The following is a 107,774-nucleotide window of genomic DNA, read 5'->3' on the forward strand; positions in this document are numbered from 1 at the left end:
CTTGCAGTTTTAAATCATGCAGTAGTTTAAATTTTCTAGAACTTTAATTAATCTTGAGCTTTAATGTATTTTCTCCCTTTTTCTGAAGAAACCAACAATTTATACATTTATTGCATTCTGAATAATTTTATTTAACAGCTAAAATACATTGAAAACACCACAGACATTTGAACAAACAAGGCTCAACAACCTAAATGACATACTGTAAGTGTCTGTCAAGTGAGGGCTGGTCTTTTCATCAAGCAAGGGCTGGATGGTAGAGTGGGAGAATTAGAAATAATTCTTTAGCTCTTTAGGTATGGAGAAAGTGATGTAACCATAGCATGCATTAGGCATAACCTTTACATTTTAAGGTGTTGACAGGCCCAATAATCCTTTAATAGTATATAAGGTTAAATAACTTGTAAATATTCACCAGCTTAAAAAGCATGTGTATTAATGTATTTTCCTATAAAATATATCAGGTGTAAAAAGCCTAAAATAAAAAACAGAAAAGATAAAGAAGGTGCCAACAGGAACAATTCATAAGGGAACTCATGTGTAAATTCTGCATATTATGCATAAATTCCAACCTCTACGAACAGTTCACAAGTAATCAAATCCAAATGTCAAAGAATTAAACCTGTCCCTGTTCCTACTTATGAGTTGCAAGAGCTTCTAAATGCGCAGACTGAAGCTGAATTGGAACACCTCTCTACTTGTAATCAAAATCTTGTCCCCTCTCCTCAAACATGCATTTGCTTCCTGAAGTATAACTAATATATTACTTTAAGGAGATCTATAAATAGACCTACTGTCTTCAACCACACCCTTCACCTTTAAAAAGACACATTTTCAACATTTTTCATTTCCAGTTAGTTATTGCCTGCTTCCAAGGTGGCATACATACTATCAGGCCCTTTATTTGCATTGTCTCAGTTCTGCCCAACTAAATCCATAGCTAGCAAAATACACTCAAACCTCATCTGGGCGTATTTCCTCAGGTCCTAATAATAATAATAATAATTTTTTACATATATTGAGTTTTTCTCAATATTTAAAGTGCATCAGTGAGGGAGGAGCCACTTCAACCACCACTAATGTTTAGTATCCACCTGGATGATTTGACAGCAGCCATTTTTGCACCAGTACACTCAAATCACATATGCTATTAGGTAGTAAAGAGAGAGAGAGAGATAGCCGATTAGAGACAGGGGATGATTAGAGGGGCAGAATGACTAGGCCATTGAGGGCAATTTAGCCTGGACAACAGGATACACCCTGCTTTTTACAAAGGATCACCATGGATCTTTTATGACCACACAGGACCTTGGTTTTACATCTCATGCGAAGGACAGCACCATTGTTACAGCATTGAAATCCAGACTCAGACCACGGGATAAGTGCCCCTTGCTGGCCTCAACAACACCTCTTCCACCAGCAACCCAAGCTTTTCTTGGGCCGAGTCTGTTTGAAGTGACTGGCTGGCCCTGGCCAGATAAACCTCATTCCAGAAATGGTGGCTGATCATTTCCCAAACCTGCCAGCACCACACCAAAATCCGCCTGCTAATATTTTGTATATAATGCCAGTATTTGCCTGTACCATGCCAGTTGACTTAAACCCTTTAGCAAAGACTGCAAGTCAGTCAATGACATCTCCATCACCAGATCAGATTCTGCAGCCTCTGGTGCAGTTCATGTCAGAATTACCCTGATTCTGTCTGGTGATGCATTCACTTATTGCATTAATGTTTACTTCAGTACTAATCCCACATTTACAAACTGATTTACATTTTATTTATAAAATAACTACATAAAAAGCAAACACAGTGGTTTAAATTGATTTAAAATATATATATATACTTTAATAGACAGTGAGTAATATTAGTCACAAGAATCACACACATAGAAAGGAAGGAAGTTGAAGAAAAACAAGTCATTCAGAAAACAAATTAAATAATAATAGTAGTCAGTTAAACAACAACAACATTTATTTATTTATTTATTTTTATTTACTTATATGCACATTTTCATACAAAAAAAATGTAGCTCAAAGTGCTTTACAAAATGGCGAATAGAAAAATAGAAGACACAGTAAAAAATAAAAATAAGTCAACATTAATTAACATAGAATAAGTAAGGTCCGATGGCCAGGGTGGACAGAAAAATAGCAAAAAAAAAAAACTCCAGATGGCTGGAGAAAAAAAAAAAAATCTGTAGACCATGAGACCGCCCAGTCCCCTCTGGGCAATCTACCTAATATAAGTGAAACAGTCCTCTTTGTATTTAGGGTTCTCATGGAAGGACTTGATGATGATGGTCACGTAGACTTCTGGCTTTCAGTCCATCAATGTTGGAGCATCATGATGCTTAGAGTAGGTGGTGGTGGCTCAGGCCGCCACCACAAAGAAACCGGAAAAAGAAACAGAAGAGAGAGTAGGGGTCAGTACTGATTTTAGAGCCACTATGAATAGTTATTATGATGAATTGAACATACAGAGTATCAGGATTAAGTTACAGTAAAGTTAGGAGAAAGCCATGTTAAAGTAATGTGTTTTCAGCAGTTTTTTAAAGTGCTCCACTTTTTTTTTAAACTTAAATAAGAATGAGCAACAATAATTCAGGACTTAGAAAAAGTCTATCAAAATTGAGCACAAGGAAGAAATGACTTCAAGTCTTCACAGAAGTCTTACTTTAGACACCAGTGTATTTTTCAACTAGATCGAGATAATGAAGCATGAACTAATCATATTCTGACATAGACTACAGACACAAAACATGTGCCAGCCAGCTCTGCAGGGGTCTTTCAGCACCTTTTCTCCCTTTCTCCGAATTTGCAGAAGGTCCTCCAGCTGTGAAAAACATCCTGTGTGATCCCAGTGCCAAAGAAAGGGCATTCCAGTGATCCAAAGGACTTCAGACCAGTTACTGTTGTTTCATATCATCATGAAGACCCTTAAAAGGCTGGTCCTAAAACAGCTATGACCCCTTGTCTCAGAACATCTGGATCCTCATCAGTCTAAAGGTGTGGAGGATGCTCTCATCTGCATGCTCCACAGTTTCAGTCGAATAAAGCCGGTACCACAGTCAGGATGATGTTCTTTGACTTTTCAAGTGCTTTTAACACTATTCTGCTTCATCAGCTCAAGGTTTTGAATCTTAGTGCCCCCACAATCTACTGGATCATGTACTGATGTTGACCGACAGACATCAGTTTGTGAGGCTGAGGGACTGTGTGTCAGACATGGTGGTGTGTAATACTGGAACGCTTCAGTGAACTGTCCTGTTGTTCCTGTTAACAATCTACACAACAGACTTCCAGCACAATACCAGCGCTTGCCAAATATAGAAATTTTCAGATGACTCGTCCATAATAGGCTGCGTTATTATTATAGATGACTACAGAAATATTGTGGAGGAGTTTGTCTTGTAGTGCAGGGACACCAACCTGCAACCCAACATCAGCATGACAAAAGATCTGGTGCTGGATGAGGAAGTGGTGCAGAGCTACAAATACCTGGAGGTTCACATAAACAACAACCTGGACTGTTCTGACAACACAAGAAGGGCCAGAGCAAACTGTACTTGCTAAGGAGACTCAGGTCTTTCGATGTGTGCAGCCAGCCAATGGAAATTTTGTACCAGTTCATAGTAGCCAGTGTGTTGTTCTCCTGGGGAAGCAACCTGAGCACAAAAAAAGAACCTGAACAAACTTATCAGGAAAGCTTGCTCCATCACAGGATGAACCCTGGACAAGCTGGAAGCTGTTGTGGAAACAAGGATGATGCAAAATTGGATGCTATCATGAAAAATCCCTTCCATCCCCTCTGGGAGGCACTCTCTTAGAGCACTTTAAGCCACAGGCTCATTCCCACACAGTGTACTAAAAAGCACCACTGGGGGTCTTTTCTGCCCACTGCTATCAGGCAATTTAATGCTTCCACACAATGTACTCATTGCATTTATTTTTATTGATTGATTGATTAACTGTATTATCTGTCTGTTTAGACTGTATTCTTGTTTTTTTATGTTTCTGCTGCTGTATGCATTTGAATTTCCAAATTGGATTAATACAATTTATCTAACCTAACCTAACCTAATCTAAAATAATAGGCTTCTGTTTTGTAAATGTAGAACATCAGCAGTTAGCATAAAATTGGTAGTGGGGGCTTTACTGAGTATCCCCTATAAAAAAAAAAAAGTTCTGTGGTAATGTATGATATAGGCAACATTTGAAACAGGTGAATATGCAACACTGGATTTTAAAACAAGTGAATATATCATGGTATCACCATAACATGGCACATAGATGTATTATGACATGACAATCCGCAATGTTGGTGTTATCTTTGATAGTAACCTCTCTTTTGAGAAACAAGTAAATTCTGTAGTCAAGAGTTGCTTTTTCCAACTTTGTCTATTCAGTAAGATAAAGCCATTTTTGTCTTCTAAAGATCTTGAGAAAGCTACTCATGCTTTTATTTTTTCTCGCCTTGATTATTGCAATTCGCTGTATTCTGGGATTAACAAATCTCTGATACACAGGTTACAGCTGGTCCAAAATGCTGCTGCTCGCTTTCTGGTTGGGGCAAGGAAGTATGACTCTGTTTCTCTTATTTTAGCTTCTTTACATTGGCTGCCTGTCAGTTTTCAAATTGATTTTAAAATCTTGCTGCTAGTTTTTAAATCTTTACATGGGCTTGCTCCTGCCTATTTATCTGAATTGTGTGTTTTACACCAGCCATCCAGAGTGCTTAGATCTTCTGGTCAGCTGTCTCTTGTTGTCCCTCATACCAAGTGTAAAACTAAGGGGGACAGGGCCTTTGCAACTGCTGCTCCTCGCCTGTGGAACTCTTTACCTCATTACATAAAGGAGTCGTCTACAATTGAACAGTTCAAAGCAAGATTAAAGACTCATTTCTTTTCACTTGCATTCAGTGACCTTTAGTCATACTGATTGCTTCCTCTTTGTGATCATATAATGTTATTTCTATTTATTATCTATCTTATTTTATGTTCATATATTTTATTACTATTTATGTTTTATTGTTTTTGTTTTTTCTTTTATTCTATTATTGTAAAGCACTTTGGCTGCAGCATTACTATGTTGTTTTAAATGTGCTATATAAATAAATTGACATTGACATTGTTTGTACCATAGCATTTCCGTACCATGGGATTTTGAAACAAGTAGCAAGTAAATATGCTGTGCTTCCATCTAAACTTATAACATGGACCAGTCTAGAATATGGAATGTGGTTGACAAAGAATGGTTACCAGTTGCATTAAGAACCTTTAAATTGGTTCTGTCTGTACAACTGAAATCACCACTACTAATGTACCATTCAAATGCTACACATTTAGTAAATGTTTCACTAAGTGTCAAGACAAGAGGAAAACAGATCGTTCAAAAGAAAAAAAAATTGTATATTCAAATTAACCTTTCAATGAGATGTACAGTCAAAACCTTTCCAAAATTGATTTTTACAAAGTTGTTTTCATTTATGATTTTACAACATCTCTTATATTGTACAGTACAAAATAGGTTATATTATTGGGAAAAGGTTTATAATAAACAAATACTAATGGAAAGTTATTTTCTACAGAAGGATATGGCACCTATTATTATAAGTCATTTGGTGGTTATAAAAGTCTCATTATTTACTAGTCAAAACACTAGTACTGGTACATTTCCTAAAGGAAAGTTTCCTGAAGTCCATACAAAGGAAATAGTAAAAAACATGAAAATAATAATTCAGAAATTAAAATAGGTGACACATTCCAATAATACACCAAACATATGACTATTCCAACCGCTTACTCTGCATCTTGCATGCCATTGTGTTCTGTCCGTGTGAGAATTCAGAAAGTACCCTGGGAATGCAACGCACAGATCTGTGAGAAAATAAAAGTGTACAGGCACTAAGCTAATTGATGGAATATAATTTATTGAACAGAAGTTCCACATTTCAGGACTTATGATTAAAGTGATATCATTCTGTTAATTATATGTGATTATGTGGTTTGTCATGTGGTGGGTGCAGCAATGTGCTGTATCAGTGTATGCTCCCAACCTGTCCCTCTCTCATTCTCTGTTTCAAAAAAGAATGACGTATGATTCAATATATGGATATTAGAAAGCATACAACAGTGAGTCATCTAAGGCTGATGATAAATAAAATATGCTTTAGCAAACAAGAACTAGAAAATGGAGGATACTGAAAATAGAAAAAAATGCCAAGAAATAAAATATCAGTGATTTAAATCTTAGCAGTTTATGGTTATGTAGGTTATAATATGCATTAAGCATGAGCAAATACAAAAGAGCTATGATTCCAATACTGTAGGATATGGCCAAAAGGATCTGTCTTATCAGCATTATCGGCCCCTGGGCAAAACAGTGAACTGGGGCCCCTACCTACACAGCCACTCAGCAAGTCATAACATACATAGATTAGCGTGGGGCCCCCGGGCAACTGCCCAGCGTGCCCATGCATTAAGATGGCCCTGCACTACTGTGAAACTACCTAATACAGTTTTTTGTTTCTCATATTATTAAGCTATTCATTATAAATTGTATTGCAATGCTTAGAAATGAATATATAGTGTCTCTTCCAGACAGTTTTTCTTTATGTTCAACATTCAATAAGCATTTTTGGCAGGTCTTGTTCCTGTGTTCACCAGTTCCTTCCACCTACCAATGAATACAGAGAATGCATCATCTCACAGCCCATGGAGGATATGAGTTGTGAATATCCTTGCGCAGGATTTGTTAGCTCTTCCTATTAAATTTTGAGGGGCTGAAAGCCGAAATAAATTAAGCAAGGACAATTACTTTTAACAAATAATATATTGAGTAAACAACATATATACAGCATAAAAGCTGCAATTAAAAAATAAAAAGACCCATTCAATAACATTTTTACTATCGTATTCTTCCTTTCACGTGTATTTTCACTTGTGGTACTCATGTCACTGACCTCTTCGCTGGTTGTCCTAGTTGGTGGTAAACAGCCACATAGGTGATCATGAAATCTAGAAGCTCCGATGAATAGCTGTCCTTTCATTGTTGATACCAAAGACTCTGTCTCTAGTAGGTAGTGAGAGTCTGGTGTGTTGCATCGTGTGACATCAATGGCAACAGACAAGTGGTCATGAATTTGCTAGTATACAACAAAAAGTTAATCATGATAAGAAGAATAAAATAACTGATGTTCAAATGCATGTTGCCAGACTGACTGAACAGAAGATAACATCTGTGTTTAAATTGTAGGAGGAAATGTTTTTATATTAGCATGAGAGGATAGCAAATTAACATGAAGGGCCATAAAAAGTAATTAAAAGCTTCTAAAATATTAGATTAAACATAAATTAGAATGTTAAGCAAATAATATAGGTCAAGCAAATAGTTAACTAAAAAAATCAGTTATATTGCATTATTTCTTAGGCTTACAGTAAAATTTAAAACCAGCTTTGGACAGGATAAGAGTTTGAGAACACCTGTGATTCAATGCTAAGAAAAGCGATAAAGATGGCTCTGAAAGGCGTATCGAAAACCAGCTGGGTTGATGTTTCAGCAGAAAGGCAACAAAAGGCTTTTGCTGTAAGCAGGGTCACGCTGACCTAATGCATGAAGAGAAAATCTTAGTAAATTCAGGCATTAGCAAAAATACTATAAGAATATATTAGCAATTAACTTTAGTGTAGAAATTAAGACAAATCAAGCATGCCAAGCAATGATTAAATGAAAGCACATACTATACTTCTTTTTAATTAAAGCTTAAACTTCAGGTCACTATTATAAAAAGGTTGAAAGGCTTAAGAGAGAAAACGATGAGAGGAAACCCATATTTGGAATTGATGCCTTGGCTAATGGGAACAGCATAGAAAGATAACAGATTCCATAAGGGGGTCAGTGATAGGAAAAGTTAGGAGATAATAAGGGTTCCCATGGAAACTCAAGATTCGGCCGGACAGGAGTAAAAGGGAGTCAGAGAAAATGGGCAAAAGAGCTCATTCAAGCGAGGTGAGAAAAGATCGGAAATTACATAGAAAAGCCCAAAGATGGTGAGAAGAAGCCATCCACCCAGTCTTAGACCAATCAAAATAAGCCAAACAGACACCAAGAGGAATAATGGACAGTAAAGCCAGGTGCAGAATGAGCTAATGGAATGAGGTAAAAATGATAAGAAATTGTTATAAAAACTTCAATTGCTCTAATGATCGTCGCTTAGCTCAATTTGGCCATATTGGGTTGAGTCCTTGTTATTTTTGTGTTGATTTATTGCAATAAAGCCTTAAAACTCTGTCTATCTCGAGTCCTAATAGCCTTTATTTTTAGGTAAAAAGCCGTCTGATGATGAATTTTTCGCCACGACAAAATCCACACAACAGATCACATCATGGAGCTTCATGGCAAACTTGACAAAAATGACTTCTTCTCCTTTTGCTCCCTGCTCACTTCTTCCAGTTAATTAATATTAATAAAGATATGCTAAGTGAGCTAAGTGACCTGCTATTACCCCGGCTGCTGGTTATGCCTTGTTGATTTCATCTTTTTGTTGAGTAAATATTGTTTTTTTATTTTGTGATTTAATTCTGTTTTGGTTTTATTCTGTACATATTTTATTTGTTTAATATGGTGTTGTTTATTTAAGATTTTGTAATTTTTATTATGTTGGGTTTCTATGTTTTACTGTTCCTGGTTGTCTGCCTTGTTTAATGTATATAAAGCCTGAAGAGGCAGCGTCACCTAACTAAGCAGCTGGGGTTCTGGCCCAATGTGTGTTTTAGCAGAAGATGAACAAAGTTCAGCAGCTTTGGCATTAGGTTTGTGATTTGGATTTTTAGTTAATGAAACTTTGACTTTTATTTGGATTTTCTGAATTAAATCTTTTGGTTAGTAATTTCTTGGAATTATTTGCTTTTAGGTTTGCCTTTTAGCAAATTAACTTGTGCTAGTTGTATAAAGTAGCAGACACTTTTGTGTAACTTTTGGAATGCAATGCTCTGTGTCACTGGTGACAAGTTATTGTCAATCAGGAGTTTAGCCCCTTCTGCCTTTAGGTCAATGTCCTAACTGATACACTATATTAATGCCAAAGCAGTTTTCCCCTAAATTGCAGTAAATTAGTTATGTATAGCATGGGTTTAACGTTTTGTTTTTTTTTTTATCCGAAAGAGCATCTATTTGAATAATTTCAGACTTAAGCAGAGAGGCATCCAGGTTTGAAATATTTTTTTTTTTCCAGGTGAAGGCCCAACCTCCATGATTGTAGGAGGAAACACGAATTTTATACTATACACACTATTTCCTCCACAGAAAATCTATCCTACACAGCTTCTCTCAAGCGTTTTCAAAATTTGAGATTCGTTTGATAAGTTTGGTAAATTTCCATGAGATGGTGTCATTCTTCAAAGTTGGTCAAGCCAGCAGTGATGCATTGTTCACATTCTACAGATGTTTGAAGCGATTTTTTCCAAAACTGTGTTTAACTTCTTTTTTTTTACAATACTTATCAAATGACCCTTGTTTCCTTCAATCAGCTTTCTCTACTCTCCTCCTCCTTGCTCTCTATTATACATGGTAAGGCTCTGATAGATTACTGCAGCTAACTTTTTAATGGTTTCCTCTTTGAAGTGACATTCAAAATGCTGGTGCCAGGATTCTGACATAGAAAAAAAAAATTCAACTAATACATCATCTCTCAACATGCCTGAATCCCTCTTCTTTCAAATGAGATTCAAATCTCTATTGCTCTTTTATAAACATGTAAATTCAAACATTGCGGATTACCTGCCATCAATGTTCGTCTTATAACAACCCGCCAAATACCTAAGATCTTCTGATGATAAACTCCTTGCAATACTAAAGCCTCCATTAATTCTCCTGTACCTTTGAGGCCCCTATTCTCCAAAACTGTTGCCATAAGCCTACCTGATGCGATTCTATCACTGTGATCTTTAAGTCAAACCAGAGAAGTTATCTCTTAAATTTTAGATAACCTCTGCCTATTGTTATTTTATGGTCCGACACTGTGTGGGGCTTGTTATGAAATGTCATTTGGAATCTACCCAAGCCCATATTAAAACAAGTGTTGATGTCCAGTATGTAAGTATTTTATTTATTTCTGCTTATTCTATTTTTGTGTGATGTTTTACTATGTTTGTGGTATGATTTACTGTTTTACTGGTTTACTGTACTATACTATAGTGTAAACGTGTACAGCAGCCTTGGCATTTAAATATAGTTTCATTACAAACTTTTTTCCCTGTTCATCCATCCATCCATTTTCCAACCCACTGAATCTGAACACAGGGTCACGCTGGAGCCAATCCCAGGGCACAAGGCAGGAACCAATCCCGGGCAGGGTGCCAACCCACCGCAGGACACACACAAACACACCCACACACCAAGCACACACTAGGGCCAATTTAGAATCGCCAATCCACCTAACATGCATGTCTTTGGACTGTGGGAGGAAACCGGAGCGCCTGGAGGAAACCCACACAGACATGGGGAGAACATGCAAACTCCACGCAGGGAGGACCCGGGAAGCGAACCTGGGTCTCCTAACTGCGAGGCAGCAGCGCTACCACTGCGCCACCATGCCGCCCCTCCAAACACAGGGTCACGGGGGTCTGCTGGAGCCAATCCCAGCCAACACAGGAACCAATCCCGGGCAGGGTGCCAACCCACCGCAGGACACACACAAACACACCAAGCACACACTAGGGCCAATTTAGAATCACCAATTTCCCTGTTCATCCATCCATCCATTTTCTAACCCACTGAATCCGAATACAGGGTCAACGGGGGTCTGCTGGAGCCAATCCCAGCCAACACAGGGCACAAGGCAGGAACCAATCCCGGGCAGGGTGCCAACCCACCGCAGGACACACACAAACACACCAAGCACACACTAGGGCCAATTTAGAATCACCAATTTCCCTGTTCATTTCCCTGTTAAAACATACTTGAATTAGATTAGTATGTTAGTTTTTCTTTATTTTCTTGCTTTGTTCAAATATGTTTTTGTGGACTTTTTTGCAAGAAATAGACTGTGAGCTATGATGTTGTGAAATATAATATACATAAAGTAGAGTATACACTGTGTAAAGTGATACTTGACCAATTGTAGACTAAGTTCTTTTCTGACCTTGTATGAAATTGATTAATTAATGAATGCAGGGCCCATCACTGCTCAATGAAAATTTTGCATATTTCTCCTCCTGTTTGGACTGTGGGATAAACAAAAATAATTGGAGTGGAGTTAATTTTAAGCAAACACAGTTTTATCTTCTTAAAAAGGGAAGATGAACAAAATGTGACAGCCAAAGGTCAGAGATTATGTACAAAGAGGAATTTAAAGCACAAGGAAGAACAAGTGGGTGGATCAAAAAGTGCAGTGAAATAACAAATCTTTTACTATAAAATAAGAAGAAACACAATCTGTCAGTTTCTAGGAGGATAGACTCCTTGCAGCAACAATTACAAGGCAGAGACCAACCATGAAAAGATAGACATTAGCCCCCCCTTCATTTTATGTTTAATACTAGAGTAAGGCAGGGAATGTACCAAAAAGCTAAATCGTAATTTATCTAAACAATTGATTGCAATGTTCTCAGGGATCATCAGATACACCCTTTGCTCATTCCTGTTTGTTCCAGTCAGAACTGGACAGCCAGTAGTATTTATGATTAAAACCTTGTGCAATCTTCTGATCACTGGTAGGTACAAATATGCATATCCTGCTGCACATTAAATGATATTCTGATGAGCAAGATGTTTTGAAATAATTGTAAGGTGGCATAATTAGAACTGACCTATATATAGTATTTTAATCACAGCCTACTACGGTAAAAGAATCATCTGCAGTCCATCCTACTTCAGGAGAAAGTAGAATTTCAACTGGCAGGAAACAGCAGTAATTGTAGAGTTAAAAGGTGAAAGACAGCAATTTGGGAATGCTAAATTTGGAAATTTTTAAAGACAGGTAAATAGGTTAAGACAGAAATTTCTGTTATTATTTTATATTGCTATTTTTTACTTATATATTTAAATATTCATTCAATATGCAATGGATTTTAATGGCTGGAAAGTACAAAGTTAATGAGGTGACTCTTCAAGACATGCTTGAAAATGAGCAGACAGTGAACAATTCTGAGGGCCGTTGGAAGCTCATTCTACAGCACAAGAACAAGAACTGAGCACTGAGGTGACTTTAGCGAGCTTTTGAGGAGAGGACAAAGAACTACGTCACACAGAACCATTGGCCTTAAAGGTGGCATTTAAACCAGCACAGCACAGAACCTATGATACCATACATATGAATCAAAGAAATAGAGTTGTTAATCAGGTGACAGGCTACCCTAGCAGTGCAATTTTAGTTGTTTATTCAAATTGTTTCTTGTTCTTACACTTTGTCTGTGTGGATTTTTCTTTGAGCATTTCGGTTTCATTCCTACATGTTAGGTTGATGGCCAGTACCCCACTTTTGGCATATGTATTGTGACCACTAAAACAAACTCCTCACACCAAAAACGGAAAAATATTTTTTTTCCTTTTAATGTTTTTTCCCCAATGCAGAATTACCCAAAATGAAAAAGATAAGTAATATCATATGATAGATTCAAGAATGGGACAGTTTTTGTTCACTTTATTTTAGCATTTTGTCCCTCATCTTCTCATGACACACTTAAGATCCCCAAGTAGGTCTGTGTTTATACTTTAGGCCTCTTATGCTCCTTGAGAGCAGCTATTCTTGAACCACTTCCAGTGTCCCTAAAGGGACATCCTTTTAGTTTGTGCCAAAGGATAAGTAAGAATGTTCATATTGCTTCCTACACGTCAATATTACTGCTACTTCTTTGTCTTGCCTTTGCACAAAGTCTTGTTTATGTTTTTATTTTAAATTTAAATTCTATTTTTAATTTATTATTTGCACTTTGTGTTGTTACACTGTGGACCCTGAGCTTCGTAATTATGTCTGTCTGAATACTTGTATATGGTTGAGATGACAAAAAAGTTTGCTTTGACTTTGACTTGAATGGACCCTGCTGCATCCAGAGACCATTCCACTCTTAAAAGCGGATTTTTGTTATTTTTAACTTATCATATGAGATAAAGGGGAGAAACTTAATAAATAGCAAAACTTCCCACAAGTACCAGTAAAATTATTAGAGCCTCTATAATTCTTTTTGTTCTAAGTTATTGATAAAGTGTTCAAACAGTTTTCAGTTCACATAGGATGCTGTCACAATACACCACAAAACAATAAACACCAATATGTTTCCTAGCAGGGAATGTGGATAAATGTCATCTAGGAAGCTTCTCTTCTCATTACCACTAATCTTTTTCCAACAGTATTCATTCTTAGTTTAAACACATTGTCCTTTCTACCCCTACCAGACTCTTCTTGTTTGACATCACAAACTTAAATTTTCAATTCAATGAATTCCAGGAAATAAGGCTTTTTATTTACATGTTTACTCTTTATTATATTTACAACACGCCAGTAACAAGTTAGAAGTTGTTGGTAGCAAAGTTGTTTAATCTCTTTTGACCTCTAATTACTTATTAAATATTTCCGTATTATCTCCTCACAGCCAAAAAAGCACGAGGTAATGGACTCACGTGTTGGTTCTGGCAATCCTATAAGGCCCCTGGAGCTACATTTGTAGACCTTCCACCTCTAACTCAGAAGCTGAGCATAATCATGCTTTGGATGATCACATGTGTAGATTATAATTCTTTCTGGATGCTATCATGGTCATGGGCGTGTTGTAAAGTGGTGTGACCTATCTGGTGAAACTTGATTTTGTTTTTAAAGGAATTTTATACTGCCTTAAATAGGTTTTAGTCACTTATACATTAAATACAAATAATTTTATTTCAGTGTAGGTGTGATTTCAACACAGATGCATAATCTCTGTCGATTTTTACAAATCTTTTGACATAACTTTATAGTAAACTTCTCCACCACAGAACTATCCAAATGTTGTTTCTCAATGAAGACACTGTTTTCACTGCAGTGCATAAAGAAAGATTTTATATTTTGCCATGGATATTCCATAAGATCAAAAAGTGAGACAACTTGGTACTGGTCAATGCTAAGTAATACTCAGTGGGAACATAACATTAAACGAACACCAACCCTCTGTTTAGCTGTTTCTCTTTCTTGTGACAGTTTGGCAAACTCGATCTGGACAGCTCTAGAAACAATTGTCTCATCTTTTTGCCATGTTTAAAATGTTAAGCAACTGTGTATGCTTAAAAAGTTTTGGAAGCAGCCAGATCTATCACAAAAGCTGTGTTTTTTGTTTGCTGTATTATTTTCATAATCTGAGAATAATGGATACATTCACAGGAAAGTTGAGAATTGGGTAACTCATGGTTCACAGAAAATATGAGGACATACTTTTTATGTTTTCTCTGCTATTAATGAACAGAACTTTAATCCTAAGGACTGTGGAAATAGAGAAGGTATCAGATGATATTTTCTGTATCATTGATTATGGAGGGATGATTTTTGTTGAGTCCACTGCAATGCAGAGAAATGAGGGCCAAAGGATGACTTCAGCATACACTTATTTTGGAATGGAGACAGTTTCAATCATTAAACTCTTGATATGTCATTGTTGACTGTTTCTAACTCAAATAGGTTATCTATCTTAAAAATAATTATATTACTATTTTCCACACTTTTCTTAGCATACTGAGCACCCTTTTCTCTATAAATTCACCTCCTTCCCCATTCTCTTCAGCAATAAATAAAATGCATAAAGCAACGAGAGAAATGCAATGTCACTGTAACAAAACTCCAAAAACAATTACTTTTTTCAAGCATTTAGTCTTGGCCAAAACCTGTTCAAGAACAAAGAATACAACACTGTTTAATAATTCAAAGAATTATGAAAAGGATTTGCATACCACTTTTGTTTGGTTAATTCGAGTGTTCATGAGTCCACTTTAAGGAATGCTGTGAGAAAAGTGTTGTGACTAGGAGAATATCAAGAAAGAAATGATTATCTAGGGCAGGGGTCCTCAATCACGGTCCTGGAGAGCCGCAGTGGCTGCAGGTTTTTGCTCCAACCCAGTTGCTTAATAAAAAGCACTTATTGCTAAAGTAACACTTCTGCTTCACTTTAGTGATTTTGAGCCCTTATTGCTTAATTTTGTCTTAAACAGCTATTTTAATTGCTCCTTATTATCAATAACATGCAAATGACAAGAGAGAGCAGCATTTCTCAATTTAGCTTATTTACATTTACACCTGTGTGTATTTATCTGCACTATTGGGTTTCATTAAATACTTGGAAGAAAAATGAAGAGAAAAAGGTGAAGGACTGAGAATTACTCGTCCATTTTAGCCTTCAAATCATTTGCATGATAGAAAGGGAAAGAAAATCTAGGATATGAGAATGACCTGACATAGCAGAGTTAATTGAATTTCATAGCTTGTTAGTGCTTTATTGGCAAGAATTGCTTTCTAATTAAGCAACCAGGTCAGAACAAAAACCTGCAGCCACTGCGGCTCTCCAGGACTGGGATTGAGGACCCCTGATCTAGGGTGATCATTTCTACCCATTTGATTCAAGGAATATGAAGACTACTAGAAGAGTGCTCTGTGGACAAATGAGATAAATTTGAACTTAGTATCCTAATCCCAAATTGAAAGTGTGATGAGGGGTTGGGTTTGGTGCTGCTTCACACTTTATAATCTTGGTTGTTTACTTTAATTGAGGGGACAACAAAGTATAAGAAAGAATGTTGCCATATCCATCATTTACCACAATATGGACCATATACCATGGGAATGATCCCAAAATACAAGGAAGTGTAAAAGAGAATGACATGAATTGTTACTTTGCACCCCCCCTGGATTGCAACAGCACCTTGGATGCACACAGGGCTGTATGAGAATTACTATTTGTCTGTCGTGTTGGGTGTTTGAGTGGCTGGTGTGCCCCCTGAAGGTTCACATTATGTTGTCTGGTATTAAAGGAAAAAGGTAAAGAACAAATATAGTAAGCCCCCTACCTAAGGCTGTATCCTATAACTTTTGGCTTCTGTGTTTCCTGTCAGTGAGCCTTTGCCCCAACTAACCTCTTGACTCTAGACTTGTTTTGTCATTGAAAAAGAATGGACTTTAATATGAGAAACCACAGAGCAGAGCTTTACATTGAATTGATTCCCTGGCTTTTATTTAGGGCTTCAGGGTTCCACAACTCCCAATTGGGATTTTTCTATTTAAAATGGTCAGATAGTCATGTTGCTTACCCTTTAGTGTTTGGAGAAAATATTTCAGTCTTCTTCCCAGACTGCCAGACACTCTCTTAGTCTGGTTCCTACTAAAGATTTGTGTCTCCAGCACAATTTGCAGTGATTGTACATACCACTTAAAGGCAGATCCCACCTGCCAGCACTAACATGCAAAGGAACTCTTCATCTGACACTGTGCATTTCATTTTTTCTCTCATATCTTCCTATGCCTTAATCCTCTGTCATGTGCCATCAAGGTCAAATCCCTTGAACTCCATTAAATTTATACTTTATATTTCCCAGCTATATAATGCTTTTTGTGTTTTTTAGGCATTATTTCTATATTATACTTTTTTTACTTTACTTTTTCTTAGGTCCAACCTATTCTGGATGGCTATATCAGGACCCTAGGATCTGAATGAGGTGAACTTTCCTAATATGCAAAAAATAAATGTCAAGAATATTGTCTACTATGACTCTAGGGCTGCACACAGTATTCTCAAAAATGACATTGCTCTTGTTGAACTTGAAAAACCTGCCAAGGTCAATCAGTGTTCTGCCAGCACGTCTTCCTCCTGACATGATGATGGTGACTAATAGAGAGAAATGCACAATACTTGGCTGGGGATTAACAAGTGAAAAAGGTAATGTTTTACTTTACACATTAAACATTTATTTAGTGTGCAACTCTGCTCATATAGAATCTGCAAGCATTTCAAAAATTACATGTTTAAAATCATGAATATTAATTTAATATATTTTACAATATGTCAGATTCACCAAGCAGAAACCTTTTGCAATGAAAAGTAAACCTTTGCAACAACTCTGACTGTCAGAGAGCCGGAAGTGACGTCATCGATGTATTTCAGAGTTGGATGGAAGCCATTTTGGTTGACCGGAAGTATTGCGGGTAAGTTATTATTTGTCTTTTTGATTCTGTTGTTGGAGAGAGACATACAACTATGACACACTCCTAATAGCTGGTGACTTTAACTTTCATATCAATAATCAATGTGACCCGAAAGTAAAAGAATTTATGAACCTCCTGAATTCTTTTGATTTGAGACAGCTCGTTAGTCAGCCTACACACAAAACAGGTCATACGTTAGACTTAGTAATTACTAAAGGACTAAAAGCTGATGTGAAGCAGATCATTAATATTGGTCTATTAGACCATTTTCTTTTACTGTTTAATATAGAAATAATGACAGAAAATATTCACAAGAAGCATATTGTTAAAAAATGCTTCTTTGATTCATCAGCAGCTTTAAAATTTACAAACATTCTAAGCAACCAGTCCGTTTGTAGTGCTAACTACGATAGCGAGGATAATGTAAATAGTAAGGTGGAAAATTTTAATACTTAGGTGAGAGCTGCTGCTGACATAGTCGCACCTGAAAAGATAGTTAAAAAATCTTCTAGCATTGTTATACTATGAAAGACCCATAGAGTGTCTGATTTAAAGAGAACATGCCGGAGAGCTGAACATAAATGGAGATAAACTAAACTAACTATCCACTATGAGATATTGAAAGTTAAAATAACAGAATACAATAACACAGTCCATCTTGAGAGGCGCTGCTATTTCTCTAGAATTATAAATAAAAATGCTATTAATCCCAGAGTCTTATTCTCGATCGATCATCTGCTAAACCCAGGTAACTCAATGGAATGCCTCCAAAATACTTCCAGTGAAACTTGTGAGGCTATTGCTGTATTTTTCAATCAAAAAATTAACGATATTAGAAATAATACAGTATACCTCCCTAACACTGATCCTCTTAAGCCCCAGTACTCCATTATAAACAAATGAAATTCTTTCACCAGGATATATTTACCTGATTTATATAAAATAATTTCTCAACTGAGACACTCCACCTGCGTCCTTGGCCTAATATCAACAAGTTTTTTCAAAGAAGTATCGGGCATGCTAATTGATAGTATTCTTGACATAGTAAACTCATCATTAGACTACCAGACTGTCTTAAGACTACTGTAGTTAATCCCCTACTCAAGAAAAATAATCTTGACTCCTCTACTTTTGAAAATTTTAGATCTATTTCTAACTTGCCTTTCTTAAGTAAAATTCTAGAGAAGACAGTCATTATGCAGCTAAATGACCACCTTAATAAACATGCTATTCTTGATAAGTTTCAGTCAGGTTTCAGAACAAATCACAGTACGGAAACTGCACTAGTTAAAGTAGTAAATGAATTGCGAGTAAATGCAGACAGTCTCTGTTGAGTATCTGTTCTCATCCTCTTAGATCTGATTGCCGCATTTGATACCATTGATCACAATATTCTTAGAAATCGCTTTAGTCAGTGGGTGGGCATCTCTGGCAGTGTCTTCAATTGGTTTGAATCCTACCTGGCAGGTAGAAAATTCTTTGTTAGTTGTGGTAATTATACTTCAAAAAACACATGATATTCTATATGGTGTGCCACAAGCCTCTATCCTGGGCCCGCTGCTCTTTTCGATTTACATGCTTCCGTTAGGTTAGATTATCTCAGGGCATAATGTGAGCTACCATAGCTATGCTGATGACATGCAGCTGTATTTATCAATAGCACCTGAAGACCCCGACTCTGTTGATTCACTAACACAATGTCTCACTTGTGTTTCTGAATGGATGAGTAGTAATTTTCTCAAACTAAACAAAGAGATAATTGAAATTTTAGTAATTGGCAATAATGGATATAATGAGGTTATTAGAAATAAACTCGATGCATTAGGATTAAAAGTCAAGATGGAGGTAAAGAATTTAGGGATAACTGTTGACTGTGACCTGAATTTTAAAATGCATATTAATCAGATCAATAGGACAGCATTTTTTCACTTAAGAAGTATAGCAAAAGTTAGACCTCTTATATCATTGAAAGATGCTGAGAAATGAGTTCACGCTTTTGTTTTCATTCGACTAGATTACTGCAACGCACTCCTCTCAGGACTACCCAAAAAAGACATTAATCGATTGCAACTAGTGCAGAATGGAGCTGCTAGAATCCTAACTAGGAAAAGAAAATCTGAGCACATTTCTCCAGTTTTGATGTCACTGCATTGGTTACCTGTGTCATTCGGAATTGACTTTAAAATACTGCTTATGGTTTACAAAGTCTTAAATAATCTTGCTCCATCTTATATTTCAGAATGTCTGACACCTTACATTCCAAATCATAACCTTAGACCTTCAAATGAGTGTCTGCTTAGAATTCCAAGAGCTAAACTTAAAAAAAGTGGTGAGGCGGCCTTCTGCTGTTATGCACCTAAAATCTGGAATTGCCTACCAATAGGAATTCACCAGGCTAATAACGTGGAGCACTTAAAAAACTGCTAAAACACATTACTTTAACTATGGCTTTCTCATAACTTCATTTTAGTTTAATCCTGATGCTCTGTAATATTCAATTAATTATCATTACTATTCATTGTGGCTCCAAAATCCATACTAACCCCTACTCTCTCTTCTGTTCTTTTTCCTGTTTTCTGTGTTGGTGATCTGCGCCACCGCTACCTAATCAAAGCACTGTAACGTTCCTACATTAAAGGCCAGAAGTCCACGTGACCGTCATCATCAAGTTCTTCCATGAGAACCCTGAATACAATGAGGACTGATCATTTATGTTAGGTAGAATGCCTAGAGGGGGCTGGGCAGTCTCATGGCCTGGAACCCCTGCAGATTTTATTTTTTCTCCAAGAGTTTACTTTTGGAGTTTTTTTTTTTTGTTTTTTTCTGTCCTCCCTGGTCATCGGACCTTACTTCTATTCTATGTTAATTAGTGTCCTCTTACTTTAATTCTTACTTTGTCTTTTTTTCTCTTTGTTCATCATGTAAAGCACTTTGAGCTACATTATTTGTATGAAAATGTGCTATATAAATAAATGTTGTTGTTGTACAATCAACCCTTCGTCGCTTGTAATATCACTCACCTTAGGGCTTGATGGCTGCTTCCCATATGCACGTGTGTGACACTGTCTGATAGATAAATATTTAAGGACATTTAGTGTTTATTTCAAATATTCTTTCATTTGACCAATGATTCATATTAAATTAATAAAACTACTTTTACATTTTTTGTATGTTTTACTACGTACATCATCATCATCATCACTGGTGTAATTAGAAATTTTCCAGTTTCACACAGATTGAGGAGTTACCCTCAAATCCATTTCCTCCTCTCTCTGAAGTCCTGAGTATCCTTTATAGAAAGATCCATTCCTTTTGTATCATTTAACACCACCTCCAACCATGTATTCTTTCACTGCTTGCAGAAACATTGTGTTAAATGCCAGAGAGACTCATTTGAAAGCAAGAAGGGGCAACAGCTTCCAGAATATTTTTCCTTGCATCTATCGCCCTGACTGTCACTACTGTGCCCACATCTACGTCTACACTCAACATTTCACCAAACTAGAACTTCCCTACTTTCTGTAAAAAGTGTTTTCCTGTTATTGGAATACAGGAGCTCCCATGGCAAACCTTCACATTCTTCTTTGGTTGCCTCCTCCTTTCCTGTCATGGAAAGCAACATAATCATAGTGGACTGCTGGTGTACTAATAACCTTTACACGTTCACTATTCCTAATTGCTGTTATAACCACCATTCCTGATATCTTATACATTGACATCATCACAGAGACTAACCCTACATTATCAACTAACTTTCTCAGTGCCCACTTCACATTCTCTCTCTTGAAGCCATGTCAGGTGCCAGATCTGCAAATGCATAATGCAGTTTCTTTCTTTTCAGCTGATGCTTTCTTGCACTTGCCTAACACCAACGATTGCTTCTTTTCCAAACAAGAAACATGTATATCATAAGTTGACTTTCAGATATATTAGGTTTTTTTAACGTGGTGGAACACACAATCTGCATGACTTACCTGAAATCATATAGTTATCAGATTTGAAGTCCAGCTCCTAAGCTATAAAATCACATCCACTGAAAAAGTTCCATCCAAAAGACTTCTGTTAAACAATTTGTTAACCAGACCTGGAATAGTGACTGTAATATGCATTTTAATTTTGGGCACAAGGCAAGAACCTTTGAAAGCAGTACCAGTAACAATACACATTCAGAGCCACTTAGGTAATTGAAATTATCCGTTAACCACAAACATACAAGGATGGAAAGCCTGTGCACCCTGATAAAAACCAGTGAAGACACAGGGAGAATTTGTAAACTAAACAAATGAACTATTGTACCACCCTGCAATCCCAATGCAAAAACAAACTTGCCTTTCCTTCTAATATGACCTTGTCTCCTGCTGGGAGATTATAGAGGAACTTTATTATGTGCAGTTCAGGAAACTAATAAATGGATTGAGGTAAGCATCACATCATTTAGAAATGGCTGTGGAAGACCAAGTTCCCCAGAAGTCTACACATAAACCAGCAATTTTCACTCTTGGATCAGAAGCCACGTATTCCCTTGAAATCACCATTCATTAGGAACTTAGGACAATAACTCTGCCATCTCAGTTTAGTATATGGTGGTTTAAAAGGCAATAACTTTGCTGTCAGGGGTTTGCGTTTCAGTTACAGAAGAAAGTGAAGCTTTATAGCAGTGATTTTAAAGATGAGCTGCAGGTTTATATTAAATTGCCTGTTTTTAACAAGTATAATAATGTGTTCAGACTTTAGTTAAATTTCACGCCTCTCTACCTCTTGTGTACAAAATGAAGTGTGAATTTGTCTTGAATGTGAATGATATTCATTATAAAGGAAATAACTTCTTTAGAGAATTTGGTGTAAATATCTACTTTTTTGGATAATTACTGCATTTGAAATTTGTAATGCCTGTTACTGCCCTATTTTGGGGTCTGGTCATGCTGAGATTTTGTTTAATTGATCTTTATTGTCGTGTTTCAATAAATATACATTTTGGATGTAGGTCTTTACGTAATTGGTTCTAATTAGTGTTTGATCTGAACAGAAGCTTCCATAATAGTTAACTGCTACCTTCTATAAAGTTATTTGATATTTGTTTGTTACTATCAAAAAAAACACGGCCACCATTGACTTACTCATTACAGTAGGGGGCAAATTAAGTTCCATTTTGAAACAGATAGATGGACAAAGCAGCTCATAATTTTATGGTACCGTGATAAGTAAGTAGATTTATTAAGACATACAGAGATAGTGACTAACTAACACTTTCAAAATCTGATTCATATAAATGTTTAGCCATTACATTGCATCTTTTGGATACCTCAAAAATGGAAATGAAGTTAAATGGAACAGCAAGATCGACTGTATAATGCATGCCATTTTGAAATCTCACATAATATTTTATACAGTTAGGCTGATTGAAGAAATTCAGCTTTTATTGTTTGACAGTGCTTGGAAAAGATTATAATTTAGAAATAATACCAGTGGTGTCCAAAACTCCCAGTAGAAATAAAGCACAATTCAATACACACACAGAAACTAAAAAAAAAAACATTTACAGAACACATTAGAATGGCAGAAAATGATTTCAGGAACTGTCTTAGGTTGACATTTAGTTGGCTTTGCCAAGCAGGCTAAACTAAACAAAGAAACTGTCACATGTCAAAAATTAAAAACACACTTTAGACAAAATATATTGTAACATATGTGGCTCATGCTGGTCTCCAGACTGCTTTTTGCCAGGATAGGCCTCAGCACACTCACCCTGAATTGCATTAAATGGGATTAAAATTGCTCTTTTGTTTTCAGTTAAATATTAATGAGAGGAGTAATGTCATGAAATACTGTACAAGTTGTTTCTGTCTTTGCCTTAGATAGATGTAAAATGGAATTGACAAACTCTTTATGAACCACAGCATGATCCAGTTTGCCTTACATTGAGGAACAGCTGATGTTCTTGTGAACTTGAAATTCTGCATTCATATGTGAAAAGCGTTGTGAAGGGCGTGACTGTTAAATTTGCAACTTTCTGAACAAAAACATAAATACAATTGTGTCATAAGTCTTTTGTACAGTTTTAAAAAGCATGCAGTAATTAAATTAATATTTTCATTCATTTGTAATCCTGCCAGCTAACAAACTCAAAAGTGGTTCAGGCTTCAAAAACAAAAGCCAGGATGTGATGCCTGGGTTGCCTGCAATGGACATACTCCTTTTGAACCCGAGACATCGATAGTCATGCACTGAGGATGGACTGGGCAAATGAGGACACATTATCACAGCAAAGGTAGGTACAAAAGGTGCTCACTGCTTTTTAATGAACAACTTTTTCTAAAACAAAGTGTACTGTTTCTTCATAAATAAATACATACAGTGCTCTACTGAGAAAATTTAAAAGAAGAGATAAGTAGCAATAAATATTCTGTTAAAACTAGGGATTAAAAACAAGTTAGCATTGGTGTTTTAAAATCCTCCATCAAGTGCTCACTATCTCGCTTTAATCTGACCCTGCTCACCCATCTCCCAGATCTCCCAGGTATGTTCAGTGAGGTCAAGACCCTCCTGTCCCGGCCACCATTCCTTGGCCTGACTCTTTCTTATGCTATAGTGTGAACTGAACCCCCAGAGTCCGATCACTCCTGCTTTCCACAGTACTAGAGGAGTGATTCGGTCCACCTCCTCACATAACTCGGGCACAATGAGCAGATACAGTTAAATATTACAGTAGTTCCAAATAAGCAACCTCTCCTTGTAATTCTGGGATTGGACCTGGCTTGTCTTAATCCTGAATAGAACTAAAGAGGTAGCATAAAGGACCCATGTACTTTCCCACACATCCATTAGGTAATTTTACAGGACAGATCAACTAAATAAAAAACATTGTGGTGGAATAGGTGTAAACTATTAACTGTGCCAGCTGTAACCAGACCCATGTAAATCAAGATGCACAGTGAAGAGCTGCGAGCACAGGTTCCACTAGAGAATGCCAGGCATGAATGACACCTTCATGGATTCTGTTTCTGTCAGTTTGATCAGAAACATGCGCACCAGTAGCCTGTTGGAGATCATTTTGTATGGCTCTGGCAGTGCTCCTACTGTCCCTCCTTGCACAAAAAGGATCAAATATCGGTCATGCTACTGGGTTGATGCACTTCTACAGCCCAGTCCAGCTCCCCTCGTGTAACAGCCCTTCTCCTAGTATCTCCTCGATGCTCTTGAGACTGTGCTGGGAGACACAGCAAACCTTCTATCAACAGCACATATGGATGTGCCGTCCTGAAAGAGCTGGACAACTTGAGCAACTTGAATTGGCTGCAGGTAGCACCTCAAACTACCAGTTGTGACAAGGGCACTTGCAAAATGCAAAACTAGAGAAGAATCAGTCAGGAAGGATAAGAAGAGAGCAACTGTCTGTGGCTACCACCTGCAAAACCATTCTCTTTTTGGGGGCGGTCTTGCTGTTGCCTCTTCAGTGCACCTGTTGTCACTTTCATTGGCACCAAAGGAGATGAAGTTGATTCACAATTACTTATGCTTCCTAACTGGACAGATTGATATCCCTAAAGTTTAACTGACTTGGTGTTAGACTGTGATGATTTAGTGTTCCCTAAAATTTTTGAACAGTTTCTATTAAAAAGCACTATCAATATCAAATGTTGTAAATTATGATATAAAAGGTAAACTAATTGTCACATTGTTACTAGTGTTTATTTATTTCACAGTTCACTCAAACTGCACCATGGACCCAGCACTGCTGTGGGGCAGCAGCACTAACCTTTTAACCAGTATGCTGCACTTATTGTTGTCTTATTGTGCTTCATATTTTGCTTGCAGTGATTTTTTTTAAATAAACAAAGAGATTGTCTTTTTTAAACCTGTATAGTGCAGAGTCTTTTGAGGACAAGCTAAGTTTGAGGTGTGTAGAAGCATTTACAAATGTAAAGGTTAATCTCTGGTCTTTGTTCTGCAGTTCTCATCACACCTAATTATTACATATATCAGTGTAGAATGCAAAGTGGAAATGTATAGAAAATGTGAACAATTACAAAAGAATCATTTTAAACTAAAAATAGTAATGACATTTAGAACATTCTCATTAACAATGTGATTTGAGTATATTTGCAAAATTGGAGTGTTAATAACTACTAATTTTAGTTCTTTTGTGTTTCATTAATAAACATTATTTTAAGATGCTTTATTAGCACAGAGTTATACATTTCTTAGAGACAGAGCACAGCCTGGTTTATTCAGGATAATTGGGTTTGGAAGTATAAAAATGTCTTTGAACACAGTGATTACTTATAATCAAAGTTAAATGTTGTTTCTAACAATATTTCTGCATAACATTTATAATAAATCCAAAGCAAAGGCTCACAAGATCATTTCCAACATTCAGATTTTTAAAAGGTGCATAGAAGCACATTGAGTGGTTGCTTTTAGTTTGTGTATAACTGTAGTATAAAGGATATCTCAGTTTCTTTGGTGTAAGTGATATGGAAAGATCTGCCTCATAAAATTGGAAAGACGTATTTTTAAATGGCAGCAAAACTAAATCCCTGCAGCATTTATGATGTTGAAGGTTTCATGTTATTTCCCATTTACTTGTCCTGGGAATACTGTCAAAGCAACAGGTCAAGCAGGGAAGATCAGACTTACCTATCTTGAATACTCCTTGTGTGGATTTCACAAGCATTTGCGGGTTAAATGTGAGCTGTAATCCTCCATGTGCTCCTGAGTAGGGTCTGGAATGTATTTTCCAGGAGCTATTGTATATGTCCTCATGAGAGGCTCAAACGACCTCAAACAAACCCTTAATCCAAAGCAGCAGAGGCTCTGTCAGAGTCACAAAGATTGAACCTACTACTCTAAAGAAAATCTTCATTTTTGCACAAGATAGAAACTCTAGATTTTAAAAGATATGCATTTTAAGCAATACATTGATCGCATCCATTTCATGTTCATTCCACTGCCAGTAGCAGAGTCTCTGTCATACAAAGACTCGTGATCCTGTCTTTGGTCTTGTGTCAGTTTGATCCTCATTATTTGCAGGAAGCAAGTAAGACCTTTCCAAAATTAAAACATTACTTCAGATGTGGATGTGCTGATTCTCACCCTGATATTTCCAAACTCAGGTGTGCACCATGCCAGTGCATGCAGGAAAGAAGCGTTGGATCATTCCAAGTGGACATCATCAGCCACAAACAGCCAAAATGGTCATGGCCCCATACACAATACCCTCCGCACCTTATCTGTGTGCTGAATATAGAATGGTCAGACAGTTGAAAATAGAGAGTGAAGAACAGGAGAAAGTATGGAGAAAAAAGCACAAAGTAAGGGTCAAAACCATAAGTCAAAACTGAGAATCATCAGAGCCAAATCACAAAATCAAAAAAATCAAATTCAACTTGTGTCAAGAAATCCGTAATCAAAATTGTCAAAAGTAAATTGACTGTGTTTGATCATTTGGATATTGAAGGAGTCTTTAAAGGACATTTCTACCATTAAGCCTGAGGACGTCATGGGATAAAGAAACAAACTCCATTAAATGCAATGCCAATCACCAAAACAAAATGGCGTTGGAAAAGATGGTAAAAAATATTCCTGAGAAGGGTGAAAAGTATATCTAATATGTAATCCTATCTTCTCCCATTAGTACAGATTACAAACCTCTACATACTTTCCCCACCTTCCACACAACTTTGAAAAGGCACATTAACCAAGATGCAAGATAACAAGGTTATTATAGTTTTGCATTTTTATATTAGTTTTTATTTCAATATTTTAGTTTTAGTTTTTCCTTCATTGTGTATTTTTAGTTTTAATTTAGTTTTTATTTCACAAAGACATTTCTGTTTTAATTATATAGGTATTAGTTTCAGTTTTAGTTTTAGTAATATGGTTAAAGAGCTGCTATGGAGTTTAGTTTTGTGTCACAATCAGACAGAACTGTACACTTAACAGGTTTGGATATGATATGATATATGAGTTTAAAGGTTTACTACACTACATAGTTTACTATCTGGTTCTTTCTGATTAAAACAATCATAATAAAAACCAAACACTGAATATGAACAATTTTATACAGTTTTACAATTTTTTAAATATTTTCAATGTCATTTTTGCTGAAGAAATGTGTGCTGACTGTTGGCACTTTTTATCTTTTCTTTTTTTTGCACAGAATTGGCCAATTCTTGATTAAATTTAGTTGAATTTTAAGGCTTGAGGGTTTTTGTACTCTAAATATCTACATCACATAATATATCCTGCTCCAAGACAATGTGCTTACAATTAATGCCTTCAATACTGCATTCAAAAATCTCCCATATTTTGGCTTTATTTTCTACCAGCCATACTGTTCTCTGATTCTATCTCACACACATAAAATTTAAAGACAGAATTTTGCCACCTGAAGGCTGAAAAAGATATATATATAAAAAAAAAAAAATCTACTGTGCTCTGATAGATGTGATCATGAAAATCATGGGGGCTTGGGAAAAACAGGGCTCTTAGGCTTGAATCAGTGTGTAGACCCCACCTAGCTAGTGTCAAGGTTAGGGGCAATGAGGCTTGAATAGCCCATGCATAAGAACAGTAAACCCATAATGAGCAGAGTATGAGCAGGTAATAGGAGTATGGACAGCCACAGAACAACAGAAACATCATCTGAGATTAGGAACAAAATATTCATTTTCTAAACCCGCTTATCCAGAGCAGGATCACAAGAAACCTGGAGTCTACCCCAGCAGGTTTGGATACAATTCAGGAAAAAATCCCTGGTATGCAATATGTATGATATGGCTGATGTTAAGAACAAAAATAGTATGATATTTCTATTGAGAGAGAGAGAGAGAGAGAGAGAGAGAGAGAGAGAGAGAGAGAGAGAGAGAGACAAATTGAAAAAAGGGGGACAACATAATTCTGCTACTGGATTATTTTCACAATAACAGGTATTTTGAACTGTGAATGTAAACTAAATAAAGATAAATTAATAAATGAAGAATAAATACAAAAATACATTATTAGATTTAGTTTTTCACCAGTTGGCACACTCTCTTCACTTATTATTGTCAACAAAATTCATGTAACTGAGAAATAAATTGAAACGTTACTCACTCATGTGATTTTTCTGTCCATACAGTAAAGGTTTTGTTGACCAACACATTCCGACTTCAGGCGTTTGAATTACATCTTGATATATAAGAAGCGCCACGAAATGTGGCAGCTCATCATAACGGACACAAGACTCACATGCAGCCTGGAATTTGGCTTAGTGTGTGCCACTGTAATAGTTGCTGTTTACATACTGTATTTTGGGCTCAGTCAGAATTACAGCTAACATGCTGAAATTCTGTAAGGGATTATCTGTATCTAATACTAATACTCTTGAGCCCCAAAAATCCAGTGAATGGATGCATTGAAAACTACCAAACACATTCAAAGCAAAACCATCATCTTGGTATTCTTCAATAACACTTGAACCAGAATATGTCATGCTGTCACTACGAGCTCCTGCAGAACTGTCACTATTCTCATACAGTACTGTATTCAGCTTGCTCTGTCACCACAAATACTTTGCAGACACCCGCCCTCCTTCATCAGCCACCGATCATTGGATGAATATATGTGGGTGGCTCATGGTGGATGACTTTCTGTTTTAATGTTAAAATTTACGAAGGTTAAAGCAGTCGTTCTCAACCTGTGGGGTGGGCCCCCCTAGGGGGGCGTGAAGTAACAAAAAGGGGGGCGCCAAGATGTGAAAAAAAGCATCTGTTGAAACCAAAACAAATTAACTTAAACTACATTCTGATACTAGAACAATAAATATAGAGTTAGATAAATGTCGATAAAAGTTAAGTAGGTATAATAAGATATGCATCTACATTTTAAAAAAATTTTAGGGGCGGCGCAATTAAAACTGTTATGAAAACTCGGGTCGCAAATACTTAAAAGTTGAGAAACGCTCATGCAATTCTTATTAATATATTTAGAAAAATTTTGGGATCCGCAGTCCCAGTGTAACCCTTGTGTAAGTCCAGTTGTGACAAAACTATTATTTTATTTCCATTAGTCTTTCCAGCTACTTTAATAGTTTTGTTTAGTTTTAGTTTTTCATTTCAGTTTTGTTAATTATTTTATTTCAGTTTACTAAAATGTTTTATTAATAGATTCAGTTTTGATTTAAGTTTTCATTAATTACAACAACCTTGGTCCAGTTACCTGCATTGTGAGGAAGTGTCAGTGGCGCGATTCCCTGTGGGTGATCCAGCTTGCAGGATTGTCATTATTGAGGACTTGAACGGCTGGACCAGGCCAAGGCGATGCCCACGTAACACCTGGCTGTGACAGCTAGATGGTTGTTTCTGGGGGTGGGACTGAACTATATGTCTTCCCCTGGGTGTTGCCAACCGGGATCCCAAGCTGTTCTGTTGTATAGTGGGTGCAGCAACACACTGTACCAGTGTGTGCTGCCCACCTTGACCTGATCTGACTATCTTCCTATGGCTTCTGGTTGGAGTGAATAAAGGGACTGGTAGAAGTGTTGAAATGCCTATTGGCAGCAGACAAAAAATATCCCTAGAGATGTTTCTTATTTCACCATGACAGAATAGGCCTGTGGCTAAAAGTACTCCAAGAAGGCACTCCCTGGAGGGGATGACAGAATTGTTCATAATGGCATCCAATTTTGCCACCATCATCCTTTCCACAACAACCTCCAGAGTGTCCCAAGTTAGTCCTGCAATGGAGTTGACTTTACTAATTGGTTTGTTCAGGCATTTGGCTTCACCTGAACTCAAGTTCCTTCCCCATGAGACCACAGCAACAACAACAACAATAACAATTATTTATATAGCACATTTTCATACAAAAAAATGTAGCTCAAAGTGCTTTACAAAATGAAGAATAGAAAAATAAGACACAGTAAGAAAAGAAAATAAGTCAACATTAATTAACATAGAATAAGTAAGGTCCGATGGCCAGGGTGGACAGAAAAAACAAAAAAAAAAAACTCCAGAACAATACACTGTTACAATACACTGACTGAAAATTACTGGTAAAACATTTCCAGTAGCTTGCTGCATGCATCAAAAGACCTGAGTCTCCTTAGGAAGTATGGGCTACTCTGGCCCTTCTTATACAGCCCCAGTATGTTGTTGGATCAGTCCAGTTTGCTGTTCATATGGACCCCTTGATACTATATTTTCTCAGATGATGACAACGTAAGAGGATATTACAATGAACTGATGCCAATGAAGCCAGATCAGGCACCAGCACAAATTGTTTGATTGATTGTTTGTGATGTAAATGGTGTGTGAACTTGTACAGCTTGCTAATCTTTAGCAAAGAGTGACAGATAGTATTAGTTATGTAAGTTAATTAGAGAAATATGCACATATACAGGAAAATTCAGGCACAGCCCCAGATAAATAGTCATGCTACTGAAGCAGAATAGTACATATTATTTTTAAATTATCATTATTTTAGAATATCACTGTTTATATGTATTGACATGAAAGACAGAACATATGATAGATAAGACCAGCAAATGTAACACAGAGTTTCTCTGGAATTTTTTGATTTCACGAGCTTTTTCATTTACTATTTCTCTTTTTGTAATTTTACCATGATGTCAAAGTCAGTTTTCTTTTGGTTGGCCATGGCTGAGAAATGGCAAAACCTTTGGGTGACGATCAAACGCTGTTTACTTTCCAAGTTAAAAAAGCTTGTAAAAGTTAAAAGTTTAAATGACACTGTCAGTCATCATTTTGCTGCATGGTAATAAATAAATACAAGGCGAGTCTTTAAGTGGTTGCTTATTAGCTACTTAAAATACTATTTTTATCTTGGCAAAGGTAAAGCAGTTTTATAATATCCACACTTCAAGGATCATCACTCTTCTTTGCACATCACATATTTTGCTTAAAGGTTACAGTTCCTTTTGTGAGGTGGAAACGCAACACATGAAAGTGGCCTAGGGTCTACATCATACAGGAGCTCAGTGGTTCCTGAATACAAGGTTCCTGTGGCGGGAACATAGTTATTGATTTTGCCATGTGGTCCTTTAATCTGTGTCCGTTATCTGAGTCCTTTTGGGACATTGTATTCCTTGGTTCTATTGAAAGTGTTAAACACCTTGCCTTTGCAGCTTCAAAAGGAAAGGCATGACTCTTTCTGTAATACTGAAGTTCCCTTCATGTAGTAAAGCTTTTTCTTAGTCTTGCAAGACTTAGCTCATTTTCTGACACAGAGCTTAAACGTGGAAGAGAGGAGTTTCATAGATAATGACTGTAGCTGATGTGACAATGACACTATACAAGCACTCGACCCAACAAACCACAACCACAGACAGATGCAGGAGGCACAGTGATAAAACAAATAAATGTTTTTATTTCTTTTTCCTCGCCTGTGGGCAACACCTTCCTCGTTCTCCACAGGCACAACACAGTCCCACAAGCACATCTGGGTGTGGCGGAAGAGCTACTCTGTAGGGCTCAGCAGCAGCTACAGCACCCCCTGGCAGCGCCCATGGATCCCAACAGGACTGCACCAAACTCTAACTCCCATGAAGCCCTGCAGGAGTTCTAGGCACCGCTGCAACCCAGGGGAGGCTGCCATCTAGTGTCCCGGGGGAGGTACTGTCCTAGCCAGACTTGCTCCACCGGTCCATACAGTAAAGAGGAATCCCGGCTGGACAAGGACCCCAGCCATCTGTGACACTGTGTTTACCCAAAATTACCTAAGTTCTGCAGCTTCAGTATGTGTCATGGGATTCTGGCAAAATCTTAACGCGTTGAAATGATTCCACAGACAAAATATCTTCATTTTTTAAACCTAGTAAAAACTCAAAGTAAAACAGTTCACACAAAAATATAAAAAAATGGTATTGCAAAGGAAAGAAGAGTTCTTTGTAATAGCTTATAAATCTTGTTTCATTTCTTTTAGTTTGTTTATACAGCCGGAACATTTCTAAACAGAAAACTGTATGCTTATCCCATTTTCATACTGCTGGCAATGGTGCCTATTCTAAACAACAACTGACTTAATTAACACACTGCATCTCAAATATAGCAAGAAAGTGGTATCTCATATTAACTTACAGGAGGTAAAAGACTATTCCATTGTCTATGGCTATGAAATAAAATTATATTCTGTTTAAATTAAGCGAATACTAAAATGAGTTTAACTTAAAAGTATGAACTTTCTAAGATTGGCTCTTACAATGACTTCTCAGTTTCACTACTTCATTGTCACATCAACAAATTGATTAGAATTTAGCTCAGTGCATTTCTCATTCACAGCATGTTCAAGGAGATTTCAGAGTATCCTGCTCTAAGAGCTCCAAGAGAATATCTCTCAGGCTCAAAGATGATGTTTTAATTATCAAGAAATAAAGTGGATGGGCTTGCTTGCTCCAAGGACAGTGGGTTAGCTTCTTGTCCCCAAGAGTCTGCTTAAGCCTCCAAAAAAAAGTCAAGAAATGTATGCAACTATATTGTACAGGACAGTATATCCTCTTCTGATTAGATGAGAATCTGTTTTCTAGTACGGGTAAATGACTGCTTATAGGTGACTGATTGTGTCTGTCAAAGCTTTAGTTGAGGTGGGCTGGTGCCCTGCCCAGTGTTTGTTTCCTGCTTTGCGCCCTGTGTTGGCTGGGATTGGCTCCAGCAGACCCCTATGACCCCGTAGTTAGGATATAGCGGGTTGGATAATGGATGGATGGATAGTTAAAATTAATTCCAGCCAAATAAAATATTTCAAAAGACAAACTGAAATGCTGAGGATAATGGAGTAACTGGAATGACACAATTGAGATCACATTTATAGGCAAAACATGGAGAAGAAAAATAGTTAAATGAATTCATGACCTAATTTGTAGGATGGGGGACCACAAATATAGTATTTAGTTGAGTAATGGGGAGCCTGCATAGAAGGAGGCTGCGAACACCACCACTTAAAAACATTTAATATGTTTTATTAAATGTATCATTCGTAGTGAATTAACAAGGGTAAAACAAAGCAGAATCAGGAAGTTGTCTTTAATGGAGAGCATTTCTGATGTATTAAGATGCCACCCAGAAATTCTACAGATTTGTTCCATTTTCTTATTTTCTAACTGTAACATTAAAATGTATTTCATGTGGAATCCCAGGTAAACTGAGCTTTCATTTTAAAAAAAAAAACATTATACATTGTTTTTGCAATTTTAGTTGCACTAGCTTAAACAGTCTGGCCATCCATTGTCTAGACTCCATTTAATATAATTACAAGGTCATAGGGACCCACATTATATACAATACAATTTATTTGTGTACAGCCCAAAATCACACAAGAAGTGCCGCAATGGGCTTTAACAAGGCCTGCCTCCTGACAGCCCACCAGCCTTGATTCTCTAAGAAGACTTTTTGGAAATTTTGGAAAGGCAGTTCAAAAAGAGACCCCTTTCCAGGTAGGTTGGGCGTGCAGTGGGAGTCAAAAAGAAGGGGGTCAATACAATACACAGAACAGAACAAATCCTCAATACAGTATAAAAATAAAAATTTTAGAAGTACGGAGTAGAATTTAACAGTAGATGATATCACATAATATGATTTGGATTTGTTTAGAGTCCTGGAGACCTCCGCCATCAAGCTGCCTCCCCAATTTGACCATTCCACAGCTGAAATAGCGCTAATCCGATGAAAGGACTCCTCTTTCCCAAGATTCCTGCGATCCTCCATCAGGGATGACTTTACAAAACAACTTGGCAGGTGGGCCGCGGCACCAAGTGCCACATTTGAGTACTGAGAATTATATTCTAGCAGCATCTAGCATCGCAGGTCAAGGATTGCCTCTAGTTGCCACATTTAGGCTCCAATGGTGACATTTTGCAATATTATGCCACTTCCAATAATTTATGACTCCTTCTGCTTTCAAGTTGCTGAAACTGAGATAGAATGAACAGAATCCATCCATCCATATTCCAACCCGCTGAATCCGAATACAGGGTCACGGGGGTCTGCTGGAGCCAATCTCAGCCAACACAGGGCACAAGGCAGGAACCAATCCTGGGCAGGGTGCCAACCCACTGCAGGACACACACAAACACACTCTAGGGCCAATTTAGAATTGCCAATCCACCTAACCTGCATGTCTTTGGATTGTGGGAGGAAACCCACGCAGACATGGGGAGAACATGCAAACTCCACGCCGGGAGGACCCGGGAAGCGAACCCAGGTCTCCTAACTGCGAGGCAGCAGCGCTACCACTGCACCACCGTGCCACCCCTTGAACAGAATCATAAAGGCTTATTTTCAGAATGAGGTGAATTCCTGAAAAATCATTGATCTGTACCTCGCATATGGGTGGAACAAAAAAAGATATGATGGTGTTCAGTTTTAGTTTATGCAAGTCAAAGGTCCACAGATGTGGCAGCCACAAATTTTTTATAGATATAAACAATCATAAAAACTAAAATATAAATACTAATAAAGTAAAATGACATGAAAAACTGCATATATGTTTTTAAACATGAAGTTCACTGTTTTTGACATATGAGCTGGCCATAGGCACATTATAAATCTTATCGACCTAATACTTATCTTAGTAATAAAAGAAAAGAAGAAGTGCTTTTTGAATTACTGCAGTAGGAATCTACTTTACAGTGTATTGTCATGCATGTGAGCTTTGGCTATGTTTTATGGTTCTGGGATCGAGTTATAATATGGTGAAGGAATTGGATATGACACTACCACTAACAAAATTTCCATTTGCTTTAGAGTGGAGGAGAAATATCTGTAGAACGAATGATGTCACTTTCATGCTGAACACCAACCACTTCATTGATTCCACTACTATCTCAGCCTATAAACTCCCCATCCCAGGAACTCCACTTCAGCCTGGACCTAGCTTTCCAGTGGAACAGATCTCTATGAAAAAAAATAATTAAATCATGCTAATGTTGATATATCCTTCTTTGGCATTTTTACCATCAGTTTCAACTTAGATGTTAAAAGGGGTCAACCCTGGTGCTCCAAACCTTGTTTTTTTTCTGTTTTCCTATTTCACAATATAGCACATTATATCACATCTAGTTGGGAAGCTAGTTGCATCTTAATTTTTGTTTTTGTCTCCTGTGGTTTGTGTGTGACTTATTTATGTGAGGAGGCTCAATGCAGCACTTGGACACCAGGTCACTTAAAGAAGCACAACATTTCTCACTCTTGATTTCTCAGACTTGTTTGCTTCATTGCTCCCTAGAGCTGAGTGCAAGGGTTCCTCCTTGGTCATTTCAACTTACGGATGCTGACTTGGGTACTGGTGAAAAGGCTCCTTGTCATCAGAGGACCCTGGGCACATGTCCAGAATGACCTGATTGTAGATCTGCCCTGTCCCAACAAATAAAAAACAGTAATAAAATATTTAATAAATGATTGCCACTGAACTATTAAGTGTCTATATATTTTCTGTTGCTCTACAAATAAAGTAATAGAAAACCTAACACCATGCCAAATTAAGTAATTTTCCTCCAGGACAACAGACCACACATGGCCAAGAACCAGTCAGGAATGAAATCTTGGAGAATTAGCTCAAGGACAAGACACTTGGTTGCCTTACTTGTTTTTGTCTCTGCACATAATCCCAGACTGGCTTGATGATGCTGAAATCAGTGGTGAAAGGATGTGAAAATTGGGCCATGTTAAACTTCAACATGTAAGTGGGAGGCCCGGGTATTTCCTGCCAGGCTGCTGAGTAGAATAAGTGGAGGCCTTTTACCATGGTCAGTACCTAGAATATCTGCCCTTCTGTGGGCTTTGCAATGTTCACCATTGCAGTGGTCTCAAAGATCAACAGAGGGCACTGTAACTTTGTGTCCCAGAGACTTTACGTATGCCACTACTGCTTTCCAAAATAATTTTAAGTTTGGCCTGAAGTCAGGAGGTGAAGTTGAGCAAATAATCAGCTGGCTGAAAGAGAAAAGAGAAAGAAAGAAATGGGAGGTGGGAAGGGAGTGTTTTTTGTGCAGTACTATAGTGGGAGAATTGGTGGATTTGTTTTGTCTGATCCCTTTGTCTATCCATCTCCTGTGGGATCAGTTTTGGAGGACCTAACAGTTAATCTCAACAGCTTAATTCTAACCTTGCAAATCATTACGTTCTGCCACAGAAATTCTTCAATTTACAGGGCTATGTCACCTTACATGGACTCAATTTAACATCGACAATGTAAACGCTATGACAGAATGGCCCATAACAGAGGTGCAGAAGGCAGCAACTGCATGATCTCCCAGATTACATCCTCATAGATCTTCTTTATGTCTATTAACATAAAGCTGAGAACAACAAACTTCTGTGACCACTTAAATGTGTACATGGAATAAGAACTACTCTGCTTTTCCATAGTCAGGACAGAACCGGCATTGTTCCTCTTAAAGGCTGCACTATTCATCAGAAGGTCTATTGCAATGTCCAGACATAGGGTCTTCCAGAAAGCTATGTGTATGGTGTATTATTATCTGAAGAAAGCTCTTTAAAAGTTTGGAAAAATAGGCAAAGCCTCCAACTCTCTTTAGCATTAGTAATAATAATAATGACAATGCATTTAATTTTATTTATGTAACACCTCTCCAATGCTCAGAGCACTCCAGCAACATTCAGAAGTTGGAAGGGTTCTTCTGCTAATGTTAGATTGCCTCAGCCCATCTCATACATTATGTAATGTTTAATAAGTGGTGCAGTGCTTAGTAGAAGAACTCATTTTAAAGTATCAACTGTAATTTATCCTACTAATTACTGCCATCTTTTATAGCAATTCCATCATTTCACCTCTTAAATTCCATTTGTCTAAAATGAAAAGATTCAGCTCCTTCAGAATTCTCTTGTAGCTCATTCTCCAAAGTCCAGTAATGTATTTAATAGCTTTTCTCTGGACTTCCTCTGGCACTGTTGGTTTTCTAGATACACTATAAATATCTTCAAATTTTTATGCCATATCCCTTACAGAGCCATGGACAATTTGTTTACCACTTTTTTACTTTTATACTAGTTTACACTACAGGTATTTTTAATTATTTATTCTTATGCCATTTTTAAAATGTACTGCATAAAAACCTGAACTCTTAGCATTGAAGTTTTACTAATAATTTCAGTGGGTTGTTGGCTCCAAATATTTGACAATTAGTCTTACTTACCTGCCCTTTTACTTTTTCTGCCTCATGAAGGCTTTGGGATTTTTAACAAGAAAACATTTGTAGCTTCACCGTGTATTGGCAGATTTGTACATGTAAATCTCCACACAATGAATTCTTATAATTGCTAGGAAAGGAGATAGACTGGAGCATGATGTGTGTATATGGCAGATCGAGGATCATGGACCAGCTGACAGGTATGGAAATAACATGTATTAAAATGCTGCAATTCAGCTCCTGTGGGAAACCCTGAAAAAAAAGTTATGGTACCGATTAATTACTGTATTTTGCAAAAAATCCATTTTTTAAAATTGTGCCTTAAGTAACTTGTGAGGGGTCAAATAAGGGTTTTTTTTCGTGATTCTAAGTTGATTGTTAGCATTTATATTTCACCACAAACACTCCATTGTGGAAAAATAATTTATATATATATGTATATCTTATATTCTACTTTGCAGGACATTTGAGTCTACCAATATGAATGATGAAGATGTTACTCCACCTTTGCTTAATCTGTGAAGGCCCGGATACACCAGTTCAGAGGCTCACACAGGCAACTCCAAAGGGCTACTCTACGTTTTTGAAACATCCAGAAGCAGTCAAAAATGCTACATTTGTTGAATGTATGAAGGAGGCTCAAAAGGAAGGAAAACTGAGGTACCACTTGAAGTGTAAAAATGATCTGTACAACAACTTTGTTGAGATCACTAAGAAGTCAGCTCAAGTATCAAAGGCAGAGAAAGAGTCATCAAAGTTGAAGAGAAGACACACTTTCTCTGAATTCAATGCATCTACTGCCTGTAGTTCTACAAGTTCACAGTCAGTTCACCTCCTGTATAAGGATGTATGCATTCTTTGCAACCAACCCGCTCAGCTCTACAAAACTAATCCAGCAGAAACTAGAAAGAAATATAGAGTACCAGATAATTTGACTCCAGATAAACTGAAGGCAAGCTTGGTGAAGACAGCACAGAGTTGCGGGGATGACTGGGGCACTGAAGTCATTGGACGCCTGGAAGGGATCAACGACTTGGTAGCAGAAGAAAGTGGTTTTTTGAGAGAGGTGAGCATTATTCCAAGAAGAGGAAAGAAAAAGGAAGAGAGGACAGAGGAAAATTGATAAGGAGCGAGATGCAGTTTTTTAGTGAATTCTGTGAATGGTTTGACTCAGAATTAGAACATGGGGTGATGATGCTTGACCAAGACCACAAAAAACTGCAGGAGTTTGATCAGTCACCAGATAAGAGCCTCTGTTATTCAAAGTATTGGCTAAAGATAAAACTCCAAGAGAAATACCGTGATACCTTGTAATTCACCAGACAGGAGAGAAGGGCAGATGTGCTCTGTCTCAAAGATGGCACCGACAAAATTCTGCGAGAGCATCATGCTAATCTTGAACATGGAGATGAGAAGACTCAGATCATAAAGACGGCACTCAAGTTCATTTTCAATGACATTGCCATGATTGATCTAGATCCGAAGTTATACCCCAATTCACACAGTATGACTAACATCGATAATCAGCTGGCACTTGTTCCTGAGAGCCTTCAGATGTTCTTGAGACCGATTGTCAAGACAGATGAAAGAGTTGCCGTTTGGGGTCAGAACTTTATTAAGGCATGTCGCCCTCGGTCAGGAGAACAGTAGAGCCCCGAGAAGTCGCGGTTTAGGGTTTGCAGACTCAGTCGTTTGTGGATTTTTCCTTAGAACCTAACTATTAATTGTTAGCAGAAAGCGCAAATATCCTTTGCAATTTTTTATGCCTTTTTTCATGGCAATACTGTGCTGTAGAGAGAACAGGAAGCAACCGCTGAGGGAAACGTGGTTTGGGATGGTGAAAGTAGCCAATCCGAGAGCGTTATTCATTTCTCCTTGCTGCTGATTGATTGCTTCCCTGTGAAGTAATTCCAGCTGAGTGTCCTCGTGTTTTCTATTTTGTTATTGTATTTATTTTGTTATTCTTAAACGCACACAATGTCGCAGAATCGCCCAGCAGCATCTAAGGCTTCTGGCACTGAGCTTAAGCGCCAGAAGAAGTTTAAAACACTCCAGGAGAAGTTTGAACTACTGGATTTGCTCCAGGAAATAAAAAGTTATGCTGCAGTAGCGCACCACTATGGCATTAATAAAAGCACAGTTCACTACATAAAGAAGAACGAAGCAGCGATCTGGAGTACAGTATCTGTAAGTTTCTGTGATAGTGCCAAAAAGGTCATGACCGTAAGGAATAAAAATATCGTCAGGATGGAATCTGCCTTGGCATTGTGGATCACCGACTGCAGGAAGAACATCCCCTTGGACGGTAACATCATCTGTGAGAAAGCATGGAAATTGTACCAGCAGTTCGCTGCAGGAGACAATGCAATGCAACTTCCCATCACAATGTTCCTGTAACCTATAAAGAAAAGCCATCACAAAACCCCACCAGAAGAAGACCCGTACAAAGATACAACTCCTCCTGAAGCGCCTGAAGAAGAGGCGCCACCCGAGGAGTTTTAAATGCTCTGCATCATACTGCACAGCTACTTCATCATCATAATCAATATCATTCATCATTGGTGAGTACCCGTACATTTTACTGTATTTTAATTAAATGAAATTATTATGTATTTACTCTACTTATAACAAAGAAAATGACAGCGCATACCAAAAAAAAACGTGCTTGCATACCAAACGGGGCTTGCCATACAACTTGATCATAGATTTGGGTCAAAATGGATGCTCAACAAGTTATACCAGCTAGGATACACTGAGTCTTACTCAGAGACACAAAACTACAAATACTGTTTCCTTAAATGCAGGAGTGGAGATGGTGTCCCAGATACTTATGGCACTCTTGACACCATTATGGAAGAAACCGATGATCAGATCAATGATGAGGTTGCGGTTGATACTGCACTTGAGGATCTATCAGTGATGACAGCCAGTGACAGTGAAATGTCGAGTAATGATCTCTATGAAGGTTGGGGAAACAAACAATGCAGTCAATCATTTTGTTGGAGACAATATAGATTCATGGAAACACTCCCTTCCACTCAATGGGTTGGATCAAAGTCACCTCTCTGCCACCACCTTTGCCAGATCCACAGACAACAGCAGCTGTCCCCAGGGTGAAGTTGAAGGCACTTGACAAAGCTAAGATCCTGAGAGGAGCTGAAGTGAAGATTCTTCCATTTACCAACAGGAAACAGACAGGAATAAACACCATCACGTTCCTCCCCATCGCTGAGCTCTCCTCCTCTCTGGCTCATGACCAACCACTCTTCACTCGTTGGCGACACACTCTGGGCAGCGGGGTGGGTGATCAAATTTCCAACACTCCAACTGGAATGACTGGATGAAGAGAATCCATGCAGATGATGCAAAGCAGAGCACACAGATCGACTTCCTCCCAGTCATTGAAGGTGACCCTAATGACCTCAACACCATCTTTACCACTCTCAAAAAGTGCATACGGCTCTCTGACAGAGTCGTTATAGTGACCTTTGATCTTCTGATTTGGCTGAAGGCTGTGGATATCATAAAGCAGACAAATCTACCCGTCATTGCAAGGTTGGGTGCTTTCACCTGCTGAAGTCTTATCTTGGATCAATGGGAAACATCATGGAGGATTTTGGACTACTAGAGGTGATCCAGGTGATCTATCCTGGAAGTACGACAGCCAACCACATCATGGATGGAGCATGTTTTGACAAGGCAATCTGTGCTCACCTCCTCATCAGAGCAGCCAACTATCAGCACATCATGAAACTTGCCTTCACTGAGGAGGAGCGTGGTGACATGAGGACCTTCATGGAGAAGGTGGCTGATGGGAAGATGGGAGCCAGACACGCAGACCCAGTAGTGGCAGTGTTTGAGCAGAGGTTTGAGGAAACCTTCAAACGACTTGCAGGAGGAGGAAGAACACCTGCACTCTGGGTGCAGTACCACCACATGGTAGATGTGATCAAGGTCTTTAGCAGAACCAAGCGACTTGCAGACTACAAAGGGCATCTGTCCTGCATTGTTACCCAGAAGCTTGACATCTTTGCGATATGCAGAGGCAGTTGAACTTGTCCTAAAATGGTTAGAGGAGAACAAGCCATTCGACAACGATCGAGACAAGGAGTTGCTCGTGTCTTTCTCAACAGGATTCACAAGCACAGGAAATTACTCAGTCAATGCTGAGTGAGCAGCTGAAGTAGGGATGGAGCTGCAGATCAAGTTGGATGGACAGTCAGTGGCATCGACCATGGATGTCAGGTCAAAGGTACAAGCCCTGTCATCACTCAGAAAGATCCCCATGGTCGACGAGAAGAAGATTCACCTTGACTCACTAAAGTTGTTCAACCGATTGATTATTTTCGCCCAGCGGGATATGACAGTTGAGACAAGCTTACAGTATTAGTTGATTCCCTTCCCATTGCCCCTGTTCAGCAACAAAGATCAGAAGATGAACAAGGCAGACTTTTCAAAGACAAGTCTGAAGGTGTTAACTGATCCACTTGACCTCAGTAAACAACCTTGCTGCACCTTGGTGATTGAAGGTGGATGGCTTCTCTACATGGTAAAGTGGGAACAACATCAGACCTGGCAGGAGATCGTCAACAGTTACCTGAGCTACGTGCAGTGTCTGGGCCACCGTTCCCAGAAGATCATTGTGGTCTTTGATGGCTACAGCAGATCACCAAAAGATAACAACCACATCTGACGTACCAAGGATTCCTGCTGTGATCTTCAGATTCGACTGAATATATTCCACTGGACCCCAAGAACGAAGTGACTGGACAACACTCAACAAGAGTGAGCTCATCCACCTTCTCTCTTCAACCTTCTGAAAACATCACATCACTGTGGAGCAGTGTGGCAATGATGCTGACACTTTGAATGTGAGAGAAGCATTGGTTGCTGCTTCAGATTGCTCTGTTGAGGTCAGTAACGTTTGTGTTTGTATTTTTCTTCATTAACTACTAGATGGTGCCTGGAGGGGGGGTGGGGTAGTTTAAAAAGAAGAGAATTCACATTGTTGAAAGGTTTTGCTTTGTATATCTTGGTCTATTTTCAGGTCCGGGAAGAAGATGCAGACGTGCTGGTAATGCTGGTGTACCATAACTCAGGCAGCCACCATCCACTCTTCTTCACCACATCAAACGGCTCCTATGATGTCAGAAAGATCCAAGAATCTCTCTCTGAAAGACAGATGCGCTACCTGCTCTTCTGTCATGCCTTCACAGGGTGTAATCGGTGGCCATGGGAAAACAACTCTATTTGACTGGTAATAATGATAATACTACTATTACTTCGACAAATAATAATAATAATAATAATAATAATAATAATCATTGTCATCATAGCAAAACTATTAAAAACAATAATAGCAATTGCATTTCTGTTTCACATTATACTTGACACAAACCTGATGCATTTTTTTCAGGTTTTGTGCAGGGGATGTGGATGATGACATGGACATCTTCGTTGACACAGAAGCCACCAAGGAGGCAGTGATTCAGGCTGGTACTGTGATTTTCCAGTACATTTACCATGGAAAAGATACTACATTGGGTAAAATTCGGTACAACATGTTCTCAAGGAAGGCGGTGGCAGGAGGGATCAAACCAGAAACTCTACCTCCAACAGAGGGTGCAGCTGCACAGCATTCACTCCGTGCCTACCTGCAGACCCGGGACTGGATCCTTCTACAGAGCATGTCTCTGAACCCCAGTCAGTAACTATGGATGGACATTAGGTGTGCATGGGTATGAGCCAGCTCCAACACTAGATCCCATGGCTCCTGAGGAACTACTTAAGTTCACGAGCTGTAACTGTCATGGAGATTGCAGCAACCGGCGGTGCAGCTGCAAGAAGAATGGGGTCACGTGCATCTAGGCCTGTGGAGTCTGTAAAGGCATTACATGCAGAAATTGTAGTGATGATGTTGTTGAGTCTGAAAAAGTCATAGACAATGACTCTTGAAACTTCTGACATTGTGAATGAGAAATAACTCTGAGTATTATATAAGTATGTGAAATAAAAGCTACTTTGAATGTAAAATGTAAAAGTGAGTGTGGCCTTTTTCAACAATGGAGTGTTTGTGGTGAAATATAAATGCTAACAGTCAACTCAGATTCATGAAAAACCCTTATTTGACCACTCACAAGTTACTTAAGGCCCGATTTTAAAAAACAGATTTTTCGAAAAATAATTAATTGGTACCCTAACTTGAGCAGGTATTTTCAGGGTTTCCCACGGGAGTTGAATTTCAACATTTTCATACGTGTTATTACACACCTTTACAAACATATTGGCGAAGAAATTGTTTGGTAACGATTTTGTTGGCAGATTAGTGAGATATCTCATAAAATGCCCTCACTATGTGCACATTCTCCCTGTGTTCGTGTGGGATTTTTCCAGGTGTTCAGGCTTCATCCCACAGTCCAAAAACATGAAGGCTAGGTGGACTGGCCATACTGCACTGGCCCGTGATGGTGTACTGTATGTGTATTTGTCCGTCTGCATTCGCCTGTCGCCCTGTTCTGAGACTGTTGATACCTTGCGCTTTTTGCTTGCTAGGATAATAATAATAATAATAATAATACATTTTATTTATATAGCGCCTTTCCCATGCTCAAGGCACTTACAGAACATAAGAAAGAACGGCAGGGTATACAGTATATAGCATAGTACAAAGCAAATTAATAAATAAGAAGATTAAGACAGTAAACTCAGAGAAAGCCTAACAGACAACAGAATTGATGGTCTAGCACACACACACAGGTTACATGAGCATCTTGACAGAGAGGTAAACTGAGAGAAGGGGAATGAAGTCAAATAGAGCTAAAAGCCTTCCTGAACAGATGAGTTTTAAGTTGTTTTTTAAAAGAATTCATGGAGTCAGCTGACCTGATTAATTTCGGTAGGTCATTCCAGAGTCTGGGCGCTATACAGCTGAAGGCCCTGTCACCCATGGAGTGAAGATTAGTGTGGGGCACAACAAGATTGCCAGAATCAGAGGACCTTAGTGGACGGGCAGGCACATAGTGATGGAGAAGGTCACTGATGTAGTTTGGCGAGGTTATTTAAGGCTTTGTAGGTTATTAGTAGGATTTTATATTCGATTCTGTAAGACACAGGGAGCCAGTGAAGACGGAGCAGGATGGGTGTGATGTGCTCGCCGCAGCTTCCCCGCGACCATACGCTGGATTGGTGTGTATAACAAATGCATGGTTAGTTTGTAAGCGCTTTGAGCGTGGGAAAGCTGCTATATAAATAAAATGTATTATTATTAATTGTATGAGAGATACAAAAAAAAAAAAACTTTCTTTACTGAGTGCTATAAAGTCTTATAATTTAAAAGGCTCATACATAAAAAAAACTTTCACTACTGAGTGCTATAAAGTCTTATAATTTAAAAGGCTCATATAAATATACTGCTAAAAGAATTAAAGGAACACTTTTTAATCAGAGTATAGCATAAAGTCAATGAAACTTATGGGATATTAATCTGGTCAATTAAGTAGCAGAGGGGGTTGTTAATCAGTTTCAGCTGCTGTGGTGTTAATGAAATTAACAACAGATGCACTATAGGGGCAACAATGAGATGACCCCCAAAACAGGAATGGTTTAACAGGTGGAGGCCACTGACATTTTTCCCTCCTCATCTTTTCTGACTGTTTCTTCACTAGTTTTGCATTTGGCTACAGTCAGTGTCACTACTGGTAGCATGAGGAGATACCTGGACCCTACAGAGGTTGCACAGGTAGTCCAACTTCTCCAGGATGGCACATCAATACGTGTCATTGCCAGAAGGTTTGCTGTGTCTCCCTGCACAGTCTCAAGGGCATGGAGGAGATTCTAGGAGACAAGCAGTTACTCTAGGAGAGCTGGAGAGGGCCATAGAAGGTCCATAACCCATCAGCAGGACCAGTATCTGCTCCTTTGGGCAAGGAGGAACAGGATGAGCACTGCCAGAGCCCTACAAAATGACCTCCAGCAGGCCACTGGTGTGAATGTCTCTGACCAAACAACCAGAAAGACTTCATGAGGGTGACCCAAGGGCCCCATGTCCTCTAATGGGCCCTGAGCTCACTGCCCAGCAGCATGCAGCTCGATTGGCATTCGCCATAGAATACCAGAATTGGCAGATGCACCACTGGTGCCCTGTGCTTTACAGATGAGAGCAGGTTCACCCTGAGCACGTGACAGAAGTGAAAGGGTCTGGAGAAGCCATGGAGAACATTATGCTGCCTGTAACATCATTCAGCATGAGCAGTTTGGTGGTGGGTTAATGATTGTCTGGGGAGGCATATCCATGGAGGGTCACACAGACCGCTACAGGCTTGACAAAGGCACCTTGGCTGCCATTAGGTATCAGGATGAAATCCTTGGACCCATTGTCAGACCCTATGCTGGTACAGTGGCTCCTGGTGCACGACAATTCCTGGCCTCATGTGGTGAGAGTATGCAGGCAGTTCCTGGAGGATGAAGGAATTGATACCATTGACTGGCCACCACACTTTCCTGACCTAAATCCAATAGAACACCTCTGGGCCATTATGTTTTGGTCCATCCAATGCCACCAGGTTGCACCTCAGACTGTCCAGGAGCTCAGTGATGCCCTGGTCCAGATCTGGGAGGAGATCCCCCACAACACCATCTGTCATCTCATTAGAAGCATGCACCGATGTTGTCAGGCATGTATACAAGAACACAGGGGCCATACAAAGTGCTGCGTACAATTTTGAGTTGCTGCAATTAAATTTTGGCAAAATGGACTAGCCTGCAACATAATTTTTTCACTCTGATTTTTGGGGCGTCTTTGAATTCAGGGCTCTGTAGGTTGATCATTTTCATTTCCATCAAACGATGTGGCATCCTTTCGTTCCTAACACATTACCCAGTCTATATCAGTATAGATATCCAGGAGGATTTCTTTTTCCCATTGAGATCTGATGTGTTTTCAAAGTGTTCCTTTAATTTTTTTGAGCAGTTTATATAAGTGTATACGAATTAACCAGTTCATTGTTTCCGCTATTTGTTATTTATTTAAACTTATTAGACTGAGGCGAAGTACGATTTTTTTCGCCAAAAACGATTACAAACACAACAAAGTAAAGCTATTATGACACTAATTTGGAAGGTAACCAAACATTATAATAATCAAAAATCACGCGTTACAGTACTTAGAAAAATCAAGGGGCAAAATTCGACACGGCGCCTGCGTCAGGCGATGTCCGAGTGGTGACGGAATGTGGCGAAAATGCCCGAAGAAACGACGCCATATTGCATCATAAGTGCAGTGCCTTTAAAGCTGTTGACGAGCAATTGTACCTTCGTTTAACTGTTCCTCTTGTATTTTTTGTAGTACTTTATAAAGTTAAATACTCAAAACAATGTCAGAAGAAGACGATGAAGGGCTTCAAGTTATATTAAACGAAGAGGTCGAGGCAAAGGCGCCTTCCTGTCCTCATGGTAAGTAGCCATAAAAATCTAGGATATGAACGGAGCTTTCCGACAATCGCGCTTTTTGATTTAAATAAATAAATACAAACTAATTTCTGTTTTCTAAATTAAATTGGCTGAATGAAACGAGTATTCCAGTGCAGGAAGCTTGTGTAGGTGATATTCATAGAAGCACCGCCTACTTTATTAAAACTCTGTTACCGCATTACATATAGTAGCGGCGTAGCGCCGCTTTCAAATTAAACTGCAATAGGGTCTGCTCGGAGTAAATTGGACACAACTGGACTGCATTATCCTCTTTAACAATTAAGCGACATTGCCTAAATATCATATCTTCAGTATATCTGCAAGTGAAAATGTTCTTAAAAAGGAAATATTCAGTTTTTATATTGACCACTATGGTTTCTTTCACAGTGGCCAGCATGGCTATCTCCAATATCCACTACCTTGGGTTTGAATTGTGTGTAGTTGCCACAATCTCACTGTATTGTCTGTGTATTCTTTTGTAGCACACATTTCTGAAGTGGCATTCTCCAAATCTTGCAGTTGTGTCATGAGCCCATTCTACATATCCACTTCATTCACTGTATTCATCAGAGTTTTTTTATCATCATAAACACTGCAGACAGAGATAGCGATAAAACTATTTTTCCATATCTAAGGACTTTGCATTTACTTTAGTGACGTTTACCCTGTGTATGTGTTAGCTTGATGGCCCTTTACTTCATGGGCTGTCCTTCAAGTATTGGTTTCATGACTCTGAATTGGATTAAGTGAGTTTGTTATGTCTTGTTATAATATATCACTACTTTTTAAGGCAACCATAGTAGTGTATGATTCATGTATCTATTTATTTATAGAAAAATTAGATGAATAGGAATCGAGGAGCTCTGTTGGCTCAATGGCCTGTTTTCATCAAAATAGTTCTAATCCTTGTTTTAGTTTTCAGTTTCATACTATATGATAACCATGTTGAAAACTTTATTAATCCCAAGGAGAATATTACATGCATAGAGCAACAGAAACATAAAAACAAGGATACAAACTTGCAGGACAAATAATACATCCAATCAATCAATCAATATAAAAATGAATAAATAAATATTGTTCAGATATTTCAAAATGGTATTTCAAAATAAACTTGATGAGTTCTTCGGAAGGATGTATTGAATTTCTTGATAGCAGTGGGCAGAAACAACCCCTAGAGGCGCTTTTTAGCACACTACGATGGAATGAGCCTGTGGAAGGAGGGAGGGTATTTTATATGTCGGCATTGAAATTTGTTACCAACCTCTTTTCTACAACAGCTTTCAGTGGGTTCAGGGTTCATCATGTAAGGGCGCTGACTTTCCTGTAAATTTATTCAGGCATTGTACTTCTTGTGCCCTCAGGTTGCTCCCCCAGGATACCACAGAATAGAACACCACTCTGGCTACTGTGGACTGATAGAACATTTCCAGTAGGTTTCTTTACACATCAATAGACCTAAATATCCTTAGCAAGTACAGTCTACTCTGGTCCTTCTTATAAAGCGTCACTGTCTTGTCAAACCAGTCCAGTTTGTTGTTTATATGGACTTGTAGATATGCACAACTTTCATACCCTCCCCCTGGATGGTGACAGGCCTCAGAGGCTCCTTGGCACACCTAAAGTCCAACACCAGCTCTTTAGCCTTGCTTGTGTTGAGTTGCAAGTTGTTGTTCCTGTGTGACACCCCGGGTAAAGACCCAGCAGTGCAACTCCTGACTTGGGGTGTCCGTAGATGAGACCGAGCAACCAAGGGATGGATTAAGAGAGACTCAGACTAAAAAAAAATATTCAAAATCAGGAATTTGTTTTATTCCAGCAATGTCCATACTATTTTACAAAAAAATGTCTTGCAAAAAAAATATTTACAAAGTCCAATGCAAAAACAATTCCCAAAAGAAAAATCAGTGCAGGTGTTATAATATTTACATTGGCTTCCAAATCAAAAGTGAAGAAAAGACCAAAACAGAAAAAAACTCTTTCACCTTCTACAAAACTGATTACGAATGACAGGCAAAAAATATTAGTAATACTAAATAATCAAAACAAAATGAATAAACTAAGCACCTACTATATACACAAAGCACAGTATGCCTCTCTACTACTCAATTAAATAATTCAGTAGCACAGATCTACACTAGAGCTTGAAGAGTGACCTGGTCAAAAGACAACCTCTGGTGTTTGGACTCTGGTTTTATATTACAAGCTTTTTTGACCATCCAATCTGCCTTTACGTTTCCAGCAGACTTCCAATAATCATACACGTCGGGACGTGCACCATTCCTCAGCACCTGCTCAGGTACAGTCCAGCATATTTAAATGTTCTCTCTCCCACAAGCGCACACCCGTCTGTCTTGTTGACCTGTGGGCTTTCTGTTCAGCCTCTGTTAAGTAAGTACTACTTTACTTTCTCCCTCGTTCACTCCTATACTTTGCCACACATGTGAATTCCCTTTTTTCTGCTGGCTACTTTAAAACGAAGCGTTCAATCCTTCAGACCTGTCCTCTGATGTTAAATCTACTACTTTTACCCTCTCTCCTCCAGCGGCTACAGGAGTGCGCCTCCGCACTTGGCTGTCAGAAACCTTGAACGCCCTCAAAAAACTGCCTAGTCGTGTGCCTTGGCATCAGCGAGTTTGAGCCCCACGGCTTGCTCTTAGAGCACCTGTAGGCACCCAGGTAGCTCTTTGAACATCCCGGCGCTCAAACTGCCGCTAAAACTTTGTTCCGCTGCCATGTTAATCTGTGTAGGGGTGCTAAAACAGGTAAACAAAAACTTTATTTCTTTTAAATTTTTCTTTCCAGCCGATCAGCTGTCTCTTCACTTGCATTAATTACGGCCTTTGAACTAGGCTTATCATACCCTGCATCACAAGACAAAGTCCTCCACAACCTTTCTGTAGTCTGACTTGTCTACAATTTTAATGCAGCCTGTGCTGGACGAGTCATCTGAAATTTTTTGTAGATGGCAAGTGCTGGTATTGTGCTGGAAATCTGTTGTGTAGAGGGTAAACAGAAAGGGAGACAACACAGTTCCTTGAGGTGCTCCAGAATTACACTTCACCATTTCTGACACATCCCACAGTCAATTTTACTTTAAAACTAAAACAAATGCTTTCAGATAGTTTGTTTGTTATAATGTGGAAAAATTGTAGTTTTAATATTGATTTTATTTTTCTATGTTATTACTGCCAACATAATATAAATTTACTAAATGAACTTGTGCCCTTCTGTTCACTCACAGTTTGACTATGTACAGTTACTATGATTTGTCAAATTAGTATTTCTATATTGTAAATTTGTAAGCTTCCTCTGTCAAAGTTACAAGAACATGTCTTAGTACATTCAAAGAAAATAAAGAAGTTATCAATTATTGTTTTTTATGTGATTTTTAAAAAATACTGTATGCTAACTGTAATAGGGCATAGATGAAACTGCCCACCAATTCTAGAGAAAAGTAATAGTGAGTGGAATAGTACATACCAGCTGCGCTTGAGTCTTTATGTTCCTTGCCAATGTATACAACAAATTGCAGTATCATCATCCTGCAAATGTGTGACCTCAGAGGATTTTTTCAGCAAGAGAACAACTATGGAAGCTCCTTTAGCATGCCAGCAGCAATGTGAAGAGTGTAATGAGCAAACCATGGATGGCAATGAACAATGTAAGACAGAATTTGGAGTCTTAACTCAAGTTTTAATGTAAGCTCATTTGAATGATGTTTATACATTGAATTAAATCATCCTTTAACAGTGAGTCAAAGCCTTGAGCTGAGCCCTGTTGATCATTTAATTTTTTTGCCATGTCTGTGTCTCCTATGCCATGCTAATCTTAACATTTTTATTGTTGTTGTTATTGTTGGATTATCATCTTTGTGGTAGCCTGTAATTTTTCCCCACACCCTCCATGTTTATTTTGAGTTATTGCTTATAGTAACAGTAGTTGATACATTTGATTACAGATTTGCACCCCCCGATATCTTTTAAAAAATTATGTTAAGTGACATAAGTGTCCTTTATGGATGGTTGATATGAAATTTTCTACCCTGAAAAGAAGTACTCTTGTTTGTAGGTTCCTGTGTTTGGTAGTGTGGACTTGTAGTCAAGAAATGAGACTGTAACCTCAAGTCAGCAAGTTAAATTCTTCCACCATTATTTAACTTACATTTATTACTTATATTTATTTTACTTACAGTAAATTTGTTGATTAAGTAACAAATGTTTTCAGTGCACAAATGACAGAAATACACTATATGAAAAATGATACTAGCAGTACTCTTCAAAATTATTAGGATTGTGGTTCACAATGGAAAGGATATAAAATTTGTTAGAATATAATTCACTTTACTTGGTTGTACTAATATTGTGTGTGTTCATTTGATGTGGCATAACAAACAAGAATTGTGATTGCTGTGTTTTCTTTCTTCCTTAGGTCCAACATTGCTTTTTGTGAAATACAATAAAAAAGAAGGTGCACATAGGAGATTTTACGCATGCTCAGCATGCAGGGACAGAAAAGACTGCAATTTTTTCCAGTGGGAAGATGAAAAGGTACCATGTTTTGACTAAATTGTTTCAAGTCTACAATAGAGAAAGTAGTTTGTAAACTGCAGTTCCTAGAATTTGTTCTCCTGAATGAATAAATGAATAAAAAAAAAATTAAGTTTCAAGAATTTTTTTTACTTATTGGAAAACTGCCTGTCTGCAGTTAATAAAACTCTGCCAGGAGGAAAAATACATTCAAAAATGCTACTTATAAAGAGTTACATTGTTCTTTTTTCCCTTTTTGATCTTCACAATCATTTTATTTTCCAGTCTTTTAAAAATAAAAGCCAAATTAGGAAATAAAGAGCGGAAGTATTGTGAGGATAAAAAAATGAATGCGCCCGAGAAAGACTGATATTTTTTGGTGATGGGTTGGGTGGGTATAACTGTGATTACCATCTTGGGTAAACATTCATTTTTCAAATTCAAGACAGTATACAAATGCATACTGGATGTACAGGTATGGAGTAGCTTCGAGATAACCTGTCAACAAGGGCAGGTAAATCAAACTGGTCATTTAAGAATCATGTCATTTTCATATACATCTCTGAACTGAGTGGTAAAGTGATGAGGCTAATTGATTTGCCAAAAATTACTAAAAAGAAAGTAACAGTAGACAAGAAAAAGTATCTGAGCCTAGGGAGATGTTGTCTGCTTCTCATGCTGGTTAAGCAATTTGATGTAGTAAGTTACTTCTGTTTAAAGATGATTGATATTAGTATACATTGATTCTAATTCATTATTACTCTTGTACAGTATGTTTTATTAACTTAGTTTTCGTAACACTGTGTGTTTATTCGTAATATATATTTGGTGGTGCAGACCTTCTGCTGTTTTGCTTTTAATCCATTAATTTATTTCCTCAGAAAACATTTAATTAGTTATGCCCAAATAGCATTGGGGTTTTATTTATTTATTGTCCCATTTTATAATGCATTTTGTTTGTTTGTTATTAATTTGTCTATTTTAATATTGTCTGCAATATTCCACTTTATTTGAATAACTAAAATAGATTTAAATTAAATATACATTTAATGCACTAGTGCCAAAAGATAGTTAAGATAAAATAAATAATATACAAAACCCCATAACAGTAAATAATATACAAAAACAAGTAGAGGCCTAACAGGCTTTTTTTGAGAGTTGCATTAATAAATTCTTGGCAAAATCTGAAAACATTCTGTAAAGTTCCAATCAAGGAAAATTAGATTTTTTTTTGTTTTTGGTTTTAGATAATGTAAGACATTGATTGCCATTGATTTATGGAGTATGGGTGAGAATTATTCCAAGTAAGCAAAATAAGTCAATACTACATATTATTATGCCATGTGATAATACTTGAAGCAATGCCATAAAAGTCTGGCAGCAATTATGATTGTGATACTTGCTGACAGATAAACAAATATTTTTTCTAGGGTAGCAGGTGTTAGTTTCACAGAGTTAGGCCAGTGCTTAATGGCATCATTCACAATTAGGATATTGATTGAGAAGTATTACTAGAGAGGTTGGTTGAGAGGTCAACTAGAGGTGCACACCATAAAATTAGTTTATAAGGTCTAGTTGTAGTAGCAGTGTATTCTCATTACTGGATTAATAAATTCAAATGTAGGTATTGATGGAAGATTATTGAAATTAGTTAGTGTTTCTTTGAGACATGTCTTATCAGAGGATGCATACACAATACAGAGGTCCATATAGGAGTCTCTGAAGAACAGGATTGCTTATGACATTTTTGAGTTAAATACTGTTTATGGTAAAGAAAACTGTAGCATAGACATTAATTATTGTGCAGTGGAGTTGCATAAAGTAGCATCTTTGCCTTTACTTGTTTGTTTCATGTTTTAAGTGAGTGATACACATCATAATTATTAATTAATTACTGCTAATAGTTAATGATGACTGAAGCACAAACCAAAACAAATAGAAAAGAGTTTGAGGAAGGATTTCCTTTCTAAGTCTAACCTGTTAAGTGCAGTCCTTTACCTTGTATTTCCTTCCATAGTTTCAAAATATGTATATTAGTCTTGAGCCAAATATTACATTGAAATTTAAATTTGCATTGTACAGCAAAGAGACTTCTCCATTCCATCCACGCAAAAGCTTTTTCTGTGTCTAGAGATAACCAGATCTCTGTAAACTTTGTCTTTAATAAATCTAATTTGATCTTGTGACGTTATTGGAGTGTGCACTTTCTCCCTTCTACCTTTTAGGTAACACTTTCACAAAGAACCTTTTTTTTCTCTATTACATGATCTTCCAGCTCTAGAGAGAGGCCAATTGTGAACAGAATACCATTCCATTGTTGGCTACAGTCACAAAGATTATCATATACACTCATTCTTTAAAAATGACATCAGTTAAACTTACTTAATGATGCTGCAAGAGATTGTTGAACCCGAAGAGTACTCGTGCAGATATGGGTAGAAAATGCTAATTTTACTTTGTGTTTAGTAGGAGTACTATGGCCTCTCAAACCTCAGACACCACCACAGGGACACAAGTCCTAGGCTCAAATAAGTAATTTACTTCTCACAATAATCCTAACAATGGTCTTTCAACACACACAATACATCTCTCTGTCTTTTTTGCCTTTCCTCCACACCTCCAGGCGAGCGTTGTCCTCCTTCCTTCCGACTTTGACTTGCCTGGAAGTGGCGGAGTGGTTCCTTTTATCTTGGACCCAGGAGTACTTCCAGTGCCAACGCATAGCCCAATGGAAGCACCTCCAGGTTGGTCAGTAATCCCAAAGACCTGGGAGCATAGCCCAAGATCGCACCTCTGGTGGCACCCAGGGACCCCTACAGGACTGCACTACAGCCCTACAATCCCGAATATACCTTACGGTTGTCTATGGATCTATCTGTCCTCTGGGCTGCTGCCACCTAGCAGTTTGGGGGAGTATGCAGTAATTCTGCTCCCACTATCCTTCTTTTAAGATGGCCTCCTGGCTGGGTAATCTTCCTCTATTGATTCCTGCCAAGGTGCCAGTGTGTTTATTCCTTATATGGCATCTTATGCCCAGATCATTGTGTTGATAGCGGACCTCCTGTCTGTTTTCCACCTGGGGGTCCTGGTCAGGTGCGGGAAGAGAGTCCAATCCTGTATGGATGCCTGTCTTTTGCCTGTGACCCATCACAACACATAAGGTGACAGTGTCATAACTGTAGCCAGATATCTAAGATAATGAGGTGGTAACTATAATCACTGTACCTTTGTGTCACTCCTATATGTAGCCAAATTGTGTTCTTCCCTTATTAGGAGCACTTTGTCTCTTTATTTAAGATTACAGTGCTAGGTCATTATGTAGCATATTTCAGAAATAATGTATGATTCATATACCATCTTGGATAAAATAGGTCATTTTATTTGCTTAATATGTAAATACATGATTACTTTAGGCACAACGTTTAATTTTTTACACATTTTTTTCTCAGGAATGTGGAATATCATCACTGTTGTGGTGCTTTGTTTTAGTTCATGGTAGACACAAATATCATACAATAATGTCTGCAAATTTTGTATCATTCATCTCCTTATGTTTTCTAAAGATGAGATCTTCAGAGTTATTTTTTCCAGAAAAAACAAGTGTTGATTAGATTGATTTCTCACTGACCATAGCTCCCTTTTGATGTGTGGTAACATGAAATAATGTCTGATCCAGTACTCCTCTTCTAGTTAAGTCATGTACTCACAAAATTTCTTCTGGGTTGTAAAAACAGACAGCTAAAGGATTGTTACAAGTAGCCAAGGGCAATAACAGTAACTATTTTTGACAGTGATAATTTTTGACTTTTTCAGCTTTTGATGACCTTTGGCAATTTATTCGAATTCTGAAATGTTAGAATCCTGTTAATTTCCAACAAAGTCTGTTCATACTCGCTTCAGTTTTAAAGAATATATTTAATCTTTTTCTATTTTTTTTTTAACCTCAAGTAACACTAAAAGTTTAGTTTTTCATAAAAATGTTTCAGGTGGAAAAGGTAACGAACTAATATATTTTGCAATTTTGTCTGAACCATTTTTCAGTATTTTTCAATGATTTCTGGTTTCCATATGAAGAAAGTATTTACTGTGTATCTTTCTATATACTGTAGATTTACTTGTTGTGCATTAAAAATTGTATTTTTAGGTATCGGAACTAAGGCTTTTGGCAAGAGAGCAAAACAACAAAAGAAAGCAGCCACCATTCAGTCATACAGAATATTACACAAGGTAAGACAATCTTACTGTTTGTAGTAATATTATGTAATGGTCAGAAGATTGAAAACATAATATTCTGGGTCATTATAAAAAATAATTCCAGATTTTCATAATTTTATTGATTTAATACCAGTGTTTTTTGTTTTTAGAAAACCACTGTTTTAAACTAAAAAAAATATTTTTACATTCCTAAAAGGTTGATTTGTGAAACATTTCAATATTTATTTACAGTAGTATTTCAATTTTGTATTATGGGATTTTCATTTAAAAGCATTGCAAGCAAAATATATCTTTAAAAAAAATGTAGCAAAATGCTGCCAACCCCAAAAGTTAAAATACTGCTTGTAGGTACAAGAAAGAAACCTGCAGTTATAGTCAAAGACATGTCTCACTTGAATAAAAGCTGAATATACATTGTGTATAACTAAAACTGAAGTTCACATTGAGACAAGATACTGTTTAATAATTTGAGATTACCACTCATCCATTATTTATTTGTACCTGTCTTGTACAGTTTAGTGTTGTTATTAAGTCAGAACCTATTCCAGCATCATTGGGCACAAGACTGGAACATACATGGATGATGAAAGTTTCTATACAAAAAGATAATTGGAATTCTGTTGATTATTAAAACATGAACTGTATTTTAAAATTCTGCAGTTTGTTTTTGATAATTCTGACTGGGTTCTTAGTGCTTAATATTTCTATAATTTAATATTTTACTGGTTCATGTACTATACAATTAATTTAGTAAGGAACTAGTTAAATTGTAGGTCGAAGAACTGTATTCACTGGGTCTTATTTTATCTTCAAAGGTACAGACACTTCATTTCACTTCCGTTAATTCACAGAAGATTTTGCCAGGACTGCCAGTTACTGTTACTTCCTGGTGACTGGGATGAGCACAGTTCACACAGTGTGCTCTGTGATATTTCTGTGGGACAACTGAGAAGACCAAGTCAATTGCTTCACCCACTTGAGAATAAAAAGACAAATGCCCAGTATTTATTTGCAGAAAGGAGCTGCATGTTCTTATTAGACTTGTTTGAATCACTTGGTCTTAACAAGATCCTATGTGTTGGAACTCCACGGTATGTTTTTTATTTTTCTCTAAGTAAAGTCATTTTGTTTTGCTAAATTTAAAAAGAACCAGTTTTCTATTGTCTCTTTCCTAAACTATTCCTTAGAACAGAATTACTTTTATCTGAGCCTTCTGTACATGAATGTTTAATTTAGAAATGACTAAAGCTGACTAAACTTGGTGGAAAAAAACACATTTAGATGAATGGTGAAATAAAGTGCATCTCTGTATGATGTATTGTACATTAAACAGGGATGAATTCTTCAGTCAAGAAACTTTCATAAACTACGTAACACATCCTTTTTCTGTCTGAGCATTTGGTCGATTGGTGTACTTCACAAAATAGATGACATCACGAGGAAGGAAAATTATGTAGATATACTGCAGCAAGAGTTCTGCAGCATCTCTCAAGAGCTCAGCAAGAAAGTTGAAGCTCAGTCATAAATGTATCTTCCAAATGGGCAATGACCACAAGCATACCTCAAGGGTTGTGGCAAAATAGCTTAAGTACAACAAGGTCAAGGTATTGGAGTGGCCATTACAGAGTCCTGACTTCAATTCTATTGAAAATATTTAGGCAGAACTGAAAAAGTGTGTGCAAGCAAGGAGGCATACGAACCTATCCCAGTTACACCACTTCTGTCTGGAGGAATGAGCCAAAATTGCAGCAACTCAATGTAAGAAGCTTTTAGAAGGCTACCCACAATGTTTCGCTCAATCAAACAATTAAAAGGCAATGCTACCAAATATTAACAAAGTGTATGTAAACTTGTGACCCACTTGAATTGTGATATAGTCAAATAAAAGTGAATATTGCTGGGAAAAAAATTAGTTTTGCCCTGCATAAAGTAGATGTCTTAAAAGATATGCCAAATGTATAGTTTGTTAGTATAAAATCTATGGAGGGGTTGTAAAGTGAGTTATAAAGAAATCACGCTAAGTATATGTAAACCTCTAACTTCAGTTGATTTATTAGCTATGTGCCATAAGTGAATATTCCCAGCCTTAATATGGATATTGGTGAGATATTTGATGTACATTTCCAAAATGTAAAAAGTGAGCCTTTCCAGTAATAGACTGACATTTTTACAGACAGATATGAGATTAACCAGTAACGTAAATATGGAATAATAAACTTCAATACATATTATTATACAATATGTTGTAAAACATAAAGTTTGAATATTATAATATTGTGAAACTAGGAACAGTGTAATTAATATAATAATGGTGTTCCTGCCAATTCATCCCAACTTGTTGCAGGTATTTTTTTGCTGAAAACAATTTTGAGTAGATTGCAGTTTTAGTCTTCAATGGAGGTTTAATCTTTTTTTTTCTGATTCAAAGTGTTTTAAACATTTGGGCCACAATTTTCTTTTTATACTTCTTAGCTTGTGAATTAAGAGCTTACCTAAATATATGTGTATTTACTTTAACAAACCACATTCAATCCCTAATGTGCATTGTATTTTTTGAATGCATTTTTAAATAAAATAAATTTACAGTGATTAGCCATTGATATAAATAGAAATGTATTATTTGTCTGCAGTACATATTGTAATTTTCAGTTGATAATGTGTAAACCACTGCTTTCGGTATTTTGTTGTGTTTTCTTTGGCACCCCTTGTCAACATCAGGGGTTAAGAATAGAGAGAAAATAGATGGATTTTATCATATACTGTATAATACATTATATAATCTATATATTTATTTTGTATTTTTCAACTCTCAAAGTATCAAAATAATTTATGACTAGTAGGTTGTACAACTAATACTGTATGTTTGATTTCAGACTTCATGAATTAATTAAGATAAGGAATTCAGAAGGGCATCATCAAGTCATGAAAAGTTTGCTGATGGACATTGATTTCAGGTACAATGGTAAAACAAAGAAAACTAAATTTACTAAGGACCATGCAGCCTAATAAAACACAAGTAACTGATTACCATTACAAAATCTATTAACACAGTCCCAAATTACAGTGATGCTGGGGTAAATGACAAGTGAGATAGGTCATTCTAAGAAAGTAGCCTGCATTGTTTGACTACTATTCTGGAAAAAGTCTATCAAGGTTATTTAATAAAGGTAAAATGTTTTGGTTTTAAAAGAGACATATCATTTTTCGATGTTGCAATAAGCTTTAAAATACCAAAGGTCAGTTGCAGTAACAAATGAGATTATCAAAATACATTTCCATTATCACTGTTGATTGACAGGAAAGCAGAGACAGCTATTTTTTCTTTGCAGAGATTTCAAAGTTCATTAAAAAAATTAGGTTTATGACAAGTACCTATTGCTACATAGCTCAAAGCAGGTTAAGGAATAAAATAATCAAATTTATAGGTTTCCAAACCTTAAAAAGCAAGTAATTTAAAATCAAGGAAATGCAGAATGTGCCTTTAGTCAAAGTAATTAGCAACTAATTAAGGTGTCATTGACGAAAACATGTAGCCACTGAGATTAGTTAGTTTTATTTAGTTAACAAATTTCAATATACAAGATAATGCATTGCATAGAGTGAAAATGCCTTGACATTTTATCAGCAGGTACTTAAAGGAAAGCACTAATATGCTAAAACAGTAATTTCATTAATTATGTAATGTCTTGTCTAAAATAAAAAAGAGAATTGTTTTCCATACTGAATAACTGAATCGGCCTCACAAATAGTCTTAAGGTTCAATAGAATTGAAAGAATAAACAGCCATAAGAAGAGAGATTTCTCAGAATAGTGTATAGTTAAGTGAGAATTTATTCAGCTTCTGAGTAGCTGCGATTTGTTTTTTTCCTGGATTTTAGCTGTAACACATATTTCATGTCTGTCTTTAATCCTAATCCTAATATGAAGTGTAAATAAAAAAAAAAAATGAAACGGAGAAAGAGCAGTTGTGCTTATAGTTATAGTACATTACAATACATTTCTGTAAATAGTAACAGAATGTTGTCTTCTGTGGACTTTTTTTATATGTATTTGTTTTTGTATGCTGTGCAACACTAAGAAACAAATGGTGATTGTGATGTAGTTCCTGTCAACAGTACATGAAATATTCATTTTACTGTAGTTATTCTCCGCATGAAACTATTGTCTGAATTAATGATAGGTAAATAATTGTACGATGTCACAATTTACCATTAGTTGAATAAGTTAGAAAGATACTTTATTAATCCCAAGGGGAAATTCACATCTAAAAAGTAGTAAAACGTAAAAAGTGTCCAGGGAACGAGTCCACATAAAAGAAAGTGGTAGGAATGATCAGTGAAATAGAGAAAAAGGTAGAAAGATAAAGTCATACATGGAGCTGCTGGAAAGGCTGCCACTCGCGGCGGCGCCTGAGTCAATAGGTCCATATAAGTTATGGTATGCAATTGGTTTCAGACACTTTAAAGTCTTAAAATGTTGCTGGATTTCAAATAATACTTGTATCTCTTCTTCTTGTATGTAATTTATTTCAGTTTCATGTACTGAACAAAAAAAAGTAAATTATAAAATTAGATATTTGTTAGCAAAAATGGTAAACTCAAGGTTTCCCATTGTCCTGGAAAAACAATAAATGACAGCAAAGTTAAACACTCTGTTATTGAATTCTTTCTTTTTAATGAGAACAAACATTATTCCAGAAGCAGGAATCAACTGTAGACCTTAATCATACTTTCCTGTTATGTGGAAATCCATGTAGTCATAAAAAATAAAAATCATAAAGACATGGGCCTTTATTAATATATATTAGTTTTGCTTTAGAAAATCAACAATTATCATTGTAGTTTTGTAGCCTTGTGATGATAATAAGATCATGGTAAAATTGAGTTAAATTGACTCTAAGCTATCAACTTCCCGACAGTGTTCAGAAGCCATTAAGAAGGCTAATAGAATGTTAGGTTATATAGCACAGTGTGTGGAGTACACGTCCAAAGAGGTTATGCTCAACCTTTATAATGCACTAATGAGGCCTCATCTTGAGTACTGTATGCAGTTTTGGTCTCCAGGCTATAAAAAGGACATAACTTCTCTAGAAAAGGTCCAGAGAAGAGTGACTAGGCTGATTACAGGGCTACAGGGGTTGAATTATGAGGAAAAATTAAAAGGGCTGAGCCTATACAGTTTAAGCAAAAGAAGATTAAATGGTGACATGATTGAAGTTTTTAAAATTATGAAGGGAATCAGTAAAGTGGATCGAGACTGTTATTTTAAAACTAGTTCATCAAGAACATGGGGACACAGTTTATAAACTTGTTAAGGATAAATTTCACACAAACATTTGGAAGTTTTTCTTTACACAAAGAACAATAGACACAAGCTACCAAGTAGTGTGGTAGACAGTAAGACTTTAGGGACTTTCAAAACTCGACTTGATGGTTTTTTTTGGAAGAAATAAGTGGATAGGACTGGTGAGCTTTGTTGGGCTGAATGGCCTGTTCTCGTCTAGAGCACGAGTGTTGAACTTCAGTCCTGGAGGGCCGCAGTGGCTGCAGGTTTTCATTCTAACCATCTTCTTCATTAGTGAGCCGTTTTTGCTGCTAATTAGCTTCTTTTGCCTTAGTTTTAATTAACTTGACTCAGGTCCCTTAGTTGTCTCATTTTCCTTCATTAGCAGCCAAACAATAATGAGACACAAAACAAGCTACCACATGACCAGCTCACCTGTGCCCATTACACAATATCTGACAATAAAGAAAGGTGACGGTCTCAGTTAGGGTTGATCTCTCAGGTAACCAAAACATTTTGATGGTGTTCTTAGAAAAAACAGAAAGTCAACAGTTTTGGAAATGTCTGCTGTGGCAGAATGAGAGCAGCAACAGGCCATGGAATTAAATAAGCCGATTCTTGCTGTTAATTAAACCGGTTCTCATTAAGAGACTGGTTGGAGTGAAATTTGTTGGATTTTGTACTCCCAGTTTAGCTGTTCATTTGTTGGCTCGTTTCACATCTCATTTCTGTTTGGCTGTAATTTAATGAAGAAACAAATCAATTCAGAGGATTGACTCCTGGAAAATAGAGCTTTTAAAATGAAGTGAAAGTCAGGAGTTAATTAGCAGTGACAACTGGTCACTTATTAGGAAAAGGGTTAGAATGAAAACCTGCAGCCACTGTGGCCCTCTGGGCCTGGAGTTTGACATCCCTGGTCTAGCGTGTTCTATTGTTCTAAAACTGCATATATCACATGCTGTTTATATAGTACCTTTCCCTAATGGACACTGCCCCAAAGCCTTTTATAAGTATAGGAATATAATTAAGTTGTATACATTCATTTTTGTTTATGAATCACAAGCTGGTTAGGTTACTTGCTCATACTCCCACAGGCTAGACAAGTGAACCAGTAACCTTGAGGTTTGAAGTGCAACGTCTTAGTTATCAGAAAACTCCCTAAAGCAGAGTAAAAGTGAATTTTGTTTTGTTTTTGGTGTTTTGCAAAGCTATTTATAGAACAGCAGTTTATTCAAAAGTGTCTATTTTGATATAAGTTTTCACACTTTTGCAAATATACTGTATATCCCCAGGTGACCAGAAACAATACCAGAGTCTAGCACCATTTAATACCTTCTGGTCAGAATCTGTGTGTATATTGTATTTCATGCTATAATTTTTAAGGAAGCATTTTTTTCCAGGAAAGAAAACAATGTCTTTCTAGAGTATATTGTAAATTCCCAACAAGAGTCATTTTTCATTTTATTTTTTACTATGTTTGGTAATTAAAGTAGGCATTCTAATAAACAAGGGTCTTTTTCCTATTTTTCTAGCATATCAGAATATTCCATTGCGGAAGAATATTTCAAAATCATGAAATTTAAGCTCTGCTTTGATATGCAGTCACTTTAAAGATTTGGTGTTAACATTGTTTATCTATTCTTATAGAGTAGTGAAAGCCTGCAAGGAGTGCCATTCCACTGCATATCACCCTTACCTACACCTTCTCACAGTCTCGTCTCAAGTCAATTTAGAATTACTGATCAAGCCCAGTGTCTTTGTGATACAAGTGAAAAATTGAAGTACCTAGAGAAAATTTACACAGACAAAGGATAGTGACTGAAGGCAGTCTCCTGGAGTTGTGAGGCAGCAGTACTAACCACTGTGTTGTCAATTTTGTATTACTTTCTTGAACAGTTATTTTTCAGACAGGCTGTTTCTTTCTTATGATAAACCTTAAGAGGTTACTTTGAAATAGCTACATCTGTGATTTTTATCAATAAATTGCGAACTTTAATAATAGCATTCACAAATATGCTTAATCCTGTTTAGGGGAGCTAGGTAGCATATATTAAATTAACATATATTTAAATTCAAAATCTTATTGTTTCAAAATTATCTTTTTTTTTTTTTTACCGTACAGTTATTTCCCAACCGATATGAATATTTTAGACCAATAACAATATTGATATGTGTATAGTGAAACCATCCATCTACCAATACTTGTAGTACCAGTATTGCTGGTATGTTTAAGTTGTAGGTTTTCCCTGGAAAAGTGAAAAGAAAATAAGTGTGTGACATTTTCACATGAACATGTTTTAATGTAACATATAAACAGGTTTTTTGGATGTTTGTCACTTTCTCTTAAGAGTGCACTGCAGGTGGCTTGAGCACAAGTGTCTAATCGATAAATTGATGCTTATAAAGATAATAATATAATCCAGTATGTCTTTTCATGTAATAGAGTGCTAATTGAGAGTTGTGAGAGAGGTAAAAAAATTGGAGGCTGAGGCTGAAGAGATGCAAAAGTGCTTCATATCTAGCAACTGATGATTACAGGATAGGCTTTAGAAAATGGATATACAATTGAATAACTAGTAACCTGGTGGTTTGTTGTACGGTGAGTGCGGAAATGCATTATTAGCGCATGCTCCCAACCTAGCTAGTGGTTGTCAGATTTCCTTAGTTAACACATAAACGAAATTATTTTTTTCTATAATTATTAAAACATTCTATTTTTAAATAGAGCTTTTGAAATTATGATTAATTTGATTTGTAATGAATATACAGAAGCACTTTTTGGGGCAAGTCAAAAGATGGCTCATTAGACACTATGCTTGCAGATATCAATATGGTCAAACTTTAATGTAGATGAGTTCAATGGGAAAAGCCGTAAAGCTGGATAAATTGGCTGTGTAAAGGAATGGTGTGCAGTATCAAATACACTGGCTGTTGCAGGAGAAAACTCTTGAATAACTTTCATAGTAGTTGCATTGAAAAAGATCAGTTGAGCTATTTCAAAATCAACAAATATCCCAACCTTATTTAATAAAGGCTGTCTCTTCACACAGATGATATAACGATCGTTATGCCAAGCAGACAGCTGGTTATTTCTCAGTTCAAGACACCAGGATTGTTTGTTCCTTCCAAGCTTGACAGACTTTTGCGTTCCTTTACGCTCAATAGATCCATAAGCAATGCCAAGGCTCCACTGCAAACAGCACTTAACATCAAATTCCCAGTAATGCCTTCCACTGAAAACACTTGTAGTGCCAAGCACACAACAAACTTTGTCAAACTGCTGAGGGTTCTCTTGACCTGTGTGTGCCTCGCTGGTTAGGTACACACTGGTTAGATCTTTAGATACCATGAGATTTTTGTGAGCTGTGTTTTCGTCAAAAGTAATGGAAGAAGCATCTGTAAGGAAGGAAAAAATAATTTAGATTGACACATGCATAACATATTTAGTTATTAAATTAACTGTTTATTTCCAAGAAGCATGTTTTACAATTTTTGCTAATACAAATTAGCAAACACAAAGGATTTAACATTTTCAAAATGTTCACAGCAACCGTGATGAAAACCAAATAGAAATTTCTTTGATGGGGAGAGAGAAACAGTGAAACTTGATCTTATTGAAAACATGAAGTGAAGCCATTTAAGTTCAGTAGTCTCTGCTAAAACTTACAGAATTACAAATATGTCATTGGATTTAGTTTTAAATTGCAATATACATGTTATTTATTTGTACCGCCTCCTTTATATGTCTTGCATTTAGGACTTCATGATAAAGTGAGAAAATATTCCTTAAATTTCTCGAAGAGTGCAAAGAATTTGGCGTTTGCAAATGTCTATTGAAATGCAAAATAAAAAATGAAATGACTTTATTTTAAATGGCTTAGTGTCATGGAATGCATGGTGGTGACCCAGTGGTTGAACCCTTGGCCCCATAGTTTCAGATTCAATTCAAATCATATTCCCTTTTGACTAGTAATATTTGCAGTTTACAGTGATGCAGAATTATGATGGGGTGTTATGTTGGTCAGACATGCAAGTAAGAACTTCACTGTACTCCATTCACTTGAAAATTGATTAGACTTCCAGCCCAGTCACTCCATGCAATTTTTGTGTTGAACCTGTTTTGTGTCCTGTGATATACTGGTGCTGGGACATTGCAATAGAGTGTTCTATTGTTCTAAAAATGCATATATCACATGCGGTTTATATAGTACCTTTCCCTACTGGACACTGCCCCAAAGCCTTTTATAAGTACAGTATAGGAATTTAATTAAGTTGTATACATTCATTTTTGTTTATGAGTCACAAGCTGGTTAAGTTACTTGCTCATACTCCCACAGGCTAGACAAGTGAACCAGTAACCTTGAGGTTTGAAGTGCAACGTCTTAGTTATCAGAACACTCCCTAATGCAGGGTAAAAGTGAATTTTTTGTTTTGTTTTTGGTGTTTTGCAAAGTTATTTATAGAACAGCAGTTTGTTCAAAAGTATCTATTTTGATATAAGTTTTGACACTTTTCCAAATATATATCCCCAGGTGACCAGAGCCATTGCTAGCTTTAGCACTAATTAGGGGCTTAGCACCTCCCTATGATAATACTGTTAGTTCTACATATATGTTAAGTGGAAAAATAGAGGGAGTGCCCCACTTAGACTTTTCATGTGGAGGAAGAGCAGAAAAATGAAGGGGGTCTGGGCTCTCAAAGATCAAGGGCTTGATGCTTGAGATCATAGGCTAAAGCCCCGGAAGCCCTCCATAATGATGCCACTGGACTAGTGCACTGTTCATGAATGGTTTCTGTTATGCATTCTATATTGCCTGAATAGGTTTTTTTTCCTACAACAATAAATTAAATTAGGAAGGCACAAAGATGGATGGATGAGTAATTAGTATACCTGACATAGGCTGCACGGTTAAATAATAAGTGGCTGTTCTGAACACATAATATTGATACATTTAAGATCAAATTATATGTATTCACAGTCATTTCTGTTGTACTCTAATTATTATTGTGTACTGGCTGCTATTTTTTTTTTGGTACTTGTATAATTTACAGTATTACAGATCTATTGCCAAAATACAGACAGCGCTATGCTACTTCAGCTACTCTTACAAAATATGTTTTAATTCTATTTATTTAGTTAAGATGCACAGACATCTTAAAGTCACAATTCAGGTTTAGTGCATATGAGAAAACATTTTTAGATTTCTGCATACAGTATATCTCAGCAAGTCTTGGTTGAACTTTACATCTTAAAATGGTTTATATTGCTACATGATGGAGTTACGCTGTCCTCTTTTACACTTTTGTTTTATAACTATCCCTTGGTTTATTTTTTACAAAGTTTCTTTAATGTAGTATTTAACTTATATTTTAGATTATTAACTTGTGCTTATCGATTTAGAGCAAACTTGGTGAATGGTGAACCAGATAGCATAGTACATGTACATCCTATGAAACAGATATTGGAAGTTGAATTACCTCATAAGAGTTCATTAACCTTTAAACAGCTCACAAAAGCTTGAAATTAATATATTCTCTAATTGCCGACAATAATGTACAGAAGATGCCTGCTGGGAATGATGGGATGGCATGAAAATGAAAGATTAAAATTCCAACTCAAAATATTCATTAGAAATTGCCACAGTAAGACTTAGGAATATATGGTGTTCCTAGCATCTGGAAATGCTGTTATTGTAATATTGGCCCCACATATACAATCATTTGACAGTATATACACTATTTCTGAAACTGACAAATTACTTTGTTGAAGGAAAAACAAGAAAAGCTCCTACTTTTTATGAGCATACAATAGTCATAAAAACTTCTCAGGAATTTTCTTCCCACTTTTGCTGAGTAACAAACAGTTCAGTAATATAATATAATATAATATAATATATGTGTCATTATAAACAATTGTTGAGGCTTCAGTTAATTATACAGTATTTTATGACTAAGCAGTTTCTTCCTTTGGGATATGTAATTTGCCATTGTGACCACTAGTGGGCATATCCAAGCACCACAGTCATGGGTTTAAATTAAGGGATTTTATTTACAAAAGTACCTTTAATAGGCTTCTTCTCACTCCGCCCAGCACAATGCAATTAGAACATAATTTAACATAATGTACTCCTTTTTTCCTTTCCTTCCACAGGGCGAGATGTTAATTTTTATGCTCAACACAGGAGTACTTTTGGTGCCACATTATTGTATGGTGGAAGCACTTCCAGGTCAGTCAGAAGCCCTTAAGTGCAGGGGGGATAGTTCTCCCCTACAGCTCTCCCGGGAGTCACCTGTGGTACTCAGCCTAGCTGCACAACAAGACTACAGTTCCCAAAATACCCTGAGGGGGCACACATGGGGGCACCAGTGCAGCTTATCAGGGGGTGTACACAGTCTTGGATGGTGGTCACCCCAATCCTTCCTTTTTATAATCCCATCTGGGAAAAGGAATAATATAAATATACAGGAAAAAAAAAAAAAAAAAATATATATATATATATTATATTATATTATATTATATTATATTATATTGTAGTGGGATATACAATATTTTTTAAGTCAATGAATTCCCAACATTAAATATTCTAGAAGATGCTGAACTTTAACCATAGCTACACATAACTGAGTAATTATTATTTCCTTATTTTTTTCTTATCCTTGACACATTTTACACTGCTTACATAGAGTTTTGGTGTGGAAGAAAGTGCATTTGTCCCCTTTTACAAATGACAATAAAAAAATGTAAATAAGAATAAAAAATTCAGTACATTTAGTTAGGCAATTTTTTCAGATCAGTTATTTGCTACTTTATTATACTTTTCATTATTATTTGTTATCAATTACTACATTTTTTAAGAACTACTGCTTTTTGTGCAGTTTAAAGTTTTTATTTATCTTTATAGAATTTCTCCAATTGATGTGTAATTTGTCATTTCAATAGAAATATATCTTTGTGATTTCCTCAAATAAAGCTGTGTGCAGCACAGATACTGACAGGTTTTAACCCATATAGTCCATGTTTTTCATATAGGTAACTTTATTTAGCATGTTCAAAAAATGAAAATTCAAAAATATATGTGTTTACTGAAAAATTGAAAATACTCTAAAATTTAAATCCCAACAATTTCAATATCAAACAATCTTATATATAAAGCAGACTGTAACAATCTTGCGGTCATGTTTGTATGTTATCATCCATTTGACGCTCAGAACGTTTCTGGTGTGCTCTGTAAAAGCAACCGACAGTTTTATCATGAAAAATCCGTATTATTATTTGTTTGTCATTTAATGTTTGTTTTTGTTAACTATATTTTAATATTGCATTATTCTTATTGTAACAATGTGGTAGTGGTAATAGAATGAAATCAACCTAATAATAATATTAATTTAATTGACCTTTTTTCATTGTCAAAAATTCTGCATGTAAAAACGTATTACTACACCACAAAACAAAAATGAATCTGTCAAAAACACTTTCCTTGATTATACAGTATTTTGATGAATATAGGCTAACTATTATATTATATACAGTACAGGCCAAAAGTTTGGACACACCTCCTCATTCAATGTGTTTTCTTTATTTTCATGACCATTTACATTGGTAGATTCTCACTGAAGGCATCAAAACTATGAATGAACACATGTGGAGTTATGTACTTAACAAAAAAAGGTGAAATAACTGAAAACATGTTTTATATTCTAGTTTCTTCAAAATAGCCACCCTTTGCTCTGATTACTGCTTTGCACACTCTTGGCATTCTCTCGATGAGCTTCAACAGGTAGTCACCTGAAATGGTTTTCACTTCACAGGTGTGCCTTATCAGGGTTATTTAGTGGAATTTCTTGCTTTATCAATAGGGTTGGGACCAGCAGTTGTGTTGTGAAAAAGTCAGGTTAGTTGGACAATCATTTAGTTTTCAACAGTACAATGACCCCAAACACACCTCCAGGCTGTGTAAGGGCTATTTGACCAAGAAGGAGAGTGATGGAGTGCTGTAAATGGTCATGAAAATAAAGAAAACACATTGAATGATGAGGTGTGTCCAAACTTTTGGCCTGTACTGTATATAAGACCGGTAACGGCGAACTGCACGATAACATTTGCATACTCTTTCTCAGTACGTTTAGCATTCATTTGCTCAGAGGTTGATGAGCTTACTGCTTTGTGAGCAGCACGTTTTCTCCACTGTAGCGGCCTGATTCTTCAATTCTTCCGTCAGCATCTTTTCGCGTTAAAACTGATTAAGTCAGTTTTTGTGTTGCAATTACTTAGTATGTTTTTCTTAATTTTTCACTTAAGCTGCCACTTAAATCATTCTTGAGGCAGATTGAAGATTTAAGATATGAAGAGGTAGAGGAAATGACAGCGAAGGTAGAAGGAATGAGAATGGCGCCATATTCATGCACTGCACGGCCGCCCTGTAGCCTGCTGCTGACAGTTGAAACTACAATAAAATAAAAATTAAAAGAGTAATAGAAATCATCACCACGAAAGCGGACAGTAGAGGTCACATAGTATATGTGTGCCAAATTAAATACCAGGTTCCAGGTCAATAGTTCAAAAGGTTTGCGAGCTACAACTGATTTAAAATTCTGGACAGACAAACGGACAGCCACGGTATCGTAATATATAAGAAGATAAGTAAGCAATTTTATTTTCTTTGTTAATTTATTTTTGTGTTAATATAGTATCTAATATATTATATAATATATATGATTACAAAATCAGTTTAGTTTTGTTGGAACTGTTCCCATAGTTTAAACCATTAAAAAAATTGTAATAAAAGCAATTTCAGAGTTGACAAAAAAAGAGATTTTTTTGTGATACACATTATATCAACATACAAACCTACATACAGTAGGTTATACTAACTTACTAAGAAATTGTGTTAGCCTAGCTTTTGATTGCCTTTGTGTGTATGTGTTTTGTTGGTTTTTTTTTTTTTTAGATTCCTTCTGAGTAGTCTATTGTTCTGTAACTAGAGGCTCAATGTTTTCCATAGTGCTTCTGTAGTTACAGGCAAAAAGGTTTTTTTCCCCTGACTGATTTTTAGTTTTTTAATTTCCTGCTGTTGCAAAGAAAAGATAGTAAGTAATGTTTACAAAATTTTTGGAGGTAGATGTTTAATGTTTTTTTTTTCTTCACTAGTAATCAAGGCATATTTTATATAGCCCACAACACTTGCTAGAAGATTTTGTCAAGTAATACTTCATAAAACAGATGAATGACAGTAAAATATTTGCATCAGTATCCTCACTCTTCAGTATGAGTAGCAATTGTGAAAAACTAAGACAAAAATACTTCTCACACTAAAATAAACACAGGGTGCACCTGCAGCATTTATTAAATTCTCTTTTCCCTTTTTTTAAATAAACTGCCTTTGTTAATAAACATTTTCAGTTGAGAATTGTTCTATTCTTGCATCAGGCATGTTAGTTACAGCTAAGTAATATTCCTGGATCTTCTTGCACTTCTTATTGAATGCTGTGTCTCCTTATATCTTTTCAATAATATTCAAGTTTGTGGACTATGACTGCTATTCCAAAAGTCTTAATCTTTGCTACTATAAGTACTTATTCATTTTTATATTTGTTTTGAATCTTTGAGGTATGAATACTAATTACTGACTCTTAGGCCCTTTTTGTAAAGGTATCTGTTTAAATTTGCATGCAAAATGTAGTCTTTGTTTATATCATCTCTGTGACTTGGCTGTTTTTGTACAATGAATACAACTTTCATTTAACATGATTGATATGAACATAGCTTTCTGTAGTTTGAAACCATGATGATTTGCTGTAGGAATAGTGTTAAAACATAGTGGGCATTATACATACATCTTCATCAGGCAATACATTTAATACAATTATGTACAGGTATATCTTTTTTGAAACATTATTTTCTACTTTTTGCTTTTATTAAAAGCATTTCCCTTAACATCAGTTTAATAAGCCATACTGTATTTCAAAGTTGCAACAAGATATATCAGAATAAACATCCATCCATTATCCAACCCACTATATCCTAACTACAGGGTCATGGGGGGTCTGCTGTAGTCCATCCCTGCCAACACAGGGTGCAAGGCAGGAAACAAACCCTGGGCAGGGCGCCAGCCCAGCGCAGCAGAATAAACATGATATGTTTTAAACTTAAATCTTTAAGAGGTAACCCTTTTACTTCTCTGAGTTATTGCTACTTTACAGAGCTGAAGCATATGATTCAGTTTTCAAGTTGGGATGCTTTTTGTTTTGAGTGCTCACTTCCTCTGGGTATTTCTGAATCCTCTTCTGAGCTGAATATTCACAGCAGTACTTGTTTTCACATATTGAAATTACTTATATTTTTAATTTTTTAAAGAAAATGTTAAATGTGAAGAAAAAAGACATTCACCTAGCAAATATGACTTCCTCTGAAGTTGTGCCTTGAGGTCACTGTTCATGTTTTGCAGTAATTTTAGTAGCTTTTGAAATTTTAATTCATTCATGAAAATGTCTTGGTCATCAATTTTTTTGTGGCAACTGAAAAAGAAGCATCAATATATTTTTATCATTAACCAAATACATGCATAAAATATATGCAATTCATTAAAAAATGTATTAATGGAAAACACCATATCGTTTTTTGCATATTAACAAACATCTGTTTTCATTTCAAACCACTTGAGCATTGATTCTTCTTGTTTCTTCATGAGTTCCACCAATTGCTATGGCAGCTGCTTGAAATGTCTGTGCATTCTTTTACAAAAATAAAGACTGAACAACACAGTAGTTGTTTTTCCTTATGCAGTATTGAATTGATTTTTTATGCAGGTAAAATAAAATATGCTTTATTTAATTAGGAGGATAGATAAATCAATATAAAATATATATCTGTTTTGAAGCTGTCAGTGATATAGCATTTTCAAAATATATTGATGTTGGCTATTAGAACAAGTCAGGAAGTAGAAAATTGAATAACCTTCAAATCACTTACATTTTTGAAAACACCTAAAGACACAGAAACAATGTAAAGAATTAGAGTTACTTAAAATATGAAGAAAATGTTACATTAGGGGACATTATCTCTTTCTTTGAATCATGTAGTATACAGTACTGTATTATATAGTTTCAAAGGTTTGTGTGTGTCCTGCGGTGGGTTGGCACCCTGCCCAGGTTTGGTTCCTGCCTTGTGCCCTGTGTTGGCTGGGATTGGCTCCAGCAGACCCCCGTGACCCTGTGTTCAGATTCAGCAGGTTGGAAAATGTATGGATGGATGGATATATTAACTGTATATGCCTAATTAAAATGATTTATAAATTTACATATCAATACTATAGGAACCTTTCTCTTGTCTTTATTAAGAGTCCAAGGCTTGAGGGGATGTCAAACAGGGCCTGTTAAATCCCATCAAGGCACTTGATCTGTGATTTAGGACTATATAAAAATACATTGTTGTTGCTGTAGATTTATTTTTCTGTTGCCTATTTTCCTAGCTGTGAAGCACATTGAGATACATTTCCCCTTGTATATAAATAAGTGCTGCTGCTGTTTATATAACCTGAAAACAAAAGAAAAATGTATTTCCCAGAATGACTGAATTAAGAGATGTAAGAAGAAACAGTAGTTTCAATTTTTTTTTTTAGTAGACACTATATTTTATCAAGTATTAAGATGTAAGAGTTAGGGGTTAAAAAGTTCATTCTTTTATATTTTTATTACCCCGTATAAGCCACAGACCACCATTATCTCTCAAGTTAAAGTCTAGACATGCAGGAGAGTTGAGAAGAGATGGGCCCCTTGATAAGAAGGGGAATGTAAACTCTTGGGTTGTAAATAATTGTCCAGTGCTGGGAAAGAAGGGAGTGCAGGTAGGCTTGTCAGAAAGATATATTGGACAGCGAAGAGGTTGACACCCAGCCAGCCGAGAGATAATGATAGATTAATTAGGGGCAGAATTTGAGCAGTGAAATATTGTGGAGTCATATAAGGATGAATAATGACTTGTGTGATAAGAATTGTATTATATGTAAGAGTTGCTTTTAGTTGTTAGCTCATTGTTCTATCTGAGATGAGTCTGTATGCGTGCCATGCAATAAAGCTTAATTCTGCTGTCTGTTCTGAAGTCTCCAAGTGCCATTCTTTGGAACTGAGGGTGCCCCTGCCATGTCAGCCTGTTTCAACAGTAGTAAGAGGAGTTAAAAAAAAACTACAACAAACAGTGGTAATAGTAAAAAAAAACAAAACACATTGACTCCTCAGTGAATGTTATTCTAATAATTATGTGATTATACTACTATATATGCTTCACAGCAGATGAATTAAACATAACTTTCTACTGTCTACACCATATACACCAATGTATATATTGTATAAATTCAATTCAGTTTTATATGCACAGGATTTTAGAGTATATTGCAAAACCTTCAATGAGACAGTCGGTTAACATAAGATTAAAAAAAGAAAGACAAATTGTTTTGTAGAATAATTTTTATTTAGCAAAATATTTTAGTGTTAATTAATTTTTTAGATTTTTTTTTTGTTTTTGTCTTTTATCAAAAAAAAATTTAAATTGTAAAAGTCAATGTGTGTGTTATGGCTAGACCACTTTATATTTATGCATAGGATATGGTATGTATTTATTAAATTGTAATGTATCCTGATCCTTTAAGTTGAATTAAAGTCTGGAAAACTATACAATAATAATAGAAGGTAACAGGGATATCCTTTAGTTCAGGCAAAGTGTTAATAAATATTTTGAGCTAAATTTTAATTACCTGTGCTCAATGCTGATATCCTACAAAAGAATAAAAAATGGTGTTTAGAGTGATATTTTAATAAATAATTGTACTAATTTAAACATTAAGAACTTAATTTCAAAGCTTTATATGAAATTATGATTATGACAGTGCTACATTTGGACAATAATAAAGGCCATGTTAGCATACTTTTTTCATTTTTTTCATATTATATGAATATACCATAATTACAAGAAGCATGGTTGCACATACAGTTGTTTTACTCCTTCAAAACATTTGTACACCTGTTTGGCTACTGGCTAGAATAAGCTCCACCTTATCTCTACCTATAAGCTCCATCACATCTTTACCTAGTACTGGATCAAGCTTGTTCAGAAAATCAATAGATAAAGTTTAATTGTACTTAATCAAATACATTTCATACAGCATTTAAATTATGTGCCTAATTTGTGCAATATTATAAAGAAGATGATATAAAGAAATATTTTAAAGATCAGTTTATCCAGTGTTAAAAAAAAAAAAAATAGCCTGCTGGCACATACTGTAAATATTCCTACTTTACATTGTCTATGTTCAGAAAATTTTTAGTTTACAGTGTTACTCAAGTTCTTCGGCAAGTCACAGATTATGTTACGCTATTTACAGTTCTTAGTTTGTAGGTTGGCTGTTGCTTGCTCTTATTGTACCTGAGTCAGTCTCTAGTACCTTTCAACTGTGACCAAATGTGACATTTACATTGTTTTCTTTTCCTACTGTCTAAATTTTTCTATTCTTAATTAACATTGACGGATGGTCAGTAGTGATGGAGAATCAGCTAATCCCATACGTTGTCACTTTTCAAGGTTTTAACAAGCCAAAGATGTTAATGTAATGAAATTAATGGTGAACAGAAATCTTTGGGACATTTGTGAGAATAATAGAAACACTTATTATAGCCATCCTGCTGCCATACTTTTAAGAGCAGACCAGCAAATTTCTCCATGTCATACTGTCAAAGTTTAGTTGTGAATAAAATAGTACCAGTATTCTGGTAATTTTTTCAGAAACATTTCTTCTTAAATAATTCTTCTGCTTTAATGATATAAGCTCTGCTGTGGCTACTGCTTTTCAGAATACACTAATCAACTACTTGACCACAATTGTAAAGTTTCTTTATTGCTTCTTCTTTTCAACTTATGCTCAGGCAATGAATTATTAGGAGGTTTTATGTGCTCTAGTGATAGTCTTAGAGCTATTGGAACCTTTTTTTAGTGCCGCATGCCTATTAAACTACCAAATGCCCACTGCTAGTTATCAGGCAAGTGGAATGGTTGGTTTCTTTTTAAATTCTTAATCCTCCTAATTATATTGAATAATAAAAAAATAGAACATTAAAAAAAACAAAGTGTTTGAAATATACAATACAATACAGTTTATTTTTTGTATAGCCCAAAATCACACAAGAAGTGCCACAATGGGCTTTAACAGGCCCTGCCTCTTGACGTGCCCCCAGCCTTGACTCTCTAAGAAGACAAAAAAAAAACTCCACAAAACCCTTGTAAGGAAAAAATGGAAGAAACCTTGGGAAAGGCAGTTCAAAGAGAGACCCCTTTCCAGGTAGGTTTGGCGTGCAGTGGGTGTCAAAAAGAAGGGGGTCAACACAATACAGTACAATACACTGAACAGAACAAATCCTCAATACAGTATAAAAATAAAAATTTTAGAAGTACGGAGTAGAATTTTACAGTAGATGATATCACTGGATGATTTGGATTGGAAATATACAGTATATTGCACTACAGAAAGCAATCAAGTATGACATTATTGTTGAAAAATATAGTCTTAATATATACTATATCTTTTTACAATGCCATATTGTTGTATGTACTGCACCAGACTAAAGTTGCTTGAAAGGAAGTGTCTTTTATCTTTTATACCAACATGGCTTCTAGCTTAGTTGTAGATATTGAACTAACTTACCTGTGATATGTGTCCAGCTCTGTTCTCTTCCATATCCTTCTCTGCTTTTTTTAGAGATGTCTGAGCCTGCGTAAGATACTGATTCCATTCCTTAATGGATTTGTTCAGCTTGCTACCAGTTACTCTTTTCTCTTGTTCTATAGATTCAAGAGTAGCTCTCTCATCAGATTCCAGAGCTTTTCTGATTACATCATATTGTTCAGAAACCTGCTGCTTCTTCAGATCTGCATTTATCTTAACAAACAAATGAATAAATGAAGGTTAACTGCTAACCGTATTCTGTAGTTATATGTAACCACCTCACCAATAAGCTAAAAAATCACATTTATGCATTATTTGAAAATTGTACACTATAGCAACACCTTAACACTCTGTCTGTGTCATTTACATAAAATGTGTGCATGTACACATGGATGTGTTTGTGTATAATATACACAGATACATCACCACTTACAGAGCAAATTATTAGGAACACTCGTACACCTGATTATTCATGCAATATCTAATCAGCCAATCATGTAGATGCAGTGCATAAAATATTGCAGATACAGGTCAGATGATTCAGTTATGTTCATGTGAAATACAAGAATGGGGAAAATATGTGATCTTGGTGATTTCAGTCATGGCATTATTGTTAGGACCAGATGTGCTAGTTTGAATATTTCTGTAGTTGCTAAACTTGTGAGATTTTCTCATACAACAATCTATACAATTTACTCAGAATCATGTGAAAAACAAAAAAAATAAAAACATTCAGTGAGTGGCAGTTCTGCGGATGGAAATGATTTGTTAATGAGAGAGGTGAGGAGAGAATAGCCAGACTGGTTTGACCTGATGGAAACTTAGATAACCACTCTGTACAATTGTGGTGAACAGAAAACATCTCAGAATGCAGGACACATCAAACCTTGAGGCAGATGGAACAGCAGAAATTTTGTTGGGATTTACTCATGTCAGCCAAGAACAGAAAGCTGTGGCTGAAGTGGGCACAGGCTCACCAAAACTGGACAGCTGAAGACAGTAAAAACTTTGTCTGGTCAGATGAATCTTGATTAATCCATGCACCCAACCAGCCTTGTGTCAAAAGTCCAGACTGGTACTGTTGTATGGACTGTTTTCTTGGCACACTTTGGGCCTGTAAATACCAATCGGTTACAACTTGATTGTCATTGCCTACTTTAGTATTGTTTCTGACCGCGTGCATCCCTTCATGGCCACAATTTAGTCATCTTCTAATGACTATTTCCAGTATGATAATGCCCCAAGTCACTATACAAAAGTCATTTCCAATTGGTTTTATGAAATCGATAATGACTTCATTGTTCTTCAGAGGTCTTCCCAATCACCAGATCTGAATCTAATAAAACAACTTTGGGATGTGGTAGAACAGGAGATTTGCAGAATGAATGTATATTTGACAAATTGGCAGAACCTGCATGATGCAATCATGTCAACATGGACCAGAATTTCAAAGTAATGTTTCCAACATTGTGTGGAATCTGTTTCAAAGAATTGAATCAGTATTCAGAGCAAAATGATGCCCTACCCAGTATTAGAATAGTACAATACCGTACCATTTTCTAAGCCTGCTTAATCCTGAGCAGGATCTTGGTGTATGGTGGGGGTTAGAGTCTGTCTCAGCAAAGATAGACCATAAGGCAGTTACCATCCTTGAACAGGGCACTAGCCCAATGCAATATTAGTATAGTCTTCCTAATAATTTGTTCAGTGAGCAAATATATATTATAAATGCTTATATACCTTTAGATTTAGGAATGTGAACTAAAGCATGTTTCTGTACAGAAAATACAAAGAGCATCACAGCAGTAACAGTCAGCTACTATATTTTAAGTTTAGTGTTTAGCTGTGTTTTGCCAGAAACAGCACAGAAAAACAATGCAGAATTGTTTTCATATTAAATTATAATGTTTCCTACTATGACAAATTACAAAGTTCCTCCATCTCATTGAGTTCACAAAGTCTGTACATAGTTTTATAATTCTTTATAAAATTGGAAACCAATACATAACTAATTGCCAGGGACACTACACAGTCAGTTCTGATTGCAATGCAGACTGTCTAGGTTTATTTGCTCATGTGCTTAAGGGAGATATAAACAGCAGTTCTTATTTTTCTCTTTAATTTGATAGGTAAATTTTTCAGTTTATGGTACTCTATTCTATAGTGTTAAAACAGCAGGTAACTTAAGTGTTGCATTTGCAGTGCAATGAACAATCAGTAGTTTTAAGCACGTGAATTAAAAAACATAGAGAATGTATATAATGGAGGGGTCCTTTTTGGTGCTGTTAAACTTGATGGCGGGTCTTTAATTGGAAATGTGAGAAGAATTCCCACTAAGGGTCTTGTGTCTTGTGCTGTCCTGGAACACAATGAGCCATTATCAGAGGTAGTATTAGAACACAATTTGAAATTTGATTCAAAATTGCTTTATTTCCTAGTCAACAGTCAGGAAGGAACATATATTGGTATAAATGACTTTCTTAGAAAGATACGTTAAGGGAGAGTAGCAAAACATGTGCATGCGTAGTGAATGCTTTCAAAATTGTGTAACTTAAATAATGTATAAATCATATAACCAAAGTATTAACAAAATAACAAGATTTATATTCTCTATAAGCAAGCCCAATATAGTTTTTGTGTTGCATGTACAGTATATAATATCGGAATACTTCACATTTCTGGAAAGTTATAAAATGGAGAACTGATGAATAAAAAAATATGTTTGTTAATTTATTTGTTCCTGCCAAAAAAAATATTGTCCAATGTGATTTTGCACAGTTAGGAACCTCTAATACAATAGGAACAATTCCATGAGTGTTCAGTAATTTCAAATTATGCAGTTGTTACCAAAAAATAAAATATTTCCAACGTTTCTGGTTTCCTGTTAGATTACAAATAAATTTATGAAATCTTTCACAAACTGAATTAGAGTACATAAATGTTTGTATGAATGTATATATTTGTGTGTGTGTATGTATGTATATTTTTTTCTCAAGGAAGGAAGACAGAATGGTCTGAGAGTTTGCAGGCCATGTCAGGGCATATTTTGGGAGAATATTTACAAACTGTAGTGCATTCTTCCATCCAGATTTTGTAATCATGTGACTCCTGTCTAACAATTTCTAGTTTTATGCTCTGTTATGCTAATAGAGTTATAGCCTTATAACTGCTAAAAGAATTGAGAAGTGTCTTATTTTACTAATGCTTGGTAAATGTAGTAAGCAGAAAAGTTATTGCCCTTCCATTGCTTTTCTTAACAAGAAGAAACTGTCACCAGTAATAAACAAATCCAAACTAACATTTATAACACTACAAAATTTCCACTCAAAAATAAATTTAGTAAATATAAACACCTTTGAAACTGTGTTATTTAAATCGGATTTACACTAATCTAAGTCTTATTTAGTAAGTAGAATGTATGAAAAGAAAAAATCATTGACCTTGAGATCACATGTTCAAAGTTCAGTAATGAATGATCTCCCTTTATACTTTTTTGGATTAAATTTTTTCCCACTTACTGTAAGGTCTTGATATCTTTTCTTCAATGACTGAATATGGGCTTCAGCTCTTACTTTTTCTGCAGCAACGTCTTCATGATGGTGGAGGAGCACTGCCTAGATTTCACCAGTAAGAACATCAGCTATAATAGTGTTTTTACAGTTAAAATGCTTACTAACACAGAGTAAAATACAACTAAGGAATTCATCAATTTAAGTAATACTGCTAGCCACATTTGGCTATATATTCTTATGATTTATTACGTAATATTCTTTGTTATTGGGTTATATATTAAAAATCTGTCTATTTTTATCATGTACATTATTATGTACAGTGTATTAATTTTAAAATTGTTTTATTCTGCTTTTAAAATTTTATTTTTATATTATTTTAGAAAGTTGGTGACAATAAAATACCTCTAATTGCTTTCCTCTTATTTCTCTGTTAAGCACCATTTTCCCAAGTTTTGGGGAACCCAGGCTTGGTTTATTGCCTCCTCTCTTAATCTCTTGATGTTCACAGTCATCAAGCATCTTATGTCTTCTTTGGTCTTCATCAGTCTTCGCACTGCTCAGCACCTGGTTCCGTTGTGGAAATTCCTCTTCTGATAGAAGCTTGTTTTCTGCCATCATCTGTATTAAGTTTAGAATAAGAGAAATTAGCTGTTAATTTTAGAGTGTGTGGTACATGACAATAAATGTAGTGCATATATTTTTTGTGTTTGAATCCTTGCCTTTCAGGCTTCTCTGAATTACAGTGACTGCAGCATGTTCCAGTCTATTGGTTCCAGTTTATTGATTTAGCACTTCATTGTCTATTTTTGCTCATTTCACAAAAGTGGGGCATAGTCCATCATCAGAAGGATCTACTTACCTGTGTCCCATGTAGTGGTACAATGTACTTCTTTTACTAAAGTGACATTAACTTTAAAAGGCATACTGGGCTAATTAAGGTTAAACACAATGCAGGTGGAGGAGCTGCACTTAGAAGGATTACTTTAACACACAGTCAAGGACATGAAGCTACAGAGGGAGCATAATAAGAAGTGACTACAGCCTGACATAATAAGGCAGGAGACCAAGAGAGGTTTGGTAGCCAAAAAAGACTTTCAGTTTTCCCACCCCGGAAGATGTAGTATATGGATAGGGAGCAAAAAGATTCCAGCTATGTTTTTTATCTATTGTATGCAACATCCACAAAACAATAATAATCTTTTGCCCGTCAGTCTGCCTGTAAATTAATTATGGGTTTCAGACTTTAGATCTATAAAAACTTCAAACCTACTAAGTCAGTTGCATTTGATTAAATTGTTTGTTACCATGCTTTACAGTACAATGAGAAATAGTCTTTGCTAGTTCCGGATCTGCATATGACAGAATAACAGAGTGGCCAAGCATTACTAAATAAAGCACTTTTATTTAAAAAATAAATATTTGTAAGGATATAACTATATGAAATTTAAAATAAATTTCAAATATAAACATGCATTGTGTATTAGACAGGATAAGTAGCATTCAGACAGCACAAGGACTTATCAAAAGATAATCAGAAAGAAACCAACATGTTCTTCTGAACCAGCCAGTTGGAAGCAAATTTCACCTGCAAACGATGACAGCTATCATAGACTTTTAAAGAGATATCAAGATTTCATTGTAAATACTGTGTTTTACCATTGGCCACAGGTCAATAGGTTGATAGTTCACTACAGTTGGATTAGTGGGGTTAAGATTTATATTTCATTGTTACCCTCTGGCAAAAAGTCAGGTATTTGTTTGCTTTATGTTGGTAGTATTCCAAGTGTCTCTACAGGAGAGGTTTGCATAAAAATGCTTTATTACTCTTCAGTCCTTCCCCATTACATAGTTTTTGAATGCTGTCATTCAAGTATTTTTTGTGCCAAGCTCTAAAGTCTCTGTAAAGTCCCTTCCTAAAGAAATACCTGGGAAGAGGTAATCCTATTAGTACTAATGTACATGTTTTTATATGTTTGTGAGTTTCCCTGCTGTATAAAATTCTTTAAGTGTGAATCTATTTAAATGAGTAAACAAAAGTAAAATGTTATAACAGGAGGCAAGGTCTTGGCAGCATAGATTATTAATGCTAAAGTAATATTTTTAGCATAACTTTATTTTTTGCATGAGAAGCTTAACAATTATAGAAAGGGAGACAGAAATGTCAACTACTTTGACTGTTCTGATTTGAAATATATTTGATGTCTGGTTTCAGCTCTAACTACCCAAATGTAGTCAAGACATTTATCCATGTTACCATTGTACAATTATAATTAAGAGTTGTTTAAAAATAGTTAAATGTATTCTAGGATGATCATTACTTTGGTCCTGTAAGTAAGTTAAAAATTATATTTCTGTTACACCAGAACAGCTTTGCATTGAATAGAATTTAAGTTTTTCTTACCTGGCTTAAGAAGCCTCTCAAGGGTCTCAGAAACAGGAAGTTCTCTTTCGGAATTAGCTTTGAAAAAGGTGTGGTTTTAGCAAGTAAAAACATATCTTTCCCTTTTCAAGTAATGCCTGTTTTGTCTTGTCAAAGCATATTTACAAATTTGTGCCTGCAAATGAAAACTTAAATAGCAGATAGGTTAGAAGAAGGAAAAAACCTGTGCATATAGTATGTCTCATTAGGATAGCTAGAAAGAACAATTGGTATTAAAAAGTGGCTGTTTAAAAGTGAACAAACAGGGTGAGGGTTGGGGTTTTATCATGGTTTATGATTACATATTTTAAGTGATTAAGTGATATATGGGATCACCTGTAGTTCTTATTGGACAGAAGTTTTTCTAAATCCTGTCATTATGGTTTACTGAAACTTATGCAAGAATGTGATATTGTTTAATTTCTGTAGTATATTTATCTGGATCAAATAAAAGTTAATATTGAAAAAGTGGAACAAGTGCAGAAGTAGAAATGTACATGTAACTAAATTAAAATATCAGACAATGCATGTTTTCTCCTGTTTGGTAAACAAATAGTAGTCAAGAATAATTTCATAAGGAAAGGTGCTTGAGAAGGTCCTTCACAATGTTAAAAATATTTTATTGGTTTATGTGAAATAAATGGTTAAATATACTCTGTGTTAACATTTTAATAAGATTGTACAATGTTTTGTTTTAAGAGTTTGACCAGTATACAGTATTTGATTCTTTTCTTTTTTAACAAGGTGCATTATATAAGCAGTACTTTGGATTTATTAGTAATCATGTTAATTGTTTCAGCTAAAACTACAAAATTGTAAGCAGTAAATGTATGAAAGAAATGTGCAAAAGTATAATTTGGCAAGATATGTGTTACTCATCAACACAAATGACTTTTTGTAAGTTTTCAAGAGACTGGTTGTAAGTATGTAAATAAAATGTATACTGCATATATTTTTTCATGCAAGCACTCTAATATAAGTTATACTCTTTATATTAAAGGTATTGCCAGTTCAATTCTGAAGATGAATTTTGCCACTACAACATGTTTAACAATTATTTTTTTGACGCAGAGGTAAATTTACATATTTAACTTTCTGAAACCTAACAATGAAGTTCATCAGTTGTTTTTAGTGTATTTCTTTGTTGAAGAGTATTCTATGTTTACAACAACTGAGAATAATATCTAAGGAATATATCTTAGGATATACATTTAACTGTATACTCCACTATTCCAAGTACTTCTCAAACATGTGCATTTGAGATTAATTAGATAATGCCGTTAATTGGTCCTTTCTGAACAAATGTGGATTTGTTTGTGCTGTAATGGACTACAGCATTGTCCCAAATTTTTTGTTTTGTGTTAAATGCTGAGAAGTTGGATTCAGTCATTGTAAGATTATGAAAATAGATTAGGCATACTTAGTAAATGGTTGACTTTATACACATGTAAATATAAGTGCATTTACTTCCTTATCTAATGTTGTTTTATAAAGGTTCCATAGATTAGTCTTTACTTGTAAACTATGTATGTATATAAGAAAATGTTTCCTTAACATAAAGTACTCATGTATCTTTTTGGGATCAACTGGCGCCTTGTTCAGGAGTTATTCCTGCCTTTTCCCTGTTGCTTCTTGGGATAGGATTCAGCTTCCCTGTGACATTGCCTCTGAATATGCATGTTTGGAAAATTAATGGATGGATGAATGGATTACAGACTAAAGGCAAAGACAAATCTCAAAATTTGTTATCAATAGTCTCCTTATGTGGCATATGCAGTACTGTATATAGCCAACCCGCGGCGTAGCATACACCGCATAATCAGGCCGCTTTTTAAATGATTTTTAAGCACAGAGGAAAAAATAAACATTTGAAAAATCCGTAATTTAATAAACCACCAAGAAAAGTAACATTGCAACAATGCACGCTACGAACCAACATACAATTGTCTGTGACTGAAAACCGGAGGAGCGCCGTCGCGGTTTCTCCTTCCAAAGTGAAGGACGGGGTTGAACGGCGCTCATTCAGTACGCACTGCCCGCTTATGTGCCCGCCCCCAACTCCCTACCGGTGTCACGTTGACTGTTAATTTTCCAAACACCGCCTCAGTCGGTTTCCACGTTGATTTTTCATTGTTCTTTGCGGTTCCGGCTGCTTTTTTATATATAATCCACCAAGTCACCCAACCATGGGGGGCTTTACAAAGGGCAGGGGCGTAATCAGTGCGGCGTATGACCCGCGCGTATCTGGGAATTTCTCGTTCGTGGGGAACAATTGGAAGCCACGGACTCCATCATGAACGTGGTTCAACGGCTTACCCACGCCTCCCCAAGGGCAGACACATGCCGGGTAGACACACGTTGATCCATTCAGTGTAGCGCGCGTGCAGTACCGGATATACTAGTGCATCACAGACCTGTTAATGCTCAATCTCAATCTCAATCTGAAAGCCACTTGTCCCTCTAGGAATTTGGACGCCGACCGCTGTTGGGTCGTGTAACTATTTAGCAGGCGGGAGTCTCGTTTGTTTTCGGAAATAACCAGCCAAATCGCTCCACCAACTAAGAGCTGCCATGCACCACCACCCTCAGAATCAAGAAAGAGCTATCAGTCTGTCAATCCTGTCCGTGTCCGGGCCGGGTGAGGTTTCCTGTGTTGAGTCAAATGAAGCGAAAGGCTCCACACCTGGTGGTGCCCTTCCGTCAATTCCTTTAAGTTTCAGCTTTGTAACCATACTCCCCCCTGAACCCAAAGACTTTGGTTACCCGGTTGGCTGCTGCAGGGCCTGCATTGGTGAAGCAGGTGAGACGGTAATGAAACAGAGGCACAGGGCTTATTGGTTTTTAAAGACTGCTTCCTTCATTGGGTTTTAACCAATGCACGGAACGAACCAACACACAATTGTCCGTGCGGCGCTCAAGGTGAAACGGGAGGAGAGGGAAAGGACATCCACTCCGCTCCCTCCATCATGCTAGTCTGCTGATTTCTCGTTCAGTATACACTGCCTGCTCATGTGCCCACCTCCAACTCGTCACTCGAGTCTTTGTACAGTCCAGATGCACCTGTGACTCACGTAGACTTTTCATTGCTCTGTGCAGTTTTGGCTGCCTTTCTATATATAATCCACCAAGACACCCGACCACGGTGGGAGGGGGGTGTGTACAAAGTGCAGGTGTATCTAAGAAGACGCATGTTTGCCGCAGATGCGAATTGCTGTATGTAGCGTGTAAAACAGTTTGCTATAGTGCACGCGGTCGTGCGTCATAACCGAAAACTCGTTTTTTAAAGACTGCTCACTTCATTGTGTTTTAACCTCAGTTGTAAAGGAACGTTTTAAGGATCCCATGGGATACCCCTCGCAAACAGTTTTACACGCCGCATATGGCGATTCACCTCCCGAGAAACATGCCTCTATTAACAGTCAACGTGGGTCGGAGCTGCATGTGACCTCTACGACAGACGAATATAAATGACGCCGGTTTTTCTGTGTCGCGTCCGAGTTGGTGGGAATGGCTCTGTGAGTTGTTGTCGTATCCAATGGTCTTGGGGTTGGTGGGCGTGACTCCTTCCTGCTTGCGCCATAGGTGTATCACTTGTCGGCGGCTTAGTGAATCCACGCCCCTTCCGGCGTGCTTTCCATGGTTGTCTTGCCTTAGTGAATTATATATATAGATAGTGTTCTAGATATAAAGTGTTAATGAGGCCAGAGTTGGGAAGTTAACGTCAGACCCTGTTTTGTGATTTTTACAGCAAGGCTATATAACATGTAGGAAATTTCTTCTGGAAGTAATTGGAGAACAGGTTGTCTTAGTGTCTGATCCACCTTTTGGAGGCCTTGTCAAACCACTGGCCCACAGTTTTAACAAAATTTCTACAATTTGGAAAGCACAGCAGCAACCAGGTACAAAAATCGAATAATCTTTTAATTTTCATAATATATAAGTAAAAATAGAATATACTGTATTTCTTCTCAAATTTATTAATTTCATTAAACATTATTGAAAAACGGGATAAATAACCTATACTATTCTTATTTTTTTTCTTCTGTTAAAGAAGACATGCATATGTTCAAAAATGAATATTGAGAGTAAATCATATTGTTTATTAAGCAAAAATAATTATAGATATAATTGAGTGAGTATGGATGTGTGCATTTATGTGCCCTGTGATTGACTGGGTCCCTGGCCAGGTAAAGTGCTTGCTTTGTTTTGTGACTTTAAACTCAGTAAGCAGGTTAGGAAATGGAAATGGAATGAGGTGTTATTTGAATATTACATTATTTTACAACCCTTTTGGAATTTAATAAAAGCTTTTATATAAGCGCCTCTTTTAAAATCATGAATTTTAAGGTATACTTAACCTGTTTTTGATTTAGATAAATTATGTATCACTTTCATTTCAATATTATATTATAAATATATTGACTTTTACCTTAGAGAGCAGTGTACAAGAGATGCCCATATTTTGGATCTTTCCATATTTTTTTGAATCACGTATCAAGGAATGTTTTCCAACATTTTCTATGTTGGACTACCAGGTATGTTTTTCATGTTTTTTAAGGTTTATTTGTGTATAGAAAACAAAGTTAATTACTTTTATACTGTGTTTTAGAGAGATTCTATTTCCAGGATCTGGAAACTACTGTAAACGACAGAGTAAGGACATGTTTGAATAAAACTGAGTCCTTTCAAGAATTTTTTAAAAGGCTGGACTCTCAGCAGAATATTTTAGTAGCAGTTGGTTTACACTTCAGAGTAAGAGCAGGCCCAGTACTTGGTAATTTGTGTTACAGTACTTAAAGCAGAATCTAGTCAGTTTTTAGATGCTACTAAGGAATGTTACTGAGTTTTCTAGAGTTGGCAAAATATTTGTGACAAATGGTCTTGCCCTTAAAGGGGAACAAGGCATTATCACCTCTACCTGTGACTTAGCAGGTTTAAGAATATTATGTTACTGTATGTTTATGCATGTAAATCTTTACATATTAGACTTAGTTATTTTATGTAAAAATGACTGAATTTTTGCATAACATAATTATACTTTTGAACATCGTAATCTTTAGAATATTTTTTTTATTTCAACTGCTGTACTACTTAAGGAAACACAGACTGAAACACTTTGCGTACATCTAGGAGATAAATATAGGTAACTTCCTTATTGCATCTTCTCGGTTTCCTCCCACACCCCAGTGATGTATGTGTTGGTTTAACTGGAGACTCTGAATTGCGTGAATAATGTGTCTACATAAGTGTGTCTTGTTATGGGCTTGTGTACATTCAGGGCAGTGGTACATATTGACAGTTGTAAATGAGGACATGCACCAAGATGATTTTTGCTAAATGCTGCTAGTTAGTTTTATTTTACAGGTTTTTTTGTTGTTTTAGTCCTCACAAGAAAAAATAGAGAAGTCTATATTTCCTTACAATATATTTCATTGAAATAGTATTCTACTTATAAAATAATTCACATGGTATAACTGAATATGATTTACTGTATATAAAAGCAGCGCTCATTGCATAAACTTAATGCTTAAGAGTGCATTAGCATTCACTTCTTCTCTGCTAGTTGCATTGTTTTTCTTTATTTCTGAAGGTTTTTCAAGTAGATTTGGATGTTTGATGTGCACATCCTAGTTCCTGTGAAGCATGTTAAAAAATTAGTATTACATTTGCAGTCCTAGGGTTAAAAAATTGTCTTTGTCAAACAACTGAAGAAAAAGTAGTAAACATTGGTTCTTTGAAGGCTTTAAATGTAACTAATCACAAGCATGGAATATAGCCTCTTTGAATATCAGTCAGTCCATGGCTCAGGTTTAAATGTGTATTGTCAGCTCTTTTCCTCACCTTGAAGATCTATCCTTTCACTCTTTTTTTTCTGCAACTGTTCTTCTTTTCTTGATTCACTGAAACAGTCTAAATCAACTCTTGTGTGACTACATTAATAATTGTATGCCAGCAGCACTGGGGAAAGTGTTGTTAACAAGCTATATACACACACCCATACTCATTTACATAGGAGACAATTTACAGTTCACAGGGTGAATATAGAGAACGTAGAGTAGACAACAGCTGAGCACTACCCCGGTCACCATCCATCCATCCATCCATCCATCCTCTTCCGCTTATCCGAGGTCGGGTCGCGGGGGCAGCAGCTTAAGCAGAGAGGCCCAGACTTCCCTCTCCCGGCCACTTCTTCCAGCTCTTCGGGAGAATCCCAAAGGCGTTCCCAGGCCAGCCAGGAGACATAGTCCCTCCAGCGTGTCCTGGGTCTTTCCCGGAGCCTCCTCCCGGTTGGACGTGCCCGGAACACCTCACCAGGGAGGCGTCCAGGAGGCATCCTGATCAGATGCCCGAGCCGCCTCATCTGACTCCTCTCGATGCAGAGGAGCAGCGGCTCTACTCTGAGCCCCTCCCGGATGACTGAGCTTCTCACCCTATCTTTAAGGGAAAGCCCAGACACCCTGCGGAGGAAACTCATTTCAGCCGCTTGTATTGCGATCTCGTTCTTTGGTCACTACCCATAGCTCATGACCATAGGTGAGGGTAGGAGCATAGATCGACTGGTAAATTGAGAGCTTTGCCTTACGGCTCAGCTCCTTTTCACCACGACAGACCGATGCAGAGCCCGCATCACTGCGGATGCCGCACCGATCCGCCTGTCGATCTCACGCTCCATTCTTCCCTCACTCGTGAACAAGACCCCGAGATACTTGAACTCCTCCACTTGGAGCAGGATCTCTCCCCAACCCTGAGAGGGCACTCCACCCTTTTCCGGCTGAGGACCATGCTCTCGGATTTGGAGGTGCTGATTCTCATCCCAGCCGCTTCACACTCAGCTGCGAACCGATCCAGAGAGCTGAAGATCACGGCCTGATGAAGCAAACAGGACAACATCATCTGCAAAAGCAGTGACCCAATCCTGAGTCCACCAAACGGACCCCTTCAACACCCTGGCTGCGCCTAGAAATTCTGTCCATAAAAGTTATGAACAGAATGGTGACAAAGGGCAGCCCTGGCGAGTCCAACTCTCACTGGAAGCGGGCTCGACTTACTGCGGCAATGCGGACCAAGCTCTGACACGGTTGTACAGAGACCGAACAGCTCTTATCAGGGGTCCGGTACCCCATACTCCCGGAGCACCCCCCACAGGATTCCCCGAGGGACACGGTCCACAAGTCCATAAAACACATGTAGACCGGTCGGGCAAACTCCCATGCACCCTCCAGGACTCTGCTAAGGGTGAAGAGCTGGTCCACTGTTCCGCGACCAGGGCGAAAACCACACTGTTCCTCCTGAATCCGAGGTTCACTATCCGGCGGACCCTCCTCTCCAGAACCCCGAATAGACTTTTCCAGGGAGGCTGAGGAGTGTGATCCCTCTATAGTTGGAACACACCCTCCGGTCCCCTTTTAAAGAGGGGACCACCACCCCGGTCTGCCAATCCAGAGGCACTGTCCCGATGTCCATGCGATGTTGCAGAGGCGTGTCAACCAAGACAGTCCTACAACATCCAGAGCCTTAAGGAACTCCGGGTATCTCATCCACCCCGGGGCCCTGCCACCAAGGAGTTTTTGACCACCTCGGTGACTTCAGTCCCAGAGATGGGAGAGCCCACCTCAGAGTCCCCAGGCTCTGCTTCCTCATTGGAAGGCATGTTAGTGGGATTGAGGAGGTCTTGAAGTACTCCTCCCACCGACCCTAGCGTCCCGAGTCGAGGTCAGCAGCGCACCATCCCACCATATACGGTGTTGACACTGCACTGCTTCCCCTCCTGAGGCGCCGGACGGTGGACCAGAATCTCCTGAAGCCGTCCAAAGTCGCTCTCCATGGCCTCTCAAACTCCTCCCATGCCCGAGTTTTGCCTCAGCAACAACCGGCAGCGTTCGCTTGGCCTGCGGTACCTATCAGCTGCCTCCAGAGACCCACAGGACAAAAAGTCCTATAGGACTCCTTCTTCAGCTTGACGGCATCCCTCACGCGGTGTCCACCAACGGGTTGGGGATTGCCGCCACGACAGGCACCGACCACCTTGCGGCCACAGCTCCGTCAGCCGCCTCAACAATAGAGGCACGGAACATGGCCCATTCGACTCAATGTCCCCACCTCCCTCGGGGCGTGGTTGAAGTTCTGCGGAGGTGGGAGTTGAAGCTACTTCTGACAGGGGACTCTGCCAGCCGTTCCCAGCAGACCCTCACAACACGTTTGGGCCTACCAGGTCTGACCGCATCTTCCCCACCATCGAAGCCAACTCACCACCAGGTGGTGATCAGTTGACAGCTCCGCCCCTCTCTTCACCCGAGTGTCCAAGACATATGGCCGCAAGTCCACGACACGACCACAAAGTCGATCATCGACCTGAGGCCTAGGGTGTCCTGGTGCCAAGTGCACATATGAACACCCTTATGCTTGAACATGGTGTTCGTTATGGACAATCCGTGACGAGCACAGAAGTCCAATAACAAAACACCGCTCGGGTTCAGATCGGGGGGGCCATTCCTCCCAATCACGCCTTTCCAGGTCTCACTGTCATTGCCCGTGGAGCATTGAAGTCTCCCAGCAAAGCGAGGGAATCCCAGAAGGTATGCCCTCTAGCAACCCCTCCAGAGACTCCAAAAAGGGTGGATACTCCAAACTGCTGTTCGGCGCATACGCACAAACAACAGTCAGGACCCTTCCCCCCACCCGAAGGCGGAGGCCACCCTCTCGCCCACCGGGTAAACCCCAATGCACAGGCTCCGAGTCGGGGGGCAATAAGTATGCCCACACCTGCTCGGCGCCTCTCACAGGGGGCAACTCCAGAGTGGTAGAGAGTCCAGCCCCTCTCAAGGAGATTGGTTCCAGAGTCCAAGCTGTGCGTCGAGGTGAGTCCGACTATATCTAGCCGGAACCTCTCGACCTCGCGCACTAGCTCAGGCTCCTTCCCTTCAGAGAGGTGACATTCCACGCCCCAAGAGCCAGTTTCTGTAGCCGAGGATCAGACCGCCAAGGTCCCCGCCTTCGGCCACCACCCAACTCACACTGCACCCAACCTCCTTGGCCCCTCCCATAGGTGGGAGCCCACGGTCACTATAGTCATTAAGCACCAGTACTAAACACTGTGCCACTCTGCAGCTTATTTATTAGTTTTAATACTGTATTTTAATGTTGTTTGCTGTAGAAAGTAAAAAGATTCTTTGTGGTGAATATTGTTAGTATTAAGTGGTATTAAGATTGTTTTTTGTGTTGTTATGAAATAGAGTTTTTTTTTTTTTCTTCAACCCAATTATGTATAATTTATACATAGTTCCTTCAGAATGAGTTATCATTTAAAGCATAAGTCTGCTTAACAGACGCTTTAATCCAAAGCGACTTACAAAGGACACCAACATAATTGAATAATATCAGTCTGGGGATTGTTTGGGAACAACTGTTAATTTCCACAAGTGAAAAAGCTCAAAGCAAAATATAAGCTAGTTGCAATTTCCAGTTTAGTTTGCATTATGCAATTTCTGTGGACAGCTTTTGAGCACTTACTTTATTTGTAGCAGCAAAAAGGACACATCGTAAAAATGTGTTTAATTATTAATGCTGCTGCCTTATATCTGAGAAGTACAGGGTTCAGATATGGGACAGTATACTTTACCTATTTTCTGCATTTTGCTATGCCTTATTTGAGGGTGCTTACCCTAATTGTACATACTGTATATTTTGTTTAAATTGTTTTATTTTTCACTGTACTGTTTTAAGATTTCTTCTAACCATTTTTCAGCAGAATACATTTGTGAAAAAATGTATTGCACAACCAATTATTTTTTTTGTTGCTCTTTTCAGGTAGACTATGAAAACCATGCTCTTTATAAACATGGCAAGAAAGGCCGCAGACAGTCTCCAGTCAGAATATTTACTAATCTGTCTCCCAGAGACATTATCCTTCCTTCAGATGAGGGCTACCGGTAAGGGTGTGACTTTAATGTTAACATTAAACTGGCAGACCGTGTGGCATTGTGGTTAAGGCTTTGGACTTCAAACCCTGGGGTTGTGCGTTCAGATCCCACTACTTACACCGTGTGAGCATGAGCAAGCAATTGGTGCACCTATTTGTGCGCCAATTGGTAAAACCAAAAGAACTTAAACTAATTATATCATAAATAGGAAAAGGTTTCAGCACTTGAGGAGGAGTAGATGGTATACTACTGAGTTTCATCTCAGCAAGTGTATAAACATTGGCCTTAAGTAGTTAGGGAAAGCAACATTAAACCAACACACTGGTATGATAGTCCACATTTTAAGAGGTTGCGTTCTAAATACTTAATGCTTAAACTCCTTAGCTGTGTTGTAAAAAGAAAAAAATTCAGGGTATTTAAACAAATGTTGGCCAGCAGTTGAACTGCAGCAGCAGGTGAAGTCTTGGGGGTTCTGCTGTAGCGATGGAAAACTGTAGAACAACTCTGTGGCATACTGGCATTGCACACATATTTGAGAGTATGTTTGTGAATCCAGTGTACACATGTCCTATGAGTCTATACCAAATGGTATCTTGTGGGAGGAGTCATAAAAGTATGGGGTTGTATGACCTGTGCTGCATTCTATAGGGTCACTGCAATGTGGTATTTAAGTTGTGTTCACATGCTTGTTGTTTAGTTAAATAAATTTTAAAGTGGTTATAGGACACTGTCAAAGTCATATATCGTCTTCTGTCCTGTCGTCCAATTAGAAGACCTAAATTTACCATCACTTTTTATTTTCTGCTGTTAATATTCTCTTGGCATCATCTGGCACACAATGCATCAGAATCCTTATCCACAAAAGTTTTATCATAGTTCTGTACCAGAAGTGTAACTTGATTCGTAAAAGTTACTGTGTAACCACTCATAACAAATTACCTAAGTATTGAAGTTTAGGCATATTGATGTTTATCTCACAAGTAAGACTAGAGGCAATTGTGAATCTAATTAACTTTTTGGTGTAGTGTAAGCAGTGCTATGTGAATTATAATAGAGAATGATAAGGGGTAGGCCTTTAGATGAAGCTGTTGATTCACTTGCCCATTCCCCCTGAAAGTGTGGGTAGTGACTGAAAAATGATGGTGTCAGTACAATCAGCCTAAATGAGGTTTCTGTTTAGGGTTATTGGATAATAATAAAATTATTATTCTTTGACAAGTTCTGAACAGAGCTTCTATTTTACCGTATCGAAAGAAAACAGTTTAATTTGTTTAAACATCTATTAATGTTACTCACAGGCACCTTCCACAAGATGTACACCAGCTTCAGAAACTAAGAATACCTGGAAGGTCTTTATTGGGAACTGGAAGCTCACTGAGAAAAGGAAAGACAAAACAAAGCTAGAGACTTGGAAGAAAATCCAATTGGTTCCATCTTGCCTGAAGAAGGAGCCTTAGCCACCTTGAAAGCTTGCATATTGTAATTTGTTCAGTTAGCCAATAGCAGGTGTCATTTTGGTTCACATGTCATTGCAAGAAACATTTGGGCAAGTTTAGCATATCAAGATATGATTAAGACATATTGCCTCTCGTCATGAAGTTATCAATAGTAGTCAATGTGATGACATTTTCCAACAGTGAATTATTTTGTCACATGCATATATTCCAACAGGGAATTGCTCAGCCACACAAGTTCCCTTTTGAGAATGTTTGTATGAGACCAGTAAAGGCAGCTGCATTCCTTAACCAGGCTCTGATAGTATGGGGCATTTTGGAATATGAAATACAGTCGTCTTTACATTTTGTATATCATTCTGTATATCATTGCATCCTAGGAGGAGAAGGTTTTACTACATATTGATAAATCCAGTGAGTTGTAGCCCTGTTTTAGGTTATTAAGTCATTCTTTTCCTGTGGCTTTGGAATAACTTTTTTACTCTTAAGTTTTTAAGATAATTAGACCAATTTGGGTTGCAGCTAATAAAAGCAAAAGCTTTATATTTCTTTGAAATTGTTGCCTTTATTTGCATCTTAGTTATTTGTGAAAGTTTAGAACAAATAGGCATATTTATTATTTGACATTGCCCCTAAATTTTAAAGGGTGTAATGTTAAAAGTCACTTTTATACTAAAACAGAAATGTGTTGCTCTTTGTTATAAAATGTTTAAGTATCCTCTTCATAAACTGAACACAATGAAAAGTAAAACTAGATTAAGAAGTAGGCAAATATATTCAACTAGCCAACCCGCAGCGTACCATATGCTGCATAATCAGGCCGGTTTTTTAATGATTTTTAAGCACAGGGAGAAAATTAACATTTGAAAAATCGGTAATGTAATAAATCAGCAAGAAAAGCAACATTGTAACAATGCACGGAACGAACCAACACACAATCGTCCGTGACTGAAAACTGGCGGACCGCCTTCACTCCTTCTCCTGCCAGACGGAGGGATGGGGGTGCACAGCACTCAGTCGCGGAGTGTGTAACGGGAGGAGAGAAGGGTATCCATTCAGCTCCCTCCGTCATGCTAGTCTGCTGATTTCTCGTTCAGTATGCACTGCCCGCTCATGTGCCCACCTCCAACTCGTCACTTGAGTCGTTGTCGTCTTTGCACAGTCCAGAAGCACCTGTGACTCATGTAGACGTTTCATTGCTCTGTGCGGTTTTGGCTGCTTTTCTATATATAATCCACCAAGACACCCGACCACGGTAGTAGTGAGGTGGGAGGGGGGTGTGTACAAAGGGTAGGGACGAAAACAGTGGGAGCGTATGAGTCACACTTAGTTGGAATTCCACGGTTTGCAGCCCGAATGGCGTTCAACGGCTTACCCACGCCTAGACACACGCTCAATCTCATGCATAATTATTTATTGAATGCTAAACACTTCTGGAAAGACACGGTTGTCTAAAATGGGTTGGTGTGAGAATACAACAGTAAGTGAATGAAAAGATGGAACTCTGGAGAGCGCAAAATACAACACAATAGTGAACCCGCAGCATAACAAACGCCACATAATTATTTATTGATGGTTGAACACTTCTGGAAACACACAGTTGTCTAAAAAGGGATGGTTTGAGGATACAACAGAAAGTGAATGAAAAGATGGAACTCTGGAGAGAGCAACATATAATTGTCCGTGAGTGAAGAAGACGCATGTTTGTCGCAGATGCGAATTGCTGTATGTAGCGTATAAAACAGTTTGCTATGGTGCAGGAGGTTGTGCGTCGTAACCGAAAAGTCGGTTTTTAAAGACTGCTTACTTCATTGTGTTTTAACCTCAGTTGTAAAGGATTGTTTTAAGGATTCCATGGGATACCCCTCACAAACCGTTTCACACACTGCATATGGCGACTCACCTCCGCGAGAAACATGCCTCTATGAACAGTCAAGGTGGCTCGGAAGTACATGAGGCCTCCATGACAGACGAATATAAATGACGCTGTTCTTTCTGTGTCGTCGTCCAATTTGGGCGTGGCTCTGCGAGTTGTCGTCGTATCCAATGGTCTTGGAGTTGGTGGGCGTGGTTCCTCCCTGCATGCACCATAGGTGTCTTACTTGTTGGCAGCTTAGTGAATCCACCCCTTCCGGCGTGTTTTCCATGGGTGTCTTGCCTTTCCATGGGTGTCTTGCCTTAGTGAATTATATATATATAGATATGACTATGAAAATATTTCAGTATTTTAGGTTTCTAGTTGATCTAAGCTCTGTTTCATTTTATATACTACACGTGTTTTTTGGATTTTAGTCATCATACTTAAGATATATTTTTATGTATATTCATATTTTCTCTTTTTATAGGTTTTGCTCTCAGTGCCAGAGATATGTTTCTTCTGAAAATAAACATTGTGACATTTGTGATGCCTGCCCATCTAAGGTAGAAATTTGCCTCCCCCTGGTGGGGTGTATATACATTTTGTTTTTCATTTTTTAGTCTCATTTGGTACCTTATGAAACACTACATGAATTGTTTTAAATATTTTTAGCCTTTGATTACTGATATTCTTAGAATTAATAATTTTATGGTGTTTGAAATTAGTGTCCATAATAGTAAAATAGCAGCAGATATTACAAATAAACAGATAATTAACTTTTCCTTAACTCTTACCTTAACATTTATTTTTGAATGCCATGGAAATCTGATAAGCAGTAGTCATTTTCTAGCTGTAGAGCTGCCAGAGCTATAATCAAGAGTATTTGAGCAGTGCAACAAATGATGAGAATACTACCTGTTGTATGGATAAAGTACAGCAATTAAACATTATCAAAGTTTTATACTTTCAGAGGGCCCCTTTGTTACTATTTTGGATATAAGGAATTGTGATATTTCACCATTATTGCATCTTTACAATTCTTTTTTTTATCCTTATAAAATATATTAGTCATTATTTTACACAGGCTCATTTTAGCCAATTTATTAATATTAAGTAACGTGTTGTTTTAAAAAGGCCATTGCATAAAATCAAACTAAAAAAAATCATTTAACTTAATTTTCTTATTTTTATATTTCAGGATGGGAGACAGTGGAAGCACTGCCTACAGTGTAACAAATGTGTGAAACCAAGTAAGAATTGCTGTCTTTACGTGCTAAATAGGTTTTACCTTTCTCTGTTGCATTTACAGTATGCTGCACAAGATTAACAACAATTTTATTAATCCCAAAGTGAGAACCTTTGTGTAAATCCAGTTGTATTTTTTGGAACCTGTAGCTAATTAGAATTAATAATCTGTGTTTTGGTGAATGCCCTAATATCTTTAGAATGTATATTTTCTTGAAAAATATGTTTAGCTATAGAAGATGTAAAAAACATGTTTCATGTCAGAATTACATTTTCTTTAACAAAGATGTAATTCTAAATTGAAATATCTTTATTTCTGCACTTCCTTTCAAAATAAATTTACATTTGTAAGATAAAAAACCCATTGACCTAGGGTTAAAATACGGTCTCTATTTTGAATGTTATAAAATGCGACTAAAGGAGATTCAAATCAGGGAGCACATCCAGCCTTAAACATTTCTGCTTGAATACACCCTTAATGATGAGACACAGTGATGAGAGCTACAGAGCATAGATGGGCTAAAATCCAAATTATCCGTTGGGCGCCCCACCTGATTCATTATGGTCAAAAACCTGATGCACTGTTGATAGGCTTGGTGACATGGGATATTCAGCTGCGGTAGTGAGGAAGAAGTGTGAAGGACAGGTTATAATAATTGTGAATTACAATATTGGGAGTATGATGGGAAAATTGTTCAAACTGGTGGAAGTGCTGAACAGAAAATAAAAAAATGTGTGACGCTCACAGGAGGCATGGTGAAAAATTAAAGGTGCAGAAATGTTTAGTGAGAATGGTGGAACATGCAATATTTTTCACAGGTTTACAGGGAGGGTATTACTAGAGTTGGTGCACTTGTGTCTGAGAAGTAGGCAGACAAAGTGGTGGAATTGAAGAGGGTGGATGAGTGTGTTGTAGAAGATTGTTAATAAATGACTGAGTATAACCTCAGCATGTGCCTCTAAGGTTGGCAGAAATGAAGAAGAGAAATGTGAGTTTTGTGACAACTTGATTCAGGTGACATCATAAGTACCTCAGAGGAAGTAATGACTGTAATGTGTGGCGACTTGAATGGGCACGTCAGAACTGATGGTGGTGGTCATGATGCAGTCTATCAAAGCCTTTACATCAGTAAAAAAAAAAAAACGAAGAAGAATAATTCTGGGGATTGGTGATGCAATAGAACCAGTTGTGTGCAGCACCATAAGCAGCTGAAAAGGCAACTTGGTGACATATTCTGGTGATGTAAGGTACCCAGTATTTGTTGGTGTGGAAAGTTGATTGAAACATGAAGTGATTTTACAACATTACTTGGATGTAGGAGAAGTTTAATAAGATGCTTGGTAGTTAAAGGAGTAAAGCATGAGAAGTATTTTGCTGGAACAGTGGTAACAAGAGCAAATGAGGTTTTAGGATTACCCAGTGAGAATGGCAATTGGGAAGCAATGGGGAGGTCTGAGTGTGGAAAAGGTGACTCATTGAAAGTCGGAGGGGGGATGCTAAGGTAGAGATGGCAAATGAGGAAAATAAGAGGTATTATAAGAAATGGCAGAAAACAGATGTGACCGGGTGATCAATAAGTAAGCAAAGCATCATGGTAGCAGAGCATTTGGGAGGCTGCAGGAAGTCGAGGTGAAAGTGGGTTCAAAAAATGTGGAAGGATTGCAAAGAAGATAGCAAAAGAATGGTAAAATGTACGAGGTGTGAACTGCTGAAGGATGCTGAAGGGAATATCCCATTGGATAGTAATGGGATTAAGAATACCTGGAAGAAGTATATAGAGGAATGGCTAAATGAGTAGAACAAAGTGGATAATGATATTCATTGTGAGAAAATTAGGACCTAGCTCTAGGTTTTCAAAAAAGGAGTTCGCAAAAGCACTGAAAAAGATAAAAATTGCTAAAGTACTGGCTCAGGTTGAGTGATGTTCGAAATGTTGAAGGCAGTTGAAGTTGTTGGAGTTGAATGGTTGATAAACCTGTGCAGCATAATTGTGTGTGAAAGAAGGACTGCTGAAGACTGGAAAAGAAGTGTGTTCATTCAATTATACAAAGAGAAATCAAGATGTTAGAGCAGGTTAATGAAGGTGGTCATGTAATTTTTAAAGGAAAATGTTTGTTTGGAACATGAAAGGCATCAAGGTACACTAAATACAGGAAAGACAGAAGTGATGGTTTAAGGCAAAAATGTTAGGTGAATGGAAGAGGTAGGTGTATGGGTATACGGTGTGTGCAGTAATGGTATTGAGAGACACTCAGTCTAGTGCATGGTTTTCCATAAATGGGGGGCACAAAAGATGTGGTGGTGTAAACCTGGTTTGTGTTAAAAAAAAAAAAGTGTGTGAGGGGTGCAAAATGCTCATATAGTAAATCTAAATATTAGCAATGGAATTGTTTTGGACAAAGTAGGCAATTTCTGCTACTTAAGTGACATGTTGAGTGCAAATGGAGGTGCAATCTCTGCATTCCTACCATGGTGAGAAGTACATGGAAAAATACTGGGAGCTGTCCCTCATTATGAAGTAATCTCTCTGGCATTGAAGGGGAAAGTTTATGAAAGCTGTTTGAGGAGTAGAATGCTATAAGGAAGTGAGACGTGACCAATAAAGACAAAACGTAAAGCAAGGCTGGAAACAACAGAGATGAAAATGATCATATAAATATGTGGAGTGTCATAGAATGAGAGGAAAATGAATGCTGAATTAACAGAAAGACTTGGTGGAAATGTGTTATTTTTAAAAGCAGCAGTCTAAGGTGGTTTGGGTCCATGGAACGAAAGGCAGGGCATGACTGAGTGACGTGGTAGACCAAGATGGGGGGTCTGGTGGGGGCACGATGGGGGTTAGATCAAGGAGAAGGCAACAGAAGACATGATTAGAGAGGCTGTCATTTGATATAGAAAGATTTAGTTTTATCCAAAAGAAAGCCCAGTACATTGTGTGTGGTGTGGAGCAGCAGAACCACCTGCTCAAACATGGTGCAACTTATTCATGGCCAGTTCAGAGGCATTATCCCATATGCTAATTTCTGTTCTTTCCTCTTCTTGCTCACTCAGTAACATGCAGTGCATGCTCATGTGTCCTCCTCTGTTGGCTCAAACATCCTTATACTGGCACCCTTTTAATTTCTTCTGCAGGGTTTGGCTGAGGGTTGCGGGTGGGGTTGGGAGATGTTTGTCATGAAGTGGGTGGGTTAGCGTTACATTTTTGTATTTTAAATTAATTGTGTGAATTGGTTTGACTTTTTTTTTTTTTTAAACTTTCCTTAGAATTTTACTTCAATAACAAATGGATCACACAAAAATATTGATAAACATGTTTTGTTTAAACACTTGTTCACTTTTCTCAGATAAGTTGTAATATTTGGGAGAATAATTTTTAAAGCTGGATAGCTTTGGCCTGGTTTATTTTTGCTTACCTAAATGTGCTTATGAGTTTTGATTGCTAGTGTGCAATGAAGCATAAAGTATGCTTATCATAGTGATCAATTTTAACTTTATATTACTAATTTTAGGGTAATTCTTTTAATGGTTTTATACTTCTGTAATTGGTATAGTTAATGTGTACCAGTTTATTAAATACATTCCTACACTCTGATGAAGAAACCTAAACAAATTTATTACATTGTTGCATTTTTAAAAAGTAATAAATTCACTATAAAGATTATTAGGTAATGGTAACCTTTCCACTTATGTTCAGCATGTAGGTGTTATTTTAGTTAAATCACTGCATGAAAATGTATATTTAAATGTATTGTGTATTTTAAAGTAAATATGAAAAGATAAGTAATTCAACTACTTTATAAACTACACATTTATAGGAGGATTAATTCATTTTGCTATTTAATCACTCCTCTACATTACTTAATTCTGAAAATCATTTATGTATGTCTCAGTATACTTTGTTCTTGTTTGTTGTGCAGCCTGGGTTCATTGTTTGTCCTGCAATCGTTGTGCATTGAAAGATCATTGCTGTAGTAAGCCTTCTTCTGGCTGCTTTATTTGTGGAGATGAAGAACACAAACGTAGTATCTGTCCCAGAAAATATTCCAGTGAAAATTTCAAACAGTGAGTACTTGTTTTATTAAAGCTAGAAAAAAACTGAACTTTAATTCTATTGACCCTCCCATATATTAAGGGATGTAATTTACAGTAGGTCTTTTAGGTTGCTTGGTGATTCTAAATTGGTTCCTTGAGAAAGTGTTTGCATGCATGAGTAGACTCCGATTTGGACTGATGCCCCATGCATGTACATGGCTACCTTCTTTTTTGTAGCTAGTGCTGCTGGGATAGGCCCTGCTGAGGCCAGAATCTCAAACTTGGTTGGGCTAGATTATGTTTTCTGTTGCATGAGTGCTTGCTTATTTATTTATTTATTTATTTATTTATTTTTAACTTTTATTGAATTTATTTAAAGCATTCCATACAATCAAGTTAAACTTCACAAAACTAAATTTCAATTCAATCTCCACCCATGAGAAAGAGAGAGAGGCCAACAGCCAGAGTAAAACTTTTGTGAGTAGTATACAGGAGTCTTTCTCCCCAATACATGTGTTTATTCTAAAATATTATTGATTACTGTAGGTCCTGCCAGATTTAAAAAAAGGTTTTGAACAGATCCTCTAAGAGAGAATTACATTTTTTCCAATTTCAAATAGTATATAACATCAGTTACCCTCTGACTTAACAGAGGTGGATTAGGATTCTTCCAGATGAGCAAGGTAAGTCAACGTACTAATAGTGAAGTAAAGGTAATTACAGTTTGTTTGTCCTTGTCAACTTTAAGCCCATCTGTGAGTACACCAAACACAGCTATTAATCTATTAGGAGTGATTGTGACACCAAGGCTGTTTGATTGGCATTTAAAAATTTGTGTCCAGAATTATGTTAATTTGGTACACCCCAAAACCCGTGGCCTAGTGAAGCTGGAGCTCGATTGCAACGTTCGCAGGTTGGATCTTGCCCTGGAAACATTTTGGACAATTTTGAACAAGATAGGTGTGCTTGTTAAAAAATATTAAGTTGAACAATTGAATGCTTTGCGCATATAGAGCTAGAGTGAATTATGTGCATGGTTGCCTTCCGCTCCTTTTCTGAAATGTTGAGTAAGAGAGATCCTTTTCCCACTGTACTTTGGGATCTTTAAAAAGAAGGGACTTTAAAATTGCTTCATGTATTATAGAAATGCTGCCTGTGTCTTCAAGACTGATCAGTATCACTTCTGGAATAGAAATAGGTGGGAGGTGTGGAAAATTGGGCAGATTTTGTTTAGCAAAGTTTCTAATTTGGAAATAGTGGAAAAACGTAATTGTTCATAGAATGCAAAGACATTATTTATGTACAAATCTCCAAATGATTTAATCCCATACGTTTCCCCAAAGATTAAAAATTGTTTAAGTTTGACAGAGTGGAAAAAGGTGGTTATCATGTAAAGGTGCCACAGATAAAATATTCTATAACTTAAAGTGCTTCCTACATTGGTTTCATATTCTGAGTGAATAATGGACAATTGGGATGTTAGTATATTGATGATACCTTGTATTTACTGGTGTACAAAGCAAGAAATATAAAGAGGTTTTACTTCTATTGGAGGCCAAGTTAATGCGTGTTCATCTGTTTGTGTCAGTGTCCAGGTTTTTATAGTTCGCCGCCCAGTAATAAAATTGAAAATTAGGTAGAGCTGTGCCACCTTCTCATTTAGGTCATTGTAGCGTTGCCCTTTGGATGCAAGGATATTTTGAATTCCAAATAAATGAGATTATGATTGAATCTAATTTCTTAAAAAATGATTTGTTAATGTACTGTATATAGGGATGTTTTGAAATAGAAGCAGAAGCTTAGAGAGGATATTCATCTTGACAATGTTAATTCTCCTTGCTAAAGTAATTGGAGGGTAGACCATCTATGCACGCCTTGTTTAATTTTGTCCATGCAAACAGCAAAATTTTGTTGAAAAAGAGCCTTATATTTACTTGTGATGTTTACCCCTAAATACTGTACTTAAACTGATCTGCAATTATAAAAAGGAAGGTGTCCAAACTAATGCTGTTTTAGAGTATTCACTGGAAAAAGCACACTTTTTTGTTCAAATTAATTTTGAGTCAAGATATCTTTTGAAATTCTGCTAGTACAGTTAAGGCTGCAGGCACTGTATTTTGTTGGTCTGATATATGCAGTACCATATTATCTGCATAAAGTGATTTTTTTTCTGATGAGTGCTGATTTACAAGTATCTACAGTATAGTGTATTGATATTTTCTGGAGATGTAATAGGTGATTAGTGAAGAGCAGACTGTTGACTTCTCTGTGAGTTAAGTGAAATTGTTCAAATATTCAGGAACATTGTAGAACTTGGTGAAATGCATTGAAGTAAGTGAGGAAAGAGGAACTGAAGTAGGGATTGGGCTCCTTTAAATTTTGTTTAGACTTCCACTGCACCACATGGCTAGGTTTGTATGCATTTAGCCGACAATTTCTTCCCTTATATGTTCCTGGGTGAAGGAACATGAAGATTGCTTTGCACTACTCCATACCTGTACTTTCTTGTTTGAGCTTTGGAGCAGTGGCAGATGATATAGTCATACCAGTGTATACCTGTACACCTGTGATGCTGGGGATCAGTGTTATATACTGGGAGGTGGGGACTGTGCCTGTCATTCACTACCTGATCTACACTACATAGATAGTAACATAAATAACTTGCTTAATCCAGCAGTGAAGATGCAATGTACAATGAATCTATACTGAACATGAAGTGTTTTCATAATATTTTCATTATACTTATATGCTAATATACCCCTCAAACTGCCTCATTACCCTGATAGGAATATGAAAGTTGACTTGACTTAGATATGTTTGCATGTTTAGCATTTCATGTCAGACATATTTATGAACAATGCAATCCTGAAGTCTATGCTTTCAACTTCAAATAATCCCTTATTCATTTTAGCATCATCTTAGACATTGTTCACCCATCATTAGAAAGTTGTGATTACTTTGTTATTAAAACTGTAGCCAAGTATAAGAACCGACAGTGCAATGAAGATCAGTCAGTAATTCAAGCTCAATTGATTAGTTAGTAACCTAAACTTAAGTCTATTTATACTGTTGTTAAAAGTTATTATGAACACTCATTTTTACAAGATGTATTCCTCCAACATATTGTTGGCTGTTTAGAGTGGATAGATGAGGTGGATTTCTGCAGTTATATGGCCCTTGAATTTGAAATGGTTTTATGACAAGTGGATGTGAAACAGCATGGTATGATGACTATTTTCTTTGAGGGCTGACAGTGGTCGGTGCTGCTGTTTTTATGGATCCATTTGCTTTACATTGAATCTTGTTTTTTGTTGCTGTCTCTCAGTATTCTTGGCGTGTCTGCATGGGCTATTTCCAGATACTACAGTTTTCTTCCATAATCCATAACAGACTAATTTTATTAGGTTACTTGGCTATTCTGTACTAACTTATATATACACACTTATAGTGTGTGTGCATAAGTGGACACCTAGATAGAGTGATGTGTCACCCAGGGTTGGTTCCTGTCCTGCATCCTATTCCACTGTGATAGTAGACTCAAACTTCACACCTCCATGAACTGGATAAGGGTGGTTAGAGATTGTTATTTTCTTTTTGCTATAACTTTAAACTTTATAGTAAGTTAGATTAACATTAAACTATAGTTTATATTTGAAATGTATTACATTAAATTTAATCAAAATCCCTTCCTGTCAGCCGTATGTCATATGTTCATTTTTTGATATCAGAATATTTTAAGATTTTGAAATGCATGAGACATTGTTTACAGTAATGTTAAGATATCTAAAAATAACTTCTGTAAAATATCATTTTAACAATTTCCTGTATTTCAAAGTGCATAAAATGGCAAATTTTGAGAGGTCTTGGAATAAACTGTTGTTTCACTTCCTATAAATTATGTAGTATGCTTATTATATAAAAGGGAACAATATGCAGCCTTATTCATCTATGAAAAGATTTACATGTTAGATAATTCACTTCTATTGAATGTATTGTCTTTAAACTAAGGTTTTATCAAAATATATAATTGATTCCGGAATTACTTTAGCAGTGGGCCACAATTCAGTTTTGTAGAATATCATGTCAGAATTTTGTGGGCTTAACAGAGTTCTCAAACTCAGTCTTTAGGATTTCATGTGGCTGCAGGTTTTTGTTCTAAGCTACTTCTGTTTTCAATTGAACTCCTAGCCTAATTGAGAAAACTGTTCTTTCCCAGTTCAATGGTCAATGTAAAATTAGAAAACATCTGTATGTTTAGTCCATTTTTAGTAGAATGCACCATCTAAAGCAAAAACACAAATACTTGTAAATGTCTTACAGATTTAAAAATTAGATCATTAGAAAAATAGTGAACAGGCCATTCAACCAGACATCTCTCTTCCATCCTATCCACCCCTAGATCTTTGAAAATAACATGAAGTTGTGATTTGAAGATCCCTAAAGTCCTACTTTCCACCACACTACTTGGTAATTTATTGCATGAGTCTATGGTTCGTTGGGTGAAGAAAAAATCTGTAACAGCAAAATCTACCCTTAACAAGTTTACAACCGTGTTCTTGAGTTCTAGTTGCAAGATTTATTTTATATGAACAACTACAATCTACTTTAGTAATTTCTTTCATAATTGTATACACTTCAGTCATCTGTCCTTTTAAACCATGTTTGATTAAACTAAAAGGTTCAGCTCCTTCAGTCTCTCCTCATGGCTCATCCCTCTTAGTCCCGGAATCATGCTAGTCATTCTCCTCTAGACTCTCTAGCACTGCTGTGTCTTTTGTTGTAATTCGTAGGCCAAAACTAAATGCTGTATTCCAGGTGAGATCTTACTAGTGTTAAATAACTTAAACATAACCTCCATTGACTTCTATTACACACATTGTAATATATAACCAAACATCCTATTGGCTTTCTTGATCACATCTGTTCACTGTTTTGATGTAGATAGTGATGAGTCCACTGTAACTCCTAAAGCCTTCTTATCAAGTGTACTTTCAAGTTTTGAACCTCCCACTCCCACTTTCCAAAATCACACTGTTACGATTTTCTTAATGCAGAATGAGAGGACCAAAAAAGACCAATTAATTAAAATTAGTATATTTTCTGTGGTAAAAAGAGACAAGATAAATGAAAAGAATTTGGGGCAACGCCGCAATCCCATGTATAATAAAGGCAAAATTGAAGGCTTTTCAGCAAAAAAAGAATGTCCCTCAGGACACAAGTCTAAGACCAGTCTGACAAAGATGGCAGCATTTCCTGTTAAGCACATGCCAGGCAAGAAGAGGAGGGTCCAGGAGGACGGACATCTAAAGTGACATCAGAGGTGTGTGGGCTCTGTAGAGGGAGGAGGAGAAGAGGCCTTAGTATACACCGCCATCTTGTGGATCGACATTGAATTACCACCACTAGAGCCCTAAAGCTGTCCCCAAGGCGAACATGTGTGACACTCTATAAGTTGTCATTTAACTGTATTACTGAAATAATTACAACACTGAAAATCAAACAAGGTTTCTTGTATAGTTGTATTTTGCCTCGAATAAAATGCAAAGAGTTTTGCAATCAGCTTTTGTGACTTTTAGAATTATAGAGGATTTGTTTTCCTTGAATAAAAAAGTGGGCAGCACTTCAAATAATTAGGCCTCTTGAATTTTAAAATACTAACAACAGTTCCATATTTAATAAATTTTTTGACATACCTTGTCCACATACACATCTCAACATAGAAATGCACACACTCATCACTTTAGAAGTGGTAAAATTGTCTTCAGGAATGCCTGAAATGTGTAAATGCATTGAAAATATATCGGTTTAGAAAAAGCAAAAAAGAAAATATTTTTGTACTACTATGACCTGGAATAAGTTGCTGAAATGTGTTAAATTACAGAGCCTAATCTAAAAAAAGTAGAACGTTATTGAATGAAAAAAAAGAGTACATTTTTGGTAAATTATTTTTCTTACAATGACTGTTGTAGTGTATGACTCCTTAAGTGTGTATTAAATTTTGTTAGACTGTATGGAACTGTAAACATTTCACATTTTCTTAGAAATTGCCATAGTCCACAATTTATATAAAGCACCACTGATGGGTTAGGTAGTTGCCTGTCTTGCTGCTTTGTCCTTTAACTTGTAGGTTTTCTTTTGTATGGTGCCTTACCTCCAAATAAAGCTATTCTTTTTGGACTCAATTCCTCACTGGTAGCTTTTCTTTGGAGTACTGCACTGCATGGATTTTCTTGTTAGTTTGTCTGTTTTAACCAAAGACACAACTATAATGAAAGAGCTTAGTAAATTCAGGCATGTATTGTTAGATATTTCCTGTATGTTACTGTTTGCCTGTACTATGTTTGCACTTTTTGTAGCAAACACTCCCATTGAAAATGTGTCTTCATTCTCAGTTGTCAGAAAGAAAGAGTCAAAATATTTCAAATGTAAAAAAAATTTGGGATAGCATAAGAACATTTTTGTATATCTTAAAGGAATACTCCACCCAAAAATTACATATTTTTTTAATCTGTTTTTTACCCCATGTTACTTGTAGTAATGGCTGAGGCACATTTTTAATTTTTAATGTCATATTTTAATGGAGAATGATAATCATAAATTTCATGATGCAATGGGCTTCAATGTGGGCTGGCAGGGAGCTAGTACTGAACAATATTAAACGATATTAAAACTTAAATGAAAAAATCTCATGTTACTTGTGCCATATGATCCACGTCTCAGTTATCCAGTCAAACGCTTACAATGTCCAAAATGCAATTAAAAATATTAAAACAATTAAAATATTGCTAAATACTTCTGGAAAGTCAAAGTAGTGCATGAATGTGAATGATCTTCTAAATGGAATTAAGCTTTTGAAATGAAGTCAGTGCTCTTGACCAGTGACTAAAGAGGAGAGGTGGATCATCTATTTAAAATCATAACATCATTTGAATACACTTTGTTTGCTACAGGGTGTAAGTGACAGGTAGAAATTTTTTTTCTTGTGTGTTGAGTATACCTTTAAAATTATCTTTGGTCTACTTCAGCTGTTGTCTTGAGGCAGTAGTACAATAATTTTGAGGAGCAGGTTTCTGTCATTTGATTTATGCATTAACAAGCACAAAGAACAGGATACATTTTAGGTATGCAGTCATAGCCAAAAAGAGGCAGTTATAGTAGTAATGTCATTATCTATCAATGATATTGCATTCTTTTATTGAAAAATGTTTAACGTATGCTTTTTTTCATTACAGACAAAAGGCAAAACAGAAAAATGGATCACCTAGAAAAAAAAAGAAAATGTCAAATCAAACAGTGCTAATGAGAGCCACAACCCAAACTGTGAAGAAAAAGAAAAGAAAAGAAGCACGGCTAAAGAAAAAAATGACAGTCTAAGTGTTCTTTAAAAAATAAAATATTACAAATCAAGTACTGTACATAGTGTTCTTTAAAAAAACACCTGGTATTCTTATGTACATTTTTAATAAAGAGATTGTATTAGTAAATTAATTTGTTATGCTATTTAATGTGATGCACATATTTAAATTTATGCTATTTAATATAGGCAATACAGTGGTTCAGTTCTGCCTCATATATGGAGTAAGATCGTTGTCAAAAATAACTTCATAATTTAAGTCAAATTTACATTTCACACGTGTCAATTACACTTGCACTTTTGAAAGTTATCATTGCTTCTGAAAATTATGCTTGCTTCTAAAAAATATGCTTGCTCTTCTGAAAGTAGTACAATTCTCAGGCGAGAACAAACTGTCAAAATATGGGAAACTACAGTGTGCCAACTTTGCCAGTCAGTATGACCCATGTAACCATGTTGAGATAAAAAAAAGCTC

The 107,774-nt window shown here is 36.9% G+C and overlaps 2 protein-coding genes across 2 annotated transcripts; both read left to right on the forward strand.

Moving 5' to 3' along the window:
• The first annotated feature begins 23,285 nt into the window (after nucleotides 1-23,285).
• Nucleotides 23,286-38,537, forward strand: LOC120528629. Its single transcript, XM_039752798.1, has 2 exons — nucleotides 23,286-23,423; nucleotides 37,760-38,537. The coding sequence occupies exon 2, from the start codon at nucleotides 37,783-37,785 to the stop codon at nucleotides 38,419-38,421; it is 639 nt and encodes a 212-aa protein (XP_039608732.1). The 5' UTR covers nucleotides 23,286-23,423; nucleotides 37,760-37,782; the 3' UTR covers nucleotides 38,422-38,537.
• An 8,007-nt stretch (nucleotides 38,538-46,544) lies between these two features.
• On the forward strand, nucleotides 46,545-107,329 carry zcchc4 (zinc finger, CCHC domain containing 4). Its single transcript, XM_039751600.1, has 13 exons — nucleotides 46,545-46,748; nucleotides 51,198-51,316; nucleotides 55,440-55,522; nucleotides 56,326-56,601; nucleotides 58,384-58,464; nucleotides 82,436-82,508; nucleotides 85,184-85,334; nucleotides 85,870-85,970; nucleotides 91,243-91,364; nucleotides 95,155-95,230; nucleotides 95,866-95,917; nucleotides 99,831-99,975; nucleotides 107,178-107,329. The coding sequence occupies exons 1-13, from the start codon at nucleotides 46,670-46,672 to the stop codon at nucleotides 107,317-107,319; spliced, it is 1,500 nt and encodes a 499-aa protein (XP_039607534.1). The 5' UTR covers nucleotides 46,545-46,669; the 3' UTR covers nucleotides 107,320-107,329.
• Nucleotides 107,330-107,774: the final 445 nt, after the last annotated feature.

This window comes from Polypterus senegalus, chromosome 4 (genome assembly GCF_016835505.1).
Source record: "Polypterus senegalus isolate Bchr_013 chromosome 4, ASM1683550v1, whole genome shotgun sequence".
In the NCBI taxonomy this organism is placed as follows: Eukaryota; Metazoa; Chordata; class Cladistia; order Polypteriformes; family Polypteridae; genus Polypterus; species Polypterus senegalus.

Coding starts and splice junctions, on each gene's coding strand:
- LOC120528629 (XM_039752798.1), top strand. CDS start 37,783: ATGATGAAGATGTTACTCCACCTTTGCTTAATCTGTGAAGGCCCGGAT.
- zcchc4 (XM_039751600.1), top strand. CDS start 46,670: ATGTCAGAAGAAGACGATGAAGGGCTTCAAGTTATATTAAACGAAGAG. Junction 46,749..51,197: donor GGCGCCTTCCTGTCCTCATG/GTAAGTAGCCAT, acceptor TTTCTTCCTTAG/GTCCAACATTGCTTTTTGTG. Junction 99,976..107,177: donor TCCAGTGAAAATTTCAAACA/GTGAGTACTTGT, acceptor TTTTCATTACAG/ACAAAAGGCAAAACAGAAAA.